The sequence below is a fragment of the Squalius cephalus genome (assembly GCF_949319135.1).
Source record: "Squalius cephalus genome assembly, chromosome: 1".
Classification (NCBI taxonomy): domain Eukaryota; kingdom Metazoa; phylum Chordata; class Actinopteri; order Cypriniformes; family Leuciscidae; genus Squalius; species Squalius cephalus.
In genome coordinates, this window is record NC_137122.1 from 21,723,687 (window position 1) to 21,847,719 (window position 124,033).

Genomic DNA, 124,033 nt, shown 5'->3' on the forward strand with positions numbered 1-124,033 from the left:
TGATTGTTTACAGCTTAACAGAAGTTATACCCATAATTTGCGCAAAGCGTCATGGGGCGTAGGAATAAGGTGGATAGCATCTCCATCTAATGGCCTGGCAGCAGAACACAGTGTTTTTAGTCGTTTTAGTGGATCCCTGTGAATAATGGGGATCATTTTGACAATGGTGTCGTCTGTACGCGGAAAACTCAATGGAAAAACTTCTCCGTTTTAAGCATATCGTTGTCAACCTGTAAACGTATCCTTAGAATGCGTCCTCCGAAGGCAACGTTTATCAGTTTTCAGACACAGCCGCTGTATTTCTCCCTCACTCTTGTATTGCAGTGAATTAGCCAGAGATGAAACCAATATAAGGAAGAACACTGCTTTAGGGAGGTTCACTTCTCTCCTCCACCAGACTTGCAGACCAGTTATTGAGTGTGGAAACTTGTGTGTTAATTAGTATGCACACTTCGTGGTTTTGCGCTCATGTGACTTAACAGTGTTGTGGTATTTTTTATTCTATCAGGTATAGTCTGACTACTAATTTGGTAGTCACTTACACTAACCCTAACCCTAACCCTAACCTAACCCTAACCCTAACCGGGGGGGGGGGGGGGGGGGGGGGGAACAAATGAGAGAACATAGGGCTGACCCTCTATCGGGAATAGTAACTTTTCTTTTGACCATTGTATCGGTATAGTATCTCTCATGAGTTATTTGTTTTTGTTTTATTGGAAGCTGTGGAGAGAGGGTGGCGTTTTCTTTTGAAATACTAAATGCTTATCCCTGTTTTTTTTTTTTTTTTAGTTAGGGAGTAGAGGGAAGCCTTTTTTGTTTATTTCTATGTTTTCTTCTTTTTACAGGTCATTTAGTTCCCTTCTTAGTTGTTGGTTGTTTTGACCAGGCTCCCCCCTGAAGACATTAATCGCTTCCATTTTCTTTTTCTAATAAAAAATAATAATTTTTGTTTGCAACAAGGGGGGAATCATAACAAATGTAAAGTTAAAGTTTCCTCTTTTCAGAGGCAAAGCAGTCAGTTGGAATATTATGACAGACAGCAGACGTGATGCATGCTTATAGTTTATTATGTAGCTGTATATCCCATTTTCATTGAGGATAAAGAAGACACACCGAGGACGAGAACAGTCTCACGCCCCGGCAGCAGCCAGACTTGAGTCACGGTCCAACAGGTCCATGAGAGAGCGTTTGCCTGCCTTGATCTCCTTTTCTTTCTTCTTCTTCTTTTCTTTCTCATCTTTTTTCTTTTGGATTCGTTTCATTAGTTTCTCAGCCTTGGTGTTTTTCTGTTAATAGGAGAAAACATCAACACAAATCATTTAATTTTTCATTGGACTGTTAGTGTTGGTTTTTATTTAAATATCTTAATTGGTCTCTCATTGTATATCACCAGTAACATCTCCCTGTTCAATAATGCAAATTAAAATATAATCACATTCACACCTTCTGTTGACCAGCCAAAACAAGCACTGCACTTCTACTTGACCGAATATTAATTACCTGTTCACTGTGTTGAAATCCGTAGCGAATTGAAGTGGCTATATGCTCACAGTTATGTGATAATGGGTTCCACCTCCCACAGTTATGATGTAACTCATTAATTTTTTTTATCATTTCTTCTTTACTTTTCACCTCATTCCCATTCCCATTTTTGTCTTTGTCAAGGTAGTTGTTCTTACTATACTTATTGCTTCCCATTTTACCAAATACACAATCAGACAACTTGATATTTAGGACACCTATTGAGGTAGAACAGATGGTTAAGAAATATTTCAATTTGTGAGTACATTAATGTTCAACTAAATAATAATGATTTTGCCACTATAGTTTTACATTGATTGTCTAGCTCTAAATTAAATCATACTGACTGTATGATTAAATCATCAAATCAGCCGACTGAGTTCATACGTGGAATAAACATATGGCAGGACTTCTACTTTCTGACCCCTGGTCTACACCTCTGCCCTGGACTACAGTTTGGAAACCCATGCTTACCAGTTATATGGAAAATGTCTTGGTCATCTTTTTTCCCTTTCAGGCCTTCAACAGGACCTTTCCCCACATATAAAGCCCAGTGGGTGTATAAAGGCTTTCCGTTTATGTGTGATCTACCAACTGAAATGATATCCCCAAATTCAAGCTGAGAAACAGCAAAAAACAACAACATTATTTCAGGCAAAATTATGAATACAAATTTATATCTCAAAAATTTTGACAGCTAATTCTTGCACACATTTATGTTAGAATTCAAAGATATGTGTGTATATATGTGTGATCTGCTATCATCTCACTTGTTGAGCCGGATAAAGAGCAAACGTAGCCCAAAACACGAACAATATCCTTATCATCGTACCAGTGCTTGTCCCTCGCATCATTCACCTTCCCTGAGGCATGTTAATATGACATGTTAAAAATTAGAGCAAGAAAAATGATTAAGTGCCATGTTATATCATTACGGATGATGCTCAGCTAGGAAAGATTTGTGTTTAAAGCACAGATCATTTGATGAGGCATCTACACCTGAAATCATAAGCTCAGTGACCCCCAGTTTAGGAAACCCTGCTCAGATAATGGGCTGGTTCCTCATGACAATAAATGCTTCAAATAAAAGTTTCCAAAACCATACCTGTAAGATGCCAGTAGGTGTGCCAGAAACAGAGAGGCTGGCAGAGGACAAAAGATGTGAATTGCCGTCGGTCCGACTACTTTTAAGGACATTATCGTGCAACGTCATCTCTTCAGTTGACTGATAAGAAAATTAGAAACCCACTCTTGTCTAAAAGTATATTCTCACAGTGCACGCTTCTGTTTGCTTTGTTGTAAAATGTGGTTAATTCTACATGCATATATTTGGTCCAGCCAACCACAAGATAATTGGCACTAAATTCAAAACTCTTCTGAGTGATAGTAATACGGGGCCCCTTAACCAAATTGTGTATTTTACATTTGTATTTAAAGACAACAGTTAAAACATATATTGTAATGTGTGTTCATTTGCACACATTGCAGCTCAATACAGTCCTCTTCTGTATGAATATCTGAATTTTAGAGAAATTTAGCCATGCTAAATTGTATTTTAAACAAAATAGGGAAACTGTTGTTATTTTTTTTATGGACATCTCAGTTCTAACATTGCTTTTATTTTTAAGGAAAATGTCTGTTTTTTTTTAGTATAGCACAATTATAAATTGGTGTGAATGCATGCATTTTATGGATTTTCACACTTCTGATAAAAATCTGAAAAAAATATTTATTCTTTTTTAAATTTATTGTGTTAAAATATTAAAACATCAACTGAAAATTATATTATGTCTGATGTTACACATGCTTATTATTAAAAATGGAGGGAAGAGAATTAAGGAATTTAGGAGCTGGATTGTTCATAATAGTGTGAACTCAGAAAAAAGTAGAAAATACATTTATGACTCCTTTACTGAACACCACTATCACATAATTGAAGATTTTACACTGTTATTGGATGTATCAAATTAAAATAGCATGATTTCAATGCTACTGACGGAGTTGACACAAATTAAATTATGATATGAATAAATGTAAATATTTTGAAAAACAAAAAACATTTTCATAAAAACATGTTCCCTTCATTAGCTGATACCTTTGTCTACACATATATAAATTTGTAATAATGTAGACTAGCAAATAATAAAAAAATAACATCTAAAAAATGTTTTGTCCCTCTTCCTGCGAGTCTGCATTTTGACACCACACTGAATGTTGGGAACCCTTACACAACAAAAATCTATGGGAATATACTGCAAAATAGTATGCGATATATTACTTTATACATTTCCATATATGGGAAACTAGTGCTTATATTTTTCAATATACTGCAATATATGCATTGACCATGTATATTAGTGAATATAAAATATATAAGACAGAAATAGCATTACATGTAACTCACAAAGTTTTATCCTTTATTGTGTACATATATTACACATACATGTTCCCATATAAATTTGAATGTATGTTCACACACACACACACACACACACACACACACACACACACATATTCTTAACCAGTGTTCGCTTAGGATCTTGGACTCTGTATTCATATTCAAATTTCTGTTCTGTACTATGAAACTGTTTAGTCAAAGTATTTTTTAGCATGAATATGAAGATTTTTATATTGACACCTTTGTAAGCTGGACGATGACATCCCTGTTGAGATGCTGTATCGATAAATGAACTAAGGGTATGTTTACACCACAGCGATGTACAAAAAACTGAAACGTTTTTTTTTTTTTCTCTGTACAGATGACAACGTTATGAAAATGATTCCCGTTCACGGATCCGCGGAAACGGCTAAAAACGACAAAAGACATGTTTTCAGACCGGTGGAGACGACAGCACGGAATAAAGCCACACATACCAGCCTCTATGTTTCTGCTACTGAAGACACAGTAGTTCGGCGCAGCGGCTACACATGGTCATGCTGTAAATAAGACAACATCTGTATTGCAAACCCCTTCATGTTGCGGTTGTTGTTGTTTTTGACATATGCCTACCGTCGCAACGTCATTGCCATAGAAACCAATGCAGAAATTCTGTAAAATGAAAGAGCGCCATGGACACACAAATCGGATCTGAACTGTTGCGATACACAGTGTGGACTTCAATCATTTTAGATCAGATTCCAATTGGATACACAAATAATTGGATTTTAACATATAGCCTTAAAAAAGAAAGACTATGCTTACATACACATTCAAACATGCATATAGACTAAACACATAATACACATGTGCACGCCATCACAGATTCGCGTTTTTGAAGTTTACACGGAGATGATAACAGCATCGTTTTCAAAAACTTGCACTTTGAAACCTGTTTTCAAAGTTTGCATCCTCAGGCCACAAAAATGCCTGAGGATGTCCTGTAAATGAACAGCCAGAACATGCGTATAAAAAGTAGGTCTTCATCACGAATGCTCAATCATCTCTTGACTTGTTCATTTAATTTAACACTACAACTCCATTGTACAGTTGGAGCTGAACTCTGCAGTTGCAGTCCCCTGATACAGACATATCAAACACACATTTGATGAGAGAGGTATATCACTATCAATAAATGCAAGTGATCCAATAAAAAACCAATAAACACAGGCAACCGTCGTTTTCTCATTTTCTTATCAGTCAACCGAAGAAGTGACGTTGCATGACTATGTCCTTAAAAGTAGTCTCCAAAAAAGTCATCTCCACTTACAGTACACACTGGCTGGCATCTTAAAGGTAAGTTTTCAAGATATTTATGTCTTTGTTCTCAGTACTTTACAACAAAATTGTTCATATGAATGCTGTAAATAGTACCAGTCCTCTATTCTGTGATTTATAGTCACAAGTCGTTCCTAAAATAATTTTCTTGCTCTACTTTCTTAACATGAAATTCTGTGCCTCAAGGAATTTGGATTCAGCAAAGGACCAGCCCTGGTATGATAATGGCATTGTTGGTAAAAGTATTTTTAGCTATGTTTGCTCTTCAACTGGCTCCTCCTGTTCTTTGCAAAGACCAACTAAAGGTTTGTAAGAAGTTAGCCAGACCACACAAATACAGGCACTTTTTAATGTGAACTTTCTAACATAAATGTGCACAAGGATTAGCAGTTAAAAGACATTTATATATATATTTGCCTAAAACATAATGCTAATTTGTTTTGTCTTTCAGTTTAAATTTGGAGATCTGATTTTAATTGAGATTCCCTCGGAGGGTAACCCACATCTGCCCACCTACATCCATTGGGCTGTATACGTGGGGAAGGGAACGGTTGAAGGGCTGAAAGATGTAAAATCCGATGATGAGGACATTTTCTATGTATTTGGTAAACAGACGTTTAAGACTGAATGATTTAAATTACAGTGTAAAGACTGTTTTATGCTTTGGAGCAAGATTTTACATGAACTCCCCAAGCGTCCTTCGAATAGCAGCCCTTAATTGGTGCTTTGTGGTAGGGCTGGGCGATTTAAATCGCGATATTGTTATGCGCATCTCATCAGTAAAGCCGGTTCCTTGATTAGTAGTAAATCACCATCACCTGCTTTCAGATGGAGCGGCATTTACTACAAAGAGCCGTAGTTAACTGACAAGCTGAGCCAAATCGCATCAATATCGCGGACGTATCGCCAGCGATATTTAATGCGATATGGCTCAGCTTGTCAGTTAACTACGGCTCTTTGTACACAGCAAAACCTCCAGTGTTAAATTAACACTCCTGGGAGTGTATGAGTCCACACTCAAGAGTGTTTAAGTTAATGAGATAACTAAGTGATTAATTTAGTGATGATTGAACATTATTGAAGACACCTGATGTTAACAAGTAGAATCGCTGAAGGAGAAAATTGCAAATTGTAAGTTACCATTATTGTGATGGGTAGTTGCTTTAGTTGGGCTCTGACCCTTTTATGTGTACTTTGGATTATGTTTGGTGGTTGTATCTGAGTTAAAACTGCCAGTTGAACAAAGAATAAAAAGTGATCTGATGGTGTTGGTTATATTATGACAATCATCATTTGAACTTGATCACTGATCTCATTAAAATTCTTCTTTCTGACTTCGATTTATGTTGTTGGTTACAGCATAACTGTGAATCTGAAGAAATGGCCAGAATTTTTGATATAATATAAAGGATTTCTTTAAAGTTGTTTAAAAAAAAAATCTTTCTTTTAGGCACACACAGATGTCAAGATTCAGTCTATGCATCTCAACAATGGTGAGGAGCAAAATATTCAATGAGGAAAAGTAAATTACATAGACAATTCAGATCATAATTTATTCATACCGCAATGCATGATGGGAGCCATTAATGAGTTGTGATTGGTGGCAGCCACTGCAACATGCTTTATTATTGTCACCATTGTTGAGATTCACAGGCTGATTATTGATGTCTGTGTTTTAATTGAATATGTCTGAATGTCTTTTTTATCAGAACAATGTTTATTAAATATTTTGAATTATAAGTAAAATACTGATAATCATAGGCTGAAGAATCTCTAAACTGCTGCTAACAAGTTAAACCAAACTATCTCAATATGTTTCATTTTTCAGATCACAGCATGATTATGTCAAAACATAACCAACACTATAAGATAACATTTTACTTTGTTCAGTTAACTGTTATAAATCAATAACAGCAGACGAACAACAGTAAATATTAAAGTAAACATATAATGGTCTAGAGCCCAACTAAAGCAAACACCCATCACCTTAATGGTAACTTACAATTTGTGATTTGCTCCTTCAGTGATTCTGCTTGTTATCATCAGGTGTCTTCAATAATGCTCAATCATCACTAAATTAATCACTTAATTATCTCCTCAGCCCTAAATGCCGCTCCATCTGAAAGCAGGTGATGGTGATTTACTACTAATCAAGGAACCGGCTTTACTGACGAGATGCGCATGACAATATCGCGATTTAAATCGCCCAGCCCTACTTTGTGGACAAATTTGGGCACGAAGGTCTTGAGTGATCCCAAATATTAAAAAAATGTTATATCACTATCTTCGATAAAATAAAAACGATCAATTTATGCATTTTTTGGTGGGTATTTTTGAAATATATTTACCTGTAAAAATACCATATTTTTAAAAAATAAGTAAAAAAAAATTAAAATAATCCAGGAAGTTAGAGAACCAAAACCTAAAAAATTGGTGACTTTGGTAACATCTGGTGACATATGATCAGTGTTGGGTGTAATAATATTCTGTAATAATATTACTTTTTTCAGTAACTGGTAGTGTAAGGCATTACTCGTCTGAAAATGGTAATATTATTACAGTTTTCCCGAGCTAGTTACTTGCGTTACATTTGCCAGTAGCACCTTCATCACACACAAGGCACACAACACAGAGAACAGAAGGGAAGGGGAGGAGGGCGTGAATGGAACAGTGATTGGTCTGGGTTTGGCACGAGGTATCATTTACCATCACCGATTGGTCGACACGCGGCAGTTAAGGCCAATCAGGGATGACTTCCCTAATGAATATTCATGAGTCTTCCCCTATCATCCTGGGAAAAAAAATATAGCGCCCCGGACGCGCGCGCGCAGCCCGTTCACTCTCACCGCCTTCAAACAACACGAGCGCTGTATTGCTCTCTCTCCCTCGCGCATATAGTAAAAGGTCGGAAGACCGGTTGTGTTTTATAGACAATTTTGCATATAAATGACTATTTATAGGGCTTGAATTACAACCTGAAACTGCGCATGCGCGGGTAAAACTGCTGTGGTGAAACTGCGTCTCTGCAGACAGATATTATTGGGACAGATGGGGAAAAATGGAAGCGTCAACAACGGCAAGTACAGTTGTTTGTAGTTATTTGTGCTACACAGTGCCAGTCTGTTGTTGGCATAATAAAGACCCTAAAGAACACTCCTCCTTTGTATGTTCTCCCTCCATCTGATGCATCTCAGGCAATTATAGAGTAATTAAGAAAAAAAATGTAACTAGTAATATAACTAGTAATATAACTAGTTACTTTCTCCAGGGAGTAATAAAGTAAAGTAAGGCATTACTATTTTTGAGAGTAATATGTAATATGTAATATATTACTTTTTTGAGTAACTAGCCCCAACACTGCATATGATTATATAAAAATAGCAAAAAAGCAAAAATATCAATAGCCACAGATGGCTGTAGTACTCAATGGCTGCTCATAGGCTGAAATCTATACATCATTGTTGTAACAAACTTAACCTCTTAATCTTTATAGTTAAAAGTGTAAGTGTAATGGCCCTGAACTGAACCGCTGATTCTCTACCAATAGGAGGCGAACTATCCGAGAAACCAGTCTGTGTATTTGATACATTGAGTGAACTCTCTGATAAGCCTGAGGTGCTTAACTACTTGGACAAGGACAAAGGCGGGAAATACACCCCTATAAATGAAAAGGATATGATAAAGGAAATTATGGAGTTACACAAAAACTGTGTGTGGTGGGACCCAATCACGAACGACTGTGAACATGTACTCGCCAATGTGCGCTACGGAAAAAAAGACCTTCCCAAGGTACTAAGTGTGTGATCAAAACTGAAATGTGTTTGTGGAATGTTTTACACAGATAGATGCCAAAAATTATAATATTCCATAAAATAACATTTGCACATGTTTTCTTTATGCAGTGCAAGCAAGAACAGTAAACAGAAGACTGAACACTCTCGCTTCATGGCTTGAGGACGACGCGACCAGTTCAGCTCAAGTTGGGCATTGAGACGAGTTTCTTTAACTTAAAGGGGTTTCTTTAAATCTGTCTTCTTCATCTTCAGTTTGAATGTGATTAATATTAAACTATATGCATGCATTTGTATCTGCTGTCTGTCATCATTTTTCAAATGTTAAAAATGCAGCATGGCTAAGCTGTAAACACACCTTTTAAAGTTGCATCACTGCTTGTGTCTGAATCATTGTTATTGATTTATGGATGAAACAATAAACCAACATCACATTGTAACATTGACTCAATGTCATCACCATTGATTTATGGATGAAATAAAAAAAATAAAAAATAAAAACAACATTAATTGCTGGAGATTTGAAAGAGATGTTGATTCAATACAGTTAACATTGACACATTAACATTATTTTGATGGTTGCTATCTATCTGGGACTCTAATCAAACACACCTGAACCTGCTAACCAATGTCTTCATTGATTTAAGAAGCCTCATTGAGCCATGCAAATTCGGTGCTCTCCGTGATTAATTAATTAGAGACCAACTTATTGAAAAAACAAGCAGTGCACGAGTCAGAGAGAGACTGTTAATGGAGGATGATAAACTTACACTGGATAAGGCTCTCACTCTGGCACTCCAAACTGAAGAAGCTACTCAGTGTGCAGCTAAAATAAAACTGATGGCACCACTGTACCCGCAAATGCAGTCAGTGATGAGAGGCTCCAGCCTGCAGGTGCAATCATCCAGCAAACGCAGCCTCTATCAAGCCAACAAAGATGGAAGTGTGGCAACTGTGGCTCCATTCGTCATGCCAACAGGTCACCAGACTGCCCAGCTATCGGCCAAAAGTGTAGGCATTGCGGTAAGCTCAACCATTTTGCAAGGTGGTGCAGATCAAAGTCCAGCTCAGGCTCACTTACCACATCTCAGCCCTCACCAGCAGTAATTCACACAGTTGGTCCTGACTCTACATATGGTGTACAGCTGAAAGACTGTTGCATTCCACTGCTTCTTGACACAGGAGCTAAAGTGTCATTGCTTAATATGGCCACCTACAAGAAATGTTTCTCTGACGTGGAGTTACAACCATCACCTCTGAAACTCTGGTCAAGCCAGCATTGCAGTGACTGGATTAATTAAGTTGCCGGTACAATATGGGAAAAAACGTAGATCCCGTTCTACATCACACAGTACGGTGCTAATATTCTGGGTCAGGACCTGTTCATTAGTCTTGGTTTTTCTCTGCATGACAACAGCGGAGTGATTATTCTTCAGGTGGACACTCCATGGCACACACAGTTTCCCAATCTATTTAGTGGTCTAGGCTGCTTTTCTGCTTTCGCCCACAAACCCTTGCTTAACCCGGATGTACCGCCCGTCATCCAGCCACTATGAAGAGTGCCATGCGTGACCTGGTCACCACTGAACTAACAGCAGACCTCAGACCATATATATATATATCCTCCTGATTACCAGGGGAAAAAAAAGTTTTGTGAATTTAGTATTTTGCCATGTCATTACATTGTTTAGAGCATAATAATAATTTTGAAAAATAAAATGTTTGAAAATTAGAAAATTAGTCAAATTTAAATAAGTACAAAATATTATCATATTTCCTTAAAGGGGCATTCCACCCATTTGAACATTGTTTTTTATTTAAAGTGGGTCATATATGTAGTCGAAATGTAAAATAAATGTTGAATTTGGTGCCTTCGTGACCGAGGAAAGACAAAAAATAACTTCAGGACGCATTTGTATGAAAGACAACAACTCCCACAATGCACCACATTGCACAGCTCCGCAAGCCACTCCTACTAATCCAGAAAGTGCATATCTGCCTATAAGAGAAATCACTCTTCCGTCTACAAGGCTAGCTACCACCAGAGCTTGAAATTCATTTCACATTCACAAAAAATGTCTGGTTAGTTGGCGAACTCATTAGTGCATTACTCCTCGTTTGTATTTCTTTCGAAAAGGTGAATTATTGCATGGTACCTGGATGTTCAGTCAGAACATATGCGGTGCGAAACTAGGATAGTTCTCAACACAAACGTCCGTGTCCTCGTCTGATTCAGAGATTTCGTCCAGGAGAAATTGTCATCGTTGAAATTCTTTGCCGCAGACGGACTCTATCTCTGTGTTCGTAGCGGTTCGTAGTTGCATAGTGAGATCACCGGCGCCACCAGTCCGCCCTAACTCGAGCCAGTCCAGGCTCCTCGTCCGCGGCAGGCAGGTCTTCTGCCTCGGCTGCTCTTCGCTATAATGCGGCTTGTAAAGGTAGCCACAAACATCTGATTCAAGCATCAGACTTCCGAAATCCTCTTCTTCTATATCATATTGAGCACTCTCCTCCGCTATTGTCATAACTTTACATCTGTCTCCACAGCGCCTGTTAGCTTAGCTTCAAACAAGATGGAGGATATTGCTTTCAGTTTCAGAGAGTAAAGTCCCACCCACTGATCTGTAATAGGTCTGTAGCGTGAGCGGGTCCCGCCCCCTGGGAATGATGAGGAACTAGTGCTTGTAGTCTCAACACAAATCCCCCCCTCTTACACTTCCTCCTACAATGACGCAAAATAAAGATTTTTGCGTCATTGTAGGAGGAAGTGTAAAAGGTAAATAACGGATTTCTCCCATCTCAGGGGAAAATGAGAGAGTGTTGCCCGACCATTCAATAGTATGACTGGGTTTCTAACAATGCAAAGCTTAATGCAAATGGGTGGAGTGTCCCTTTAAGGGTGTTAAACTTGATCACTAAATTAATGTCAGACATTTTTAAAGACCAAGGAGAGGGAGTGGTCATGGTGAAACATCATATCATTTGGTATCTGAGAAGCAAAACACCATAGCTGGTAGTCAGGAGGATATATATATATATATATATATATATATATATATATATATATATATATATATATATATATGTCTCTTGCAGGCACCTTATACGGATCCAGATTTCCGAACAAAGCAATCTTTTCCTGGTACCGTTTTCTTGCATCCGGTTGAAGTTTGTCTCTGTATAGTACATTTCGTTCTTTTAATCGACTTTTCAACATTGTTTTCGACACTTTTTCGTGTAGTAAGTGGTTGTTTTAAGTCTCGCCCATTTACGTCCCAGAATGCACTGCACAATGACGTCGGTTGCCAAGCTCTATTGTCAAATCAAGCATCAGCAATTTATATCAAGATGATTTAGCATTTCCAATTTATGTATTAAATTATTATTAGTAGCATTGTATTATTATTATTATTATTATTATTAGGGAAGGCCTAGGCTACTTTTATTATTAAATTGATAGACTATTAGAATTAATTTGCCACACAATAATTTCATAGTGCATCACTGCATAGCCTATCCAAAGAAGCTGTGAGGATAATAAAAGATTACATAGAAGCTTACTCCTCCTTGTTGAAAATTGTCTAAACATTTAGGTCGATTACTGTACAATGAATTATAGGCATATAATTAGAATTATTAACAGTCTATGTCCGAACACTCCAATCATCAATGAAAATTAAAAACTGCTTTATTTCAAAAACATTGTTTAACAAATCAATAAAAGAGCACGGTAGCTACATCGCAGGTGGCTTGGAAGACGTGGGTAATATATGGTTAATCCATTTTGCAACACGAACTGGAGGTAAGCAACAGTAATTTGTAGCTATTTTGATAGCAACAGAACTTAAAGATCTCCCTCTTTTCGTTATCTTTCTTGCTCCAGATGAAATGGTTAAACTTCTGTTTTCGCGCAGGCGCAGTGAAGGAAAAAACACTGAATTTAGGGCAATCAGTTCGTAGCTCTGCTTCACCTGTGCGATATAGTCATGGGGAGAGACCAAAATTTCTAACATGCCAGAAATTCATCCGACCATCCGATTGCCGGTCGGGAGAGGTTAATCGCCTCTCGTTTCCCCCTGTAGGCTACACTGCACGAACACTGCACGACAAACAGCGCACGACAAAGCTGAAAATCGGCCCGACCCGAAAAAGAGTCGCACGAGTGAGAATTTGGCTCAAAATTGGACGAAAATCGCACAGTATAGGCCAGCTTTTAATACAACAATACAACAATTTGTAAAAAAAATAAATAAAAAAATAAAAAAACCTGGCACAGTTGAATAATAATTAAATAGTCTCCCTTCAAAACCTGACCACTGGTCGACAGATGAATTACAAGGAGTCATAAAAACAAATAATTAAACTAAGCAGGAAAGAGTGAGTGTTTTCAAAGTCTGTGTGACACTGATGAAAATTTCTGTGCAAGTGAATGAAGGGAGATTGGACTCTCTTCTGAAGAATGTTCTCCAATGTTAATCTGTAATTTTGGTTCAGAGTGAAAGAACCTTTCGAACAAAGGTGTCAAACTCAGGGTTGAAGCTAAACTCTGCAGGACAGTGGCCCTCCAGGAACTAATCAAACACACCTGAACCATCTAATCAATGATCTTCAGGATTGCTAGAAACTTCCAAGCAGGTGTTTTGGAGCTGGTTGGAGCTACACTTTGCAGGACAGTGGCGCTCCAGGAGCAGAGTTTGACACACATGCGACTGACCGTCAGCTGCTTTCTTGAAGTGCTCTTCTCCACTTTCGATCTCTTGAGATTTATCTTGAAAAGGCATTTGTCAAACAAACAACAAACAATTAAGCTCAGCAAACATTGGTCCGATGGCAACATTGTGTCCCTGCCAAGAATAGTCACAGTAGGACGGCATAGATCGGTAAAAAAATAAAATAAATAATGCAACAGAACAGATAACGCCAAATTTCATTTTGGAACTATTTTTCAACCATGTTGGGTGTCGGAGGGACGTCTTTTCGATCATTTTTTTAAAATCAATTTAACACATCATTGCTGAAAATGATGAAAAAAGAAAAGACATAAAAAATCACTGACCCCAAACTTTTGAATGGTAGTGTATATTGTTACTAAAGATTTCTGTTTTAAATAAATGCTCTTTAAAAAAAAAAAATCAGCAACGAATCCTGAAAAAAGTATCACAGGTTATATATATGTATGTATATATATATATACACTCACCTAAAGTATTATTAGGAACACCATACTAATGCTGTGTTTGACCCCCTTTCGCCTTCAGAACTGCCTTAATTCTACGTGGCATTGATTCAACAAGGTGCTGAAAGCATTCTTTAGAAATGTTGGCCCATATTGATAGGATAGCATCTTGCAGTTGATGTTGATTTGTGGGATGCACATCCAGGGCACGAAGCTCCCGTTCCACCACATCCCAAAGATGCTCTATTGGGTTGAGATCTGGTGACTGTGGGGGCCATTTTAGTACAGTGAACTCATTGTCATGTTCAAGAAACCAATTTGAAATGATTCGAGCTTTGTGACATGGTGCATTATCCTGCTGGAAGTAGCCATCAGAGGATGGGTACATGGTGGTCATAAAGGGATGGACATGGTCAGAAACAATGCTCAGGTAGGCCGTGGCATTTAAACGATGCCCAATTGGCACTAAGGGGCCTAAAGTGTGCCAAGAAAACATCCCCCACACCATTACACTACCACCACCAGCCTGCACAGTGGTAACAAGGCATGATGGATCCATGTTCTCATTCTGTTTATGCCAAATTCTGACTCTACCATCTGAATGTCTCAACAGAAATCGAGACTCATCAGACCAGGCAACATTTTTCCAGTCTTCAACTGTCCAATTTTGGTGAGCTCGTGCAAATTGTAGCCTCTTTTTCCTATTTGTAGTGGAGATGAGTGGTACCCGGTGGGGTCTTCTGCTGTTGTAGCCCATCCGCCTCAAGGTTGTGCGTGTTGTGGCTTCACAAATGCTTTGCTGCATACCTCGGTTGTAACGAGTGGTTATTTCAGTCAAAGTTGCTCTTCTATCAGCTTGAATCAGTCGGCCCATTCTCCTCTGACCTCTAGCATCAACAAGGCATTTTCACCCACAGGACTGCCGCATACTGGATGTTTTTCCCTTTTCACACCATTCTTTGTAAACCCTAGAAATGGTTGTGCGTGAAAATCCCAGTAACTGAGCAGATTGTGAAATACTCAGACCGGCCCGTCTGGCACCAACAACCATGCCACGCTCAAAATTGCTTAAATCACGTTTCTTTCCCATTCTGACATTCAGTTTGGAGTTCAGGAGATTGTCTTGACCAGGACCACACCCCTAAATGCATTGAAGCAACTGCCATGTGATTGGTTGATTAGATGATTGCATTAATGAGAAATTGAACAGGTGTTCCTAATAATCCTTTAGGTGAGTGTATATAACCTGTGATACTTTTTTCAGGATTCGTTGCTGATTTTTTTTTTAAATTGAATTGCAGAAATAAATTATATGATAAAGTATATTCAAATAGACAAACATTATTTTAAATTCATGTTAATAGGCAAAAAACAGTACACCAACAAAGTAGTTTGTGAGAATCAAGTTTGAAAAGTGTGAATCTTCCTGAAAAGTGAAGCCAAAGCATTTAGATGCATGGTTTTGAAGGATGGTTTTTGTCATTTTAGGTATTTCTTATCACGCTTCCCATGGGATCATTTTATGGATTTATTTTTATTTCATCTTTTAATTCATTTTTCATTCTAAATAAAGTTTATGAATTAAACAGCTCATAAACATACTTTCAGTATGAAAAATATAATAATAACCTATTAAACATGTTATGCAATCATTTAAGACATTTCCCCATATATAAAAACTTTTTTGGAAAAAAGAGTTCTTTAAAAATATGTCAAGAACCCTACAATTATATATAGAACCCTGTTGAACTTTTTTTTTTAGATTGTAGCATTGTAGAGATATATTAAAATAATTAATTAAATGACTGTTGGTGACTGATGAGTGTTTAAATTTTAGGATGGGGGTCCATCCATTACTGTGGTGTCCTCTGTTAACTTTATGATGGCGTTGTTCGGCTGGGCAGCGACACTTGTGTGTGAAGAGAGTGAACAGCATAGGGCCGAGTACAGAGCCTTGAAATGTGTTTGACAAACACACTGTCACAGGAGCGGCTAAAAAAGACTAAAGATATAATAAGAGTTAAGAGCCCAACTAAACAAAAGGAATTATTAATTAATTTATAGGGAATTCGAAAGAATCACTTATTACGACCGAGCAAATGACTCGTAGGGTTCATTTGAACCGGCCGTAACTATCACCTCTGCAACGGATATAAATATCCAAACTATAGTGAAACACTATTAGCAAGGTAACTTAGATCAGCAGTTTAAGACATTAAATTCGTAAGCACATAACACAAGTAATACTTCTCTTTAAAATACAAACAAGACTTTATTGATTTTTCTAACACATAAAACTAATATCTAACACAAGCACACGCACACACATTCATACGAGTTGCAGAAAGAAAGTGAGTGAGTAAAGAATGAGTTTTAAGAGTGAGATGATGAAATCCCAAGTTTCTATGTACTTATAAGACATGACATGAACGAACCATCAATCATTAATTTAACCCTTCTATCGTTTCTTAGGCGGGTTATTAAATCTATATCAATGCACCAGTTCAGCTAAGAGTCTGGAGGATACTTGCTTGTTTTTGCGTTTCTTTTGTGGATTCCCTTTGTCGGTGTAAAAGGGGTTTCCTGGGTTTGTTGGCTGGCGTCTCCTTGTTCCTGGATAGATGTCTGGGGCGGCCAAACATGTGGTGTGCTGGATGGATGGAAGGTCTTTGAAGCTGGAAAGCAGGCTTTGCAGTTGAATCGTTGACCAAAACTTTGCCACAAAACTTAACTTAACTGAACCGAGACTCACAACGGAAAAGAAAAGAAAACTAAGAAAAGAAAGAAAATTGAGACGAGAGTAGTTAGATGGCTTGAATGAAGCTGTTTAACCCATGTTCCTCTGATCTTGAATTGGGTTCTTTCGTCTGCTCGTCTACATGGTTACTGGTCTATCTGGTTACTCCGTCATGGCTTCTCCATGATCGTTTTTGAATCTACTTTTTCTTTATCTATCTTCTCCCCCCAAAGATTTGTTCGGGTCCTAAGATTTTAAACTCAAATGTTTGTCCAGCCTCCTGGATGAGTTATGACCAATTAGACACTGTCTTTATTTGAGAGGTGGCATTTTCTTCACTTCTATTATAAGAATACGAAACATTTTCCACAGATTTCAATCAAACCATCTTTCGAATTAAGAACATACGATCGTACTGATAGGAAACAAGACACACTTTCATTCAAACATCTAATAGTTATAACAATTACATGACTTATATGGGATCTAAGCATATTAGATACACATATAGGTTGTAGACACAATATAGAATTATGTAGTTGAACGATGTTTGATTATAAGTCCATCAAGAATTGTTTTGGAATGATTTTATGTCTCAGTCTCTTTGGTTTTAAGAGATTTCAACCTTGGGGTCATTCAGAGTTCCTTAAGAAGAAGGAGGTCTGTTTTGTACATCTGTCATGGGATCAAGCAACCTTTGACATTATCTTGATCGGGCTCTGAGTTTTGCCATCTCTGAACCAATCAGTCTTTTCCAAACCATCTAAAATTGACAACATTATTCCTTTAGTTGCTTTAGTTGGCCATAAAGTTCTTAGCGTAGACTGGCTGGAGCCTGGATTTTATGGTTCTGGATTGGTGATTTGGGGTCTGGAATGTTGAGTTCTGTGTGGAATTATGTTTGAACAAATCACCTGGAAGATTCATTTGTGTTTGGTTCGCCCTCAAACCTTACACTGATCACTGTATGGTGACTTCAAATGAAACACATTAGAGTTAAACCTCTGTTAATTCTCAATAAATCTTTTGTAGATGTATGACAGAAATAAAGTCAGTCTGGTTAGTAATAAGTGAAGCTGGTAATGCTGTTTGTGGAGTTGTTTAATCCTCCTCTGCTGAGATCTTCACAGATTTAATGTCTTTTTTTCTCTTCAGTTGATTTCATCTAAGACTGTCTAAAGTCAGTTGTAGTTCTTGTGTTTCTGCTCGTCTCTTTTTCTGTTCTCTTCTTTCCTTCAGTGATTCTGCTTGTTAACAGGCTTATTAAGGCTGAGATGACTCCATATTTAATATACACAGATGTTGTGGCTCAGATAAGGTCCAGTTCTGGTTTATTTCTTTGCTCTTGGCTGACATGTGGCATTGCTATGGCCTGCTTGTGGCCCAGATCTGGCAAACAGGAGCGGTCTGCCCAAGGGCCGTCATTCCACGCTTCATGTGGGCCAGATCAGTATTCCACAAGTGCCAGATGTGGGCCGGATCTGGGCCGTCACAATGTTGCTCTGTGGGTACACTTAGACTTTTCTGCCAGTATAAGTCAAGTAAACCTAAGTGCAATTTTAAGTACATTTCTGAGAAGTACATAAAGTATATTTCTAAGAAGTATATAAAAAGCAGGCTGAAAGTATACTTTCTTATTTTTTGTTTAAAAGAAGTATACTAATAGCACACTTGAATAAACATTTTTTCGTAAGGGTTAGTTTAACTAAAACGGAAATAAATTAACAGAAACTATAAAAGTAAAAAACTAATAAATATGACAAAAACACAGAAAATTACTAAAACTTAACCAAAATTAGAATGAAAACAGAAAATATAAATAGAAAATAAAAACTAATTCAAAATCTCAATGATATTAAAATAATAATATATAATGATAAGGCTATGTGTGTCATGGATCGGCAAAGGATGACGATGAAGATGACTTCAAATAAGGTTGGTAACTTTAATAATATATAAAACAAAAGCAGTATTCAAACAGGAAGGTACAAGGCAACAGAAACAACACCAGAAAAAAGAAAAGAACGAACTCGAGATAGATTCCTAAGGAACGAGTAAAATATAAAATAAAGTATTGCTAAACTATATAATTGACCAATAACTAATTGGCAGTCTAACCTAAATTTGAGGTTGTGATGAAATGGAGTCAGATAAGTTTAATTGGAACTAAATTACTTTACCACGTGGAAAGACAGTAACGCGCAGAGACCTTCACCCGTTCTATTGGATACTGCCATTGGACAGATTTAGTCGGGCTTACAGAAGAGATAGGAAGAGAATTACAATAAAAAATAATAAAGTTCCAAGTGCCCAACCACATGGAACACTGAGAAAAATATTTTGGCGTGACCTTTACTGACTATTTACCGGTAAGATCCTCAGACGAGAAAACCAATCACAATTGAAGAAGGGAAAGAGTGTGTCAGTGAAGGTGGTTGTGAATGTGTGTAGAGGTGTGTTAGTTACAGGATCAGAGAATGACACCGTTCCTCTGTCATAGTCCAGATAAACTCTCACACGCTCAAGATCCTGTTCAACATGAAAACCAGACCCAGTCAGTCCATTCTGATGGTACCACACACTCCAGACATCAGTGTTAAAGAAAACACCTCCCTTCCTCTGGTTTGATGCTGTAGTTACTCCAAGACACCAGTATGAACTCTCTTTAACCTCCACATCCCAGGAGTGTCTTCCTGAGTTAAAACCCTCTGAACCCAGAACACAAAGAAAGTCAAATCTCTCTGGATTATCGGGAAGCGATTGTTCATCCCAGCTGTATCTCAAATTGGTCAGATCATCAGACAGGGCAAGAGATGGATGAGCAGTGTTTGGATCCAGAATCACAGGAGCTGAGGAGACACAATCAACAGATGCTTTTATTCTGATTCTCATATTAGGCCTAGGTGATAAAACGGTACAAAATTATGTTCATTTCTGGTTTTTGTTTTTGAAACCGGTTCAGAGAACTGCTCTTTTCAAAAATTTTTTTTTTTTGTCTTTTTTTTTTTTTTTTTTTTTTTGTCTTAAGAACAATATTTACCCTCTGGTCCTCTTCGTTTAGGGGTCACTCTTGGTTTCTTCTAATGTTAAAGCATTGAAATGTAACTTTTTTTCAGGAAAACTAATGTAATATTTTTGTTCAATAACATTTTTTAATTTTAATTTAGAATCTTATGATACTATGCAATATTTATTAAGCTATTTTTCCTCATTAAAAATAAGCCAATTTTTTCTACTATTTTTTTTAAAAAAATTCAATTAAAGCAGTATTCCATGTTAAAATAGATGCAATGCCTTTAAAATCCAATTTTTGAAGGTAGATTAGTACCATTGGGTGAAAGTAATAAAGAAAAACTTATGTAATGCCATGAGGTGACTAATAGATATAGCTCTATATAAGTGGCTTATAAATTCTCTAGTGGTTTTTAGACATAAATACTTTTTTTTATTAAGCTGGTGATTTGGATTTATACTTAGACATTCTCAAAGACCAATTTTTGTCAAGGTTTAGAATTTTTTTTTTTTTTTTAAGTGTCAGTTTTTGGATTAATTTTACTACAGTCAAACATGTACACAGAGGAGGACATTTTGTTACAAATCACAATTCATTTTTTTTTTACAAAGATGAACAGGTATGCTTTATCACAGCTTAATAAATCTGGGTCTGTCACACCAGTTTATTTGTGTATATATAATAGTGTGTGTGTATGTGTGTGTGTGTGGCTGATTTTTTTTCACACATTTATATATATATATATATATATATATATATATATATATATATATATATATATATATATATATATGTATGTGTGTGTGTGTGTGTGTGTGTGTGTGGGGGGGGGGGGGGGGTGTGGGGTGTATAATGTGTCTATTTTGCACTCTTGATATTTTAGAGTGTCACCCCTTCATAGCTGTGCAGAATTTTTTTTTTTTTTTTGTTTATACCACCAAAAGATTCTCTGAATTTTTGTATTTTATTTGTATTCCCCATTCATTTCCTATGTCAGTCATTTTTGACCACGAAGGAGCCAAGTGTGACTTTTTTTTTTCACAACCCTTTAACATATCTGAATCACGTCCATGATTTTTGTGTGTGTTCACATAGCTAATGTGACAAAAGTCATAAGTGTCAACCCAATCCGATGAAGCAAAAAAAAAAAAATCTTAAGAACTTACTTTGGGAGGACAAAATATTCTTAGTAAATCATATTCAATATATACCTTGATCATATTCATTACATACCAGAAATATTATAATATTCACTTACAACAAATTGAAATAATCTAGTATTTTTGTGTCATAAAAAAACTGTCCACCTCTGCGTGATTTCCAGTGTGTGTGTGTAACAGCACAGATCTTCTCCAGACTCACTGTTTTGGACGATGTCCTGCATCTTCTTCCAGACTCTGAATGGCAGGTTGCCCAAGTATCGTGACACATGAATCAAAGCTCCAGAAGCCATCTGTGGATCCGACTGTGAGATCTGGACTCTGGAAGAACATTCAGGAGTCAGAACTGCAGTGGCTTTGGATCAGAACCAGAGAGACCAGAAACACCAGCAGATCACTCACCTTTTCATTGAGACTGGAAACTCCTGCAGAACAAACACACCATTTATCATCAAGAACTCAATAAATCAATCAATCAATCAATGATGTGAAATCAGACCTTCAGAAAGCAGACGTCATTGGCTTTCATCATCTCCTCCATGTCTTTGATTGTGTGTGAAAGATCTGAGATGTGTGTGTTCATCTCCTCCAGCTTCTCCTTCATCATCTGCTTCTTCTGCTCCTCTTCCTCCCTCAGTGCAGTGATTGTAGCTTCTTCTTCATCTCTGAGGAACTGATGAAGCTTCTCAAACTGCTGTTTAATCTGACGCTCTGTGCGCTCAGCTTGAGACTGAAATCAAATCACATTGACTTCAAGGGTCAGTGGTTAGTTTCTTATAACACTGGATTAATGGTAAAAATACTGGCAACTGTTACTATAGCCGCGTTTCCACCGCAGGAACTTTCCCCAGGAACTAGGAACTTTGGGCTGGTACTCGATGTGTTTACACCGCAGGAACCAGGGTCTAAATGAAGTTCCGGGTAAATATTTCCCCCTCCGATAGTCCCTGCTCATGAGGTAGTACTTTTTCAAAGTTCAGGAACTTTCAGGGGTGGGACTTGTGCGCTACACAAGCTGATTGGTTGTGTTCACGCCACATTTTGGTTGGATGACTCCACGCAGCATTTTATTTATTTTTAACCTCCCTTTTTAAAAAATCTATTGCGGTTCGTGTCGTGGCTTCATGCAGTAAGAGTTGTCTGTCTGCAAATATGGAATTTAATAAAGAAACTGGTGGACTGGTGACGAGTTTCAGGCTTTATTAAGGGTATTTGTGGAAGAGGAAACTTTCTGCGCATTCGTCCCAGCCATCTCACGGTCAATGTCCGCAATAGCTGATAACACAAATTTTATATCTAACGTTAGCATGACGAGCTTACTGAACACGCTTTATCAGTGCTCGTCTCTTTTCTGCCACAGCTTTTATTATTAAGTCATTATGTTTACACATTGTCATCTATTGCAAGGCACTCAAAACCATGTCACAAATTTACTATAACAGGATTGAAATAGCGCTTTGAGGTTAGTAACAAACAACTATTTACAAGACTGTCACTATTTATGATTGATAGACGGGGTTCAGGCTTTTTTAAAGCGTATTTGCGAAAGAGGAAATTTTTGCGCGTTCGTCCCAGGCATCTCACAATAACTGATAACATACTTTGTCTAATTTTATACGCATACGAGCTTTCTGAACACGCTTTAGTATCAGTGCTCGTCTATTTTGTTTTATTAATTACCTCGTTAGTAAACCAATACATAACTGCAGCACAGTTTGAATCTCCTCCATACTTATTATAAATGTGGCGCTCAAAACTGATTACTGTCCGTCGCAGACTGGGAGGAGCAGTTGCGCGCAGTTTACCTTCCCGGTACTTTAGACCGCGGTGTAAACGCAGAAAGCAACCGGTCTGGGGCAAAAAAAGTTCCTGGGAAAAAAGTTCCTGGGACAAATTGTTCCATGTAATTTCGGTGGAAACGCGACTTATTACTATAAAATACTGTTGCCAGTAATTAACTGTTAATAGTACAGTTCTTTACTGTAATGTACTTTACAGTATGTTGTTGTAAATATTTACATTTACATTTAGTCATTTAGCAGACACTTTTGTCCAAAGCGACTCACAAATTAGGACTAAATTAAGCGAGTCATCATGAAGAGGTAAAAACAACGCAAGAAGTGCTCAAAATACAAAGTTCAGGCATTGTTCAGAGTATATAAACCCGATAAGCGAGGATTAAAGGAAAAGGAAAGAATTTTTTTTTTTTGTTTGTTTTTTTACGAGGTTAAGTGCTCACGGAAGAGATGGGTTTTCAGTTGTCTTTTGAATGTTGTCAGGGATTCTGCATTCCGGATGAGGGTGGGGAGAGCATTCCACCAGCATGGAACCGTGAATGTGAATGTTCTGGAAAGTGATTTTGTGGCTCTCTGTGATGGAACCACGAGCCGTCGCTCGCTGACCGATCATAGGCTTCTGGTAGGGATGTAGACTCATAGGAGTATGACACTAAATGAAGGTTAATTCATCCCATTTGCAAACCGACTGCCTTAAATTGACCTACTGCCATTAAAATTGATAAACTAGTATTTATAATGTGCTAATAATGTTACTGTGAACTTATTTCATTTGAGATCACTAAAAATACTTTAAGTAAAGAGATTTTCACTGCATCAGCAACTACACAATCACTGCCTGTTAAATAAAAAAATCACTTTTATTTAGTATATTTGACTCAGGTTTTGACAGTACATTACTGTTTTTATGGTAAATTGTTAACAGTATATTACTGATTTTCTAATTTACAGTTTATTACTGTTAAAATACATTTTGTGGGTGTGTCATTTTATCTTACACCTTTAACCCTTTCAACCCCACAGGAACATCCTGTAGTGTCCACACTACAAAGAGTAAAAGTATCATTGACGCAGTGTTTCAGTGAGATAATTAAGTGAATATGTAAGTGATTGTTAAGCAGTAGTGATGAACACCTGCTGTTAACAAGCAGAATCACTAAAGGAAAGAGGAACAACAAGAACAGAAAAAGAGCAGAGACGAGCAGAAACAGAGCTACCATAACTGACTTAAAGCCATTGCACATTATTTAAACATAAGTTTGACTTCTTCTCTCTTCTGGTCTTGTTTCTCTGTCCTTCAGTGATTCTGCATGTCAAGTGTTCATCAGTGTCTGAATTCACTCACTTCTGTTTATTCACTCTGTTAAAGTGGATTAAATTAGTGTACTAGGGAATAGTGAATGAGGGTATAGGGTGTAATTTGGAACACAGCCTCTGAGTCTCGACTTTGAGCGCTGTTAATTCACAGTATATTCCTGTAAGCTATTTTCTTGAAAATGACAAATATTACCAGGAATACATGGTTTTCTATGGTATATTAGCCTGGTTAAAACCAGACCATTCTCAGTAGTAACTGAGTTATGGTCTGGCAAAGCTTCATTAATAACTAATTTCCAAAGGGGCGTCACCAACGGACGTCGCTCAAATGCCTCTGGGCGCAATTGGATAGACCTAAAACCAATCAGAGCGATTGTCGTCGTGTAAAGCCATATGCTGCGTCCCAATTCGCCTAAGTTACACTACGCCATAAAAGTATGTACTCTTTTTGTGAAGAAAAGGTAGGCCTATTTACTTTTGAATGTGTAGCAAAAAAGTAGGTAAGCTTTGGGACATACTACTTCGTCATCTTTATCGGACGGATCTGTTGCGTGCATCCTGTCACGTAAACTGCCCTGTCAATCATCTTGTCACAGTTAAAATCCTCTATTAAATCTTATTTAATTTCCTACCGTTTCGGAGAGAAATGTAGTACCACGTTCATCTGCCAGTGGGTCTTTCATGGAGACTGTCCTCATGTGTTTGCAATTTGAATATAATAATGCATTTAAAAGTTGGTGCGCTTCACCAACGGACGTCGCTCAAATGCCTCTGGGCGCAATTGGATCAATCATTGTGTAAAGATCGATCGTCATTGTGTAAAGCCCACCTCAACGTTTCTGATTGGTGCTGCGATTTCGATGGATTAGAAATGGGCTTGAATGAGCTCTTTGCCAGACTACTTGCAGAGCAAATCTAAATTTGCCGGAAGTTGTCTGGGTTTTCCCAGGCTAATGGTATATTACTGTTTTAATGGAAAATGATATGTTACTGTCAGAATGTGGCCTTTTTTACAGCAAGGTTTAACAGCGTACCTTTTGGCACAACCATTACTCCAACGTGCAACTATCCCTCAGATGAAAAAACAGAAACTGAGCACTAGCCAATGGGATTAGCAGTGGCGCATTAGTCCCACCCATTACTGAATAACCAGCTGACAGAGTCCACGCTTGATCATTGTCATATGCGAAAGACTACGAACGTGTGTGTGTGTGAATATATTTTGTGTCAATACAGAAAGACAATTATGTCCGTATCAAATTTATGAATACGTAAAAAAAATCAATCCTCACCTTGATGTGTTGAACTGTTTTCTCCAACACTCCTTTAATGTTTTCATTGTGTTTCAGTTTCTCTTGTAAGGACATCAGTGCAGTATTGAGCTCCTTCTAGAATTTAAAGAGAAAATCTATAAGATACCAGACTTTATTATGATCTCAGGGGTGGGTAGAGTATCCAAAAACTGTACTCAAGTAAAAGTACTAGTACTTATAGAAATATTTACTCAAAGTAAAAGTAATAATTTTAATAGTTACTTGAGTAAGAGTAAAAAGTATCCAATGAAAAAACTACTAAAGTAGCTAGTTACTTCATATATATATATATATATATATATATATATATATATATATATATATATATATATATATATATATATATAAGTGATTGTTAAGCATATATATATTTGCAGATTTGCTTCCTTAAATATTCCTGTTAGGACTCCGAGTTGAGTGTGAATTGAAAGCGCTTCAGACGATTCAGTGAGTGCAGGAAACTGAACAGGTCATTCAAACTGATTTGCGAACTGATTTAGACAGATCTGCCAACTTGTTTGATGAAGTCTTTGAACAGAATCGACTCAAAAGAGTGATTCATTTGTGAATTGAGCATCGTTCATGCCCAGAAAAAAAGATACAGCGCGCTTGGTATAAATTACGCATTTAACAACATGTATTGCATTAAAATAAAGTAACGAGAGAAATGTCGCCCAACGTAACAAAGTAAAAGTACAGTTTTCTCATTAGAAATGTACTCGAGTTAAAGTAAAAGTACCCACATTTAAATCTACTCTTAAAAGTACAATTTTACCAAAAAAAATACTCAAGTAAATGTAACGAAGTATATGTACTTTGTTACTACCCACCTCTTATACTGTATAATACATAAGCTTTAACAAATGTTTTATCCTCATCTGTAAATCCGTCTTACCTTATATGATGAAACCACTTCACCGATGGGTCTGAATGTGTGATTGACGTGTTTCTGTGAATCTCTGCACACTAAACACACAGGCTGTTTGTCCTCCAGACAGAAGAGTTTGAGTTTCTCACTGTGTAAACTGCAGATCTTCTCAGACCCTGATGAACGCCTCTCATTTCTCTCCTTCAGGAACGACTCACACAAGTTTTTTAACACAAGATTACATGGAGGATCATCTCTTGAGGATCTTCTCCTGCAGACAGGACACTCCTGAGTGTTCTTGGTTCTCCAGAACTGTTGAAGACACTCTTTACAGAAGCTGTGGCTACATGACAGAAGAACAGGAGCCTTGAAGATTTTATTACACATGCAACAAGAAAAATCGTCTTCAGATAATGAAGCCATTTTCACTGTTTGAGCTCCAGCAACCTTTTTGAATCAATGTCTCAAAATTAAGGTTTCAAAAAATGAATAACCACAAGAATCACAAATATCTGTTATCTGTTCAGAAACAAGCATAAATCCTTGTTGAAAGTTGTTCTTCTTCATTCTTCAGTGACTACTGATTCTTTATCGCTTTTGTCAAGACAAAGTCAGTGACAGAAAGGAGAAATAAGATGTCAGTCTCTTCCTAGTAAGTGTTGTAAGAGCCTGGAGTTGCTCAATCTTTCCCCTCACACTGACTAGTTCCTTTTCTGCTAAAAGTCCACCACTATCATCCCTGTTCACAGAAAGCCACACACAGCAAAATCCCCAGAGTTAAATTAACTCTGCTCAGAGAACATTTGGTCCCACTCTAAAGAGTGTTAAATTAACTCTGAATCAGAGTTAAAGTTAATGAGATAATTAAGGGATTGTAAAGACCACACATTGGCCCAACGACGGAATCCAACGGCCTGGGAGAAGGGATAATGCGTGTATGTCTTTTCAGCGCTCAGTGAAGTTCACTTAATTTATTGGAATTTAGTTTCAATATTACTTTAGCTCTATGCGTAATCTGACTCCAATTTCAAATGATAATAACATTTAGATTGTGTTTCTTATTAGAAAATAATCATAAATATTGATTATTAATTAATTTAGATCTTCGATTATTCTGAGTATCCCATACTTTCAATTAATCATTCATTAAGGGACCCGATGCCGCACAGAGTCACACGCCCCGGGTTTACGTGGATCTCACGGACACAGCCTCGCCAGTCTGATCTTGGTCAGAGGGTGCAGGGTTTGCTAATACCTCTTAAGTCGGTTGCCTACTGCTCACTCATACAAAAAAAGTGTAGTTTATTTTAGCCACTTCCTTACAACCAGCCTCCTCATAGTCTACTAAAATAATGATTTCAGAAAACTTCAGAATAAATTAAGATGTAACATTTATTTGTCAGGTAAAAATGTATCATGCCAATTACACAAGTAAATGATTAAAAGCCAATTCAGAAATAAGAAATACATGACATAATTTACTCAAAGATGACTCTAAAAGTAAGCAATGCATTCCTGACAGAGACACACAGTAGTATGTGAGTGCTTTCCAACAGGGAAACACTGAAACAGCACTGTATGGGGGATGATCCTGGTTGCAGGGTCCCAAAGGCTGCTCTGTCACCTACCCTTAAATACCCAGACCAGAACAAAATGGTTATACAAATATTGTTTGGAGTTGTTTTGGGTCAATTCATGTACCAATTTATTGCAGGGTGAGTTTTGTCTTAGCAGGAAAATCAGTTCTTACAGGATTAATTAAGTGATGATTGAGTGTAACAGAGTAAAGAAAGGAAAAACAGAAACTAAGTGTAGAGTCAAAATGCTTGTTTTAGTTATAAAATATTTGTTCTTGGTAAATTAACCCTGTTCATTGGTTATTTAAATAATGCATCTTGGAAAAAGGGAGACAACTACAGGGAAGAAGGGTGTACAATGGGTTTAATCAGCCATCTTCTCAGTTCACACGAGCTGTTGAGAAGGATGGTAGGTGAAAAAGTCTCCGGTCGATCAGTTAAGAAAATGTTGGAAGATATGGTTTTAGACAAAAATAAAGTAATTTGCATTTGTCTAGAAATGTGTTTGAGAGAACTTTATTCTGTATTTTCTGTTCAGAATGGTAAATTAGTGTGTAGCAGGTTCTTACGTGCCTTACAGGTGGCTGTGCACATGTGGTTTCTGGCCTTTCTGGCTGAGATGTCCTTATGTCTGAACTCTGGGGTACTGAATACCTTGCATTGTCATTCAGATTTTCCTGATTCTCTATTTCTATTATTCTATTTTGTTTGATTTCGTAACTGCCAATACCCTTTAATGTCTCTGCATATGTCACCTTATTCACAACCTTGTACCTCTGTACGTCTTTAGCTTGTTTCTGAACTACACATCCAGCATATGCTCACCTCCACAATTGCAGAATTTTAGCTTAGCATCCTTTTTACACTTTCCATAGTCATGTTCTCCTCCGCATTTTACACACCTTTGTCTCCATTTACATTGTTGTGCTATATGTCCCATTCTCTGACATTTGAAGCATCTTAGCGGTTGTGGAATATATTCCCTAACTTTGGACTTCAGAAGGCATTATCTTTTCAAAAACATGCAGCACAGACAAGCTATCTGTTTTAACACCACTGTTGTTCGTTTGGAGTCTTTTCTAGTACCTTTTTTTCCTCATTCTTCACATCCTCTATGGACATTTCCAGCAGAACATGTGAAATCACTCCTCTTTCCACCCCCAAGGCTTTTCATTTTCAGAATCATCTCCTGCTGATTCTTATTTACTGATGATATTAGAATTCTTCTATTACTCAGCAATTTCTTAAGTGATTTTGCTTGTTATTATCAGGTGTCTTCAATAATCAAACAATCATCACTCAATTAATCACTTAATTATCTCACTAACTCTAGCACTGCTTCAGTACTTATAACACTCTGCTGGTGGTTCCCATATAAACACAAAGCTGTGTTAATTTAACACTGGGGATTTTGCTGTGTTGAGGTAAATATGCCATTTACATTTTCCTGTACTGAAAAATATATATATATTTTTTTTTTAAGTAGAAACAGCTTTAAGTCAGAAATTGCTATTAGTTGAAATGAAACCGCAAATAACATTGAATTAAACACACATTTTTATTTTTTTTAAGTAGAAAGATTAAAATAGTATTTTCTTGTAAAATGTTATCAAATCTTTGTTTTATCTACAACTTTTTACAATGTGTTAGGAGCACCAACAGTGTAAAATATAAAAAATAAATAAAAAAAAACACCGTCCAGCATCTGTTGTTTCTCAGAAGATCTGTGATATTGTGAATTGTTTTTCATATTCGTAATTACCTGAGAATGAGGAGCACATTTCTTCTGTTGAGTCTTCTGATTGGTGCTCAGACCTTTCATATTCTACAAAAGCCAAACTCTAAAAGTCATCAGGACATCACAAGACTGGCCATCCTACGTGCGACTGAAAAGGTCTGCGAGAGTGTTGACCCAGGCTTCAAAACGGTACGAATATATTTATATATTGTACAGACATCTGTTGTGCTCCAGCAGAGCCACACGTGTGACATTTAACAATGATTGTATTTTGTTTTTAAAGTTAAAATAGACATAAGCTTCTATCATAATGTTCAAAGTGTTAAATGTAAAGCAGAATAGGTCAGTTTTACTGTAAATGGCATCAATATTATAATTATATTTATGTAATATACTCTTGGTCACCTTTACTGTTTAAGACTGTTTAATGCCCTATTTAAGACAATATTCCACAGAAACCCAACATGTTTGGTTTGAATCATTTTGATCATCATCATCATCCTCATCATCATCAAAAAAAAGGAATTTTTCCAAAGACTATAGATATACAAAGATGGTGCACTAATGAATGGGAGAAAGTGTTACCTGCAATATGGTGGAATAAGTCCCGCCTTCTAAGAGCCAATCACTGATTGGTAAAGTCAGAGTCGGAGTTAGAGGCTCCGGTTACTGGAGCGTTTTAAAATGTTTTTCCTCTTATTTGAAGGAAAGGTCTTTTTCAGTGTGGATTGGGAATTTTTCTTCCTCTGTAGTTCATATTGACTGTGGGGTTCCTCAGGGCTCCATTTTGGGGCCTATTTTGTTTTCTTTATTTTTGTTGCCCTTAGATCTTGTCTTTAAAATACACGGTTTGTTGTATCATCTTTATGCCGATGACATTCAGATTTACTTGCCTATTAAATCTGGAGGATCAACTCCTCATTTGTCTTTGTTTTTATGTCTTGAGGAGGTAAAGTGCTGGTTAGAACAAAATCGTCTCCAGCTACGTGCGACTAAATCTGAAGTTATAATTTTTGGGCCAAATCAAGGTGACAGAAACTTAATGGATGTTTTGGGTCTATGGTCAATGAATGTGCGGCCCTAAATAAGGAATTTGGGTGTAATTTTTGACTCATGCATAACATTCGCTGATCTGATAAAGTCCGTGGTAAAAAAAATTCTTTCAGTTAAGGACTATTGTAAAAATGAAAACTTTTTTGTCTGCTACTGATCTTGAAACAGTGATTCATGCATTTGGCTGCATTCTTCAAAGTCCGCGGCCTTCGAAGTTTGCAGCCTTCACACTGGGACACAGCTATTGTTTAACCTGAAGAAACCCTGATGTTCCTGTCTGACCTGTTTAAACACACCCAAAGGTGATCAGAAACTCCACCCTCTTACAACACATTTGAAGAGAGCTTTTCTTTTTCATACTGACTCTCTTCTCTCTCGACAAAAGCAAAAAAGAATCAGCCATCAATGAAGAATTAATAGAAGCACGTTCAATGAAGATTTTGAGAAGTTTGTTTCTGAACAGACAGCAAATCTTTGATTCTTCTGGTAATCAATTTTTGAAACCTTGATTCAAAAAAGTGAAAGTAAAGTTCAGATTGCTGGAGCTCAAACAGAGAAAATGACTTCACTAAATGTATCTGCAGAAGAGCTTTCTTGTCCTGTATGTCGTGAAATCTTCACTGCTCCTGTTCTTCTGTCATGTAGTCACAGTTTCTGTAAAGAGTGTCTTCAACAGTTCTGGAGAACCAAGAAAACTCAGGAGTGTCCTGTCTGCAGGAAATTGTCAAGACATAAGCCTTCAATCAATCTTGCATTAAAGAACTTGTGTGAGTCGTTCCTGAAGAAGAGAAATGAGAAGCGTTCATCAGGATCTGAGGAGATCTGCAGTTTACACAGTGAGAAACTCAAACTCTTCTGTCTGGAGGACAAACAGCCTGTGTGTTTAGTGTGTTTTACTTCACAAAAACACGACAATCATAAATTCAGACCCATCGGTGAAGTGGTTTCATCATACAAGGTAAGACAGATTTATAGATGAGGATAAACACTTGTTTAAGCTTATGTATTACATATAAAATCATATTACAGAAATCTCTGGTGTCATAGATTTTCTCTTTAAATTCCAGGAGGAGCTCAATACAGCACTGAAGTCCTTACAAGAGAAACTTGAACAAAATGAAAACATAAAAAAAAAGTTTGAGAAAACCGTTCAATACATGAAGGTAAGGATTGATTCTTTTGACATATTTACAAATTTAAGGTTGCTAATACAATGCTAAATTATATATTTATATTATACACACAATATAAGTGTAATCTGTACAATAACTAATATTTCCCCTTGGGGGAAATAAATAAATTTGAAGTTGAAAGTTGATTTTTTTGGAGAAAAAAAAAACATTATGATGTCCAGAAATCAATTTCAATAGTACATTGGGTTTAAGTTGTTGTTTAATGAGATCTACTAATATGTATTGTTAGTGCCGAAAATTTTCAAAAGTACTTTAATGTTCTAGTGGAAGAACTTTTGCTAAGCGTGTCAGAGATTCTGGGTTCAAATCTGCACTTGTATAGTTGTTTTTTTCCGAAAACAAAATGAATCTGTTCATCAGGGGTTGTATATCAAAAAGAGACACGTTTGTGTGAATTTTGTTTTGTGATTTCACCGGAACGAATAGAGAGTCTCAACAATGGTGTTAAGCGATAGACTGAACCGCGTGTCCCTGTGAAGCAAGTGCGCGAGCCCCAAGAGAACAGCTGTATCCGCACCACTGATAGCAGCGGCAACGAGCTCAGCAGCTTGATTTAAAAAAACAACACATTTCAGTGCTATAGAAAGACTCTTATTTAACAAAATTATGCCTTACTAAGAAGTCTAGTTTCAAATATAATTCAGTTTCAAATAATTCTTTTGAAGTGTTGGTGCTTAATGTAACAATATCTAGTGTGAATGATAAATCACGTTTGAGATTTGTGCTGGCTACTGTATACAGGCCATCAGGGCACCATACAGACTTTATCAAAGAATTTGCTGACTTTCTATCAGAGTTGGTACTGGCTGCAGATAAAGTCCTAATTGTTGGTGATTTTAATATGTATGTAGATAATGAAAAAGATACATTGGGATTGGCATTTAAAGACTTCTGATTTAAATTCTTAACACTATTGGAGTTAATGTTGGAATCATCACAAACACACATGGAATAAATGTTGATGCCATTCAAATTCTATAGCAGAGTGATGACATCTCAGATGTATTAGCTCAAATAAAGGGAATATATATATATATATATATAAATTAATCATGGTTATGATCAAGTATTGCATATTTTAAATCGCCCAAAAAGGGAATACATAGCCCATGTATTTGTATCTCTATATATCTATCTATAAATTACAGAAACGTCTGTCTGTCTGTCTGTCTGTCTGTGTGTGTGTCTGTCAACCACATATCTCTTGAACCGTTAGTCCGATGGATTTCAAACTTGACAGGTGTGTCGCTACGGTCACGAGTAAGTGCAGTGCCAAGTTTGACGTTGTTTGGATGAGAAATGCTAAAGATATGGTTAAATATATCATTTTTAAAAGGTTGTGGTTTAAAAATAAACATTCTGACATTAGAGAGTTGTATCGGTCAAAGAAGCCCCAAGAAGGTTGTGGTTTAAAAATAAACATTCTGACAATCTGTCAGCTGTTTACTTCTGAATATTATAGTTTGGTTCCAAAATGTGATAAATCCACTGATCTATCCACCTTATTCTGCTCAGTCTAAACAATGCGCGCTGCCATGACGACGACTCCGGTTGCCTACTTCCGTTCGTAGCGCTTGACCTGTACTAGCAGCGAGAGAATGAGTTCAAGCTCCTCATGTGCAGTTGTTATTTGTTTTAACAATTCAAAGAAGATTTCAAACTTTTTAGAAACTGAGTGTTTCGAGCATAAGATAAAAAGGAGATAATGCCCATGTCCGATTCCGTATCAGATTCAATAAAGTAAACGTTTAGAGTGGTTAGCGTTAAAACTGAACTTCTCTCGCTACTAGTACAGGTCAAGCGCTACGAACCGGAAGTATGGAACCGGAGTCGTCGTTATGGCAGCGCCCATTGTTTAGAGCAGAATAAGGTGGATATAGAATGACATTATATAGATCAGTGGATAAATCCATTTTGATTAATTTGAGTAAAAATGTGTTTTCTTTACCAAGAAACCAACAATTACTAAAAACACACACAAAAACTGATTTTGCACGGGCACTTTGCACTGCTCCCTGAATCGACACGCTTATTCATTTGTGGATGTTAACTGAATCTGTAAGTCAGCTATGCTGTTTACTTCTGAATATTATATTTCATTCTGGTGCGCTTAATGTTATCGCCACTGTGTAATAGTAGCCTATGCTATTCACCAACTAAACATATCCTATTCAATGCGTTCACAGTCTCTTTCATGGGCATCATTTGTAGTAGCCTATTCACAAACTGTTTCCTCAAGCATAGCGTTTTCTCGGAGTTCACTGTGTGCTTTCTACCATGCACAAATAAAAATGTCACTGAACTTTTGCTGTGTAATTGTAACTATGAGCAATCAAACACACCAAACCAACAATTACTAAAAACACACACAAAAACTGATTTTGCACGGGCATTTTGCACTAGCACTTAGAAGATGGTGGTATACATAAACACTCAGTCAGCTACACTGTTTACTTCTGAATATTATAGTTTATTCACAGCCATCATTTGTAGTAACCTAGCCTGCTCCCTGAATTCAATGCGTTCACAGTCTCTTTCACGGGCACCAAACCAACAATTACTAAAAACACACACAAAAACTAATTTTGCACGGGCATTTTGCACTAGTAGATAATTAATTACAACGAAATTATAATCAATTATGAATATACAGATAGGCTAGATCAAATTTCAGAATAACATTTAACAGAATTAATTTCACATAACATAATCCCTTTAGCGCAAAACAGCAATATTTGCATGTATAATGAGGTTTAAAAAGGTGAAAAAATCATCGTAGACTACCGGTAAAAAGTTCCTAAAGTACTTTCATTGTAAATTTAACTATGAAAGTGTTAATTTTTCAAAATTAAATGTTTTTTATAAAATATGATCAAAGGACATGAAAGTGCCCATAGTCTAAGAATTGCCCATATACATATGTATATATTATCAGGCCCGACGGTGTCCGGCCTTTTTCTATATATATATATATATATATATATATCACATGGCGTCCCCACTACGTATAGCTACGCAATACGAAGTGATCATTCTCAAAAGGGAACGTACTCTGTTACTATCATAACCTCGGTTCCCTGAGAGTTAGGGAACGAGTATTGCGTATAGTAACATGGCAAGTATGTCACTTCAGTCGATGTAACCTGCTAAAATGGCTATTTCGTGGACTAATATAGGCTAAGCCACGCCCCCTCGGCAGTCTCTAACGTGTGTTGGTGCGCTGCTAGCTCATTGGCGCACACATCAGAGGCGCCCGCGCCATTGAATGTGCAGTTGCCACAGCACCGCCAATAAGTGAGCCAGACACTTACCGTGCTAGCTGTGCAGCTGCAAATGTGTTTTACATTTTAGGCTTCAGAATTTTCAAGGAAAAGGAGTTTCCCCACTGCGTATAGCTACGCAAAACTCGTTCCCTAACTCTCAGGGAACCGAGGTTACAATAGTAACCGAGTACGTTTCTTTGTCTCCCTCTGACAGCCTAATTTGCATGGTTTATGATGTCAGAATTCGTCATTTCTACTCCAAAGCATGGTAAACATAGTATAATAAATTTTATTGTAGCCTACTATATATATTTAGCTAAGGCAAACCAAAAGGTTTAATTCGGTACCAATATAGATATGTCTGGAAGATACAAAAGTAGAGATACATTCTTATTCTTAAATATAAGCACTTAGAGTTCAACTAACACAACTAGAATGTCATAACTAGGCTAATATGAGGTGGGAAATATACATACACACAGGAATATATCATATACATTTTGGAATAACTTGTATTCTGAGTTAAATGCAAATAATGTTTGTGTATAATATTGGGGCGTCTCTGAGAGGTCCATCCATGCCACATGGACTTCTTGCTTGCCGTGAGAGGGGAGTTGAGGTTATTACGATCTTTTTGAAGATCACAAAGGAGTTTGGAGGTGTTTCTGTTGGGCGTCTCTGAGAGGTCCATCCATGCCACCTGGACTTCTTGCTTGCCGTGAGAGGGGAGTTGAGGTGATTACGATCTTTTTGAAGCTCACAAAGGAGTTTGGAGGTGTTTTTGTTTTATCTCTCACTAATGTGTCAATGGAGCATTTTGATCCAAATTCATTGGCGCTTGGACTGTGATTTACATGAATGAGTCAAATAGGTTAAAAGCTTTCTGAAACTTAGAATGAATAAGTCACCGTGATTTCGTCCAGGCGCTACACAGATCATTATCTAGTCTCGTGTAAACTTCATTTAGCCAAGGCTGCAAAGCCAACTCCGTGTTTATAGATATGTTAGACCTATCACTTCTCCCACTAAAGATTGCTTTATTAATAATCTTCCTGATCAGTTTCATCATCTCAGCCTCCCAGATAGCTTAGAAGAACTCGATATTGCAACTTTTAACTTTCTCTTTTCCAGCACTTTAGACACAGTTGCTCCTTTGCACTTAAAGAAGCTTAAAGAAAATAGTCCAATAGTGCTTAAGAGAGCAGCCAGAAAAATGGAGCGCAACTGGAAGAAAACAAAACTAGAGGTATTTTGCATTTCATGGAAAGAGAGCACAACTGCCTTCAGAGAGGCCATAAAAGCTGCTAGATCTGCTTATTTTTCAACCCTATTAGAAGAAAATAAACAAAACCCTAGGTATTTATTTGAAACAGTGGCTAAACTAACGAAAAATAAAGCTTCAAGCCCAGACATTTCCAAGCAGCACAGCAGTAATGACTTTATGAACTTCTTCACTTATAAGATTTAATAATATCAGGGAGAAAAAAAATATAAGATAATATCAGGGAGAAAATAAATACGCAACCGTCTACTACAGTATCGCATCAGGCAGTGCATTGTAGTCTCGGATGGATGGATGTTCGTGTCGGCGAGAGCGTGCTGCGGCCACTTGTCTGGATGGACGGAAGCGGTTGAACAGCTGGGGTTCGGAAGAGGCGGCTGGGGTGTGCGCCGCGGACGCCTAGACGAAGGCGGGAGGAGCGGGTTTTTATGGCGGCGCCTAGACGAATTTTGCAGGAGGACGCTGAGGACGATGGCTCGATTTCCCTTGCGGAAGGGGAGCCGAGGATCCTGGTGTTGGCTTGGCAAAGGAAGAATATTCTGCGGAACACTCTTCGTTTGAGGTAAAGTGTTGCTGGAGCTCATCATCGAGTTGGTTGGGACATGGTTCAAAGGGCATCTGCTGCTTAAATAGTATACTCGTAATGATGATTGACAGGACTGAATGTTTAGGCTCCTCCCGAACCTAAGTTTTGAAGGTGCAGTCTGTAAGCATGACAAATAGTGGTCGAAATAGGTTCTGCAGACCAATTCAAAATATCAGAGATCGTCGTTTCTCTCGCCACTTGCTCCTCAGCCTGGACAGCGCTCACACGGGTTGCCAGTTTGAGCACACGCAACATGCAGGAATGAGCGCAATGGACAATGAAAATTGGCAATGTGCAACATCACAGACCAAAACAAAAACAAACATTCCAGCCTGGAAACGCACATTTCAAAGTAAAATAACTGGCTGAAGAAGTGTTTTTCGGAGAAACGAATATGTGAGCATAGCATGTTTCCTCAATATATGCAAACATATTATGGTATTTTTATGCTTTAGTAGAGTGAAAAAGTTATATACAGCACCTTTAACTAACCCACATTTCACCACTGATCTTTGAGATGATTGAAGTGAATGTAATTTGATTTCAGTCTCAAGCTGAGCACACAGAGCGTCAGATTAAACAGCAGTTTGAGAAGCTTCATCAGTTTCTCAGAGATGAAGAAGAAGCTACAATCACTGCACTGAGGGAGGAAGAGGAGCAGAAGAAGCAGATGATGAAGGAGAACCTGAAGAAGATGGACAGACAGATCTCAGCTCTTTCACACACAATCAAAGACATGGAGGAGATGATGAAAGCCAGTGACGTCTGCTTTCTGAAGGTCTGATTTCACATCATTGATTGATTGATTGATTGATGATTAATTGAGTTCTTGATAATAAATGGTGTGTTTGTTCTGCAGAAGTTTCCAGTTTCAATGGAAAGGTGAGTGATCTGCTGGTGTCTCTGGTCTCTCTGGTTCTGGTCCAAAGCCACTGCAGTTCTGACCCCTGAATGTTCTTCCAGAGTCCAGATCTCACCACTGGATCCACAGATGGCTTCTGGAGCTTTGATTCATGTGTCACAATACTTGGGCAACCTGCCGTTCAGAGTCTGGAAGAAGATGCAGGACATCATCCAAAATAGTGAGTCTAGAGAAGATCTGTGCTGTTACACACTGGAAATCATGCATGTGTTTTTCATGAAACACAAGTACCAGATTATTTTAATTTATAGTAATCCACATACCAACATTGTGACGTCCCAGATCTGGCCCACATCTGGCACATGTGGAATGATGATCTGGCCCACATGCAGTGTGGAATGACAGCCCTTGGGTAGCATGATCAGATCTGATTGTGATTACAACTTTTCCAAAATCAGTTTCTCTTGATGAGACTCAAATGTTTGAATCACACATTTAAAGGGTTAGTTCACCCCAAAATGAAAATTCTGTCAGTAATTACTCACCCTCATGTTGTTCCAACCATGTAAGTCTTTCGTTCATCTTCGGAACACAAATTAAGATATTTTTGATGAAATCTGACGGCTGCATCACTCCTCCATAGGCTTTCAGAGGGACCGAAACTCGTCGACCCAGAAAAGTTATTAAAAACATCGTTAAAATAGTCCAAGTGACTACAGTGGCTCTACATTACGTTTATCATGCGACGACAATACTTTTTGTGCGGAAAAACAACAAAAATAACGACTTTATCCAACTATTAGTGTTCTTCAATGTGGGCCTCTGACGAGAGTTCACGGGAGCGCCACGACGCATGCGCGAGAACTGAGATTACGGCGTTCTTCTTCTTCGTTCTACAGCGTGCGTCTTCCTCTGCTTATAAACAGACCATTTTGCGCTTCCGGCAATGTCGGGACTTCATCTTGTACATAGATATCATATTATTATATGATATCTATGATCTTGTACAGTAAATGGTGGTAATACTCCAAAGGAGTGAGCAGCCAGTAACAATAGAAGAAGAACGCCGTAATCTCAGTTCTCGCGCATGCGTCGTGGCGCTCCCGTGAACTCTCGTCAGAGGCCCACATTGAAGAACACTAATAGTTGGATAAAGTCGTTATTTTTGTTGTTTTTCCGCACAAAAAGTATTGTCGTCGCATGATAAACGTAATGAAGAGCCACTGTAGTCACTTGGACTATTTTAACGATGTTTTTAATAACTTTTCTGGGCCGACGAGTTTCGGTCCCTCTGAAAGCCTATGGAGAAGTGATGCAGCCGTCAGATTTCATCAAACATATCTTAATTTGTGTTCCGAAGATGAACGAAAGACTTACATGGTTGGAACAACATGAGGGTGAGTAATTACTGACAGAATTTTCATTTTTGGGTGAACTAACCCTTTAATGTTTGTCGCTGATGGCATTAAACACTGATAATAAAAATTAGTGAGTAACTAAAAACACTGATCAGAGGAAAATGTCTGATGTGTTTGATCAATAGGGTTAGTGTCATAATTCATAATTATCTGTGTTCGGTTCACTCTTGTTCATTATATGAACATCAGAATAAAAGCATAGTGATTGTGTCTCATCAGCTCCTGTGATTCTGGATCCAAACACGGCTCATCCACGTCTTGTCCTGTCTGATGATCTGACCAGTGTGAGAGAAATCTGGGATGAACAGCCGCTTCCTGATAATCCAGAGAGATTTGACTTTCTTTGTGTTCTGGGTTCAGAGGGTTTTAACTCAGGAACACACTCCTGGGATGTGGAGGTTAAAGAGAGTCGATGCTGGAGACTTGGGGTAACTACGGCATCAAACCAGAGGAAGGGATGGGATTGCTTTAACACTGATGTCTGGAGTGTGGAGTATGATCTGTATGGACTGACTGGGTTTGGTTTTCCCATTGAACAGGATCTTGAGCGTGTGAGAGTTGATCTGGACTATGACAGAGGAACGGTGTCATTCTCTGATCCTGTAACTAACACACATCTACACACATTCACAACCACCTTCACTGACACACTCTTTCCAGTCTTCTGGTGTCCTGAATCTCTGAGGATCTTACCGGTCAATAGTCAGTAAAAGTTATCCTGTAAGTCTGGATCAAGCTGATTTCATCTTTTACAGTCATTATGTTTGCAGTATTTAATCCATATCACATGAGTAAAGCCGGGTGCACACTGTGCGATTTTGGACACGATTTGGCCGTCTGAGACAAATTTTGCAAATCCTAAAAGATTCCTCTGATCTTAAGCTAAAATTTGAAGTCTTTGATTGTTTTATGACCGATTTGACACACAGTTCCACAGTGTGATCTAAGATGACCATCAAATTGTCTTTGTTTTTCAAGACAAGCTATGACCAAAGTTAATGTAAGCCACCATTTCAATTCCCGCGTGTAATGCCAAAACCAAAAGTATCATTGATCGATGATGTAAAAGTTTTCTTGTGTGCATCTGTTTTTAACGCGTCTTGACTGCCGTACAGTCTAACATTAATGACAATTGAGCTCTTACAGTGTGATATGACTTACAGCAAGGATCATGTTCGTACAGTCTGTCAAGCAACAATCGTAAAGGACTATGATAAATCGCAGTGTGTACCCGGCTTAAGAGTGCTGTTGATCTGTGATTGAGCTGTAGCTGATCACATGACTGTTAGCTGATCACATGATGCCCAGCACTACTGCATCACTCACAAGTCTCTGTGACACTGAAATCTCTTACAAAGATGAAAATTCCTATTTATATATTTTAACAAACGTGAGATTACGTGATTTTAGTACCATTTAATGAAAGTTTATAATGGTTGGACATGATAATGGAATGGATGATTTAAATCTGCAGTCCGTAGCTTTTTTGGGTTAAAAATTTTCCAAAATAAATTTTTGAGCAAGTTCATAACCAGCCAGTGTTCAAAACTCTCTGCTTGCCTTAGCTTGATTCAAAATGGTAAGCTTGTAATAATGTATTTAATTCCAGTGGTACTGGTGGATTTCCGCGGGAAATTCGAGCATGTTTTTGCGTCATTACGTCACATCTGTACATGGGTCAATGACGTGATGGGTCATTTTTTTTGTCCAAAGGCCTTAATAATAATAAAAAAACAAATATATAACATCCAAAGTATGTAAGGTAGTACAACTTGATCTCTTTTACTGAATCCAAAAGGTTTTAATTATATTTTACTACATATAAAGGTGTTTTAAAGATTTTGAAGTGTCAAAATGTCATTCGGTAAAACTGATATAGTAAATATTTAAATGGAATAATATTGTTTTTAATAACTAAGGGAACTACAATAATACAAATATAAAGCAGATAAGGCTCTTTTTTTTACATTTCCCCTTTTCTCCTTTCCCTGTGCAATGTTTTACTTGAATATGTTGGAGTGTTTAGAGTAGTCCAATAAATGATTACATTTATGAGATCAGTGATAATTTGTTTTAATATTTCTTCTGTGGTACACACTATATACTATCTCAACATAAATGTCAAATCAGTTTTTAACTTTCAAATCAGTGGTTAAACCGAATGACTTTTTTGGTGACATTTTTTCCATCTTATAAAAAATGGCAAAAAACAGTGTTAATTGATTGTACAAACCACAAAATCTTAAACTTAAAAAGCTAAGTAAACTAAAAAATGGTTTCAAATATAGTTATATCTCCATTCTATTTTTTTACACTTTTAAAAAACTTATTCGTCAGTGACCCACATATAAAGAAGGAGTCTTGGCTAGTAGGCTATGTTGCGTGTGAGGATGTTGGAGGTGGAGATTTATAGCCTTTTCTCGCAGCACTTGATATAATTAAACTTGTCAATTTGATGGCGGATCCAGAAAGGTTCAATGACAACTGGCAATTCACCCGTTGTAAAACGCAAAAGACTTCAGAGAAAAAAAGAAAACTGCAAACGGCCCATGCAAAAACAAGGATAAATATTGGGAGGGCATTAAATGAAGTCATGCAATGCTGATGTTGTTAACATTAACAGTTTGAGAACAAAGTATAATTTGCACAGTTTGACATGATATGATAAGCGAACGCACTTAAAGTTGATAATTCTGTGAATAACTGCAATTGCAGATTTTGAACAGAGATGGCGACAAAGAGGAAAAATGGCAGACTGCAGCTTTAAAGGTGAACTAAGTAACTTTTTTACCTTAACTGAACAGCTTCGGAGTCATTGGAATGGTTATATTACTTATTTCGGGTTGAATGGTGGTCGTTTATGGCCAAACACTTCGAGGCTTCGTTTGGCCATAGTCACGTGACATGGGTGTTTTGAATCATGCTTCGGATCAGTGAAACATCTGCGCTTCGGGATCTCACAAAGCTTCGGAACAACTGTTTCGCGTCAGCCATCCCTAGTTGGATCTCAAACTGTAAAATCTCAAGGCTACAAATCACCAATACTAAAATGCAACATATAGTTAAAGATTTAGACTCTGAATGACATCAGTGAATCAGTTCACTACATGATGGCAATGTCATCGTCAAACCATATTATGAGCAGATTTTCTCTTGCAGTAACAAATGTGCTTTATAAACACAATGTTGGAATGGTCAGAGAAAAACGAACACTAAAAATGAAAAGGGTCAAGAGCCCAACTAAAGCAAACACTTTGAAACGTAAAATTCCATAGCACCTTACCGTCTAAACTTCTGTTAAATCTCAAGAACTTCTGTAGATATATGATATTATAAAGTCAAATGGGAAATAAGAAGTGCAATAATGTGTAATGGCTCGAAGTCAGTTGTAGTTCTTGTGTTTCTCTTTTATCTGATCTTGTTGTTTCTCTTTTCTTCAATGATTCTTATTAACATTTGGTGTCACCACTAATGGCAAATCATCACTTAATTAATCACTTAATTATCCCATTAACTTCAACACTGCTTCAGTGTTAATTTTTAACACCCTGTAGATGGACCTATATCTACTATATCTACATATAGGTCCATCTACAGGGTGTTAAAAATTAACACTGAAGCAGTGTTAATTTAACAATGGGGATTTTGTTGTGCATCATCTGCATATAGAGCTGACTCAATTCTTCTGTCCAGATGCAGAAAAATATAATACCATTAAATAAAACTGGACTTATAATGCTCCTTGTGGAATTCCATTAATAATTTCAAATTCCTCAGATACTTCTGATCAATCTTCTTTCTGATAAAAAGTCTAGGACCCACATATAAAACATACCTCCAATTCCTATCTTACTTAATTTAATTAATAAATCTTCCCTCCACATGGAGTCAGGCCTTTTCAATATCAAAGAATACAATATTCATTAGTTGTTTGATTAAATGTTTTCTCTTTCTCATTGCTTACTTTCACAACAGCATTCATTGTAGAGCGTCCTTTTCTGAAACCACTTTGGTATGGCGCAAATAAACCTCTGTGTTCAAGGAAGCAGTTAAATCTTCTGACTAATATCTTCTCCATCCACTTGCATAGGTGGGATGTTAGGGCAATAGGTCTATAATTTCCAGCATTACTAGGATCCTTTCCAGGTTATTAAAAGGCAGTATTAGGGCACTTATCCAACTTTTAGGCACTTTACCTTCTTCCCTATATCTTATTAAATAAATACAATATTATATATTATCTGCAGACAATTCTCAGGTAGTTTCTGGAACATGACATAACTCAATTGATCTTCTCCTGTAGCAGTATTTCTAATACCATTTAATACTATCATTAGTTCATTCATATTCATTTCTGCATCTATGGTGCTTTTTATGTGACCGGGGATTTAGATTTACCACCAGGAACACATTAGGGGGTTCTATTTACTTGTAAAAGAATTTATTTTTATGTAAAATAAAAAACGACTTATTTTCAAATGTTGTTTATCAATTTAATTGACAAGAAACAGTTTGTTTTAAATGATCACAAAAGAAACAGAAAAGAGCAAAAACACAAAATTCAATAAATGGGGTTCTCAGAGCTGGTGATAAAATTTAAACCACCTCACTGCTCTACATTACTCAGGGTGCAATATTCTCTGTGATATACTGTACACTTGAGTATCACAGTTCACTTGTGTATATGAACACAATACTCTCTCTCAGGGACGTGCACAGACATTTTGAGGGGCAGGGGCTCAAGTGAAATAAAGGGCACTTCTCATAATTACGTATTTTTTTTTTCTTTTTTTAAACAAAAAAGTATATATATGTACGCAACTCTAACTTCCTTTTTTAAAAATTAATTAAAAAAGTTAATTAATTTTATCTTCCTCAAACTCACGCAATTGTTTCATTTTCAAAAGATGTCTACAAAATAATCAGTTCACACAGAAACCATGGTCTCCTTAGTATTCACTAGGTTTATAGAGCAGCAAAGGAAACCATTCCACAATGTGCATGTTTTGAAAACATTTTCTATGCTACTAGTTTCAAGTATATATTTATTAATTGTTTAAATACTTTTTGTTTCACAAGCAAAATAACTTTTTAGCTTCACACAACCAAGCATCAGAATACTGAATTGCCTTAATGTTTTAATCAAATACATTAATATTATTATTGCTATGCATGTACACACACACACACATACACAATAACTGATGGTGACTGACATGGACTTAGTTTCACATTTGAGGAGCAGGGAGGACTGTCATCAAATAAAACCTTCAAAATCCACATTTAGATGGAGTTTGTTTTAAACCTACTACACTCTTAAAAATATTCTGTGGCTTAGTAAATATTACAGAAATATTTAACTTTATTAACTTAATAAAATCTCTGAAAATCTTACTTGATTGTTTGAATTAAACTTACCAAAATAATTGAGTAAAAATTCAATAGGCTAAAAGCCAATGTCATGTATGTATTTGTGGTTGTATGGAATACTATTTTATAAAGGTTTAGAGGAAATAAAAAAAAAGTTAAATTACTCATAAATAAAAAGTTAATTTATAAATATTGTTATTTTTAATGTTTAATGTTAACTTATTTCTACTCAGTTTTATTTATTAATGTAGCAGATGCAGTTACTCAGATTTACTACATTTTTTAGAGTGTATCCTCCATCTGTTTGCATCTGTAGATTTCTTCTAAATTCACCAATTTAGATTTCTAAATTTCAGGGGGAAAGACTCTTGATGTAATTAAGTCATTAACTGGGGACGTTCTGTATGCAAATTAGGCGTCAACTAGTTAAAATGCGCACATTTGCATCTAATTGACAGGGCAATGCAGGTAAATAGGATAAACAAAATAACTAAAGCATATCACCTGGTGGTGATATATGCTTATTTTATTACTAACTTATTTTATTACATGGCTTGGTTGAATTCCAATGCATGATTTGCGGTGTGTTATTTCTTGATAACAGACCGCTGTGCGGAGTATGACCGTTGCCATGAAAAACGTTGCGTTGCTATGGATTCTAACCGTAGAGACGGAGCGTACTATTTTCTTTAGCGGAAGCAATACAATCGGGTTTTAATCGGGAGAGAGAGAGAGAGGGAGCACTTCAGAACTCCTGCCCTGATATTTAGATATACTATTCTTCAATAAGTAAGGAATAATTGACGACAGGCCGTTGAATTATTAGAAAAATAATGCACACCCGAGGTGGTAATGCGGTCACGACGCGAAGCGGAGTGGCCGTTCAGCTCGGGTCTGCATTATTTTTCTAATAATTCAACGGCCTGAAGTCAATTATTCCGCTTATACTACAGTTACCACACCTCGACACATTGTTCAGATTATGTATTTCAAGACGTTTGTAAAGTTTTTTGTCATTAAACCGCTCTTGTATGTTAGGGTTAGAAAAAAAAAAAAAAAACCACCCCAGAAAAAAGGGCACTTTCTCTCCAGGAATAAAAAGGGCAGGTGCTCAAGCCCCCTTTGATGTCTATGTGTGCACGTGCCTGCTCTCTCTTAAACATGGCAATACAAGAATACAACCGTTTTAACATGCTAAAAAAAATACGGCAGTGGGAATACTGTATAAAGAGAACAAAACAACATAAGTACATTCTTTATATTACCCACTTACCTATCAATTGAGAGAAATTAGAGAACATAACAATCAGCTCCTACACACCAACACATTCACTTCACGAGGGCTGAAATTCCCAACATTATGTTGCACACTGTGTAAATAATCACATCAAATTATAATCACATGAAAAGCACACAAAACATAAAAAAATGAAGTGTATAACATTTGGAATAAGGCAAATAACCAGGCTTACACCGCATGGTATGAAGTCATATCATCGCCGACATGACACACAACATAACTTTTCAAACATGGCAGTTCTCCGAATTAACGCAACAAAATACGCATCCACAAATGGTATTAAACAAAAATATACTCAAAAAAATTGTATTTACCCATGGATGAACTCAAATCCTCCACAAATTTCCTCCTGAAGTACCCAGTGCCTCTGAGCTCATTGAAGTGTTTGCGGCCCCCCTCACAAAGGGTTGCTTCTCTACTACCACAAAGTCTGGCTCAGAAGTCTCGTTCCCGTCCAGAACGACAGGCAGTGTATTTGGCTCATACTTCTCCTTACTCCTAGGCCTAGGAGTGGGCATGGCACCTGGACACAACTCCGATCTGTGAACCCTTTTTGAGGGCCCTCCCTCCAAAGGCTCAACAGTGTAAGTTGTGCCAACTATTTACACTACTCGGTAGATGATCGGGCTCCAGGCGTCTTGAATCATGTTCCTGCCTGGAGGCCGCTGGCGTAGATAAACAACTCACCCACACTGACCTGAGGACAAAATGTCTTTTCATTTAGACAAGTCACTCTCTCCAGAGCTTTCGCCTCTGAATACTCCTTAGCTTTCTCATGGGCATATCTCAGCCTCTCTTGATGGACAGATAACCAGTCTTGTTTCCTCTCTGAGACCTCCTCGCTATCCAACAATGCATCAATGGGCAGATGTGGTTGTACCCCAAAAAGTAAATAATACGGGGAAAACCCTGTAGTAGCATGCGGAGTCACATTATAAGCATGGACTAACTCCGGCAAGTACTCAGGCCAACGCCGTTTACGTTCTGGTGGTAATGTACGTAGCAGGTTGTGAAGTGTTTGGTTGTACCGTTCACACTGGGCATTTCCCTGTGGCCTATAAGGGGTGGTACGGTTCTTCACACCGTAAAGTCTACACAGCTCAACAATTACCTCACTCTCGAAGTTACGACCTTGATCACAGTGCAACCTCTCAGGAACCCCGTACTTCATAAACCACTCTTTCAACAAGGTTTTTGCTGTGGTATCCGCCTTTTGGTCTCTAGTGGGAAACGCCTGTGTGAATTTTGTGAAAACATCGGTAGCGACCAAAACATTTTCACGCCCATCAGAAGCAGGCTCTTAGACTGTAAAGTCCACTGCAATCACTTCCAGGGGACTGGAAGCCAAGAATGCTCTCATAGGGGCACAGACTTTGGGCTGAGGCATCTTGGTAAGGATACAATGCTGGCATTTACCCATTCCTCCACATCCTCATACATACCGGACCAAAAACACCTCTGCTTCAACAACCCCAAGGTCCGCTCAATGCCCTGGTGCCCCATATCGTTGTGCACGCTCTGCAGCACTTGTTTCTTTAAACAACCCGGCAACAACAGTTGCCAGAAGCACTCCTCAGAAGGGCCATCTACTACTCGATACAGCAACCCATTCCGTTCTCTTATGAGGCTCCACTGCTTCAGAAGGCACTTCACAGACCTGGACAAAGACTTTCTTTCCAGATGAACAGGTCTCTTTTTCCTTTTCCAAAACTCTCTAAATTGCCCCAGAACAGGGTCGCTTTTCTGAAACTCAACCAGCTGTTCCCTAGTGTAACCGGGAAGCGTATGAGTGTTACCTTGGAGACTAGTGACCGCTTCTCCGGCCTCCAACACACGGATTTGCCTTAACCTACAGCACTCAAGTCCCTTCAGAGCGAGTTCAGGTTCCAAGGCTGTACCTCGACTAAAAACACTGCAAATCGCTACACACTCATCCCAATCAACGTCAGGATCAGATTCAGCCTCCCCTGCAAACTCCTGCCTAGACAAAGCATCAGCTGCAGCGTTACTCTTGCCTGGCCTGTATTTCACCTCAAAGTTGAAGACAGACAGCTGAGCTACCCATCTCTGCTCGATCGCTCCTAACTTTGCAGTTTGCAAGTGACAAAGCGGATTATTATCCGTAATCACCTCAAACCAAGACCCAAGTAAGTAGCCACTAAACTTCTCGACTACAGCCCACTTAAGGGCCAGCAGTTCGAGCTTCATGCTACTGTAATTGCGATCGTTCCTCTCTGCGTTACACAACCTTCTGCTTGCGTACGCTATGACCCTCTTCTTGTCATCCTGTATCTGGTACAGAATGGCCCCTAAGCCATTCTGGCTTGCATCAGTTTCGAGTATGAAGGGGCAAGTGAAGTCCGCAAAACCAAGCACAGGTGCCGTCGTTAACTTCCACTTCAACTGACGGAATGCATGATCACACTCATTAGACCAACCAGACCTAAACTGATGACTACTCTTTGCACACCTGCCTTCACGCAAGCAAGCATTTACCAGGTCATGTAAGGGTCCAGCTATCTTCGAGAAGCCCTCGATAAACTTCCTATAATAACTGCAAAACCCTAGAAATGACCTCAGCTCCTTGACAGTTTCTGGGGTCTTCCAATTACTGACAGCAACAATCTTGTCCGGGTCAGGAGAAATCCCTTGTGCCAACACCTGGTGGCCAAGAAAACGCACAGCGTCTTGGAGAAAACGTCTTGGTTACTGATGTAACCCTCGTTCCCTGAAGGAGGGAACGGGAGACGTAACATCGACGTGACGACGTAATTGGGATCACTTCAGGGAGCCCTATCAACTTCGAGTGTCTAGAGAATGAGCCAATGAACGTTGGTGTGCGTGAACGCGTCACGCGCGGGTATAAACAGGAAGCGGGCGCACGCACACATTGTTTTTCGCTGAGGAGCCGAGATTTGTGACGGCCATGCAGCGATGGTCAGCAACGGTGGCGACGGGACGTCCCTTTCAGTCGCTCACGTTCGACGTAACGTCGTAATTGGGATCCCATGGAAAACGCCACGGTTGCTGCCACATCCAGCGCCCTACGCAAGACTCTCAGACCCCCAATTGCTGGGGCGGAAGTCCTGCGTAGAGGGAGTTCAACTGCTGTTCCATTACACCCCACACAGTGAACTCTAATAACACTGGGAAAGCGTACCTTTCCAGGGGAAAAGACGCTGCGGAGCCACATCCTGCCCGAAGGGAGGTAACATGTGGAGAATACACATATGGGTTGGCCGAGGGGGCAGTGCAACATATGGAATGTCACTGGGGTGGCTCCACCCAAAGGGGGAGACACACCGGACAGTGACGGCAGAGCAGACTCTGCCAAGGGAAGACACGGGCTCACCGCAGGGAGCTGGTCGTGGAAGAATACACATATGGGATCGCCGCAGGGATCGCACATATGGAACCCAGCCTAGCACAAGTTACACAAGCATAGGAGCACTAGACCTGGTGTCGGACGCTCCGCAACGCCCGACTGCCAAAGGGGTGCGGAGGAACTCACAGGGTTCGCCAAGTGGGGAACTCGACTTGGAGTAAAAAGCGCACGTATCCGTTCCGAGGAAGGGAGTGGCGCAGCAAGCCGACACTAGAGCGGGAGCTTCGGTGTTACAGGCTAGAAGAAGCGAGCACACAGGAAGAAACCGGCTCAACACGTAAGCTATAAAACCTAGCGAACGTGTTAGGTGTGGCCCAGCCCGCAGCTCTACAGATGTCTGTTAGCGAGGCGCCGTGTGCCAGCGCCCAGGAAGAAGCGACACCCCTAGTGGAGTGGGCTTTCAACCCAGGCGGGCAGGGCACGCCTTGGACTTCGTAAGCCAAGGCGATGGCATCCACTATCCAGTGGGCCATCCTCTGCTTGGAGACAGCCTTCCCTTTCTGCTGGCCTCCGTAACAGACGTAGAGCTGATCTGAGGTCCTGAGGCTTTGCGTTCTGTCCACGTACAGACGCAGAGCGCGAACGGGACAGAGAAAAGCCAGGGCTGGGTCTGCCTCCTCCGAAGGCAGCGCTTGCAGGTTCACTACCTGGTCCCGGAAGGGAGTGGTAGGAACCTTGGGCACGTATCCGGGCCGGGGTCTCAGGATGACGTGAGAGTTATCCTGGCCGAATTCTAGGCACGATTTGTCGACCGAAAATGCATGCAGGTCCCCTACCCTCTTGATAGAGGCCAATGCAACCAGGAGTACTGTCTTACAGGATAGGATTTTTAACTCAGCTGATTGCAGAGGCTCAAAGGGTGGTCTCTGAAGTGCCGAAAGGACCAGAGATAAATCCCAAGAGGGTATAGAGAGTGGGCGAGGAGGATTCAGTCTCCTTGCTCCCCTCAGGAACCTGACGATCAGGTCATGCTTCCCCAAAGACTTACCATCAACAGCATCGTGATGTGCAGCAATAGCGGCAACATACACTTTAAGGGTGGAGGGAGACAGCCTTCGCTCCAACCCTTCTTGCAGGAAGGAAAGCACGGCTCTGATCGAGCAAGATCGGGGGTTCTCCTCGTGAGAGGAGCACCAGTCAACGAACAGGTTCCACTTCAATGCATAGAGGCGCCTCGTAGAGGGGGCTCTAGCGGAAGTGATGGTGTCAACTACCGCAGGGGGTAGGTCACCTAGAACCTCCGCGTCCCGTCCAGGGACCAGACATGGAGTTTCCAGAGGTCTGGACGCGGGTGCCATAGGGTGCCCCGTCTCTGAGAGAGCAGATCCTCTCTTAGAGGAATGGGCCAGGGAGGGGCTGTCGCGAGGAGCACTAGTTCCGGGAACCAGGTCCGGTTGGGCCAATACGGCGCAACTAACAAGACCTGCTCCTCGTCCTCCCTGACTTTGCACAAGGTCTGTGCAAGAAGGCTCACTGGGGGAAACGCATACTTGCGTAGGACCTGGGGCCAGCTGTGTGCCAGAGCATCCGTGCCGAGGGTCCCCTCGGTCAGGGAATAGAACAACTCGCAGTGAGACGTGTCCGGGGCGGCAAACAGATTTACCTGTGCGGTCCCGAAGCGCCTGAAAATCAGCTGGACCACTTGGGGATGGAGTCGCCATTCTCCCGGTAGCACCTGCTGCCGTGAGAGCTCGTCGGCTGCACGGTTGAGCAGGCCCGGAATGTAAACGGCATGAAGCGACCTCAGATGCTTCTGACTCCAAAGGAGGAGATGGTGGGCGAGTTGTGACATGCGGCGGGAGCGTAGACCTCCTTGGCGGTTGATGTACGCAACGGTCGCAGTGCTGTCCGTACGGACCAGTACATGCTTGCCTAGTAGCAGCGTTTTGAAGCGGCTCAGCGCAAGACGTACTGCTAACAACTCGAGGCAGTTGATGTGCCAATGCAGTTGAGGCCCCGTCCACAGACCTGAAGCTGCATGCCCGTTGTACGTGGCCCCCCAGCCGGTGGCAGAGGCATCCGTGGAGACCACAGAGTGCCTGGACACTTGTTCCAGGGGAACACCTGCCCGCAGGAACGAAGGGTCCGACCACAAGCTGAGAGTTTGGCGACAGTGCGGAGTCACTTGGACCCGGCACGAGCCGCTCTGCCACACCCATCTCGGGACTCGATCGTGGAGCCAGTGTTGGAGCGGCCTCATATGAAGCAATCCGAGCGGCGTAACCGCAGCTGCAGATGCCATATGCACCAGGAGCCTCTGAAAAAGTTTCAGTGGTGCCGCTGTTCTGCGTCTGAGCGTACTCACGCAGTTCAACACTGACTGGACACGGGCCTCGGTGAGGCACGCCGTCATGTTGATCGAGTCCAACTCCATACCGAGAAAAGAGATCCTCTGCCCGGGGGTGAGTTTGCTCTTTTCCCAGTTGACCCGAAGCCCTAGGTGGCTGAGGTGACCGAGCACCATGTCCCTGTGTTCGCACAACTGCTCTCTCGACTGGGCCAGAATAAGCCAGTCGTCGAGGTGGTTGAGGATGCGAACACCACGCTCGCACATAGGAGCAATGGCCGCCTCCGCGACTTTCGTGAAGACGCGGGGTGACAGGGCCAGCCCGAAGGGTAAGACCTTGTACTGATATGCCCGTCCCTCGAACGCAAAGCGGAGAAACGGTCTGTGTCTAGGGAGAATCGAGACATGAAAGTACGCGTCCTTCAGGTCGATTGCTGCAAACCAATCTTGGGGACGGATGCATTTGAAAATGCGTTTCTGCGTAAGCATCTTGAACGGTAGCCTGTGAAGGGACCGGTTCAGGACGCGCAGGTCCAAGATTGGTCGTAACCCACCACTTTTCTTGGGTACAATGAAGTACGGGCTGTAGAAGCCGGTCTTCATATCGGCTGGAGGGACCGGCTCGATCGCGTCCTTCGCCAGTAAGACTGCGATCTCTGCCCTGAGCACAGGGGCATTGTCCGCCAGAACACGGGTGAACAAAATGCCCCTGAAAGCAGGGGGACGCCGGGCGAACTGAATCGCATAGCCGAGTCTGATGGTACGGATGAGCCAGCGAGACGGGCTGGGAAGCGTTAACCAGGCTCCCAGAGACCGAGCAAGCGGGACCAACCACAGACGTACCCGGGGTGGGGCAGCGTGGCGGAATGCAGGGACCCGACTCGGACAGCACAGCGGCCTGAAGTGGGGTCTGAGTGTGTGGTGCAGCACATACCTGCTTCCGTCAAAGGGCAGAGTGAGTGTGCGGAGGCGTCAGTGCGTCCGGAACACAGCCACTGCTGCTCGCTGGCGATGAAAGAGGGGCTCGGGAGTGACAAGGCATGGCGGCGGCGTCGACTGCCAAGCGCGCCCTCTTGGGGCCCAGAGGTTTCAGAAATTTCTCTTTTTTTGAAAATGTGGCGTAACAAAAAGAAAAGGAAACAAAAGATTCTCCGCCCGGCCCTCCACCGGGGGAAGGAGTGGCGCCTTCGCCATCTCCTGAAGAGCAACTTGATCGGGGCAGCCCGGGGCAGACCGGGCAGCCCGTCTCAGGGTTGTTTGCACCGTCGCTTGCCTCCTGGTTTGGCAGCGGCCTGAACGGGCGGGGTCGGCTTCCTACGGCTTGCTCCACGCTGAGGCCTGGATGGTTGCTGCTGCTGCTGGGGCTTAGCGGGAGCGGAGGACGCCGCAGAAGGCCGACCTCGGCGACGAGTAGATGGAGGGTCTGCGGCCGGCGGACGGGTGGGAGCAGCACCGGTCCACCGGGGCAGGATGTGTCGGATGGTCTCCGTCTGCTTCTGTGCGGCCGAGAACTGTTGGGAAAGAGGGGCATCCAGGAACCGATATTTATCGGTGTCCCTCATATCCGCCAGGTTGAGCCAGAGGTGGCGCTCCTGGACCACCAAGGTGGACATCGCCTGACCGACTGAACGTGCGGTTTCCTTCGTCGCCCGGAGGGCGAGGTCGGTTGCCACACGGAGCTCCCGGAGGAGCTCTGGGTCAGAACCACCCTCGTTCATGTCCATGAGCGCCTGGGCCTGGTGGACCTGCAAGAGCGCCATGGCATGGAGGGCGGAAGCAGCCTGTCCACAGGCCTTGTAAGCCTTCACCGTTAGACCGGACGAAAACTTACAGGCCTTGGACGGGAGGCGTGGATTACCCCGCCAAGAGGAAGCGAACGCCGGACGCAGCTGCATCGCGATGGCCCGCTCCACTGGGGGGATATCCACATACCCCTTAGCTGCCCCGCCGTCGAGGGTGGCGAGGGGGGAGGAGCCACTAGAACGGCTTCGGGCACTATACGGTGCCTTCCACGTCCTAGAAAGCTCCTTATGCACTTCCGGAAGAAAGGTACCGGGACGGCGCACTGAGAACCAGCACAGCCCACCCCGAGAAACCAATCGTCCAACCGAGAAGGTGGTGAGAGACGTGGTGGAGGGTTCAACGCAAGCCCAACCTTCTCGGCGGCCCGGGAAAGTATAGCCGCCCATTCTGGATCGGTCTCGGACAACGCTACACGCCCCGAAGGGGGCAACGCAGCCGAGTCGTCATCTCCAGAGGACTGAAGCTCCCCCTCCGATGCTGCGATCGACATCTGGTCATCAGCTGGAGCCCCAAAGGAAATGGTTGGTCGTTCCGGAGAAGGACCAAGACGTTCACTAAGGGGCCCCAATGGCAACAGCGCTTGTGAGGCGTGAGGGGCCCGCGGAGGTTGACTCGATGGGGAAGCCCTCACGGTAACCCTCAGATCACCCTGGTCATGCACCGAAGTAGGTCTATTCTGCGGGGCAGAATAAACACTAGATCGGGGCATAGGTGAGGGGACTGCACCTCCCTTGAGGTAAGCGAGTCTCGATCTAAGCGCTGAGATAGTCATATTCCCGCAATGGGAACATGAACTATCCACAAAAGCTGCCTCAGCGTGTTGAATGCCAAAACACGAGAGGCAACTACTGTGGCCATCTGCTGGCGCCAGGGAACGACGGCATCCAGAAACGCACAAGCGGAATGACATCTTGAAAAAGACGCAGGGTCATGCTTGTGTTGCTCTTTTAGTAAAAATAAAAAAGATTTGGAAAAAACACTCTCTTAGTGCTGAGGCACCCAGGGGTAGCCGCAGTGTGAATGCACACACACAGGGGAAACGCCCACCGAACCGACACACACACACACAGACACAAACAATAGTGCTGTGAAAACAGCAGTTGTGAGCTGCAATGCTCGCGGCCACCGCTGATCGCGCCATCACACCAACACTGCAACAGAGAGATGATCTCCTTTTGAAGTCTTCAACAGCGCTGATTCTTATAGACAGAAGTCTCATAGAAGCTCGGCTCCGAAGTGAAAGACAATGTGTGCGTGCGCCCGCTTCCTGTTTATACCCGCGCGGCGGGGCGGGGGCGCGTGACGCGTTCACGCACGCCAACGTTCATTGGCTCGTTCTGTAGACACTCGAAGTTGATAGGGCTCCCTGAAGTGATCCCAATTACGTCGTCACGTCGACATTACGTCGAACGTGAGCGACTGAAAGGGAACGACACTTCCCCAGCTTGACCTTTAAACCGGTGTCTGTCAACCGTTTCAGCACCATCTCTAATCTTTCCAGGTGTTCCTCAAATGTCTGTGAAAACAGCAAAATGTCATCTAGGTACACTATCAACACCTGAAAAATCAGATCGCTCATAATAGACTGCATGAGCCGCTGAAAGGTCGATGGACCGTTGCAGACTCCAAACAGCATCCTCTGGTACTCAAATAAACCAAAAGGTGTGGTAAATGCTGTCTTGTCCCTATCCCGGTCACTCACCGCAATCTGATGGTACACAGAGGCCAAGTCCACAGTTGTGAAAAACTTCGCTCCCCTGAGGGCATCGAAGCTCTCATCAATTCTGGGTATTGGAAATGCGTCACGCCTTGTCTTGGCGTTGAGCTTCCGATAATCAACGCACAACCGTAGCGACCCATCGGTTTTGCGCACCAGTACCACAGGCGAGGCGTAAGCACTCACACTCTCCTGAATAACACCCTTTTTCAGCAACTTTGTGATGTGCTCTCTGACCTCCTGGTACTGATTTGGTGGAATTCGCTGGTAGGGCTGATTCACTGGTATGTCATCAGTCAGATGTATCTCGTGCTGAACCTTGTCCGTGTAACCCAAATCATCGTCATCCAGGGCAAACACACTTGAATACTTGCCCAGCACAGCTTTTAACTGAACCTGCTGTTCAGGTGTGCCTCCTATGTCAATGTGATCCAAGACTGACTTGGCCTGAGGCTCAGAACCATGACCAACACCCATAGTGACCCGTTCTGTGTCTGTGGAGATTCGCTGAAACCTCACTTCACAGGACAAACCCACACTATAACCATCTACTGGAGACACCATACCTAGACGGGCCCTAGGCTGAAGCCAAAGATCTTCATGAGACAAGTTAAGTACTCTCACTGGACACACAGGTAACTCTGACGTGATCAAGGTAGGTACTACAACCAAACCTCCTGGTAAGGGTGTATTTACTGATTCTACCAACCACGCTGAACCATCCTTTTTACTGGTTTCCATCCCCTTGATCAGGACAGTAGCTGCCGACCAAACAGGCACATGAGCAGGAGTCTTACCCACGACCCATGCAAATGAAACTCGCTCAACTAACTCAACTGATTGTGCCTGCTGGAAAACTGCCCTCCAGTCCGAATCCAGCCTACCACCCAGCGTAGTGTCAAACTCAGCGTGAATAATCTGTCGGCACTTACTGATGATGTCCATTCCGATGAGCACGGCCACCAACGACGGACTAGGAGTTTCTTTAACGACCAAGAAACCACATTCAGGCAGGGTCATCACGATCATCCCCAAATAGATGCTCTCGGAAGAACCCCTCAGTCATAGTACTGACCTGACTACCAGTGTCTAACAAGCATGACACTGGAACACCCTTGATTTTCAAGTCCACCATCGGGCATGTTCCAACAGCCCATTCAAGGAACCAGGAAACTGAATGCTACACAGTCAACTCCTTGACCGCCTTGGTGAGCTCTGAAATAGTCTGCTCTTGCTCACTTATTTGCTTGTCCTGTCCTGTTTCTCAGACCCGACAGAAGTATCACCAGGTTCACCAAGCAATTCTGAATGGACTGGTCAACTATTCGCTACACTGGTCGGCCTGCTTTCCTCCATGGACCAAAGAACAGCCTCATTGCGAACCTCAAGCAGGGTCAAGTGGGGCTTATCTCTGATTAGTTTACGCAGCTCTCGCCTTAACGCAGCATCTCGCACACCCTCCACAAACTGATCACGCAAAATTCCCTCCTCGTTTGCCAAGCCACCTGGGGATTGCTTTGCTGCAGAGCTTAAAAGACGAGAGAGCGCATGAGAGTAATTTTGCAAATCTTCCCCATCCAATTGTTTGCGGCTGTAAAATGTTTGCAACAATTGAGTCCCGCTACGCCGTTCCACTCACAAGAAATTTCCAGTTTATTAGAAACTATAGTAAGGTCAATACAAGATATTGTGTTGGAGCATATGTCAATTATTGTACCATTTCCATTATTAAGACAAACTAGCTTCCCAATATCCATCAATTCTTCCGCTACTTCTCCATCATTATCAGTGCACTTACTTCCCCAAAGAGTATGTGCATTGAAGTCTCCACACCAATTTCTTTCCTGTTTCTTTGTCTCGCAATTATTTCGTCTAATATTTCTAGGCTTAATGATTTACAAGGGTTATAAAAGTTGATTACTACAAGTAGTGGTCGACCGATATATCGCCAAGGCCGATATATCGGCCGATATTTGGCATTTTTTAAATATCAGCATCGGAAGCGGGACTTTTATTTTGACGGCGCTCCGGACTTTTATTTTGACGGGCGGCGCTGAGAACACCAGCCAGAAGAGAACGGCAACCAGTGTTGCCAACTTAGCGCCTTTGTCGCTATTTTTAGCGACTTTTCAGACCCCTTTAGCGACATTTTTTCAAAAAAGCGACTAGCGACAAATCTAGCTACTTTTTTGACAAACCTCAGTAACCTCCAAATGTTGCCAGCACAGTCCTGCGAGCGTGAGGTTTGCGTTCTCCTTGCCGTCACACACCTCTCTCTGCGTCTACCCTGTTCAGTGAATGGCTGAGAGAGGAGCAGCAGCACGGAACAGACGTGAATGAGCAGTGTTGTTTCCACAGACTTATCACTTATCTTTTGTTTTATATAAAGAATTTAGTTTGACCATTTTATTTTATTACTTGTGCTTATCACTTGTAATACTCACTATCACAGTGCTTTAGTTCACCCAGTTCCCGAACTCTCTCAATTCAGATAATTTATACATATAAAATAGTCATTCAATAGCTACTCCTTCTATTGTCTGACAAAAAAATATAGTAAATGAGAACAGCTTTATTGGACATTCGGCTATATTATATTATATTATATTATATTATATTATATTATATTATATTATAGTATGTTATATTAAAATACAGTATGTGAGCATGATTTTAACGAGAAAAAACATTAGGCAGGCAGAACGCAAGTACGCCGCGATGACGTAATGAATATGCTAATTGACGTATGACGTCATCTAGCGACATTTAGCGACTTTTAGGGGAGGTGTTAGCTACTTTCCTTTGAAAATAGTTGGCAACACTGACGGCAACGGCAGCTCCTCAGATGATGTCAGATCAAACAGTGCTGACTCACATTCTCCGTCTTCATTAATTTACGATCTCTGACAGTCATATCTAATACTTTGTTAGACAGAACTGGCAAACAAAGAAAGTAAATGGTAACTTATGCGAAGTAAGTAAAGTAAAGCGTTTGCTTTTATATTATTTGTAACAGAAAAGGCAAACAATCAGGCTAAAATACTTTCTCATTTGCCGTCAACATTCAGCAAATGCGCATCTACGTCATTTAAACAAATCTCTGAATATCTAATAAACATTTAATTTCACAAACCTTGCAGATTTAATCGAATCCAGTTGTGATATCTTGTGAAGTGTGCATTAGCCTACTGTCTGCGAGTGACGGTGCGAAGTGAGTGAATGCGAACAGAAGATTAGCTTCACAGGAGACATAGTGTATACACAGGAGACGCGATCGAAAAACTTTAAATCCTTCATTTTAAAATATGCTGATATATAACCAGTTGCCAACTGTGTCATATTCATATCTGTGATATATCCATTTGCCAACTGTGTCATATTCATATCGTTTTCACTGTGCTGTAGCATGTAAAATTAGCGTTACCTTGTCTTTATTTGAAAAAAATATGATTACCAGCACGACATTACCAGATTACTGAGTGCAATGTTACAGTGTTTACTTTCTTTTTATTCACATATTCATATATTTCTAAACAATTACTTTGTGAAAAATACTGTAATAGGATTGCAAAAATTGCAAAAAAAAAGTATAAAAGCATGTTTATTTTAAAAATTTGTTTTATAATTTATTTATAATTGATTAAATATTGATTGAAATAAATATATATAAAAATATCGGCTTTATATCGGCCATCGGCCACCCTGCTCTCTAAGATATCGGCATCGGCATCTGCCATCAAAAAAACAATATCGGTCGACCACTAATTACAAGTTCCCATCTGATTTGTATACTTAAATAATCACATATTCTATTTCAACTGAAGTCATTATTCTTCTGAATGATATCCCATCCCTTACAAATGTTGCACAGCTTCCTCCTTGGTTTCCACTTCTATCAAACCTGACAGACTCATACCCAAATAAATTAAAATCAAGGTGAGGCCGAAGCCAGGTTTCTTGAACACAAACAATATCAGGTTTGACCTCAGAATCTGCAACAAACTTTTTTAATTCTTGCCCATTTGCAATCAACCTTATAGCATTCCATTGCAAGAGATGGAATACCATAATATTAAATAACACTCTGAGACCCCCCCATCATTGTTAGCACTCAACATACTATGTATATCTTCAGCTTTTATATTTTTGATGTCTATAAACTCCTCTGCAGCTTCCACCACTGTCTTAGTCTTATCGCTTTTTCTTTCTTGTCGTGTAGCAACATTAACAACTTTACATATAAAAGCTATAAAGCTCTTATTTTCTACAATCATTGTTGTGGTTGCTGGCCTTTCTGGCTGAGATGTCCTTATGTCTGAACTCTGGGGTACTGAACACCTTGCATTGTCATTCAGATTTTCCTGATTTTCTATTTCTATTATTCTATTTTGTTTGATTTCGTAACTGCCAATACCCTTTAATGTCTCTGCATACGTCACCTTATTCACGGCCTTGTACCTCTGTACGTCTTTAGCTTGTTTCTGAACTACACATCCAGCATATGCTCACCTCCACAATTGCAGCATTTTTGCTTAGCATCCTTTTTACACTTTCCATAGTCATGTTCTCCTCCGCATTTCGCACACCTTTGTCTCTATTTACATTGTTGTGCTGTATGTCCCATTCTCTGACATTTGAAGCATCTTAGCGGTTGTGGAATATATTCCCTAACTTTGTAGTTAATCCATCCCATTTGGACTTCAGAAGGCATTATCTTTTCAAAAACAATTAGCACAGACAAGCTATCTGTTTTAACACCACTGATGTTCGTTTGGAGTCTTTTAGCTTCTAGTACCTTTTATCTCATTCTTCACATCCTCTATAGACATTTCCAGCAGAACATGTGAAATCACTCCTCTTAATTTTGCTGCCATTCCTGGTATGTGCACTTTAATCTTTCCACCCCCAAGGCTTTTCATTTTCAGAATCATCTCCTTCTGTTCTTATTTGCTGTTGATATTATAATTCTTCTATTACTCAGCAATTTAGCATATTTAATTTTTTCCATTTTCTTCATTGATTTTGCTTGTTATTATCAGGTGTCTTCAATAATCGAACAATTAATCACTTAATTATCTCATTAACTCTAGCACTGCTTCAGTGTTACTTTAACACCCTGCTGCTGGTTCCCATATAAACACTGAACAGTGTTAATTTAACACTGGGGATTTTGCTGTGTGAGGAAGAGTTGAGAATGCTGTGTTGAGGTAAATATAAATACACTTGAAATATTCTTTACATTTTCCTGCACTGAAAAAAAATAGTTTGAAGTAGAAACAGATTTAAGTCAGAAATTGCAAGTAATTGCAATGAAACCGCAAATAACATTGAATTAAACACACTTTTTTTTTTAAGTAGATAGTAGTATTTTCTTGTAAAACGTTATCAAATCTTTGTTTTATCTACAACTTTTTCCAATGTATAAGGAGCACCAACAGTGTAAAATATAAATTAATGGATACATTTTTTTTTTTTTTTTTAAACCCCGTCCAGCATCTGTCGTTTCTCAGAAGATCCGTGATATTGTGAATTGTTTTTCATATTCGTAATAATCTGAGAATGAGGAGCACATTTCTTCTGTTGAGTCTTCTGATTGGTGCTCAGACCTTTCATATTCTACAAAAGCCAAACTCTAAAAGTCATCAGGACATCACAAGACTGGCCATCCTACGTGCGACTGAAAAGGTCTGCGAGAGTGTTGACACAGGCTTCAAAACGGTACGAATATATTTATATATTGTACAGAAATCTGTTGTGCTCCAGCAGAGCCACACGTGTGACATTTAACAATGATTGTATTTTGTTTTTAAAGTTAAAATAGACATAAGCTTCTATCATAATGTTCAAACTGTTTGATAGCAGAAGAGGTCAGTTTTACTTTAAATAGCATCAATATTATAATTCTTTTTAGCCTATATACTCCTGGTCACCTTTACTGTTTAAGACTGTTTAATGCCCTATTTAACAAAAGATTCCACAGAAACCCAACACGTTTGGTTTGAATCATTTTGATTATCATCATCATCATCATCATCAAAAAAAAAGGGAATTTTTCCAAAGACTATAGATGTACAAAGATGGTTCACTCATGAATGGGAGAAAGTGTTACTTGCAATATGGTGGAATAAGTCCCGCCTTCTAAGTAAAAGAGCCAATCACTGATTGGTAGAGTCATCAGCTGCCTTAGAGGCTCCGGTTGCTGGAGAAACAGTCAAACTGCGTCCGAAATCTCGTACTGTCTGAGTAGTACTATATTTGAATTTGAACTTCGAGTCTGTTAAAAAAAAAGTATGTTCTATACAGCATGAACAACACATTCTGACGCACTACATCCGCCATGTTATCATTATCACATGACATTATCATGTGACCTACCAGCGACAGATGCGTCCTTTCACCTCCATTCATAAATCCTCTCCCGTGGCCTCTTGGGACAGTAATGTGTCCATCGAATGCACACAGAATCTCGCCAGAAGTAGACTTTTCACCTACTGTTTTTCGAATACTATGTATTTTGACTAACTACTCTGTTGGCGTACTGTTTTTCGCATACTGTATAGTAGGGAAGTATTTGATTTCAGGTGCAGCGTCAGTGTTCTGAGACGCACGCTCCTGGATTAGCTTGGTCCAGTCTGAAAAATGCACCTTTTTTTTTTTTTTTTTTTTTTTGTCATTTGTAGGCGCCTATAGGCAGAGATGGGCATAAATGCATGAAAATGTATTTAAAATACAAAATACTGTGTTTAAAAAAAAATATATATATATATATATATGTATGTATATATATTAGGGATGGGACGAAATATCGTTTGACGAAATATCGCGATACAAAACGTGACGAAACGCATCGAGGTCGAAAAAAATGGATCGCGAAATAAAGATAGATGGCACTGCTGCATGATTTGCGTAGTATATAAATAATTTAGTGTATTATATGTGTGTGTATGTATATGGGCATACATACAGTCTATGGTGGCAGGCTGGCAGCACCATCTGCTGATCAAGCAGGGTAAAACTAAAGGCCATTGCACACTGAGTCCGAGATTATCGTATGCGTTTTTTCGTGTTCGTCAGCCTTAAAATTCGTCACGCACAGAAACCTTGCACACTGAGTCCGATGCGTATTTATTAAACCTTTGCGGAAAAAAAACGCAAAAAATACAAAAAGATTCGTCAAGCAGTGAGGATGAATTTGTTGCACTCTTTCTTCTTAAAAAGAAAAAAAGAAAGGAAATATTGGGTCCATCCAATCCTGAGATTGCGCCGAGAGGAAGGAGAGTTTCACCTCCTTATCAAGGAGTTGCGAAATTATTCCGAGCGATTCAAAATTTACCTCAGAATGTCAGTGGAACAGTTTGATGCTTTGCTAGCGATACTGGAGCCACATATTAAAAAGAAGACCACCAACTTCCGTGAACCAGTCGATCCTGAACAGGCAGTATGTCTATGGACGGACACGCACACACACACACACACACATACACACACGCGCGCGCGGCCGGCAGAAGCGCTGGGCAGACAGAACAGCTGTAGGCTATACAGGTTATATTTTATTCAGTGTCTTTGTAATCCGCATTTTGTTTTTCATACAGTACTGCGAGACGAAGTGTATCAACTTGTCAGACGTCATTCTGGATTTTGTCGTTCGCTTGTACGGTGGCTCTGAATTTTCAAAAAACCTCTCAAAACACTGTCTGTGGATGCGAAAAACGCAGAAAACCGAACCCAATCCGAATTATTTTTTTACGGACGAAAGTTTCGTAGGTCAGTGTGCAAGCGTGATTGACATAACGTGAGGTCGAATTTTTTTTTAACGTGCGAAAATTTCAAATGCGAATTTCGGACTCAGTGTGCAATGGCCTTAAGACTGTGTGTAAGCTATGCCATGCTGTCATTCCGTACACCACATCCAACACATCAAACATGAACCACCACCTTCAACGTCACCATAATAAGTTGTTATACAGTAAAAAAAAAATCTTTTTTGATATCGTATCGTGACGTATCGTATCGTGACCCTGGCATATCGAGGTGCATCGTATCGTGAGTTTAAGTGTATCGTCCCATCCCTAATATATATATATATATATATATATATATAAATAGAAAGTTGTCAGATTTCATTGGTGATTTTGAATATGAAATTTATTCATAAGCTTGGAGTAGGCAATGAACAATATGAACATATAGTAAGAATGTGTGTTTGTGTTTGTTTTACTTTGTTGAACACAGCCACTACCACTGGACTCACAGACACTGGCAGAGGCCTGCAATCGAAGAGAATTAGCAAGTAACTTTGAAACGGGCATAAGAACGATCTCATATTACAATGTGATGAGAGATATAGCAAATCTTCCTGGTAATCATCCGGAAGAACATTTTGACAATGAAACATTTCAGAAGGGTAAACAATCAATAACCAGACGAATGAAGGCTATCACAGAATACACAGAAAAAAAGAAATTTGATAAAGCAAGAGAGGAGCTTGGGAAAGTCCTCCACACTTTACAGGTGAGCGAATGCTTCATCATTGCTCTGAATGAGAATCATGCAAATATGATATAGAAGTATTCATTTATGGGATCATATGACCAACCGATTTCAGTTAAACTGCAGAGATAAAGTTTGATTTATACTAAAGTGATTGTATGAACTGAACGTTTGAACCTTTACTAACTCACACATGTGGTGTTTGATAAATGAAAGGATTTCTACAGTCACAGTGACTGGATTGAACTGAATTACACCAATCCCTGCACTGCCCTGATCAATCCAGAAGAAAACATACCCCACGCTGCAAGTAAGTGTGTGTGTGTGTGTGTGTGTGTGTGCTTCTGAAAACATGTAAAACAATAAAATGTTTTTATCTTTCTTCCAGATGAGGACATGGAGACATGTGACGACTCTTCCAACGGACTTTCTGAAAATATTAAGGAAACCGTTATTAAGGGAAAGTTTCTGACATCAGGATACGCTAGAATATTCATACCAAAAGGTAAGACTTTTGATCACAGATTACAGGTATAGAAGTGACATTTACTGTATGAACTCCACAGTCAATATACAGTCAAAGGTTTTGGTGCATACTTATTCTTTGCTATTATGTGTGAAATGTATAAAGCAATCATCAGAAAGTCATGAAAACTGTGAGGTATCACAAGTCTGAGAATGGATTAGTAAATCGAGGAGCTTCATTGACCGACCTCTTAAAACCTGACTTTCATTTTGACAGGAAAGTGCAGCCATGGAGGTTTTCCTTATTATCCCGATGGAATAAATAAGGATTACAGTGATTCCAGTCACGGTTCACTTCATAATCAAGCTGCAGATGTTTCCGTTAATGCCAGTGTGCAGCTGCTGGAGAAGATCTGGAGGAGCTTGAAAAAGGACCCAGCTCTCAACTTCTTCAGGTGGAGGATTTATCAACTTTAAGGAGATAAAACCATTTTATTAATGATGCAAATCCTGTCAGGACAATACAGGCATTCTGAGAAGCTCTCCTTAGGAACAGCCAATCAATGATATATATATTAAAAAAAGTCTATTCACTATCCTTTACACAGTTAGTTACATTTTATTAATTGACAATTGTTACAGACTTGTTACTTGTTCATGACATCCTTTGTTTCTTCTTTCTCAGACTGATGGGGCTTCCCACTAAGCAAAATGATGTCCGAAAGACGTCTTTTCAACGTCTTTGTCACAAAAATCGGACGTTGAAAAGACGTCCACTGAGGGTCTAGAATGAAAGTTGATATGACGTCTTTTTTCGACGTGTTCTGCACGTCCGATATAGACGTTCATCGAACCTTCGTACAAGGTTAAACACTAGTTCATATGTGGGCATTGTGGACATATTTCAACATCATTTATTGTCTTATTTAGACATTATTACTTTGACTATTGCTGTCAGATGATCTTAGTGAGAATAAACAGAGGTTTAGGTGTTGATATTTGTTTAATTTGAAGTGTCACCATTGTGGTGATCAGTGATTGCTTTAGTTGGGCTCTTGGTCCCCTTTCTTTATACTTTAACTTTTCTTTGACTGCTGTAACAGTGTGTTTGTGTAACACAATTGTTGTGGCAGAGGATGCCTATAAAAAGTTTGAGTGTTATCAGCTCAATGTTGATGGTGACATAATCATCACATAATGGGCATCTAATATTGTTTTAAAGTTTTGTATTTATATTTGGGATTAAGAACCACCATCCTTGTGGAACTGCAATATTGGTGCCAAAAGCATTAAAATTATAACTTTTTTGGTGGATAAAAATCATGTGCACATGTTTTGAGCAAGAGTATCATATAGTCACACACAGACATCAAGATTTTGGATATGAATCACAACAACGGTGACAATCAAAACAAAAAAGCTTGAGAATCAAGAATGAGTTTTGTACTATGAAAGCTACCCATCATGCATTGCAGGATGAAGCTTTTTTTTTTTTTTTTTGTCACCGTTGTTGTGATTCATATCCAAAATCTTGATGTCTGTGTGTGACTATTTGATATATTTGCTCAAAACATCATGTGCACATGATTTTTATCCACCTTCAAATAAGTGATAATTTTAATGCTTTTGGCACCAATATTGCAGTTCCACAAGGATGGTGGTTATTAATCCCAAATATAAACACAAAACTTTAAAACAATATTAGATGCCCATTATGTGATGATTATGTCGTCATCAACATTGAGCTGATAACACTCAAACTTTTTATAGGCATCCTCTGCCACAACAATTGTGTTACACAAACACACTGTTACAGCAGTCAAAGAAAAGTTAAAGTATAAAGAAAGGGGACCAAGAGCCCAACTAAAGCAAACATTGATCACCACAATGGTGACACTTCAAATTAAACAAATATCAACATCTAAACCTCTGTTTATTCTCACTAAGATCATCTGACAGCAATAATCAAAGTAATAATGTCTAAATAAGACAAAAAATGATGTTGAAATATGTCCACAATGCCCACATATGAACTAGTGTTTAACCTTGTACGAAGGTTCGATGAACGTCTATATCGGACGTGCAGAACACGTCGAAAAAAGACGTCATATCAACTTTCATTCTAGACCCTCAGTGGACGTCTTTTCAACGTCCGATTTTTGTGACAAAGACGTTGAAAAGACGTCTTTCGGACATCATTTTGCTTAGTGGGTTCATTCAGAGAAGCCAAAGAGTGAATGGAAACCTCTCATTTCTTTCTTTGACTTCATACTGAGATATCCGCACGCAACTGAGGATGACTATGTGGAGGTTTAATGCCAGTGTGTGAAACAACACATTTGAAAATGTTATTTAATGCACATATGTTAAATGTGTTGTTTCCTGTCTTTCATCTTTTTCCTCATATGATAAATGGAAAAATAAATAAATAAAAAGTTTAAATCAGAACAAAAAAAATGGCAAATGTATTTTGGTAATATGAATACCATTGAGGTCAAATGTTATTGCGTTGGAGACTCTTCCTATTATTTTCTCTTTTTTTTGTGGAAAATGTAGTTCAGATATTAATTATTCTGTCCTCTGCATGGTGTGCGTTGGGCATGCATACAGATAGCTAAACATTGTAACGTGATGAAGAGGCTTCAATGACCACTCGAGGATGTCAATTTTCTTCTTTACTTGAGTGTAATAATCATGTTATTTCTCTCAATGTTACATTACTTTGTGAAACTGAAAAAGAAATACAAAAATGCTTATTTAAATATAAAGAAACAATATACAAAAACAATATACACCACTAACGTGCGTCTAATATAGGCTATACATTTTAATATGATACACAGACAAAGTATATAAAATAACAATTATATTCAATAAACTTACAAGCAAAGCTTCTCTGGACTTTACACAACAAACTGGAATCGGAAGAAAAGAGAACGCGATCTCTCTGCTGCGCAGAACTGGAAAATGGCTGTTGAGCTTTGCGTGATTGTAGCTATGAAGCATAACAAATAAAGTTTTTTCCAAGAGAAGTTTAATTAAACCTATGGCAAACAGCGCCATCTAGTGGCGAAAAATGATTAATGTTAGAAATGACATAATTAATCTTGCTCCTTGAATGACTATGCAAATATTAAAGAGTACAAGGTCTGTTCAAAGCTACACAAAGTAACACCAAGAAAAATGCCAAATTGTTTAAATATTACTCTGATCCAATCTAAAACATGGATATTATTAGATTAATTTGTTTTTATAACAATAGGAAATATTCTTTACTTTATAATTGTTTGCCGTTTTAGAAGAACAGTTTCTGTTTGGGGTCAGTTCGACTCCAGCAAAAATACATTGTAGAGATTTATAATAAAAAATGCACATTGAGATCCCATTTCAGAGATTGAACCATAGAATATCCCGCACTAAAGAAATATTATCAAAAATTGACCTACCAGGTATGCAGTAGCTCTGGTCCGGATAAACAACTTGCTCCATTACCTCTGCCATTCTATTTGCCAAACTTTTTGAGAGCAGTTTGTAATCTGTGCAAAGCAGCGACACAGGGCGCCAGCTCTTAATCTCCGTCAGGTCTCCTTTTTTCGGGAGGAGTGTAAGAACTGCTCTACGGCAGCTCAATGGCAGCCGCCCTTCAGCCAAGCTTTCATTGAGCACCGCAAGCAAATCCTCCCCCAACACTGTCCAGAACGACTTATAAAAGTCTACTGGAAGACCATCGATGCCAGGAGCCTTCCCGGACTCCATGCCCTGAAGGGCCTTGTTCAACTCCTCTAGGCTCATGGCCTTACGGAGTTTCGTATTGGCATCCTCAGACACCTGTGCCAAGTTTTCAAAAACAAGTAATAAAAACTCAGTAAGTGTTTTAGCGCAATTTTCTCACCTCATGGGATCACAACACTAAGAGATAGTAAATCTTTTCCTGGATTTTTTTTTGTGCGTTCCCGAGATTAGACCTTCCTTAACATAATGCCGAAAACCCGAAGTCTCTAGGTGGTCTGGTTGAGGAGTAGATAGAAGTGCAAGATTGGTGCGCACAGACGCACAGAACAGAAATCATGAGTTAACAATCACAATTTGTCCGGTGGAAAATTGCGCTAAAAACATTGTCAGTGTCAGGCTCTGCAACACATTCACAGCTGTACAGCTTACAACCAAAACAAACTGCTCTCTTTCTAATATCAATGGGGTCAGATAATAACATACCAGATTCGGAGCGCAGCGCGTGAATTAATCTTTTCTGTCCATTCTTTTTTTCCAAATTAAAGAAAAAATTTGTTGGAGCATCCATTTGGTCAATATTCTGAAAACGGGACCGAACCAGAGCTCCTTGCACCTTAACCGCTAAAAGATCACCAAGTTGAGTTTTTTTCATTGTAAGAGCTTCCAAAACATCCTCCCCCCCCCCCCCCCCAGTTGATTCAGCTAACTCCTGTAATTTGACTATTGATGTCTCCAAGTTCTTCATGGAATTAGATAACTGTACAGTAATATTTCGAGTATGCTGTTGGCAAAATTGTTTCATTTGAACTTTACCAAAATCCCACCACTGCCTCAATGACTGGAATGTATTCTTTGTAGCTCTAAACGTTTCCCAAAAATATTTGAAATTTTTCTTACAATTTTTATCATTTAGCAAAGAACTGTTAAAATAAGCACTCTTTGGTCAAATGGAGTTCAAAATAAAAGAACAACACACCATGCTATGATCAGAAAAACTAACAGGGACAATAAAACATTTGCTAAAAATACCACACTGATGTTTAAAACCATAAAATTATCCAACCTAGCAAAAGAAAAAACATTGTCACGGGTATGAGACCAAGTATATTGTCTTAGATTACCATTAACATGTCTCCATATATCGCACAACTCATTTGTTTTAATTACTTGAATAAGTCTCTTCCGAGATGGCTCATGGGGCTCTATGTGATTCCTATCAATAGTTTGTTCAGAACAATTAAAATCTCCTCCCAGAAACAAAAACTCTTCACTGTCACAATTTTGCAAGGTTAAATTGAGAGTATTTAAAAACAGCATTCTTTCAACTTCTGAGGTTGGGACATACATTTTCAAATAAAGCTCTAACCTTTAAAAGTCTACCTTTTATAATCTCTTCAACCTCATACGAAATTGGTTCTTGAAGTTCTTAGAAAATAAAACGGCAACTCCTCCACTGCTAGCAGTATTGTGACTAAAAATAGAGATGCCATCCCATTCTATTTCCCAATCTGCAGCATTCTTGGAATCACTGTGAGTTTCTTGAAGAAAAAAAATGTCTATTTTTTTCTGTTTAGACATTTCATATAACATTACTCTTTTTTTCACATCTCTTGCTCCATTTACATTAACTGAAGCAACACTAACTTCACCCATAGAGAATAAATAACAAAACAGCAAAAACAAACCACTAAATCATTAAATTAGCTTTTTCCACCCCCATCATTGTTTATTTCAGTATTGAGTTTTCTCACTAGCTTCTTTAACCTGTAGATTTCTTTGTTGGTAAAAAAAAAACCTTCAGCCATCAGACACCTGGTCTTTTCAATAAACTGATTAAGGTCAGGAAAATATTCGTTCACTCGTACCCCTCTTCTATTTTTCGTTGCTTTAAGAAACAATTTTATATCTTCCACTTCATAACTGCGACTCACGCATTCAGTTTGTGAAAGAGAGAGACTACAGTCTGATTCACTGCCACTCTCTGTGTCTGCCTGGTCTTCACATTCACCTACATCTGTTCTCTTTACAGGTCTCAAGTCACAAGTATTATCACTTTGCCTTCGTTTTAACGGTACCTTAAACAGTGTATGTTCTGCCTCTATGTCAATGCCATCATTCTCGCGTATTTGCTCAATCGAAGGCTGTTTTTCTCCCTCGCACTGTGGGATCTCAGACACCTTAATGTCGTTACTCTCCGAATAGTGCTGCGTTCCAGTCCAAAATTGTCATGCCCTTCACTCGCTAACTTCCCTTCGTCTCGTTCACTCGGATGTACGTCATTGCGAGTGCCCACTACTGGCGGAAACTGCAATGGGCTGAACTGGAACGTCCTAAGCCCTTGATCACTTGGAATCAGCTGTGGAGTTGATTTATTATTTACATTTTTTTCCCTTTAATAATTTGTTTAATGCAGCATCCAAATGTTTATAGGTGTGTTTGGGTTGTTTTAAATAAAAAAATATATATAATTAATATATCATAGAGTTGTCTGTGTGGTGGTGATTAGACGAGATATGTGGTGACGTCACAATCGTACTGCATTGTGGGACATATAGGTGCCTGAAGTGTACATTTGAAGCAGACTCGCTCCCTCGGTCAAAATCGAGGGAACGAGGGTCTGTCCATATAAACTTCCCTCGTCCACTTCACGAAGTGGAACGCACTTCAAAATGGCGGCAGGGATTCCCCCAAGGGGAAGTGCTTAGGGAAGTTCGCAAGTGCGTGTCTAAAAGTGGACTGGAACGCAGCACAAGTGACTATTCGATTTGTCAAGTTGAGTCCGTCATCAAAAGACCCAGTGGACTCCGCATCTTCTACTGTTTTGTTCAACGACCCTTTCGTTATAATAGTCTCAGAATTAACCTGACTTATCCCTTGCAGCTCTGTTGCGATCGCCTCGGGTTCAGCTCGTTCTGCCGCGATCGCGTCTGGCTCTGTACTGTCAGTTTCAATGGGTTGATTTGTCGCGGGTGGCGGGACAGTTACATAATTTTGCTCTGTTACTAATGTTTCTCTTTTATCAGGGCAATCACGAATCAAATGTCCCACTTTACTGCATCCAAAACATTTAATTTTCCCTGTTGTTGCAAACACGGAATTTAAACGTAAGGTCTAATTCAGCGTAGTCTTTCACAATCATGTAGGCGAAACGCCTAAATGAAACGATATGTTTTAACAATGGAGATCCACTGCCAATCGGTATTTTCTTTAGACACATTTGCCATAACGGGAAAGAGACTGTGTTAATAGCTGGTCATAATAAACGGAGGAACATTAGGCTATATAATGTCACTTTTTTAGATGGCATTGATAAAGGGAGAACAGGTGTAAAAAAAAACATCAATAATGATCCCACGCTCAACTAACTCATTTGCTTTAAATATAACATTAGCATTGTTCATTTTTGAGGCTGACAAAATGCACTCATGGCCTACACTTCACCTATTGCTAAACAACAATCCTCCACACTCACGGCAGCCGCCACCTTCACTGCATGACGCCGCGTGAGTGTGTTCAAAACTCGCGAATCCGGGACCGCCATTCCTCAAGTGCAGGTAGCACACGGCCCGGATTAGCACTCCAAAAAACTATTCTTAGTAACTAAAACAGTAAAAAAAAGAAAAAAAGAAAAGATAGAAAAATAGCTGAGGGTGAAATACTAGTTTTAGGCACGGCAGCCACAAAATTACATTCACGCTCAAACTCACCACACGCTCACGCATGCGCACGAGAGAGAGAGACAGAGAGAAAGTTCACTTTCAGTATTATCAAATTTCAGTCTCTTGATTTTAATTAAAAAGTATTTTGTTGTTCAAATGTGGTAATAATTAATTGTTGTTTCTTGAAATTGTTTATTGTGTTTAATTTAGAAATGTGTTACTTTACCCTGTTTTTGCACAAACAAAACTGCAAAAATTATGTTAAAGAATTATTTTATTACATGTTGCATTTTAATACATGTTTAATACATTTTACAACTGTCCCTGTGGACTTTTGCAACCGTCCCCCGTTGTGGAGTCAGATCTATTCAAGGAGAAATTGTGTGTACACACGTTACAGCAGTGTGGGTGCAGCTGACAGATGTGGGTTTATCAAATTAAATTCTTGGCAATCCAATACAAAGTCACATAACCTGCTTTCTGGAATACATCCAGGAACTGAAAACACTGAATACAAAACAAAAACTGAGCATAACTGTGACAATGTGTAAAAAAAAAAAAAAAAAACATATTTATTTAGAAAAATAATATTTTTCGTAATTAGTCAAACGTTTGTGATGATGAATGTGTAATGATGAAGGCTTAAACGTTAAAGTGCATAGCGGTTTTACCCTTTGATATGAGATTTTGCATAGTTATCCTATCAAGTTTTATTCATGTCGAAATAAGAACAGGAGATAAAGCAGATCATGGCTTCTTTTTCAAACTGCTCTTATGCAAACTGCTCTTATGCAAACTGCTCTTTAATAACCTTGCAGAAAAAAATACTGGAGCTGTTAAAGTTCATTCCGAATACTTAATTTTCTATGTAATAGCCTACAATAGGTAGCTATTCACACCTTTGGAGAAAGTTCTCTAATAAACACAGTAACTCTTACGCTCAAAATAATTAATTGTTTTGAGTAGGGCCAAATTAAATTATACAAATTAGTTAAATCAGATGAACTTTTATGAGTATTTAGAAGTTTTTCTTTTGAATTAAAAAAACTGATACATTTTAAGTAAGTTGAATTGTTTCATTGTTTTGAATTCTAAGAACTTGTTTCTTTTAATTTAGACAAACTTAAATTTAACTGAAACTGGGCTGGGATGTCTATTTCCCAGCATGCTTTGCCATGACACTTAAAAGGGAGAGTAAATGTTAAAATTAAGTGTTATGTAATGTTTATTTGTGCCAGATTAATGTTAAGTGGGAGATTTAGTAGTGTTTAATGTTTTGTTATGCTAGTTTAGAATAATTTATATTAATGTTGATTTTAGGAGAATAACCATTATGATGGCATGTAGTGCGTCTAGCTTGGTTTGAGAACAATGTTAAAAGCTTTATAGTGCTGCACTAATACAACAAGTGTTATTCCCTGCTATTGTTAACATGTGAACAAATAAGCAAGTTAGCATTTAGCTTGTTATACAGTTTATACTAATAAAAACATTCACATTCACTAAAAAATACATTCGTAAAATAAATATCAGCCAGTTCTGCTTCCTTAAACTTTCAATTTCTTAACTTAACATTTTTTAAGTTAAGATAAAAGTTAAGTTAAAAAAAGGGAAAACAAGGCAATCAGTTGCCACAAAATATTTAAGTAACATTGCTACTACAATTAAAGTTATATGAAATGATATCATTTAATTTAATGAAATTTAAAGTGATTTAAAAAAATAAGTTTAGATAAAGTAATATTTTGATATGTATAAAGGGGATATTTAGTTAAGTTGCATAAGTGAAGTAATTAAAGTTGCCAGTCCTAAAAACTTTGAGTTGCATTAAATTAAGATGAACAAAACACTAAATATATATAGTGATTTAAATTCATGTTTATTTGTAATTTACAGTTATTAAAAAAAATAGCTATGCTTAGTGATGATATTTAAGTTGGCAAACTTAAAAAAATAGAGGCAATACATTTTTTGAGTTAGTAGAGCAGTGTGCACAGAATGCAGCAAAAGTCAATGTTCAATGCCAAGGCCGAATATTAAAAAGGAAAAAGAAATGAAAATAAAGACAATGTTGTGAATTCTCTCCCTTAAGTTTTAAGTTGGCTACATGTGTGACGGTTTAAGTTATGTTGTATGCAAATAACGTAGTGCGCCAGTGTTTTTTTTTTTTTTTTTTTTGGTTGCCTCAAGGTTGTATTTCGTAACGTATACTAGATAGGCTTCTAAGAGTCATAATGTGATATCTATACAAATGTTCATATCTTTAGATAATGATGCAAATTTTCTTCATATCAATTTAAATTACGATGTATATATTTTACAGCACTAGCTTAAGCTTATATGAGATTGATCGAGAGCAACTGATCTTTCAAGATCTCTTTGAGTCGTTCTTCATATTCATAATCATCTGAGAATGAGGATCGCATTTCTCCTGCTGGCTCTTCTGATTGGTGTTCACACCTTTTACATTGAGGAAAAACCAAATTCAAAAAATCATCAAGATATCACAAAAATAGCCATTTTACGTGCTACTGCAAAGGTCTGCGAGAGCATTGGAGGCTTCGAAAAGGTATGAATATATACATGATCTGTGTGTGAGAGAGAAGAATTAATATATTATACACTGTGTTGAGCTGCAATTATTCAAAATCATTAATAACACACTTTTAATATTTATGTAGTCTTGATATTTCCAGGCGTTATTGATCCCAAGAAAAAAAAAAAAAAAAAAAAAAAGAAATGTCGAGTATTAAATGTACAAACATTCTGCGGTTGCAACAGTTACAGTGATAGACAGCTTCAAAAAATAATGAATTAAGTAAATTACAAAATAATTTAAAAAAATCAACACTGTGACCATGATGATGTTGGATGTATTTTAAAAAAAGGTGCAATGCAAACAAAGTAGTGCATTTATTTCAAATTCATCTGATGTTCACATCAATCTGACAACTAACGAGACATTTTGTGTGTTTTTATTTAGCCAAAACCACTGAATACAGAGACACTGGCAAGGTCCTGCAAAAAAGACGCATTTGCTAGTAACTTTGAAACAGGCATAAAAATCATCTCCTATTACAATCAACAGACAGACACTGACTATCCTTTGAGTGATAAATATCATTTTCACAGCGAGGCATTTCAGGACGGTAAATTACTCATAATTAATGGACTGGAGGCAATCACAACTTATATGAAAAATCTGAAATTTGAAGATGCACGAAAGACGCTTGGGCAAATCCTGCACACTTTACAGGTGAGTCAGATGCAAAGCTGTGATCAATATAAGAGCAATATGACTGACAGATTTCAGTTACACCTCAGAGAAAAAAAATTGGAATATACTTAAACGATCATATGAACTGAAAGTTTGAACATCTGTGTGTCGTTTGGTAATTAAAGGATTTCTACAGCCACAGTAACTGGATTGAAATGGGAGAAACAGAGCCCTGCACCGCCCTGATCAATTTAGAAGAGAACATACCCAACCCTGCAGGTATACGCGTGTGTGTGTGTCTACTAAACTATATTTTGGTATGAATTTGTACAAAACCTCAATTTTGGGACATCTGTGGACATACTCATTTGTCAAAACTAATCTAAAAATAAAGTAAATAATTGTTTTTGTTTTATTGTAAAATTGCTGTATTCTGTTAGATCAGGGTAGGTATAGTATTTATAACTCTAAAAACTATACCATTTATTTAGCAGCTGTGCGCCTATGAAACATGTAAAGCAATAAAATGAGTTTGTCTTCCCTCCAGATAAGAAAACTGAAACCTGTGAAACTGACACTAAAGATACAAACACTGGGGCAACAATTAAGGATAACATTTTAAAAGATAAGATTCTGACATCAGGATACTTTGGACTAAGCAAAAAAAAGGGTAACAATCTTTATTCTTTATTTATATTACTTTATATATAGGGTTAAAATCATCAGATAGGTTACAAACAGAGCCAGGAACAATTATGAGCTAGCATCAGCAACTTAACATCAAACCATCATACTGAATATTATTATTTTCTGACAGGAAAGTGCAGCCATGGAGGTACTCTAGACTTCACAACTGGCTTTTGGAGAGGCTGGGACGGTATAAATAAGGATGGCACTGATTCCAGTCACGGTTCACTGCATAATAAAGCTGCAGATGTGGCCATCGCTGCCAGTGTGCAGCTGTTGGAGAAGATCTGGAAGAGTAGTGATGAGCTCACTTTCTACAGGTACACATGGGGCATTAACTAACTTGAGTTAAAGTCGCCCTACCCACATAGCAACATTGTGTCGGCCCAGATCCGGCCCACATCTGGCACACGTGGAAAGCTGATCTGGCCCACATGCAGCGTGAAATGACGGCCCTTGGGCAGACCGCTCCTGTTTGCCAGATCTGGGCCACAAGCAGGCCATAGCAATGCCACATGTCAGCCAAGAGCAAAGAAATAAACCAGAACTGGACCTTATCTGAGCCACAAAGTCTATGTATATTAAATATGGAGTCATCACAGCAAAATCCCCAGTGTTAAATTACACAACAAACACCATCAGATCATATTTTCTCTTTGTTCATCTGGCTGTTATAACTCTGTTTGGCAGCCAAACAAAATCTAAAGTTAATGACTTAAGGGTCAAGAGCCCAACTGAAGCAAACATTGATCACCATAATGGTAACATACCAATAAAAAATCTCTCCTTCAGTGATTCTGCTTGTTAATATCAGGTGTCTTCAATAATATTCAATCATCACTCAATTATTCACTTACTTATCTCATTAACTTTAACACTGCATCATTGTTAAACACTCTGAGTGTGGACTCATATAAACACTGAGAGTGTTAATTTAACACTGGGAATTTTGCTGTGATCTCAGCCTTAATAAACCTGTTAACAAGCAGAATCACTGAAGGAAAGGAGAGAACAGAAAAAGACGAGCAGAAACACAAGAACTACAACTGACTTCAGACACAGCCTTAGATGAAATCCACTGAAGAGAAAAGAAGACATTAAATCTTTGAAGATCTCAGCAGAGGAGGATTAAACAACTCCACAAACAGCATTACCAGCTTCACTTATTACTAACCAGACTGACTTTATTTCTGTCAGACATCTACAGAATGTATGTAAGCAATAAGGTACTTGAGGCTAGTGCTGTATGGCGAATATGTCACGGCTGAAGGGAGTTGTTCGGCACAACGCAAAGCGGAGTCAGCTGTGACTTATTAACCATACAGCACTAGCCTCGAGTACCTTATTGCTTTTAAAAAATAGTTACCACATAATACAAAAAAACATCCCTGAACTGCCACCTTACCGTGGTGGAGGGGTTTGAGTACCCGAACGATCCTAGGAGCTATGTTGTCCGGGGCTATATGCCCCTGGTAGGGTCTCCCAAGGCAAACAGGTCCTAGGTGATGGGTCAGACTAAGAGTGGTTTACAAACCCTTTATGACAGAATTTAAAATAGCCCCCAGCTCAGCCGCCATGTGTTGGAGTTCACCCCGGTGAACGAGAGGGTTGCTTCTCTGTGCCTTCGGGTCATGGATAGGTCTCTCACTGTCGTGTGCGCCTACGGGCCAAACGGCAGTGCAGAGTACCCGGCCATCTTGGGATCTCTGGGAGGGGTGCTGGAAAGTCTGTCCACCCGCTTTTCCACTGCATGGTACGATACGGCTCGCTTTAAATGGTACCACCTCTGTTGAGGTTCCAAGCATACCGTACCGATACTAAAATGGGATGTGAAAACACTGCAGACTGATTGGTCAGACAGAATCGTCACTACCAGAGTCATTGTATTTGCGACACGAGACACCTAAATAGCCAGTAACAGCCACCACTGAAGCACCTGTTTTTAAACTACTTACTTGACTTAGCAGTATTTTGTTTTGCTGACACCTGATATTAACAAGCGGAATCATCAAAGGAGAAAAATCACCAAATTTTGGTGACTTAAATTTTGTGATTTTTCTCCTTTGGTGATTCCGCTTGTTAACATCAGGTGGCAGCAATAATGCTCAATCATCACTCAATCACTTAATTATCTCATTAACACATTATGGTGATCAGTGTTTGCTTTAGTTGTGCTCTTGACCCTTTAGTTAGTAACATTATATTTAGTTTGGCTGCTGTAATTCAGTTATAACAGCCAGATGAACAAAGAAAAAAGGTCATCTGATGGTGTTGGTTATGTTTTAACAATAATTTTTTGACCTGAATCACTGAACTCATTTAGAGACTAATTTCTGAGTTAGGTTTACTTTATTGATCAGAGCAGCACTGTCCTTGTACAGCATAATATTTTTTAGCCTTTTCAATGTAATTCCAATGATATCTTAAAAGTTGTTCTGATACCAAAAAAAAAAAAAAAAAGAGTGAAAATTATTTCATTTTGGCACACACAGACATCAAGAATCAGTGTATGAATCTCAGAAATGGTGACAAACAGCATGTTCAGTTTGTTGGTGCTTCAGTGACTACTTTGCTCAGAGAACCTGTCAGTCACAGCTGTCAATCATGATGTCACACCACTGCATCAAATAACTACCTAAAAACAAACTTATTTTAAAAACAAACACTTGAACATCCATCAGTGTGATAAAAACTACAGTAAATGACAGAAACCATCTTTAGAAAAAATATATTTGAAGTGTAATTTAATTGTTTAGTTGGTCTCAGTGCTGTTAAATAACACAGGGAGACAGGGTTTATGACCTATAATAGGACCAGTCACTGGGGGGGCGATTGAAACACTTTGGCTTCACTTTTCAGAGCTTGTGCTGTACAAGGACAGTGCTGCTATAATCAATCAAACAAACCAAATGCAGAAATTAGGCTTTAAAAGAGTATGTTAAAACATGACCAACACCATGTTATCACATTTTCTCTTTGTCCATCTGGCTGTTACAACTCAGTTACAGCAGCCAAACAAACTCTAAACTTAAAAATGTAAGGGTCAAAAGCCCAACTAAAGCATTCACCGATCACCATAATGGTGTCTCAAATTTGTAATTTTCTCCTTCAGTGATTCTGCTTGTTAACATCAGGTGTCTTCAATAATGCTCAATCTTCACTCAATTAATCACTTGATTATCTCATTAACTTCAACACTGCTTCAGTGTTATTTATAACACTCTGAGTTTGGATTATATAAACACCAAGCAGTGTTAATTTAACACTGGGGATTTTGCTGTGTGCTAACATCAAGACACATTGAAAGTGAATCAAATTACCATGAACTGTTCAACTAAAAACTAACTTTCTTTTTTTTCTCCTTCTCAGACTGATGGGGCTTCATAAGGACAAGCCAGAGGGAAATTTTAAAACTATCTTTTCTTTCTTTAACTCCAAATCAAGAGTTTCGGATGCAAGTGAGAATTAAAATGAGATAATTGAAGTTTAATGGCGTTGCATGGGCAAAACGTTAAATTATGTTTGCCACTTCTTGAATTTCCTCATATGAAAATTTGTCAAATAAAATATGCTGAATTATCACAGCAAAATGAGTGCCAAATGTGTTTTGGTTACAATAGTAGCACAAAGGTCAGAGGTTATTTGAACGTTTATGGTTATTTGGTGGTGGTAATGGCCGATATTCACTGGAAGGATCCAAGTCATGATTCATGTTTGGGAGACTTTGACTGTCTGGATTTGATTTGTAATTAGATGAGTGAAGCCCTCTGGGTGCCTGTCAGAGTACAGTTTATTAAAAGGATAAGGAGATAGTTGAGCAGGTTTAGATGATGTATTAATAAAAGGACAAGCCGCAGAGGTACAGGTATTTCACAGGTAGGTATCAATTACAGGCAGTAGAGGAATTAATCTGGAAAACAAGAAATACCATAAAGGATGTGAATAACAAGAATAGCTGGGCATATACAATAAAATTCATCCATTAAAAGGCAGTCAAAGCATTGTTAACATTTAACATTTGTTAACAATAGTTAACATTTCACCATGGAATACAATCCAATAAAGGAAAATAAGGCATCAAATTGTACATTATAGATAAGCAATCATCTAACATGGTAAACATCACTCTATGGATAACACAGCTCATCAGATTCTAATCGCTCGTTTGGTATTAAACAGCTCAAAATATCGAATTCACATCCCAAAGGAATCATCAAAAAACAAAAGAAGAAATAATCACATATAGAACAGCAATGTTAAGCTAGACTAACAGAAACAACAGCTGAGGGCATGTCTGCGTGTGTGACGCAGTTATAAATAACTAAATACCAGTCTCTATAAACACGAACATAAAGAAAACATGCTTACTTGTAGGTCAGTGACTAACACCTCAAAGTAACTTCTTCAGCAAATATCACAGATGACAAGAATAAATGTCATTTCAGCAATCGGAGCAACATAACAGTTCAGCAGGCAACAGCTACACTGTTAACCCTTGCTGTAAAAAAAGGCCAAATTCGGACAATATCATACCACTTTCAATTAAACAGTAATATACAGCAGAAAACAAAAATAGCCTACAGGAATATACTGTGAATTAATAGCGCTCAAGATCGACACTCAGAGGCTTAGTAATGTTAAGTCAAGAGTCCAGAACCCAACTAAAGCAAGCACTGATCTCTATAATGGTAACTTCAAAACAAACATTTTCAATTAAACATCTCAATAACAAATTCTGTAGATGTATGACAGAAATAAAGTCATACTGGTTAATAATACGTGTAATAATGTGTAATGGCTGGAAGTCAGTTGTAGTTCTTGTGTTTCTCTATTTTCTGTTCGTGTGTTCCTCTTTCTTGATTCTGCTTGTTAACAGCAGGTGTTCATCACTAATGCTCAACAATCACTTACATATTCTCTTAATTATCTCACTGCAACAATGCGTCAATGTTACTTTTACTCTTTGTAGTGTGGATTTTCCTGTGGGGTTGAAAGGGTTAACAGTGTAAGATAAAAAGACACACCCACAAAATGTATTTAAACAGTAATAAACTGTAAGTTATAAAACAGATATATACTGGCAACACTGTTGCCAGTAGTTTACAGTAAATTACCATAATAGTCTTTTTTGGGTCACCATTGTGCTGAAGAGTAGAGCCTGAGCTTCAGTCCAGGTGAAGATCTACAAACATTGAGGATTTGCTGCATGTTGCTTTATTTAACAGGTAGTTACTGTGTAGTTGCTGGTCCAGTGGAAATCTTTTTTTGTACAATAGTTTTTTAGTGTTTTCAAATGAAATTAGTTCACAGTAATACTTTGATCACATTATTAATGCATCATACATTTTAGTTAATACATTTAAATGCCAGTTGGTCAATTTACGGCAGTCGGTTTCTGCAAGTGAAAGTAAAGAACTGTACAATTAACAGTAAATTACTGGCAACAATGTTGCCAGTATTTTACTGTAAAAAAAAACCTGGTAAGGTCTAACAGTGTAGCCAACTAACGTGCTATAGCCTATATTATGGCTTTCAAATGGCTTTCCTGAGGTAAATGTTATGTGACAATTGTTCTCCAGCTGTTTTATTGACCCCTTTGTTTGATTGATTGGCTGATATTATGTATGAGGAATATACATTTTGGTAAGTTGTACTGTATCTTTCAACAGTGTTCATTCATGTTTATTTACTATTAGCTAGAGATGATCGGGTCACGTGCCGCTAGGGATCTGTCGCATCACATTTACAAGCACCAAAACTGTATTTATTGTTTGAATTTCGGAATAAAAGTGACAGAATCTGAGAGCTGAGATTTTTTTATATCATAAGTAACCTGCTCTGTCTAGTCTGTCGTTCTCCGTGTCCTCTTTGCTTCGCGATTTTTCTGTGCGTGAGAAAATTGATGTGTAGCGTGAGAGCATGTGAAAAGCGTCAATTGCATGTCTCACGGTGAATGCGTGAGAGTTGGCAGCCTTCACTTAGCCCCCAGCCAAAACGATTGGCCAGGAAACAAATTATAGATTCACAAGACCAAACATCGCCCGTTAGATATACTCAAGACGAATTATATCTCATGTTTAACCACTACAGAGACGCCAGAGTCAGCGGCAAATGTCAGAACGACTAGCCGAGGAAAGGCTGTTCCAGACGGGGTACATGAGCGCCGAGCGCCCGGTGATCGCCTGGATCTCACAACCTGGATAAAATTCTGGATTAAACCACAGATTTGAGCTTTAAACAACTACATTCTCACCTGAAATGGCGCTTCTTATGTTGTCATTCCCCTTGTAGCACGCGCAAGTGACGATATTCTGTCAACCAATTAACGTCCTGCAGTGAGTCTAGCTCCACCCTTTAGTACCGTACCACTGTGCTAGGTACCCCAACGGAAGGGTACCTAAAAAGTGGTACACTGTTAGACCTTACCAGGTTTTTTTACAGTAAAATACTGGCAACACTGTTGCCAGTAATTTACTGTTAATTGTACAGTTCTTTACTGTAATCTACAGTATGTTACTGTAAAAATGCACTAAATTAAAACTCGAGTTAACTCCTTTCACTTGGAGAAACCGACTGCCTTAAATTGACCAACTGTCATTTAAATGTATTATGTAAAATGTATAATGCAGTAATAATGTTAGCTAAGTATTACTGTGAACTTCTTTCATTTGAGACCACTAATAAACTATTGAACATAAAAAGATTCCCACTGGACCAGCAACTACACAGTCACCGCTTGTTAAATAAAGCAACACGCTTGTCTGAAGTTTAAAGGGGTGGTTCGGAATTTTTGACATCGGACCTCATTTTTAAGTCAGCCTGGTTGTTATTCATCAGTGGAGACATTTTTTTTTTTTTTAATTATCCAGTCCTTATATTTGGATAGTTAGCCGATGCTAGGCTAGCGCGAGTCAATGGTATATATGTTAGCCAGCCATTAAAAACCGTTTTACCCACTCCACAGTGCACCAAACGCAAATCAATTATAACACTAGACTATCGATGCAAATGTTCGTTGAGAGAATAATGTTAGAAATCAAACTTACCTTTCATCTCAATGATCCCAAAGGAACTAGTTTCTCAGCAGCTGCGGAATTTTACTTTGCTCCGGTTAGTAATGCGGCAAAAAGTAAACACAGAACAGAAGCGCACGTAACTATGTGTGTACCGGCTCACTCGGTTGCCTAGGTAATCAATATCACTCCGCTGCTGCTGTAGACAAGGCTTATGATTACAGGGAACAAATTATAACTAATGCAATGTGATGAAAGGTAAGTTTGATTTCTAACATTATTCTCTCAACAGACACATTGATAGTCTAGTCAGTGTTATAATTGATTTGCGTTTGGTGCACTGTGGAGTGGGTAAAATGGTTTTTAATGGCTGGCTAACATATATACCATTGACTCGCGCTAGCCTAGCATCGGCTAACTATCCAAATATAAGGACTGGATAATTTTTACAAAAAATGTCTCCACTGATGAATAACAACCAGGCTGACTTAGGCCCTGTTTACACGAGAACGCTTGCGGGTGAAAAGGTAAAAATATTTTATCAGATGTGCCTTTCGTTTAGACTGCGTTTTTGGGGCTTAAAAACGCAAAAAAGTGAAACCACCCTCCAGAGTGGAAATCTTAAAAACGCTCCACCGTCGCGTTTCCGTCTAAACGGTAAAAACGCAAAAGTCTGCTAGACAGTGAAGGCACCGATCAGTGCTTCACATTGCCACCTAGCCGCCTGGAGTGCATACTACATTGAATTTCACACACTTTTGCATCACCGTATGCACGCAGATTTCCCCCCCATAACGCTCGTCTAAACGCAGAATAAAAAGTGATCACTTTTGCGTTTTCTCTTCAGATCGTTTCCGTGTAAACGTAGCCTTAAAAATGAGGTCTGATGTCAAAAATCCCGAACCACCCCTTTAAAATCATTGGTTACCCGTAAGCCAATCACATGACGTTTGGTTATGGCGTGTTATGCGCATGCTCAGCCGCATCTAACTTCCACTGTAAACACATGTATGATGCGAAAACAAAACCATCGAGCGAAATACCGGAATAAACATGGCTGTGAACGACTTTTGCAGATTATGTGAAGTAAATCTACGCATCCACGGTACAATCAGCATCTACGTCACGGCTAGCTGTTCGTTGATTGGCCCGGCCGTCCGAAGACCGCTGGAAAACTGAAAGATAGGCTGCTATCTCAGACTGACTACAGAAGCGAAATGAAATTGAGCAGAAGTAGGAAGTCTGACGTAGTCAAGCTAGGACAAGACACCAACTAAAGCAAATACTGATCTCCATCATGGTGACAACAAACTTTATTATTAACTAAATCTCTGTTAAATTCTCAAAAAGAACTTTTGTACATGTGTGAAAGAAATAAACTGGTTTCACACTCTGTGGCTGGAAGTCAGTTCATTATTCTTGTGTTTCTCTTTTTTCTGTTCTTGTTTCTCTGTCCTTCAGTGATTCTGCTTATCAGTTGTTCATCAGTGTCTCAATTCACTCTCTTCTTTACATTCACTCTGTCAAGTGGACTATATTAGTGAACTAATGTAGGGAATAGTGAATGAGGGAATAGGGTGTGATTGTGAAAACAGCCTCTGACTGTCGATTTTGAGCACTGTTAATTCACAGTATACTCCTCAGTGTTTCCCCTACAATGTATTAAGCAGCGGCACAGCGCCGCCGCTGGATTTTCAGCGCCGCTGCAAAATCTTCACATGATCAGTAATATCACGACATTCACTTACACACGTTGTCATATGGGGCCGTTCACATGCAAATATTTCAAATGTGGGCGCGCGGAAAGCGCACTCAGAAGCGACGCGGCGACAGACACAACGACACCACGACAGACGCCACGGGAGAGTGAGCAAGCGTTTGTGGAAAGGAGAAAGCAGTACGAACTTTTCTCCGTTTAAGTCCATGGGGTCGCTGTGTCCATTTTTTTACTGTCTATGGAAAATATGCCGTCCCGCCCTTCCGTGTTCGGCGATCAGGTTTCATTCTCGTGCAGCTTGTTTAGTAACTTCCCGTGCGGGTCTTTTCCGCTCCATGTTTGCGCCGCGCTCTCCGTTCCGTGCGTGTGTCCGCGTACTGCGCTCTCTGCTCAATGTTCCGCTCCGTCTTTGCGCTGCGCGTTCTGCTCCTTAACGGCCCAAACACTCCAATCATGTAGGCTACCGATCACGCACTAGAAAAGCAAAGTCCGCTGAAATAACGTGAAATTTCTAGACTTCTGTTTGCTGAGCTGGTATAGCAATGCTGGGCAACAATGGTAAAATTACCTGCTCTGATCACATGCTCTGGTAATAAGAGCTTTGTATGACTATACTATACTTTATTTTGATAATTAGTCAAAAAATAAATCTGTTAAATCTGAGTATGTTGCATAGAACTGAATGAAGAATAATATATTGATGTTTTATATTTTAATAGGGCTATTTTCTGTCCAATTTGTGTGAACATTTTTCTTTTTTCCCCCTTTTTTGTGTGTTGTTTAATTTAATTAGTGATTCTATATTTAAATATTGATTATTACAAGTTTGGGGGAATTGCGATTAATCACAGCAAATTGTCTTTCTTACATTTGAGCCCCTGGCCCTGATGAACTCTTTGCACGTCCCTGGAGGTTAGTGAAGTAAAATAGGCTATGCAAGCTAGTCACCTTTTAAACTAATGAAAAGTTTCATTTGGATTTTAATGTTCAAAATGTCTACAGGATAAAATAAATGAAAGTACTGGTTACATGATGATGTATCTAAGTGCTAAAGTGTGTTACAGAAAAAAGATCAGTAGTGCAGATGAGGTTGGAAAGAGTTTCATTTTTCCACTATCAATTTCTACCTTACATCTGAAAATTAACACAAAAGAAAAACATGAATAATCCTGTCCTAATCGTGTTTGTGACCAGTTCAAGGTATGTGCTGCAATAATCATGCCTTCTTTTGATGGTATGTCAAATTTGTATGTCTCAATGTCCATTTCTATCCACAAAACTTGCCAGAAGTCATGGTTTAAGGGGTTATTAAAAAAAAAAAAAAAAAAAAAAAATCTTGCACCCCCGGTTGATTCAATGTTGATTCAGTGTTGGTCTGCTATCTGGGTCGTTCTTTAAGACTAGAGTCATGCATCTGAGCTAAGTGGCCAATGCATGTGCAACGTTTAAATTAATTGTGCAATTAATTGTGTCAATTATTGTGCAAATTATTCAGTAGTCTGCAAGAATAACATGCCATGTAACATGATAACATACTTTACTCGCACCACTGACGAGCATGAGCAGTATGAGGGCCGAGGTAGCCTAACCGAATTTCGACTTGAGAAATGATTACCCCCTACCCCATCCCTCATGAAGCCACTACCTGATTGCCTGAACCTAACCCCACCTCCTAATCCTAACCGAACCCCTAACTATAGGCTACTGGGGATTAATCTGGAGGGGTCAAAATTCGGCACAACACCGCTTCACACAGTTGAGGTGTCAGCGATCGAAAGATCTCTGAGATCCATCAGAGGGCGCAGTGATGTTCTCCATCTCTCGGTGTGTGTGTGTACAGAGCTGAGGTTTGTCCGCCGAACACACACGGCTTCAGTTCTGAGGCGTTTCTTGTGTTTACGCGGCTCTCTGACGCGCGCACGCGCCTGCCAAACAAACACAGGTGCGGAAATAACATGGATTTCTGGGATTTTTGCGGGCTACCGGTGGAAAGACAGGAACAAGGCAGCTCTTGTGACACCATCAGCCGCAGAGTGTGTGTGACGGGATAATAGATGCAGTGAGCGAGCGATCGGTCACTACTGAGGGTGTGACTGTTTAAGAGATGGAAGGTTAACCTGTAAACCGTTAAAGAAATCGCTGATCAACATGACCTTTGAACTGTATCGATCTGCAAATCAGCCATTAGTTCCTAAATCATCCTGTCACCTCCATTTCTTTCTCTTTTTTCCCGTAGTTGTAAATAAAGATATTGGAGTACAGTTTTACAAGAAAATAGTATTGAAGACTTTCTGAGCAATTTCTATGTGAAAAATGATTCTTGACTCAAAGTCAAGGTCTATTAATATCTTAAAAATATCTGATTATTTATAGCATATGGTATGAAATATCTGATTCAAAAATCACTAAAATACTTTTTTAGCTTAAAAAAAAGTAATAAAAAATTATTCAGATGTGTGCACTGATGCATTCAAGAAAAATGTTTGTATAGCATGATAAAAATATAATAGGAAGTGGTTACAGTCTTAAAATAAAACTTAATGAAAATGTACTTAAATGTGTTTAAACCACTTAAGCACCACGAGCATAAAGATTAAGTGTCTAATAACATGATTTTCTAAATGTTTTCCTCTTCATCGTCTCGGATCTGCGTATATGGCATTGACCCCTGAAGGGAGTTGAAATAATAATCATCAGACCCTCGCAGGTCATGTGACTCTCTGCAGAAACTCAGTGTGTGTGTGTGTGTTAGGGTGTTTCCGGCACTGTCAGGTGTGTGAGTGTGTGTTTAGGGAGTCAACACAGCAGTTCCTGTTCTCTGTGTTAAAAATAACCTCAGAGACTCTCTCTCTCTCTCTCTCTCTCTCTCTCTCTCTAATAAACCCTCTTCATTTTAACAACAATATTTGGCTTCATAGCATTCTTGAGTTGTTATATGATGTGGATATTTCATTTCATACTCTTCAGGTCAGTGTTTTTATTAACTCTCCATTACACTGTGCCTCGCTTATAAAGTAAAATGCTCCGAACCAACATATAATCCTCATAGGCAAATGTCAGCCGTTAAGTGACTGAACACCAGCAGTGTTGCCAGATTGGGACGGTGATTTATCCAGCCCAAAAGCTCACCAAAACCCGCCCACTCCAAAAAAAAAAAAAAAAAAAAAACGCCCAAAATTCTACTGCCAAAATAATGTGATATTTTATTGTCATGTCATTCAGGGTTGATAAGCATCATTTTTATCTTCTTAAAACAAAAATAAATACATTTACCATGAAAACGGATCAAACAGGCAATAATTAAGGAGAATTAGCAAACATAACTAAAATGCTCCGGTGGACACTGTCAAAACGGCAATCAAGAAATGAACCGATGACTTTTACCCTCGGATGTACACATTGCAGAACATAACGCAGAATTTAGCAGTCAAAACTGACTCATCGTTGATTCAAACCTTTTTCAGCAGCTGTCAGAGACAAGTAGAGTGCAGTCTGGACGGTGTAAAAGTTGCAGATGTCTGGTTAGACAAGTGAGCATATGACCATGGACAGGAGTCATCCCATATTTGATTTTAATTCTAGTCATTCAGCTGTGCTCTCTCCTCTCAGAGTTATAGTAACCATCGAGTCATCTCCCACCACATGTATACGTTTTTAGAGTTGCTCACTATCTCACTCTTTACCGTAGATACAACTTACTGTATAGTATGTCACTTTGGCATTTGTGATCACTTGAATAAACAGCTACAACTTCTCGCGCTAAATCAAGTCTGCCTGCTGATCGCTGATTGGCTAAAAGTGCGTGCTCGTCGGTGACGCCAACACCAACGCCAGCTGACTCTGGATGGGCTGTGTGTTCAGTAATGTAATGATGACTGATTTTATGGACTACATGCACAGTTTAGTTTTTTAACCAATTAGACTTTAACATGTAGATGTTTGAAAACCGCCGAACTGACCCCAAACCAGCCCAGATTTGACCTGCACAATCAAATTCAAAATCGCCCAATTGGGCAAAACTGAACACCAGTGGGCGGTGCCTATAGTGTTATGATGTATAACTATTGGTTGATGTCTTGCTCTGGAGGCGGGCATATGCAAATGTGTTTGCCAGTGTGACATCTCAGATCCCACAATATCAAAACAAGCTGTTTTTGGAGTTTGATCAAGTAAATGCTTTGTTCATAATGAGGACGTTTTAAGCTATGAAACTTGCAGGATGTTTTAATGAAGACCTCATATGTCAAAAGATCAAGACAAATTGGATTTATCATGTCATTTAAGAAAAATTAATTAGTTAATATATGAAAAGTTCAGATGCAAAAAGTGCCATCTGAAATTTTCTTCTAGAATGATCATTTTTATCAAGCTTGTATATTTAATTTCAGTTATTTCACTTAAATGACAATTAATTTTCTAGAGGAAAATTTCAGATGGCACTTAGAGGCTTTTGCATCTGAACTCTTCATATATCTCGCATACGCAGAAGACTTGTGTACAGATTTGCACATAAAGTACTGTATAAATATAAATATGTGGTAACACTTTACAATAAGGTTCATTAGTTAACATTAATGTATTAACTATAAACTAACAATGAGCAATACATTTATTCATCTTTGTTAATATTAGTTAATAAAAACATAGCTGTACATTGTTTGTTCATGTTAGTTCACAGTACATTAGCTAATGTTAACAAATAATGTCTCTGTTCTCACCATAACAAACAGACACAGCTGCCTGAGAAAAACTAATGTTAAAAAGTCAAGAGCCTGACTAAAGCACACACGGATCGCCACAATGGTAACATCAAACCAAACTATTACTTTCAAATAAGTAATCAACATCTAAACCTCTTCTTAATTATTTTCTGTAGATGTCTGACATAAATAAAGTCAGTCTGGTTAGTAATAAGTGAAGCTGGTAATGCTGTTTGTGGAGTTGTTTAATCAGATCTTGAGAGATTTGATGTATTTTATCTTCAGTTGATTTCATCCAAGGCTGTGGCTGGAAGTAGTTCTTGTGTTTCTCTTTCCTTCAGTGATTATGCTTGTTAACAGCAGGTGTTCATCAATAATGCACAATCATTATTCAATCACTTAATTATCTCATTACCTCCAACACTGATTAAGTGTTACATTAAACAGCCTGTACTGTGCAAACCCAAACCCATGTGGGGCCTACATGGAAACAGAGGACAAAACTGGCTGGGTCCCAGTTAGATAGCCCAGGTCAAACCCATTTGGGCCCCACATGGCTGTGCTGGCTGGGAAAAGTAGTTAACTAATGAACCATAAAGTGTTACCAAATATGTCTTTACACATTAAGTATCTATTGCATAAGTATCAATAATGACATCAGATAGTAAAATATTTGTTGGTTGTGTTATGTGATGAATACCTGTGTGGAAACATTTCATACACTTTCTTTCCCGTTAATGACCTTCGAAAAGTCTGAATGTCCTTCTTTCTGTTGCTCTGTGTTTGTACCTTTACTCAGTCTTTCCCTCCAGTTCTTACACTCAACCTCTGCCCTCTCTCTCTCTCTCTCTCTCTCTCTCTCTCTCTCTCTCTCTCTCTCTCTCTCTCTCTCTCTCTCTCTCTCTCTCTCTCTCTCTCTCTCTCCGTCTGTTTGATCTGGTCCTCACATTCCTCCACCCACACCTTTTTCCACATCACTCCATCCATCTCTCTCTCCATGTGCATCATGTTGGACATGCTGAGCTTTCCCACTAGACTCAAAACACCACCTGACCTGAAATATCTCAAATACACCCTAGTATGGTTTATTTCTATGCAAATGTCTATTTATAAATTCTAGTCCAAGTATCTGTTGAAAACATCAGCAAGGAATGTCCTCATGACAACACACAAGAGAAAGAAAAATATATTCTCTCTTTTTTATTATAGCAACTTATTTGAATGTTTATTGTTCTTTGTTATTGTTATATTGTATATATTTTTTTCTTGTCGAGACTTGTTTTGTGCATACTGCTTTGGCAATATTGTATGTAAACACAATCACAATCAATCAAGTAGCCTATTGAAAATTGATACAACTCACAAAAACATCGAAAAATGAAGTGAACGCGAGGAGGCGAAGGAAATGATGAATCAGGCTTCGCTGTGACTTCTGTTTAATTCATCTGATCCAACTCTCCATCAGTCTTCTCATGCAGGAAATCTGCTCTATTAATGCTGCAAACATCACACAGCTGAGTATATTTATCTTGCCTTGCACAAAGCACACAGCGGACAGAGCTGTGCGTGTGAAAGAGACTTTAAAGCATCCATAATATTTTTATTAAAACTTAAGTCAATAAACAGCAGACAGCAGCTCTTCTCTGGAATGGAGTCGTTTTTATGAATGACTGCATTCATCGCTGGCCACGCCTACAATCCGCCCGGATGGCTAAGCCACGCCCATTTATAAACGTATCCGCACAGCCGCGTTCTGATTGGCCGAGAGGGCGGGATTGCGATGATATCACAGCACAGCCGTATAAAGACTCACTGCAGTGTGAAAACAAGTGTTGGAAACTTCTGTGCTCGACCCACTGTCTCGTGCTGGAATAAACGCGCCTGTCTGGATTATTAACGCTCGTCTGTGAGAGTTGACCTGTTTTATTTTATTACAGTTTCACTACACCGTCCGTGGACATTGAATGGTTTATTGTGAAGATGAGGGATTTAATGTGTCTATTGGTGTTTGGACTGATCATCTGCACATCGGTAAGTCACAAGAGTTTAATGTAAACAATGTCTTCCGCAACAGTTCGTTTCATCAAAATAAATAAATAAATAAAATGAAGCATATATATATGCTTCATTTATATGTATGTGTGTGTGTGATAGTAATAAATTGTATGTTTTTTATAAACCTTAATCAATTTGCATGATCATATATCGATTAATCACATTTAATATATGTAGGTATGTATGTATGTATGTATAGGCTATATATATATGTGTGTGTGTGTGTGTGTGTGTGTGTGTGTATATATGTGTGCTGTCAAATAGATATATATATATATTTATATAAAATATTTTTATATAAAATATTGTGTGAATATTTTATATATGTATATATGTATGTATATGTATATATATATATATATATATATACAATTAACTTTTTATTCAATTCACAATTTTATATAAAAATATTAATATTCACACAATACTGCATAATAAGATTAATCATATTTATAATGTAATTTACTATCAATATATAGACTATCTATGTTTAGATATCTATGTTTAGTTCCCTTGTCATTTCTTTAGCCAATTTGAGTGCAAAATCAACTCATCTTAAAAGTCCCACTGAAGACACAGTCTGTGATCCATCATAACTAGAAAACATTTGGACTTGGATAAGTCTAGTCGTGTGCGTTTGAGGCTGGAGCTGTTGCCTATGATCTGTCTGTAATCTGTACAGTTATTCTCTTTATGGAGTATGAAAGCAGCACGATGTTCAATGTTCAATTTATTTATAAAGCACATATTAATACAACAACAGTTGACCACAGTGCTGTAGAACAAAGCAAAATAATCATAAAATCACATTCAAATTCTATATCATTACAACACAGTCACAGATAAAACCAGAAAATCAGCACGATGACACCAAGGAGCCGCTCAGAGGTTCAGGCCCTGTTAATGAGACTCAGATCTGCACACCTGAGAGACTCAACCCATCCTCATGGCTCCTGTGGATCAGAAATAGACTCAAATAGGCTCAAAATAACCCAGGCACAACAACCCAGCCCCACATCCCGCTCCATTGACCCCGGCTCCAGAACAGGCCCCGACTTATGCTTTGATCTCAGATCCACATATGGGTCTCGAGTGACTCAAGAGCTCGTCTCCTCCGGTTTTAAGATGCCGGGCGTTCTCCGAGGACTTGGCTGGGTATTTCACAGAGCCATCGTGATGCCGGGGAAACAGGTGCAGCGCTTTAGGAAGTGATCCAATGGAAATTGGCTTCAATGGAAAAACCCTCCGGAATGACGTGGATCCCGGACAGGGAATCACTCCTTTGAACCTGATTCACCTTGACTTTACAAGAGCCGATCGAATTTCTAGCAGCCGGCCATATCACAGTGTATGCTAATGCAATTAATTATACATTTAAATTAACTTTCATTAGTATATTTAAAATGTATAAAATCACTTTAAATATGCTAATGAAAATGTATTTAAAATTATATATTGCTGTTTTTATATCAATATATGTTAATGCACATTAATACTACATTTAAAAACATTTTCATTAAAATATTTTAATATATAAAAATCATACATTTTAAATATGCTAATGAAAATTAGGTTCAATGTAAAAAGAAATATTATATATTTAAATAAATGTTTATATCTAAAGAATTTCTTTTACTTTAAAAAGGTATATGTTTTTATCAAAGTTAAGTCAATTTGCAATATCCTATATTGTGACATATACACTAATGCATTTTTTTAAGAACTCAAACATTTTATAATAATTATAATAATTAATTTAATATAATTTAATATAATAAATAATTTATAATAATTAACAGACAGACAGGGAAACACTCCTTTGACCCCGATTCATCTTCAATTTATGAGAGGCGATATATGTATGCAATATATGCTAATACAAGTAAATTATGCATTTAAATTAGTGCTGTCGAATCGATTGTGACTAATCGCATCTGACATAAGGGTCTGTAAATATACAGTGTGTGTATATATATATATATTTACAAACTTTTATGTTAGATGCAATTAATCGATTTGACAGCACTAATTTAAACACATTTTCATTAGACTTTCAAAAAACACATTTTATAAGTTTAAATTAATTTATATTACAGCATTTGCTTATGCAAATTAATTTAAATGTATAAAAATTTGCATTATCATGCATTGTGACGTACGCTAATCCAAATTTATAAGAAATCAAACGTTTTCTACATTTAAATGAACAGGCATCTTAACTTTACGAGAGGCGATTTCATTTCCAGCTGTCAGCCATCCTGATTAACCACAATTATATTCAATTACAATTATATGTATTTAAAAAAATAATTAATGTATAATAAATATATTAATGTATTTTTTTATTAAGTGAAGTTATGAGAACAACCATTAGATGTATGCAGAGGTTTTATGTGGCTGCAACATTCAGTTGCACAGAGCTCAATCTGAACCCCCTGTGTGTGTGTGTGTGCAGGTTTGTGCGAGGTGTCCTAAGGTGTGCCGGTGTCCGGGTGAGCGTGCCACGTGCCCGCCGGGTGTAAGCGCGCTGCCCGACCCCTGCGGCTGCTGTACAGTCTGTGCCGCTCAGCTGAACGACGACTGCCACGACCACAGGCCCTGCGACCATCACAAGGGCTTGCACTGTAACTATGGCAACGATGTGGCCAGTCTCCACGGAATCTGCCGGGGTGAGTCAACAAAACAACACACACACAAAACAATATTTGATTTCTGGGGATTTCTTTAAAAATTATACATTTAATACATGTAAAAAATCACGATATATGCTAGGCTAATATAAACTCACGATATATGCTAATACAAACTCACGATATATGCTAATATAAACTCATGATATATGCTAATATATACTCACGATATATGCTAATACAAACTCACGATATATGCTAATATAAACTCACGATATATGCTAATACAAACTCACGATATATGCTAATATAAACTCACGATATATGCTAATACAAACTCACGATATATGCTAATATAAACTTACGATATATGCTAATACAAACTCACGATATATGCTAATACAAACTCACGATATATGCTAATATAAACTCATGATATATGCTAATACAAACTCACGATATATGCTAATATAAACTCACGATATATGCTACTACAAACTGTTTCAATTTTATACATTTAAATACATTTTCATTTTAATATATATATATATATATATATATATATATATATTAGTAAAGTTTCAATGTGTAAAATGTATGATTTTTATATAGATTTTCATTAACGTATTTAGATGTTTAAAATTGATACATTTTATAGATTTAAATAATGTAAAGAAAATCAATTTATATGCAATTTCATAGGCACATATATTACAATACAATGCTACTACCAATTAATGTAAATTTCTATAATGTATAATTTTCATACACTTATATTTATTTACTGAACATTCATTTTAATTAAAACACTCTATTCTAATTTTATGTTCATTCATCAAATGTATTATTCCTGAATATATTTATTGAAAATGTGTACATTTATTCAAAGGTTTGAATGCATTCACGTAATGTCCAAATAATTATCATTAATAATTAATTTAAAGACTCATTTTTTAATAATTACACAGAGGACTGGTGTAGTCTGGCCGCCATCTGCTTGGGGTTTTATCTCTATTAAGACATGCACATTCATTTCCTCACATACAGAGGATATTTTGTGCGCTGGGGTAGATGCTATATTAAGGCAGGTATTTGGGTTGGACTAAAGGGGGGTTTAAGGGGGCGTCTCAACACACCCAAAGACCATCTGACGCTCGACAACATTGTAAACAAGTCAAAATTCCACTCGGCCCTAAACATAGAGCCTCTCTCATAAAAGCAGAGGATAGAGTGTCAATCTCTGTTTAACCCCTGACTGTCACACTCTGTGCAGATCATCTTCTTTCTGGATAATAACTCAAATCATTCAAGCTTGAACCCTCTGTAGGAGGTCAAAACAAATGCCAGTTGATCTAAAGGATGTTTAGATAAGCCCGGGACACACCAAGTCGACGGACGGCCGTCGGGCAGTTTTTGTGTGTCGGCCGACTAAGTTTTCTCAGTGTGTTCCTCACGGTCGGCTGAAATCCTCGTCTGCGTTTTTTCAGCCGATTCGACATGTTGAATCGGCGTCGGGCCGTCGGTGAAAGAGGGAACTCTGATTGGCTGTTCAGCTTAGTGAACGAGTCAGTGCACAAGAATAATAGCAAAATAGCAAGTAAAGAAGTCAAAACGGTACAGATAGAAGGCTGTTCTAATGTTACGTCATCTTACCTGAGTGTTCCTTGGCGAATATTTCAATACTAACACGAGCGGAGTGGAATAAAGAAAGTCTTTAGCAGGATTGATATTCTAAACGGTAAGCACGCACTGCTTTGTTTACGGTTTGTGTATCTGCAGCGTTGGTTTCCCTTTTTGAATGACGAATATAGATCAATATATCTGCAGAAATAGACAGTTGTCTCATTTACACGCAGGTGCAGAATGCGGATGCTAGCTGACAGTCGGCTGTAGGCCTAGTTCTTTCGGTGTGTTCAAATGCAACCTTTCCCCCGACGCGAGGCGACTACACAGTCGGCTTTCATAAGTTCTTTGGAGTTGGTTTGGTGTGTCCCGGGTTTAAGATATTTTTACTGGAAAACAACACACAAAACTCCAGCTAACACACATATGCCCTAAGAATGTTTTGCTTATGTTTCCATTAAGTTATGCAAAAAAAAAACAAAAAAACAATGACAACAACGTTATTTCTGAATATTCTCTAAATGTTCAAAAATGTTGAGTATTTTTAATGTTTCTTGGTTATGCGAACTTTAGGCCAACATTCCATTTTATCATACTTCTGTCCCCATTGGTAGATATTTTTTCCTCTTTAAAGCAAAAACAAAAAAAACTAGAATTTTTAGGGCCAGATTTACCAACAGCTTGCTCGAACGCAAACCCTCTTTAGCCATTTAAAAAACTACTAACACACAGTGAAAAACGAGTGCTGAAAAGATGTGGACACAATTATTTTTGAGCTGACCTTATTGCATATTATGCTTTTGTGGGAGTTTCCATTTCAGATGCTAAATTTATGGGAGGAGAGTATTTAAATGAATCATGCAAGCTTGATTTACTAAGGTTTGTGCTAGTCAATTTACTAGTATTTGTGGCATTATTTACAGCCCCCAAAAAAGCATGTCTTAAACCAGACGCTAATTTTGGTAGATCGTGTTGGTTATTATGGAAATGATCCGGTTGCATCTGTGTTCTTCAATTTGAGTAGATCAGGCACTGAACTTTCCACTCCCATCGGCGCTTTTATGGGGTCGCTCTCTCGCGCTAATTGTCTCTGTTTAGTAAAAAGAGACCCTTAATATTTGATATCATTTTGCATCTCAAGTAAATGTAGGCCTATCTGTTTAAGAAAGTTTACATATTTGTACTGGAACAACAAACAAGACAACATGTAACACATTCCTTTTTTGCAGTGTACTAATAATGGTATGACTTTATAATAAGGTGTAATTTGTTAAAGGGGTCATCGGATGCAAAATTCACTTTTATGTGGTGTTTGCATATAAATGTGTCTTTGCAGTGTGTGGACACACCACCATACAATGAAAAACATCTATTCACTCCTTTTTTTTTAACCCTCGAAAAGCCTAAACACTCTCAGTAATACAAGCCGTTTGGATTTTCTGAGCTATATGATGTTATAATGCTCATGCTCCGCGACCACTGACGGACTGTCCCGTATTAGCATATTTACGCTCATTAGCATATTTCTGCCCTCAGCCATTTGTATACTGTCCACCAAGGCATCACTTTACGTGTCTTGTGTCGACACCCCAATGGAAGAGAGGGGTGGGGGGAGCAGTTGCTCATTATCATTTAAAGAGACATGCACCGAAACGGGTTGCTGTGAGCAGAGCTGTTTTTGAGGAGGTAAAAAGGGTGTTGTTTTACACAACCATTGAGGAATTTTAACCAAAGTATGTTACAAACTTTACATAAAGACCCTAAAGAATCACACCAACTTGTGGAAAATGGGCGTCCGGTGACCCCTTTAACATTAGTTACATTAGAACTAACAATACTTCTTGTTTTGGAGAGATTGAATGTAATTGTAATTTCCAGTTCCCTACTTTCCTCTCCCGTCTTTCAGCTAAACTGGAAGGTCGTTCTTGTGAATATAACGGCCGGATGTATCAGAACGGAGAGAACTTCCACGCAGGCTGCAAACACCAGTGCACCTGTATCGACGGGGCGGTGGGCTGCGTGCCCCTTTGCCCCACAGACATTCCCCTGGCGTCGCCGTCCTGTCCCGCACCTCGACTGGTCAAAGTCCCGGGCCAGTGCTGCCTCAGTGTGGACTGTCACGGCGAGTCCTCGGTCCTGCCGCCCGTGTTCAGGCGCCCACGGCCGCCCCCATACCTGTTCCCTGACCTGCACGCCTTCAAGAAGCCCCGGCCCAAGCCGTACCCCTACAAGCCCAAAGACCCCCTGAGCAACGAGCTCACAGAGGTGGAGCACAAGTGGGACAAACCACGCAGTCGAAAACACTTGCCAGGTGAGGGTGCTATTCTGGTCTGTGTCCCCAAGTTTTGTAGTTTCCTTGGTCAACAAATGTCAACCATGTCAAAATCATGCTAGTCTTGCACCAAACAAGCATAACACAGTGTGGACCAGCATGTAAAAATGTAAGAGTCCAATCTGTTAAGACAAGACATTACTGGTAAAACCATTGTTTGTTTTCATGCACTGATCAGTTTTGAGATTTGGCTTCCATAACTTCTTTCAGACTAGTGAAAAGAAAACACATTCAAGTGTTTATTTTCGTCACTTTATCTATTTTTGTCTGTAGATTTCAGTTACAGTACATATCTTTAAAGTTTGTGAGTTTTTTCCAGCACTTCAGCAGCTCTTACACACACCAAACTTTACAGTTTTATTCCTGTCTATATTCTGAAGGTTTTTACTGAGGGGTTTCTTCATATATCATTCATCTGATTTTATACAACAGTTTATTCCTAAAAACATGATGATAATGTATTTTCTTCTGTCCGTTGACAGTATTTTCTGATTTATGAAGTGATAAAAAGAGATATCCAAAATCCCTTCTGTAAAAACCTTTAACACTAATAAGTTAACAAAATAAAACAAGAACTTTGAATCTGGCTGCATCCAATGTTCAGATTAATCTTCTGGATTTTTTTTTTTTTTTTTTTTTTTTGCAAATTAATGCAAAATTAATTAGAAAATGCCTCATATTTAAACATTTCAGAAAAATTGTTAAACAAAAACAAATTTCTAAATGAACTGTGGTTAATCAAGTATGGTGATAACTATTGGTTAAAATGTTTACCAATTCTAGTATTGTTTTATTCTAGTATCATTGAGGTACTATTATAGTTGTTTTAAATACTTATTTTTGCATTTTCCATTTAATGTGTTTTTGTCATTTTTATTAGTTATTGTTTTTTTTTAACTGTCTGTAGTTTTTCATATTTTTATTCCAGTTTTATTTTATTTTTATTATTTATTTTATTATTATTTTATTATTATTTTATTGTTATTTTAATACATCAATTTAATCTCAATGAAAAATGAAATAATATATATATTATTTTAATATAATAACCCTGGCTCAGGATGCGAGATGTATTGCTGCCGTCATAGACGTCTGATTAGCATATGTTTACATAAACCAACAATTAAGAGTATTGCAGCAGAGTGCAAGAATGTGTCCTGTGTGGGTTTCGGTTCAATTAACAATCAGTCCCAATGTGAGCTGTGGCAGTTTCTTCTGCATGCACTTCTGTGTGAGTGTTTGTGTTTAGCAGCCCGCCGCTTCTTTCCCAGTAGATCCTTGTGAACCAGTCCCACACATGCTCCGTAATCACTTTCTCTGTGCGTCAGTGTTCCCTGTTGGGTGAATGGTGCCTGTGTACTAACTTACCCTCTCTCTCTCTCTTTCTCTCTCTCCCTAGCGTGGAAGCAAGCGGGACGGCAATGTGTCGCTCAGACGACAAGCTGGACACCTTGTTCCCGCAGCTGTGGGATGGGCGTCTCGTCTCGGGTCACCAATGAGAACGCTCAGTGCAAACTGCTGAAGGAAACCAGACTCTGCAACATTCGTCCCTGTAGTTCTGTGGCTGTGCCTATAAAGGTAAAGATCTCAGAAAGCATCTGCACATTTACCACACAATCCCGCTAAACAGACCAGTATATCTCTGCATAAAGAGCTTGAGAAATCTTCATTGTTTCACAAAAAGAGAAAATCAGCCTCTGAACAACGTTTACGCTGCAAAACAAGTATTTTGTCTTGTTTTCCAGAACAAATATCTAAAAATTCTTACATTAAGATACAAAAGTACGCTGTTTTCTACATTTTTATAATTTCTTCAGAAAATAAGACTTAATATCTTAAGTAATTTTGCTTCTCAAGTAAATGTATCTTGGTGTAAGAATGTTCAGATATTTGTACTGGAACACAAGAGAACAATACTGAGAAAGAAAATATTTTTTTGCAGTGTATCTTGGTCCACCAGCTACAGCAGCACCAAACCTTGTACCAACCAACTAAAAACATTAATTAAATTAAATCCATCAATTTAAACCATGCAATCATTATTTGGCCTTCGGCTCTTTCTTGCCTAAATCATAAACATCAGCTTAAAGTAGAAAAGGAAGCCCAATAGTTGTTTACTGTCTTGAGTACTTCTTTTTCTAGATATAGTATTCGTAACTAGCACAGTCTCATAATGCAAATGTTGTTCTTGCAACGTTTCGCAGTGTGTAAGCAAAATGCTTCTCTACGATTATTTTGGAGGATTTTTTAAAAGCCTTGCTTGTAAATGAAAATGATTAGGAATCTGGTATTAGAAGCAAGCAAAATACAACAATAGTCACATTAGCAGTACTTTAGCCCTAAAGTACATAAACTGACTAGAGAAGCAACACTGCATAAGAAATTAGGACTTGTTTTAATCTACGAAAGTGTATTTTGTCTTTCTGCACTGGATGCTTTCTCACGTGTACAGGACTGTCCCAGGTCTGAAAAATGACAAAGCGCTGTACACTTAACTCATAATACATCCGACCTATCTCTATTAGCGCTATTCAGAGCACTACCTGAGGCTTAGGCCCTGTTTACACAAGTGTATTTTTCTCTGCAAAGCTTGCAGTTCTGTCTCCATGTTATTGTTTACACAGTCGTCGAGGCTGGTCTGTTATTGTCGTGTTCCAGTAGCGTAATATGGGCAGCCACGCCTTCATTTTCAAAAGTATCTGTTTTGGTCCATTTACACTGAAACGCAACCCTGGAGTTTTCAAACTAAAGCATTTCCTAAAGTCTCTGTTTTCGAGGGTCAAAAACCACGGAGTAGTGTAGACGCCAAGTGTAACTGTAGCAAAAATTATGCGTTTTAAAACGAAAAGGCACCAATGTAAACAGGGCCTAAGTGTATCCCGTTATTCCCCAGACAGCAATATAGAGATTCGGCCTAGATCCGGCCCAGCTCTGGTTCACATGGATTCGGGCCGACACTGTGTTGCTTTCTGGGTCATTCTTTCGTTCAGGAACTTGCGTACACTGATTTTGTGTCATGTCTAGGAAAACTTTCCAGTGTAAGTTAAATTAATTAGATGTTACATATTGGTGCAGAGACTGCAGAGATTATATGAATTTTGTAAAATGTTTGCAAATGAATCACCACAGTCACACGCTGAAGTGAGGTGCTTAAAGGATTAGTTTACTTCAGAATTCAAATTTCCTGATAATTTACTCACCCCCACGTCATCGAAGATGTTGATGTATTTCTTTTTTCAGTCGAAAAGAAATGAAGGTTTTTGAGGAAAACATTCCAGGATTTTTCTCCATATAGTGACTTCAATGCGGTCCAACGGTTTGAAGGTCCTAATTGCAGTTTCAGTGCAGCTTCAAAGTCTCGATACAATCCAAGCCGAGGAATAAAAGTCTAATCTAGCCAAACCATCGACCATCCTGGAATGTTTTCCTCAAAAACCTTAATTTCTTTTCGACTGAAGAAGGAAAGACATGAACATCTTGGATGACGTGGGGGAGAGTAAATTATCAGGAAATGTTAATTCTGAAGTAAACTAATCCTTCAAGCTAGTTCCATTGAGTCTTAAAACTCTTGGTGTCTTCATGGCCACGGTATTCTGCAAATAAATAATTTAAGTAGAGAAGTGGTCAAGTGCAATGACCACAAGTGTGGGTATTGGGACAGGCCCTTAGTGTTTCAAAAACATGGTGCACGCTGTTAAACTGACGTTTCCTCGTGAAACCCATTGAAGTCATCACTGCACACTTGCTTTCCAGTGCAGATGTGAGTGTAACCTGCCTTGTGTTTGTCCAACAGAAGGGGAGGAAGTGTTCCCGTACCCAGAAGTCTCCCGAGCCTCTGCGTCTACGCTACGCCGGCTGTCGCAGCACGCGCCTCTATCGGCCCAACTACTGCGGGATGTGTCTGGACGGGCGATGCTGCTCCCCCCGCCGCACCCGAACGGCCCCCGTGCTCTTTGCCTGTCCCGACGGGGAGCGTTTCGAGAGGGCCGTCATGTTCGTGCAATCCTGCAAGTGCAACGACGAATGCGGGCACCTGAACGACGCTGCGCTCCCGCCCCAGCGCTGGCTCTACGGGGACATGCACAAGTTCGTCGATTAATGGCTCGTTCCTCTGAAGACCTGACCCTTTTGTCCTTCCCCGTCCAATAGAGTAGCGTTTCGAAGTGTAGACGCCAGGCCGAGGCCTCATTATAACGCAAATCCACGTGGAAAAGAAAGGGCCGTTTTGGTTTCCGATCCCTTGTACCAAGACCCTTAGAATAGATGCGCTTTCCCTGAGGATCTGGGACGGGACGTGTCCCTTGAATATATACAAATACAAATGGATTTTCTGGTCCTCACCATAAACAGTGATGCATTATGGAGCACCTGCACAATCTAAATGAGACTTTAAGCAGGTTTGGAGAATAAAAAAAAACAAGATTAGACACTTAAAACATGGTGGGACAGACTCTCAGCTTCACAAGGGCTGGTCTTTACTTCTTTTTGTAGTGATTGCTTTGCCTTGACGTTCAAAGAACCACCGGCAAATACAAGGGGAAACTCAACGGGGAGTCCTTTTAAGCTTTGGCTCGGCTGCTTGTGGACTCGACGCTGAGCCATTTTGTGAGCGCATGACTCCATCAACTCTCCGAGGGATACATGCCAAGCGCCGCAGCTCCCTGGCGTCAAAACGTCGGCTCCTCTGCTCCCAGCTAATTACAATCCTCTTCTATTGGGGCAGAAAGAAACCCAGTAACCCTCTGGTTTGCAATAAAAATATGTTTAAAACACCAGCATCTGATGTAAACATGTAATTTGAAAGTAATGGGTGGGACGGTTCTCTCAAACGCTGCTCCAGTCTGGTCTTTAATCTACCACGTGATGGCAGAGCCTCGTGCAAACGGCACTGTTGTCGGTGTGTTTTATGATGCAGCGCTCTCTATTTTTGCCTGGCATTGGTGCATGAACTGACGGAGGTGATGTCGTGCCATCTGCCCTGAAGAACAAGGGTTTGAACAGGCTTTGAGACACAAATAACCAAACTTCTGAGGAAAAGAGAAGCCATGTTTTCATAGAACGATTGTGATCTTTTTTGCTAAGTTATGTTTCTCAATCATAAACATGTACCTCAATTAAGTAAAAAATAATAATAATTTACTTCAGCAGCGTTTCGGAGAATGAAGTTGTGGATAAATCTGCTGACTGAATGAACTGCATAAAATTGGACTACAACAATAGAGCCTACCACACGTAAAGTGATGAAATTGAACGGCTTTCTGTTGTTTCGTGTAAATTAACTATATTAATTGCCTCCTCGAATCAATTAATTTGCACAAGTTATTAAGGTGCGTAACATTTACCGTTCAGCGAATTTTCGCGGGCAAAATTCAGTCAGGAATCTACGCGTTCGTTATTCACGGGCAAAATATTTCCACGTAGATTTCGCATTTATAAGGTAAAGTTAATCACGTGTTAACCCCTTGTTTTAATACAGTCTATGGTTAACCCACAGAAATATTGATGAACATGGTTCGAATGACGGAGGTGCAACTACATTAGTTAATTTCTGCAATGCATCGTACGGTTACGCAGCAAGTTTTTAAAATGTGAACATTGTCTAGCAGGAGGAAGTGGTAAGACGATTACAAACCAAGCATAATTGCAATCGATCAGATTTAATTTTAGCTGATGTTTGTATGCTTTTATTAAAACGTATTTTTGTACAACAACAAAAAACAGTCTTTATGATTTATATAATCAAATATACTGACAGAGTAGCCAATATGTGATTAAATGCTTAATAAGTACCACATCCATCATGCTACACACTTTGATACTATTGAAAACAAGACTTACCAAGGTTTGGTTCTGGTCTAAGTTTTGCTCTAGGAAGTTCCTCTCGTTTGTGTTTTACCTCTGAAGACTGAGGACAACCACTCACCATGTATCAAATAAACTGGCTTGTAAAAACTCACTGCAGGCATGTGATTTTTTCTAATTTGTTATATTGCAGATCAAGTATAATTATAATAGTATAGTTTGTTAAATTGCATAATAGCCTGAATTAACATTTTTAATTTAAAAATGGCAGTTTCTAAGTGAACAAAACATAAATAAAACTATTTAATGTGAAAAAAGCAAAAAGTTGCATCTTATGGTCACCATAATAAATATGAATACATGTAAATATTATATAGAAATTACAAGGTTTCTTCAGTTTAAACAAAATAATTTTAAGAGTAGTCGTCAACTAATGATTGAATGGACATTGAAATCATCCTGTTATAGTCAAGCCAAAATGGGGGTCAACCTTGAACAAATTGCAACAGAAGCAAACTCAACTGATTTTGTATCCTCAATATGTCCTGAGTAAGGAAAAAAAAAGCCCTGAAGAATCCCATTAGGGGAAAGTCTCGAAAAATACCCAAATATAGCCTATTCATTCTTTCTCTCACATGAATAGGGTAAAAATTAACCTTTAGATATCACCATGAAAATTACTGAGTTAATTACTTACATCAAGACAAACAAAAAATGTATTACAAGTTTTTAAATTGTTAACATGGACAAAAGGTGCATAATCTAATTACGTATGTGCTAATTTGCATAAATACCACAACAGATCTAAACATAGGGTCTAGCCAGGTGAAAATGTCTTGTTGAATCTTGACATATAACAGTAAAATACTTCATGTTAAGGTCTGAATGGAACCCATTTAGGCTACCCATGAGCATTAATACATAGAGGCAGGAAGAAGTACTTTAGAAACCAGCCTGTTGTGGTATTTATGCAAATTAGCACATACGTAATTAGATTATGCACCGTTTGTCCATGTTAACAATTGAAAAAAAACTTGTAATACATTGTTTGTCTTGATGCAAGTAATCAACTCAGTAATTTTCATGGTTATATTTAAAGGTTAAAATTTTTACCCTATTCAAAATAATTAATAGGCGTATGAATGGGCTATATTTGTTTTGTTTTTTTTCAAAACTTTCCCCTAATGGGATTCTTCGGGGCTTTTTTTCCCCCCTTACTCAGGACATATTGAGGATACAAAATCAGTTGAGTTTGCTTGTGTTGCAATTTGTTCAACCTTTTTTCATAAAATGACTGGACTATTAGGACACTTTACAAAGATGACTGATTGGAAATAAGAAAGGTTCATTTTCTTTGCAAAAATGTTGTTTTTATTTTGGGTTGACATGACCCAGATACAATTAACAGGAGTAAAACAATCAGCTAACCTCAAATAAATGGAGGTTATGACACTGGCCTGCAAGTTTCACAACATCCAGATGAAATATTTTAAAGCAAGGCATTACTAGAAACATGTACTAAAGAAATTTGGAAACCCAATAAAAACCACTTTCAAAAATGACACTCCAGAAGACAAACCCAGCCAGCCAAGGTGTTGGTGTATAAAAAGTTTTAATTTCATTAAAACCCAAAACAAAAACATGATTTTATGACAAAAATCAAAACAGACATCTAGCCCGATCCTCCGACGAGAAGCGGTAAAAACAACTGCGGGTTTGAGGTAAAAAGGAGGCTTTAAAAACAGGTTTGTCGTCCTGCCGCAATCCAACAGCTGCGGTTCTGGAAACGCCAAGACCTTCATCTGGACTGTTCAACTGCACAGAGAAAGAGAAAACATCACTTTAAATGCAAAATACCACATTCTTTGGGTTTGAAAAATTCAGAAGCACTTGCTAACAATGGGACGCATCAATCTGGGAAAGATAAACCAGTGACGCCAATATCTGGGATAACTGTTTTAATTAGTTTAACACTTAAATTTGACCGATCCACTGAAGAAGAAAATCGTTATATTCTTGGAAACCAACAATGCCAATAACCTCAAAATATCCAATAACCTAGCCTCGCTTTAGCGACCACATCAGCGTCCGCCAATATTACAGTTATCAATTCATCACACCGGTCAGGTTGCATTCAATTTGGAAGCAGATATTATCAGGGTTCATTCCTTCATGCTCAAAACACAAGACCGAAGACTCACTGTAAGTGGAAATGTCGATCTCCTCGGGTAACTCGGCCACGTTGACCTCGAATCGGTCCTGCACGTCGTTCAGGATTTTGGCATCGGTTTCATCTGACACGAATGTGACGGCCAAACCCTTGGTGCCAAAGCGCCCGGCACGAGCCACCTGAGAACGAGACGAGACTGTGTGAGACGCGGGTCCTCAGAGATCTGGAACATTCACACACACACGGTTGCACTCGTACCCTGTGGAGATACGTGTCTGAGTCCTCTGGCATGTCGTAGTTGAAGACGATGTTGACCCTCTCGATATCCATTCCTCGACCGAACAGATTCGTGGCCACTAGGATCCTCCGCTGGAAGTCTTTGAACTGCTGATACCGGGACAACCTGCGTGCAGAGATTCAAACAGAAGCATTAAAACATCCAGTCCTGAAAGCATCCCAGCAGCCCCTCGCGTTTAAAGCTCTAAAAGTGGTTAATCTCATTTTCTGAGCTCGTAAACATTTAAGGACACAAACGTTATTGCAACACTCATATTATCCTCACTGAAAGAGGGTCGATCACAAATGTATTGTTGTTGCTGAAAAAACAAGCTTGTATAAATACAGATTTCTGTAATAATAGCAAGTACGCAACAATTATATAAAGACGTAACAAGCAATTAAACAATTAGAGGCATTAATTGCATGCGTTTTGTGTCTTTCAGGACTGACTTTAAAACAAGGGTTTCATAAAACTGGGGTTTCATGAGTTCAAAGCTAAATAAAAAAAACTAAAACTAAAAACCATAAATTATGTATTTAACAGTGTGCCATGAAGGAAAAGAGACTGACAATGAGGATCTGAGGACTCTAACCATGGACATTTGATAATTTGGCATTAAAATGATTTATAATATAGATATAAATGTTACGGTAAATATTCTACAAATGTCACTTACCTTTTGTGTCAAGTTTAAAAAAGTAGAACTGTTATTCAATAAATACAATGTAAATGTATTTTGTCAATGTCATAAGATTAATTGAATACAGTACATTGTAACCCACAAAAATCAAACTACATGAAAAATTAGATAAGTTAAATATATTGTAAACCACAAAAATTTAATAAAATATACATTTGCATGTTCATTGTTAAAATATCAACTTTTAAAGATGTTTGGGCTGACAAACTCTTGGGAATGTCTGGTTTCATGTGTCAATAACCACAGTGAATCAAAGCGCACACACACACCTCTCTTCCTGGGCCATTCCTCTGTGGATGGCGATGGCGGGGAAGTTCTGCTCCACCAGTAACTGTGAAAGAGCCACACAGCGCTGAACAGACTTCACGAAGATCACCACCTGCAGGACAAACACAGAATCACCCTCAAGAACACAACCTCAAGCCCTTCTGACAGAAACCATAATCTACAGGAACCAGGGAGAGTCTCGGAGGGAAAGCCAATGCATTTAGATGGACATCATAAAAAACAACTTTCTTTGGGAACAAAGAAGAATCACAACGAGACTAGAGTAAACGGGGTCGATTTTGATCAGAAGCGTCTGCTAAATGAATAAATGTGAGAACTGGAATGAGCATCAAGTCAAGCGCTCACCTGGTTGAACTCCAGGACGTCGAGCAGGTCGAAGAGTTTGCGGTTCTTCTCGCTGTCCTTCAGTTTGCAGTAGTACTGCTGCAGACCGTGAAGGGTCAGCTTCGTCTCGTCGTCCACAAACACCTCCATCGGCTGAAACACCACAACACTTCAGACGATGACGAGTGAAGAGCATCCGGTCTCAACCAATAACAATCACCATGGCTAACGCAGCGACAAATACAGCCGGAAAACTTAAACACTACATTTAATAAAATTGACACTGCACCCAAAAAGACTCAATTCTCAAAATACAAGAAACCAAATTGTAGTTAGTGGCATTATAACTAGTGTTGTTTTAGCATCTGTAATATACTAGTCTAATATTTAGAACTTAATTTAAATACACCAACACTGCACATGGTGAATGTTTGTTACAATTCGCTTCCTTGATTCAGTTAAGTTTATTTTTTTCAATCAAAATGGATAGTTCCGGTCCCTGATTCTGATTGGTTGAGCCGTATTCAAAGCCACTGTAAATTACAAACATACAACTGTGTTCCATCAAATATTAAAATAAATATTTTTATGGACTAACCATTTTATAACAGCAATAAACCCTGTGAAGCCGTGGCTTACAGTAAATTTCATATTGCTTTATTAAAGTGTCTATAAAATTAAGTTTGTTATATTAAACGAAAAAAATGTTGAAAAAAGTACTTAAACGAAAAAAATGTTGCCTTGGAAATTAGCTGAAATAAGTACTAATATAACATCCTTAAAACTATATGGACACAAAAACAACATTTGAACCATTTCAAGGAAGAGAACTGCACAAACGTTCACCATGTGATCACCAAAACAAGGTAGTGTCACTAAAAGGACAGACGTCACTCACGTCCTGCATGAACTTGCGGCAGACGGGGCGTATCTCTTTGCTGAGGGTGGCGCTGAACATCATGCACTGCTTCTCATGAGGCGTCAGTCTGAAGATGTCCTGAACGTCACGCCTCATATCTGACAGAAACACACACATGAATCGTCAAAGACTCGGTTCGACACAAACACACATCAAGCCCACTTCCTCCAGATGCTCACCGAGCTGCTCCAGCATCTTGTCACACTCGTCCAGAACAAAGTGCTTGACGTTCTTCAGGTTGAGGGTTTTGTTGCGCACCAGCGCGAGGATTCGGCCAGGCGTCCCCACCACAATGTGAGGGCAGCTCTTCTTCAGGACGTCCTCGTCCTTCTTGATGGACATGCCGCCGAAGAACACGGCCACCTTGACCGTGGGCATGTACTTGGAGAAGCGCTCGTACTCCTTGCTGATCTGAAAGGCCAGCTCACGCGTGTGACACATGACCAGCACCGAAACCTGCACCACAGGAACACAACCGGCTCAGAGTTAAATTAAAGTTTGGCGCGTTACACACCTGTAAAACCGTAATTAGGGCCACTTAAACACCAGCATTAATAACTTTCACAACTGTTTAGCCACACAATAATTTAACACCTGCATGTTTACAGGTCTGTTTATCTGCATGTCACAGGATCAATAACTTGCATAAAAAAAACCCCAAGGCTTAAATTGATGGTTTCGTCTTCAATATTAAAATTATTTATTCCTTTTAATTTTACATTATGATTCAAGCAATTTAACACTAGAAAAAATAATGGTCACATGACATTAACTTCAAATATTTTTTTCCTTTTAAAAAACTATTTACACCAGTGAATATTTTAATTATTGAACACCACAAATAACATGATCCATTTTGTTGATTGGCCACATGAAATTCATATGAACATAAAACCAAAATTGAATATTTAAAAGGACCTAAATCAATGTAAAGTTAAAAAGACTACTTCAATTATTAAACATTTTCAAGGTTCTTTTTAACGCGCTTTAATAAATTAAATTTTTTTTAAATCTAAATTTAATTGACATTGACTGAATATTTCAATAATTCTCAAAACTCAAAACACACGATGCAGGCAGACAAACACATTTCATATGTAATCTTTTATTTTAAAACTAATTTTAAAATTTCTATTCAGCATTTATACAATCACCACATTTCATTTTAAAATGATGTTGCATTATTTAAATATGAAATCAAAGTTAGTCACATGTCCACAACTATATGATGTCAATTAAAGTTCGTTTATGTAGGAAAAAATCTTTAAAAAAATGCTGAAAATTGCTTTTTTAAATATTTTTTTTTATATAATTATGAGTATTTTAATTTAAATGTTTTGTGATTTAATTATTAAACCGCTCCCTGAGTTAGTGATTTCAAACTCGTAGCTCCGAGTCCTAATGTTTCATCCCTAAACAGAAGCGTCACACACTCACTAACCTGTCCCTCCACCGGCTCGATCTGCTGTAGAGTTGCGAGCACAAACACGGCCGTCTTCCCCATACCGGACTTGGCCTGACACAAGATATCCATGCCGAGGATGGCCTGCGGGATGCACTCGTGCTGCACTAAAAACACAAACACCATGTTTACCCTCCGGAATAATCAACATACACATCTATGCCAACAGAAGCAGTACGGCTGGACAAACAAAGTGAATTTTCAATTAATCTTTTTTTTTTTTTTTTTTTTTAAATGGTCGATTCAAAATCAATTCTCAAAGGCAACAAATTGATTTTTTCCCCATATTTAGTTATCTATCACCCAAAAGCCAGTGTTAGTTTTCCTCCACTGTTCATAGACTTGCAGCCTCCATGTTACAGATGCTGTGGGATTTTATGTTTGTTTTCTCTTAAAACATAAAATAACCGGATCCTGTTTGATCATGGTATGCGACTGTTCTGACTTGCCCAATTTTCAGCATCAATTTTTCATCTTGCATCAAAATCCTGTCTATTCATTTTATGCATTTGAAATAGAGTTGAGTGCTTTTTAATGTACCCAAGTGTACCTAAATTAAAAAGTTTAATATACAGGTTTGTGGCTCTTCATTTATTAGTTAACCAATTGTAAACTTATGTTCTCTGTTCTTTTTTATAAATATAGGACTTGTATAAATCTATATTCATTGAGTCGAATCATGAATCCAAACATCTGAATCGATAGCCCTAAGAAGCACACGTGTCTGACCTTCAGACGGATGCTCGAACCCGCAGTCCACGATGGCCCTCAGCAGCTCCGGCTTGAGCAGAAAGTCCCTGAATCCAGAGCTGTGGATGGAGACGTACGAGCCCTTCACCTCCTTCTTGCCCACCGGAGCGACGCTCTCCGGGGCTCCTTGAGGCTCCTCGTCCTCTTCGTAATCCAACAGCTCGTTTTCAACATCATTCTCAGCCATTCTGGAGACAAAAGTAGTGAGAAGACTGATCATAAAGCAGCAGGGCCTTTAAATCACACCTTCACCAGATTCACACTTTCACGGTTCAAAAGCAGCGAGCCATGAGGAAAAACACAGAGAAAAGTTAGAAAGTCCCACATAATCCCACACAGGACAGAAACCATGTAAACAAACCCGCCTGATCACTATTGAGTGACGAAAGTACACAACTGGACGTTGTAAACATTCACAAATAATGATTTCATAACATAATAAGACCAAATGCTGTTGGAACAAATTTTGAGGTGACAGTTACACATTACTACATGTAATTACTTAAGTAATAACATAATTCTGCATAATTAAATGTAACGAACCCTAAACAGTAACTAACTACACGTAGTTAATTTGTATTAACGTGCATCTACTATAATAACAGTAGCCTAGTTTATGCAGAATTAAATGTAACGAACCATAAACAGTAACGCTATAGTAAGTACATGTAGTTAATTATGAAATGGCACGTATTTGAGCAAGTACGATGTAACTACGTCACATCAAAATAAAGTGTAACGTATATTTTTGTTAACCGAGTACATGGTTCATAGAAAAAAAGCCAAAAAGCCAAAGCAGAGCAAAATAAACATCGTAATATCGCGGTGTCTATTGTTACTACGCAGCGAGTTCAGCGAAACTGGACCGGGCCCCGGTTACAAGCCATACGGCCGTCAATGTTATGAAGATTTAGTATGAAATTATACGTTAATATTCAAAACAATCACGGTTCTCGCTTTTGTGTTGCTGAGCAACAGAGAAATTCAAATTAGTCTAGATGTGAAACTCCTGTAAGGAGCGTTTAGTCGCGAACGCGCGGCGGACAATAAGCGGCGTTTACTAGCGTATATTAATGACGGAGACGCTTAAAAATGAACTAAATCTCACACACGGGCTTATGTTTCATGCGGCTTACCAGTACCGAAGCCGCGAAACACTGAAATATCTTAAAACAACGGAAAATAAACTCTCGCGCGTGCTCTCTTCCTATCGTGCGCTGTTGTTAGCACGCGCAGCTAACATGCTAATGACACCGCGCTTCGATCTCATAATAAACTTCACTGTTAAATACAACACAGAGAGGTATATGTATCATAAATAAAGCTATGAGTGGAAACCGTACTAGGTTTAATTGAGAAATCATCTTACATTACCTGTATGTGACGGTGCGCGAGGAGTACGTATGAAGAAGCACTGCTGTCTCAAACCACACGCGACGACAGGCCGCAGTTTATACTACCGCCCGGAAATCCCGCCTCCCGAAGAACAAGCGCGCCCATTGGCTGGTGAACGCGTCAGTTTCATACGCGTTAAATGAAACCGTGTCGTGATTGGATGTTGGAACTTGAACTTTGGGGCGTTGAAGTCGTGCTCGCGTTGGGCGCGTTTGAGGTAGGCGGGATATTTGTAGCTCTCTTCTGAAGTTTCTGAAGGTGATTGAAACATTTGACTATATTTGCAAGTAGTTTAGGAAGGAATATTAACATAAATGACTTAAAACAGTAAACCTATCAATTAAACCTATTAAATGATTTATATCTTGCGCCATATTATGGATGCACATTTCCGCTACATAAAAAAATCATAACTGTGATATAAAAGTCGAAATTATGACATACTAAACCAAAATTATCACTTAAAATTCTTGATTAGGACTTTAAAAAAACATGAATAAAATAAAATAAAATAGAGATTATGGCTAAAGAAGTCACAAATATTACATATTGAAGTAATAACATAATGATGTAATTGTAGCAATTTAAGGCCTATGGCATTTCTACTTTTAAATCTCATATGACTTAGTATGTCATAATAATGACTTAATTTCGTCTTTTTATGCCATAATTATCATGTAGTTTTTTAATAATTAAGATTTACCAAAACAATGTTTTTCTTTTGTGGCTTCCATAAGTAAACCGAATCAAATCAAGACTAAAGAAAGACTATCATAGAAGTTGGTAAATTTCCAAAAAAATAGATGGTAATACCATGGTACGTTTTAGTTAACCTGTCAGTCCAATACTACCAGTTACCAATACTATTCACATACTACTATTTATGAAGGAAACATTGTTAAAAAAATAGTATGGGCAATATGACTGTATTTTATTTGAATTCAGCATCTAAACACGTAGAAAGGACATGTGTAAAGCAATCAGACATGCATTATAGTTTGCGTTGAAGACATAATGCATCATATCTGTCAATAGTTCTTTATATTTTAAACATTTGTAGACACAAAACTAGAATGTGCATCACTATTTCATAAAAAAAGGTCTGAAATCACCTTATGACTCCGATTAGTTATCACAAATTAATAAAAAAAAAAGAGTCACCAAATATGAAAACTTGAGTCGTAGGAGCTTTAAAATGATAGCCTGTAGTTTGTCAAGATTAGAAAGGTTTACAATGGGTTAGCCATTGAGCCTCACACATTGGGTCAGTGACATCAACCTGTTAATTAAGGTAAAATGTATTTAATTTTGTCAGTCGTCACATCAGTTTGTCCATAGATGTTACATCAAAAGTCTTCTAGGGAAGAGACTGACTCTTCCAGACTTAATTTAGTAATATTATTATCATAATAATTAAATAGGAATAGTATAATCTTAAAGGTGTATTTAAAATAGAAAATTAAAAAGAGTACTTTCAGGTAATCTAATATTAATTAAATAAAAGGCCACTTTAGTGAGTGAAAACATAACTTTTCTTTAAGTACAGTTTTAAAAAAAGTTCACTTAATAATAATGCCAAATTAAAAGTTTTAGTTCAAAGTACATTTTAAACCATTATGTTTTGATGATCTTGTCATGCTTTAACAAAGTACACTTATTTCAATGTGTTGATGAACATATTAAAACACAGGTAAAGTACCTTTTAACTGCAGCATGTTATTTGATACAACATTTAGTTATTTAATGTTTTTAAATATATTTGTAATCCCAATTTGATATATTTAAAATATGACATACGTTTCAATAGAAATGACAATGAAATATTTTGGTTTACTATAAATGCTTGTAATTTAGCAGTACACTTTAAACATATTACAAATACAATAGAAAAATGGTTTAGTGGGTTTCTCTATAGAACTTTAGGGTTCTTGACCCAATTTTAAAGAAGCCTTTATGCCAAAAATGTTCTATAGGGAGAAATTATTGCATAATTCTTTCATGTTTACAGGTTATAAAATTTTTGCCTAGTGATAAAGTATGTGTAAGAACTGTTTAATTCATAAAATTGAATTACAATTAAAAATGAATAAACAAGTTAAAACTTAATCCATAAAATTATCTCAAGATAGGAACACATAAAAGGTTCCAAAAATGATGCGTCTGGCATAATCCTTCAAAGTTCCATATAGAACCTTTTCTTCTGAGTGCACACTCATTTCACACTTAAGTATTTTGTTTTAAACAATATACTTGTTTAAGAATATATTTGTTTTCTTAATAGGCACACTAATTTCGCCACTAGAGGTCGTTTATTCAAAACAAAGGTGTAGCTTGATGAAGCCTTGATTTCATGGAATCATAGGAGTTGTTGTCTTCACCTCCACAGAAATCATATTCATGGATGACTGGTAATTTATTAAAGATTTATTAACGTTGTGAAAGCCGTTGGAGCGAAACAAGGCCTTGTGTATCATATTAGATACATCTGAGTGTGTTGAAAGTTGTTATAATGCTACTTTGTGCGTTTGCTCGACGGCTATATATGAGACACTTGTTGCACACTGCAGTGAGCTAGATCGATATTAGGCATGGTAAATATGGCACTCGCGGTAAATGAAGAAAACGAGATTTAAACAAAAAGACTAACCGTGTTGAGCTTGTATAACAATGATTCGTTTTCTGTCGATGAATATATCCAAATAGTTGCTCACCTGTCTAATAAACACATATTATATTAAAGTGTCTTTGGACTTTGGTGATTCCGTGGTTTCTACGAAATAAAACTGGAAATCGAGGGTTACGCAGGTATGATGTCTTTGATAGGCGACGCACGGACACGGTCCGTGTCCTGGTTAAAACTGCTAATTTCTCTGTATTTAAACATTCTTAGAAACATTTGGGATAATGTAAGTACACAAATCAATAAAATATGTAACATTGTTCTAGTGGTTTTTGAATATTTTGATCCAAAAATCTTACATAGTGTGCCTTTAAGTACTCTTTTTAAAGGTATACTAAAGTGTAAGTGAATCCAATGTATCATCAGTGCTCGGATTCGCTTCCATGGTGCTGTCAAGTACAACTTGCAGTCTGTGAGGTAAACTAAACACTATTGGCTATTTGAAAAGCTTTCTGTTTCAGTGGAAATTACGTCAACGCATCAAACAAAGCTGCGTGTTCAAAGGCACTTTAAGTATATTATTTTATAAACTTAATCCATACAATTATCTCATGAAAGGAACAAATGAAAGGTTTCAAAAATGAAAAGGTTCCAAAAATGATGCACCTGACATAATCCTTCAAAGTTCCATTTAGAACCTTTTCTTCTGAGTGCACACTCATTTCACACTTAAGTATATTCTTTTAAAGTAAATAGTTTCCTTAAGTACTCTTTTTAAAGGTATACCAAAGTGTACTACTTTTGCCATAAGGGTTGTTAAATATTGTTTATCAAAAAACAAACCCCAGAGTCCGTAAGTTCACTTTGAAGCTATCGTTTTATATCCGAGATTCTAGTGCGGAGTGAAAGCTCCACTGCGCCGTCGAAAAGTTAGGAAAACAATCCGAATTGGGTCGTGACGGAGGTTCAGAAGAGCCGGACTGCTGCAGGACGTCCCTGACCTGTCGAGGTAAGGTGTGCATCAGCCAGTTTTCCGCAAGAAACCCGCCTCCACGGAGCCCAAAACAGCACCCCAGCTCGACGGGAAGCTCCTCCAGACTGTTTCCCCGCACATCCAGACGAGACAGCTGAGTCAAGCCGCCCAGACCCGCTGGCAAAGATCCCAGCGAGTTATTCGCGACGTTCAAGCTGCGAAGTTCTACGCAGCTTCCAAACAGCTCTTTGGGAAGGCGTTCGAGCCGGTTAGCACTGAGGTCCAGTTCGCTAAGCAGCGTCAGAGCGCCGACCTCCGCCGGAAGATCTTCCAGAAGGTTCCCGGCCAGCAGGAGGCGTCGCAGTCTGCGTAGCGTAAAGAGAGCCGACGGTAAGTTTCGCAGCTGATTATGCGCTAAATCCAAGAGCTCTAGCGAACGCAGCACTCCTACACTAGCCGGAAGAGCCAAGACATGATTACAAGCAAGTCGTAAACAAGACAAACGGCGCAGATGCTGCAATCCCAACAGCTCCTCTAAGGTACGCAGGCTATTGTGTTGCAAGTCCAAAATACGTAGACCTGTAAGCGCTAGCAGTGCTGATGGCAACCTTTCCAACTGGCATCCGTTCAGCTGCACCTCTGCTAATCCGGTTAAGCGCCTCAGTCCCGTAAGAACCAACAACCTAGTGCCCTCATTGTATATCTCCAGTTTTAGCAGACTCCCGGCTAATTCGCTGAGCTCCCCCGGGATTTTCTGGAGCGCGCCGCGCAGCACCAGGACTCGGAGGTGCCGTAGCTGTCGGAGGCTAACGAGGGCCCAGCCGCGCCCCATCCCGCCCTCGCTGCTCAACCTCCCGCTCAGGTGCAGCTCCTGCAGGCCGCGGAGGGAATAGACCCAGGTCGGGATCTCGGAGGCGAGGGTGAAGGTGAGGTGCAGAGTCTCCAGGTGTTCCTGAAGGTGTTGCAGAGCTCCGGACTCCACTGAGGCAGTGCAGTGGTAGAGGTGCAGCTCCCTGAGGAGAAGACAGGCCTCATCAACTCATACAGCAACCTCTGATCTATCTACTTGTCTGTCTATCTATCTACCTGTCGGTCTTTCTATCTATCTACCTGTCTGTCTGTCTGTCTGTCTGTCTATCTACCTGTCTGTCTGTCTGTCTGTCTGTCTGTCTATCTACCTGTCTGTCTGTCTATCTACCTGTCTGTCTGTCTGTCTGTCTGTCTATCTACCTGTCTGTCTGTCTATCTACCTGTCTGTCTGTCTATCATCTATCTATCTGTCTGTCTGTCTGTCTGTCTATCTACCTGTCTGTCTGTCTGTCTGTCTGTCTGTCTATCTACCTGTCTGTCTGTCTTTCTGTCTGTCTGTCTGTCTGTCTACCTGTCTGTCTGTCTATCTACCTGTCTGTCTATCTATCTACATGTCTGTCTATCTATCTATTTGTCTGTGTCTATCTGTCTGTCTGTCTATCATCTATCTGTCTGTCTGTTTGTCTGTCTGTCTGTCTATCTACCTGTCTGTCTATCTATCTACCTGTCTGTCTATCTATCTATCTACCTGTCCAGCTGTCTGTCTATCTGTCTGTTTGTCTGTCGTACTTGCTCTGTCCTTAAGGCCTATAAACTCCTTTTTTTTCAGTTAAACTGTTTACTAGAAAAGTTTCATTCTAAATTAATTTAATTCCAGTTAATTTGAATTCTACTTCCTTACGTTCAAATTTGAAATGCAACTGGAATTTGAAAAGCATTCTCAATTCAATCAAGCAAACCCTAATATCAGCTTATGTATATGTGCACTTTTCTACCTAGACATTGTTCTGTGCCTAAAGCTAAAGGCAGTCTTGTGTATCGGTGTGAATACCCACCTGAGTGCAGTCATGTTAGATATCTGTGCTGTGAGTTTGGCGTCTCCGATCAGCTCCAGCTTCAACACCTGTAACTGGCTGAGGGTGAAGAGGGCCGGTGGCAGGCGAGGAAGAGCCACGAGCTGCAGCAGAGATTGGCCCTGCGTGTCACTCGTGATCATCGACCGCAAGCGCTCGGCTCCCCAGCGCCGCTCCAGGCTTTCCTCCAGCAGGCGAGTCTCGCTGACCGGAGACAGGAACACAGACAGACGCTGGGACAGCAGAGGGTCGTACTGGTCGGCCATGTGCAAGAGGAACGCCAGGTCATTGTGAAGGTCAGGTGCGTCTAGCATGGGTCCTTTCTCACGTAGACTCTGGAAAGAGTACTGCCTCAAAGACCTGAGGATTAGGCATATTCAATAAGATTTCATCATAGTTTCATCTCAAACCATTATAGATTGCAACAGTCGGGTTCCGGAAGTAAAAATGGGAAAAAGATTTGTGACATTGACTTATGAACCTTTATGAACCTGTGAGTTAATCGATGGTAAATGCTTCTGTTGAAGCCCTATTTTAAAACTTACTTTTTAAACTTGTTTAACAGTGGAATTCCTGGTGAAAAACTGTTCATTACCCATAATGCTGGGTAGCAAATTACGCAAAAAGAACTCTTTATATTTTGCAATGAGCTTAAAATATGTTGTTTCTACAGATATAATAAACTATATTAAACTCAAATATATTTTTGATAAAAGTTTGTAATGTTGTGATTCACCTCGTGGCTGGTTGGTTTTGTTAATGGCTTATAACTTTTAAGCTAAAGAGTCATTTTTTTCGTATTCTACAATGTCAAAACACCTCTGAAAATGCTTGCTACGGATGCGAAAAACGCAGAAAATCGAACCCGATCCAAATTTTTTTAGGACGGACGAAAGTTTCGGACGAGAACTTCAGACTTTTTAATATTTCTATGGGAAAAATATTTTAGCAACCAATGCCGCTGAAAAGTGTCCGGGGCTAATGCACTCCATTTGCATTTAGAATTTCTTAGAACACAAATAGACACGTTGGTTCAGTCACCAGAATCTCTCGACACTCACACATGGAGACAGACTACAGACTACATGGACACAGTCCTCTCCTGTCTCGGGACACCCATACTTGTGGAAGATCCAGAAGAGGGCGTAGACGCCCAGCAGACCGAACAGAAACAGCAGCGAGATGTAGGCTTGCATCAGCTTGCGCAGGACGGAGGACAGCGAGTGACTGCACTGGAAGAGGCTGTAGCCGGTCAGAGCGTGAGAGTGAAGCTGGCAGACGTGACTGAAAGAGATGGAGCTCAGGAGAGGAGTAGCGTAGCTCACGATCAGGATGAACTTCAGGACCTTGAACACCGTCTGAGCAGTGTACACCTACAGGAGGAGGAGTGAAAACATGTGAAGATATTTGTTGTTAAAGGGATAGTTCACTCTACTCTATTATATTCTACTCTGGTCTATTCCACACTACTCTATTGTATTCTACTCTGTTCTATTCAATTCAGTATATAACAGAATTTTTTTCCACACTTTGTCAGTCATTGGGGACCAGCAACTGTCTGAATAACCACAGGTTACTAAATATCCTCTTTTGTGTTCAACAGAACAAAGAAACCACATTTGTGGCTGGTAACCAAAAGTTGCTGTTTTGAGTTTAACAATGGCATGAAACTGAAACTATAGGTGATGAACTGACTTATACTGTAGGTTACCTTATAGATAACATCCGAACTCTCACAGTGAGTGCGAAACCTGCGCACTCTCTCGAACAGCGCTCTGGCCTGCTCCCTGTCGCTGCGGTCCAACGTGGCTCCCGGTCTGGACCCGTCCGGGACGACTTGTGCCGGCAGAAGCGGATCCTTGAGCGACCGAGCAGAGAGTGTGGAGCAGTGGGATAAAGTGGAGGGACATGGAGACGGTTGCGTTGTAGTGGATGCACTATCAGTCCCCGCCAGCAGAGGGCTGTCCGTCCCCGAGTCCAAACTCGAATTGCGTGTTTTGTACGAAGATGTTACCTGAACTTTGGGTCGCGTTACTTGCTCCGCCTCCGAAAAGCGAGTGTCCAGTTTGGCCGTGTGCGAAAGCGCTCTTGTCGTCCAGGGTGATTCGCAACACTTGGCGAGGAGCGACAGGAAGTGCTCGATACGAGCGGACGTGAGCGGGAAGTGGAACCAGAAGCAGCCGCTAGCCAGCAGAACCAGCGTGTGGAGCAGAGTCACGTACGGTAGAAAGCGCGAGAACCAGGGCAGCGCCTCGTGATAGCAAACCTGGCTGATATAGACGTACTGCTGGAAGTCCAAGTTGGTACGTCGCCCCTTTGCCGGACTCCCAAGAGACTGTTTTGTGCCTGTGTAAACAAAATCAGACATGGGCTCCATAGGAGAGCTGTAGTTGGTAGAGAAGGAGTGTACGGGGACGCACACGACTCCGTCCCTGGACAGCAGAAGAGTCCCGGCGAGGATGGACACCATCAGCATTAGCACCAGCAGGTAGTCCATGAAGACTTCCCACCACGGCTTCAGCAGCTTATAACTGCCCTGACGCTCGTTGCCCGACCACAGCTCAGACAGCGTGAACATCTACAGTCGGAGAGAGAGGAGAAACCACATTAACACAGATCTGAGAATCTAAAAGCAAACAGCAACTGTTTGTCACATTCAAAAATTACTCTATCGATGCTCAGGTTTTGTTAGTGGTTGCTGGGGCATTGCAATTCAGTGGTTGGTAGGCGCTGCTATGCAGTTGCCAGTGTATTCTGATTGGTTGTTGGTGTGTTGCTATGTAGTTACTAGGGTGTGTTTCTTTGCAGTTGCTTTGATGTTCTGGGTCTTTTTAGTGTGTTGCTATGTGATTACTAGGGTGTTAGTGCGTTGCTATGCAGTTGCTTCAGTGTTCTGTGTGGTTGTTAGAGCATTGTTTTGCGTTTACTAGGGTGTTAATGCATTGATATGTGGTTCCTAGGGTGTTAGTTTGTTGCTATGTAGTTGCCAGGGTGTTCTGATTGGTTGTTAGTGTGTTGATATGTGGGTACCAGGGTGTTAGAATGTTGCTATGCAGTTGCATCAATGTTCCGAGTGGTTGTTATTACATTGCTATGCGGTTGCCAGGGTGTTCTGATTGGTTGTTAGTGTGTTGCTATGTGGTTACTAGGGTGTTAATGTATTTCTTTGCAGTTGCTTTGATGTTCTGGGGGTTTTAATGTGTTGCTATGTGGTTACTAGGGTGTTAGTGTGTTGCTATGCTGTTTCTTCAATGTTCTGGGTGGTTGTTAGTGCATTGCTATGCGGTTACCTTGGTGTTTGTGCGTTGCTATGTGGTTACTAGGGTGTTGGTGTGTTGCTATGTAGTTAGTAGGGTGTTAATGTGTTGCTATGTAGCTATGTTCAGTGTTTTGAGTGGTTGTTAGTGCGTTGCTATGTGGTTACTAGGGTGTTAGTGTGTTGCTATGAAGTTGCTTTGATGTTCTGGGTGGTTATTGGTGTGTTGCTATGTGGTTACTAGGGTGTTAGTGTGTTGCTATGTGGTTACTATGGGGTTAGTGTGTTGCTATGCAGTTTCTTCAGTGTTCTGGGTGGTTGTTAGTGCATTGCTATGCTGTTACCTGGGTGTTAGTGCGTTGCAATGTAGTTTATTCAGTGTTTTGGGGGGTTGTTAGTGCGTTGCTATGTGGTTACTAGGGTGTTAGTGTGTTGCTATGCGGTTGCCAGGGTGTTCCGATTGGTTGTTGGTGCGTTGCTATGCGGTTACTAGGGTGTTAGTGTGTTACTATGCGGTTGCTTCAATATTTTGGGTGGTTGTTAGTACGCTGCTATGTGGTTATTAGGGTGTTAATGGGATTTTATGTTCTATATGTTGGTCTCTAGAAATGAGTCCCTCATTTGATGTGCATCTGTGGGGTTTTTCAGCTGTTTTCTGGTCCAGCAGGTGAAAATACACCATCTGATCACTCAGTAAAGTAACAGCAGGACACTCAGTGTGATAACATTAATGTAATGTATAACTCAGTGAACACCTCTAAAGGAGCTTCTAAAGTTACGTTTAGTTATGTAGTTTGCTGTAGAGTATTGAAGTGAAAAAGTTTTCTGCTAATGCATTTATAATGAGATCTGATTCGGCACATAAAGCTGAGCGCATGAATCTAGAAACCCAAATCCTGCAGAATCTCATCACACATCATCTAACCTATATACAAAAATACAAAAAGTTAGAGAAATGCACTTACTGTGATGCACTGTAACGTCGTCAGAACCGAAGCCACACTTCACGGAGTCTTGAAAGGCCCGGTCCGGTGCAGGCTGGTTTGTTCTCGCACACTAACTTTCCCCTGTTCTCACACACACACACACACACATGGGCCCCAAAGCAGCTTTCAGGTCTCCATGGCAACCTGCACACAATGGGCTCATTCACATAACAACACGACAGAGAGCCACTGGATTCACAAGTATACACAGAAATAACAACATGAAATATATATGTAAATGTCAGGTTTTCTGTATTTACTCAGGACTCTTCTTCAGACCTTTGAGAACTATCTTGTTCCTCTCAAAGCAGTGCAGCAAATGTGAACAGCAGGCGGCGCTCACGAGTCACTTTACATGAGTTTGGACACATCAAAGCTTTGAGAAATTAATTTACTGTAGTTTTATGAGTCACAGGCTTTTGTTTGGAAAGCTGAAATTATGTCCTGAATTACGTTCAGTCAAATTGACCTAAAATGATAGATCTTCGTGTAGAATTTCAATCACAAGGCCACTTTTTGAAAGTTAAACTTACATGTTTGTAGAAGCAACTTGAAAACTTAAATAAAAAAGAACTAAATAAAAATATAGAATTGAATAAATTTAATTAAATAATATATTTAATTAAAATGTATATGCAAATAATGTAGTTGTGCAGGAAACCCCCGATTCCCCCGAATATCATCTTGTCACACATTTTTAGTTATCTTGCACCGGGGATTTACACAAAGCCCACACATCAGATTGAGACACACGCTGAAAGATTTGTGTGAAAACTAAAAGGATTTTCAGATAATATTTCAGAAAAAGAATGATGCCGTTTTAACCAGTCAATAATCAGGAACATACTTTTTAATTAATATTTTTAGAAGGTAATGCAAACATTTTTTGTATGTCATCTTTAAATTAAAGGTTGAAAGATACAAAGAAAAGGCTGGTTTTGGGTGGATGCTGCAGAACACGGTGTCATATTTCATAAATAGAACAAACAGACTTATATATTTATATACTTACTATAGTGTTCACACATACATATATATATATATATATATATATATATATATATATATATATATATATATATATATATATATATATTAGACTTAAATTAGAGGACTTTTTTATATTTGATGAGCTCATGTGAATGATGGAAACACTTGTGAATTGTTAGAGCTTTTTCTATTTAGTTCTTAAACTCTTTGAAGAAAAGGTTCTATATGGAACCTTAAGCGTTTCGTCAGACGCATCATAAATAGAACCTTGGGGGTTCCATCATGGGATCATTTTATGGATTCATTATTTAAATGAATTAATTTATATTACATTTTAATTTATTCATTTTGTTTGAACTAATTTTTTTATTTTAATTACATTTTATGAATTAAGTATAGCTCATAAACACTTTATAGCTAGAAAAATTTAAATAACCTTTTACACATGAAAGAATTGTGCAATCCCTTAATAAATGTTTCCTTATATAGAACCTTTTTGACATAAAGTGTTCTTTAAAATTTAGCATTTTTCTAGAGGTTATATATGGGCTTTCTGGAGGTTCTGTTCAGTGTTTTCACACACATCTGCAAGTTTTCATGTTAAATATTCAAAGTGATACTGAATGAAAAACTCTAATTCTTTCTGCATCACTCCAAATGTCAGACAGGTCAAACATGTTTGGAAAGACATGAAGCTGATCATTTTTATTTTTGGGTGAACACTCCATTTAATATTCAAATTCATGCAGTTGAACATTGTTTTTTGCATTTTTTTTAATATGCTGCCACAGAAACATAATTCTCTTTTTCACTTGTTTGGTTTTTGAAGTTGACTCTCTACACTTAAGCACTACAATTTCAACTTTCTTAAGGCTCCAGCTAGCATACTGCTCCCAATAAGAGACAAAATAACGCCAACATTTTCGTATGTGTAACATGTATACTTCTAACGTAACATGTATACGGTTAGAAGATGGCTGTGTTTCATGTGACCTTGTTATTCGTACACGCTGTGACTATACAAATCACAACATGTAGGCTAAATAGGAAAATGTTGGCGTTATTTTGTCACTTATTGGGATCAGTATGCTAGCTGGAGCCGTTTACCTCCAGTCTTTGTGCTAAGCTAGGCTAGCGGTGGGTGTGTCAGACAGAGTTACGGCACGCACGGAGATGAGAAGGGTATGTATGGACTTATCTAACTCTGGGGGATACGGTGAATAAGCTAAAGGCCCAAAAAGTCGAAGTGTTCCTTTAAGTTGGACCGTGACGCTATTTTCTTCTAGAAACAAACTTTGTTGCATTATTTTCCTGTTATCTCTGTAAAGCTGCTTTGAAACAATCTGTATTGTAAAAAGCGCTATATAAATAAAGGTGACTTGACTTGACTTCAGCACAGATTCATGAAGCCTGAAATGTATGATCAGCCAGTCACACACATGAATGTTTCAGCATTAATGTTCTCATGTTTTTATAAACACGTATCTGTGAGAAATGATCTGCTGTGCGCGTGTTTGTGTGACAGAAAAGCGTCCATCTCCATGCCTCTCGGACGTGTGGTTTGACACCTCTCGACTCTCTGAACCAGCAGAAACAGCAGAACAGGGTGTGTGCAGTTCTGCCCATTCACACACACACACACCCTGTTCTGCTCCAGGCCTCTGGGGCTTTTAG

The 124,033-nt window shown here is 39.0% G+C and overlaps 7 protein-coding genes and 1 long non-coding RNA gene across 8 annotated transcripts; 5 read left to right on the plus strand and 3 right to left on the minus strand.

Moving 5' to 3' along the window:
- Positions 1–5,744: 5,744 nt before the first annotated feature.
- LOC307165014 lies at positions 5,745–9,200 on the plus strand. Its single transcript, XR_013822387.1, has 3 exons — positions 5,745–5,841; positions 8,784–9,025; positions 9,139–9,200. It is a non-coding gene; the product is annotated as an uncharacterized lncRNA (long non-coding RNA).
- Positions 9,201–18,869: 9,669 nt separating this feature from the next.
- LOC307164944 (nuclear factor 7, ovary-like) lies at positions 18,870–27,020 on the minus strand. The gene is made up of 6 exons (XM_079882176.1): positions 26,435–27,020; positions 25,519–25,614; positions 21,613–21,843; positions 21,516–21,538; positions 21,316–21,434; positions 18,870–19,789 (listed from the first exon to the last, which is right to left on the minus strand). The coding sequence occupies exons 1-6, from the start codon at positions 26,828–26,830 to the stop codon at positions 19,293–19,295; spliced, it is 1,362 nt and encodes a 453-aa protein (XP_079738302.1). The 5' UTR covers positions 26,831–27,020; the 3' UTR covers positions 18,870–19,292.
- A 4,049-nt stretch (positions 27,021–31,069) lies between these two features.
- LOC307164479 (E3 ubiquitin-protein ligase TRIM39-like) lies at positions 31,070–41,436 on the plus strand. Its single transcript, XM_079881374.1, has 6 exons — positions 31,070–31,733; positions 31,843–31,938; positions 37,647–37,877; positions 37,959–37,981; positions 38,063–38,181; positions 39,599–41,436. The coding sequence occupies exons 1-6, from the start codon at positions 31,335–31,337 to the stop codon at positions 40,087–40,089; spliced, it is 1,359 nt and encodes a 452-aa protein (XP_079737500.1). The 5' UTR covers positions 31,070–31,334; the 3' UTR covers positions 40,090–41,436.
- Positions 41,437–60,366: 18,930 nt separating this feature from the next.
- LOC307171301 (von Willebrand factor A domain-containing protein 7-like) lies at positions 60,367–65,394 on the plus strand (the record flags this gene model as incomplete). Its single annotated transcript, XM_079892835.1, has 8 exons — positions 60,367–60,448; positions 60,735–60,959; positions 63,474–63,752; positions 63,948–64,041; positions 64,120–64,236; positions 64,474–64,651; positions 64,882–64,934; positions 65,330–65,394. The coding sequence occupies exons 2-8, from the start codon at positions 60,801–60,803 to the stop codon at positions 65,392–65,394; spliced, it is 945 nt and encodes a 314-aa protein (XP_079748961.1). The 5' UTR covers positions 60,367–60,448; positions 60,735–60,800.
- An 8,531-nt stretch (positions 65,395–73,925) lies between these two features.
- LOC307164676 (von Willebrand factor A domain-containing protein 7-like) lies at positions 73,926–79,089 on the plus strand. The gene is made up of 6 exons (XM_079881711.1): positions 73,926–74,156; positions 74,571–74,843; positions 74,990–75,083; positions 75,352–75,474; positions 75,622–75,811; positions 78,861–79,089. Exons 1-6 carry the CDS (start codon positions 74,001–74,003, stop codon positions 78,958–78,960), a joined length of 936 nt encoding a protein of 311 aa, XP_079737837.1. The 5' UTR covers positions 73,926–74,000; the 3' UTR covers positions 78,961–79,089.
- An 11,643-nt stretch (positions 79,090–90,732) lies between these two features.
- On the plus strand, positions 90,733–103,517 carry LOC307164584 (CCN family member 1). The gene is made up of 5 exons (XM_079881571.1): positions 90,733–90,952; positions 93,432–93,645; positions 97,136–97,540; positions 98,961–99,139; positions 101,355–103,517. Exons 1-5 carry the CDS (start codon positions 90,902–90,904, stop codon positions 101,658–101,660), a joined length of 1,155 nt encoding a protein of 384 aa, XP_079737697.1. The 5' UTR covers positions 90,733–90,901; the 3' UTR covers positions 101,661–103,517.
- Positions 103,518–104,703: 1,186 nt separating this feature from the next.
- On the minus strand, positions 104,704–111,728 carry ddx39ab (DEAD (Asp-Glu-Ala-Asp) box polypeptide 39Ab). Its single transcript, XM_079881460.1, has 10 exons — positions 111,631–111,728; positions 110,236–110,444; positions 109,486–109,613; positions 108,224–108,500; positions 108,024–108,142; positions 107,147–107,278; positions 106,783–106,892; positions 105,792–105,936; positions 105,565–105,712; positions 104,704–105,178 (listed from the first exon to the last, which is right to left on the minus strand). The coding sequence occupies exons 2-10, from the start codon at positions 110,441–110,443 to the stop codon at positions 105,162–105,164; spliced, it is 1,284 nt and encodes a 427-aa protein (XP_079737586.1). The 5' UTR covers position 110,444; positions 111,631–111,728; the 3' UTR covers positions 104,704–105,161.
- Positions 111,729–111,836: 108 nt separating this feature from the next.
- Positions 111,837–121,458, minus strand: LOC307164269 (volume-regulated anion channel subunit LRRC8D). The gene is made up of 5 exons (XM_079880882.1): positions 121,349–121,458; positions 118,839–119,705; positions 118,250–118,500; positions 117,110–117,487; positions 111,837–116,257 (listed from the first exon to the last, which is right to left on the minus strand). Exons 2-5 carry the CDS (start codon positions 119,703–119,705, stop codon positions 115,150–115,152), a joined length of 2,604 nt encoding a protein of 867 aa, XP_079737008.1. The 5' UTR covers positions 121,349–121,458; the 3' UTR covers positions 111,837–115,149.
- Between the last annotated feature and the right edge of the window lie 2,575 nt (positions 121,459–124,033).

Coding starts and splice junctions, on each gene's coding strand:
- LOC307164944 (XM_079882176.1), bottom strand. CDS start 26,830: ATGGCTTCATTATCTGAAGACGATTTTTCTTGTTGCATGTGTAATAAA. Junction 21,539..21,612: donor ATGACGTCTGCTTTCTGAAG/GTCTGATTTCAC, acceptor TTTGTTCTGCAG/GAGTTTCCAGTCTCAATGAA. Junction 21,435..21,515: donor TTTCCAGTCTCAATGAAAAG/GTGAGTGATCTG, acceptor ATGTTCTTCCAG/AGTCCAGATCTCACAGTCGG.
- LOC307164479 (XM_079881374.1), top strand. CDS start 31,335: ATGACTTCACTAAATGTATCTGCAGAAGAGCTTTCTTGTCCTGTATGT. Junction 31,734..31,842: donor AAGTGGTTTCATCATACAAG/GTAAGACAGATT, acceptor TTTAAATTCCAG/GAGGAGCTCAATACAGCACT. Junction 37,982..38,062: donor TTTCCAGTTTCAATGGAAAG/GTGAGTGATCTG, acceptor ATGTTCTTCCAG/AGTCCAGATCTCACCACTGG.
- LOC307164676 (XM_079881711.1), top strand. CDS start 74,001: ATGAGGATCGCATTTCTCCTGCTGGCTCTTCTGATTGGTGTTCACACC. Junction 74,157..74,570: donor GCATTGGAGGCTTCGAAAAG/GTATGAATATAT, acceptor GTTTTTATTTAG/CCAAAACCACTGAATACAGA. Junction 74,844..74,989: donor AAATCCTGCACACTTTACAG/GTGAGTCAGATG, acceptor TGGTAATTAAAG/GATTTCTACAGCCACAGTAA.
- LOC307164584 (XM_079881571.1), top strand. CDS start 90,902: ATGAGGGATTTAATGTGTCTATTGGTGTTTGGACTGATCATCTGCACA. Junction 90,953..93,431: donor GACTGATCATCTGCACATCG/GTAAGTCACAAG, acceptor GTGTGTGTGCAG/GTTTGTGCGAGGTGTCCTAA. Junction 93,646..97,135: donor TCTCCACGGAATCTGCCGGG/GTGAGTCAACAA, acceptor CCCGTCTTTCAG/CTAAACTGGAAGGTCGTTCT.
- ddx39ab (XM_079881460.1), bottom strand. CDS start 110,443: ATGGCTGAGAATGATGTTGAAAACGAGCTGTTGGATTACGAAGAGGAC. Junction 108,501..109,485: donor TCGAGCCGGTGGAGGGACAG/GTTAGTGAGTGT, acceptor CCTGTGGTGCAG/GTTTCGGTGCTGGTCATGTG. Junction 105,937..106,782: donor GGAATGGCCCAGGAAGAGAG/GTGTGTGTGTGC, acceptor CTCTGCACGCAG/GTTGTCCCGGTATCAGCAGT.
- LOC307164269 (XM_079880882.1), bottom strand. CDS start 119,705: ATGTTCACGCTGTCTGAGCTGTGGTCGGGCAACGAGCGTCAGGGCAGT. Junction 118,501..118,838: donor GTTCGGATGTTATCTATAAG/GTAACCTACAGT, acceptor CTCCTCCTGTAG/GTGTACACTGCTCAGACGGT. Junction 116,258..117,109: donor TCTAACATGACTGCACTCAG/GTGGGTATTCAC, acceptor TCTTCTCCTCAG/GGAGCTGCACCTCTACCACT.